The sequence below is a fragment of the Callorhinchus milii genome, unplaced genomic scaffold (assembly GCF_018977255.1).
Source record: "Callorhinchus milii isolate IMCB2004 unplaced genomic scaffold, IMCB_Cmil_1.0 Scaffold3, whole genome shotgun sequence".
NCBI lineage: Eukaryota > Metazoa > Chordata > Chondrichthyes > Chimaeriformes > Callorhinchidae > Callorhinchus > Callorhinchus milii.
Genome location: NW_024704744.1, coordinates 25,780,443 through 25,906,837, shown reverse-complemented (window position 1 = coordinate 25,906,837; position 126,395 = coordinate 25,780,443). Strand labels below are relative to the sequence as shown.

At 40.3% G+C, this 126,395-nt stretch overlaps 3 protein-coding genes and 1 non-coding gene across 5 annotated transcripts; 3 read left to right on the top strand and 1 right to left on the bottom strand.

Moving 5' to 3' along the window:
• Positions 1 to 65,719: 65,719 nt before the first annotated feature.
• On the top strand, positions 65,720 to 75,215 carry sox7 (SRY-box transcription factor 7). Its single transcript, XM_007904464.2, has 2 exons — positions 65,720 to 66,134; positions 73,946 to 75,215. Exons 1-2 carry the CDS (start codon positions 65,909 to 65,911, stop codon positions 74,800 to 74,802), a joined length of 1,083 nt encoding a protein of 360 aa, XP_007902655.1. The 5' UTR covers positions 65,720 to 65,908; the 3' UTR covers positions 74,803 to 75,215.
• A 1,641-nt stretch (positions 75,216 to 76,856) lies between these two features.
• Positions 76,857 to 91,008, bottom strand: cunh8orf74 (chromosome unknown C8orf74 homolog). 2 transcript variants are annotated; one of them, XM_007904466.2, is made up of 4 exons: positions 90,959 to 91,008; positions 87,456 to 87,645; positions 85,120 to 85,523; positions 76,857 to 77,554 (listed from the first exon to the last, which is right to left on the bottom strand). In XM_007904466.2, exons 1-4 carry the CDS (start codon positions 91,004 to 91,006, stop codon positions 77,366 to 77,368), a joined length of 831 nt encoding a protein of 276 aa, XP_007902657.1. In that variant the 5' UTR covers positions 91,007 to 91,008; the 3' UTR covers positions 76,857 to 77,365. The 2 variants fall into 2 exon arrangements, with proteins under 2 accessions (XP_007902657.1, XP_007902656.1); XM_007904465.2 differs by lacking the exon at positions 90,959 to 91,008 and adding an exon at positions 89,360 to 89,433.
• Positions 91,009 to 92,896: 1,888 nt separating this feature from the next.
• On the top strand, positions 92,897 to 92,979 carry trnal-cag. Its single transcript has one exon. It is a non-coding gene; the product is annotated as a tRNA-Leu (tRNA).
• A 9,885-nt stretch (positions 92,980 to 102,864) lies between these two features.
• rp1l1a (rp1 like 1a) lies at positions 102,865 to 125,345 on the top strand. The gene is made up of 5 exons (XM_042332801.1): positions 102,865 to 102,900; positions 108,719 to 109,366; positions 115,293 to 115,470; positions 119,045 to 123,592; positions 123,656 to 125,345. The coding sequence occupies exons 1-5, from the start codon at positions 102,865 to 102,867 to the stop codon at positions 125,122 to 125,124; spliced, it is 6,879 nt and encodes a 2,292-aa protein (XP_042188735.1). The 3' UTR covers positions 125,125 to 125,345.
• Positions 125,346 to 126,395: the final 1,050 nt, after the last annotated feature.

The following is a 126,395-nucleotide window of genomic DNA, read 5'->3' as shown; positions in this document are numbered from 1 at the left end:
ACTAGGCTACAGAGGTAAACCAGTCTGTTGATAAATGGTTGGTTCCAGAATTCATACATCACAAATACTTAGTAATTTTTTACCTGCGATTCGGTGCAGGCAGATTGCAGACGATGCTTTCTCCTTTCCGCTGCCGTTGTTAAATTGTTGCTGCTTTGCACTGTAGTCTCAGCAGCCACTGAGACTACCATGCTTCAATACAATTTGATACTGTATAACACACTCTACTCCCATCATTTTGCGTAATCTTAAATTTTAAGACGCACTGGTCTTGCAGGCAAAGACTAGATGGAATATATGGCCTCCAGTCTCTTGCTGCTCTCTACATTATGCAATGCATGTTCCAACTGAGCCTTTAGAGCCAAAATAGCAGCATTCAACATTATATAATATAACAACAAAGTTAAATTTATATAGCGTCTGTCACATCGGAAGGATGTCCCAAAGCGCTGGATAGTTAAGGGTTTGCTCCCGAGCTGGGGATTGGAATCAAGAAGGTTAGAGGGTGGGACAGTGGCCGAAGGCATGCTCAAAGTCGAAGGTCTTGAGATGGACCTTGAAGGAGGCGAGGAATGTGGAGAGGCAAAGAGATTCGGGGATGAAGTAATAATAATAACCCTTACTTTTGTTATAAGTGTCTGTTACATCTGGAGGATGTCCCAAAGTGCTTCACAGGATATACTGTGAAGTATTGTGACTGTATTCTGGAGGCAAATGTGGCAGCTAAATTTTTGCATAGAACTGTCCCATAAACAGACATGAAGTGAATGATCAATTTCATCTGGGGTATTGTCAACCAGGACACCAGGAGAAACACTCTTCTCTTTTCAATTTAGTACCGTGGTTTCTTTAATGTTCATTTGAACAGGCAGGTGGGACCTCAGTTTAACATTCAGAAGGACAGCACCTACAACAATGCACCACGCACCCAGCGCAGCACTGGAGTGTCAGCCTAGACTATATGAGTTCCAAGTCCCAAAGTAGAGATTGAACCCACAACCTTCTGACAAATAATATGTGAGATAGATATTACACAGATATGTCAAGAATTGAACCACCATTTAAACCCACAATTTCAATGGGTTCATAATAACCATCCATTGGACTGTCTGGAGGGAGCAACACTCAGGATAGTAATAAATGGGCTGTTTCCTGTCTCGCACACAAATTAGAAATGTCTGCAAAATGTAATCATTCAATAAAAAAACTCGCATTTTATATGGCTCCCTTTACAAAGAGCTAAAATGTGGCTTTTGTAAAGCACGTGAACTGTTGTGTATCCGTCCATTATATCATTTCAGCTGAATAATAATAATAATAATCCTTGCATTTTGATTTAGTGCTGATCACATCGTCAAGATGTCTCAAAGTGCTTCATAGAATATACTGTAAAATGAATTGACTGTATATTTTGTTGGCGAAACGAATCTGGGACAGCTAGACTATAATTGTGAGAAGCGGCTGATAGCTGGTATTTGACCCCGAAACAGTCCTAAGGGATAAAATTCCACCTGGATCTAGATTTATTCTGTTAAGATAGCATTTCAGAATATTCAGAATTTGGCAAATTCTTAAATATTGCTTTAATTTTGAAGCCATTTTTCTGTAAATTATTTTAAAGAAAACTGACTTCAAAGTTAAGAGTGATGAGTTTTCCCATGTGTCAGACACCTGGCTAAACCAAAAAACATAAAGACTGAATTCAGCAATATATGTGCAATCCTAGTCGAACATTCACTTTTATTTTGTTTTGTTATTGTGGTTATCTTTAAAAAATGAACTGTATCTTGATACAAGACAAAATGTATTGCAGTTGAAATGTCTATTTTAGATGTTTGTTACACTTTGGGGCAACAGGATAATCTTTAAACTGTTGCTTGTCTTTATGAATAGTTTAAGAAATACCTGCAAATTTCTACCTACTATGATTCATTTATTATTGCCACCCTTATCTTTATCACTGAGCTCCTCCCACTCTCTTGTCCCAAAAGTTATTTCTCCCAGTCATCAACAACAACAAATTATATTTGTTTGGAGCCTTTCACGTCAGGAGGACTTCCCAGGTCAGCTTACAAATGGGGAAAAAAAAGAGAAGCATTTTTTTATATATAGTGTAAATCCTTAAAAGTAATTTTAACTTGGGATAAGGGAGGTCTAAGATCTGGACCTTGTACATTAAAAAAACAAAGGGCCAAACAGATGGTGAATTTCACCAATCTTAAACAGGCTGGAAAATATAATAAAAATAATAATCCTTGCATTTAATATAGTGCCTCATCACGTTGTATGACGTCTCAAAGCTCTTCACAGAATATATTGTAAAGTGCATTGACTATAAATTTTGTGAGTGAAAATAACTATGAAACCAAAATTAGCTTGAATTTCGTTTCATATATCTAGTATAATCCAAAAATAATTTCCTCTAACTTCCAGTGTCCTGAGACTTCATCCAGTGAGGTCTAGAGCTGTATTGGAGGTTATGCTTACAAGGAACATGTAATTTTTGATGACAGAATTGTGTAAAGACAGACACAATAGGAAGTGGCATCTAATCTGAGTGATTTATAAATGGATTCACAAATTAGACCGGATTTCCTCTGATTCAGAGTATTGATCTCTGTTTTCTCAGTATCCTATTTAGCATCTAAGGTCTAAGAAGGACCTCTAGAAGGACTCCTCTGAAACATATCTTTTCAAGGCCAAAGACCCCAGCTTATCTCATTCCTCCTATTTTATCACTCTAAAACTGTGATCATGCTCATGGAGAACACCACTTCCTACGTCTTGCCAGTTTGAGAAACTGGCCTTCGCTCTTACTCTTTGCTTTCTATTTTCTAGTCATGTTTCAATCCATTCAACTACCTCTCTCATAACTCTTGATTTTAGCTGTGAACTTCTTCTATGGCATTTTATCAAAAGCGTTCTGTAAATCCACACACGCTATGTCCATGACATTTCCATTATCTACTTCATCTACTTCAAAAACATGATACGGTCGATCAAGCATAAATTTCCTTTTAGAAATCCCTGCTGGTTGCTTTTTATTCTCCATCTAAGAAAAATGATTTTCAAGTCATAAGTTTGTGTATAAATGTAAAGTTTTTGTTGTGTATTGAAGAGGCTGAGGTTTGATGCTGGCCCTGTGTTACTCCTGTATGTCAAACCATGAATGAGATAAATGTCCTGGAAGTTTGGTGTTTTGTATACCAGGGGTTGCATTTGCTTGGATCCATTGAAGTGGGAGCCCAATTTCCTCTCTATGTTGCTCCACCTGTTTAGGAAATGTTTCTCTCTTATTTTTTAATGATTTACCTTTTACTATATTTCAACAGAATTCATTTCTTCTTTTTGGACGGGTGTTCTCCAGTTTTATGATTAGTCTTGTCAACAAGTTGCTTTTCCTTCTCTTTAATTGATCAGGTGTCAGTTTGGCTCAGTTGACAGTATTTTAATCTTTACAAGGTTGTGGGTGCAAACCACTTGTCAGGCTTTTGAGCTAGTTGTCGAGACTGACACTCCGTTGCAGTGGTTTGGGACTGGGGGAGGGTGATGCTGCATTGTCAAAGAGGTCATCCATCGGAAGAGACATTAAACAGAGTTCACGTCTGCCTGTTTGGGAGGACATTAAAAAGGCTATTGCACTTATTGAAAAGAGAAGGGAATTTCTCTTTGTGTCGGGATTAATACTCTGCCAGATTAAAGTAGCATTTACTTTATGGCTGATTGAGAGAGATTGCTGTGTGCAAATTGCCGTGTTCAATGACAAATACACAGTCATTACAATTCGCTGTGAAGTGGTGCTATACAAAATGCAAGTATTAATATCACTATAATTTTTAAATGCCTGAAGCTGATCAGATAATGTTAATTCTTACTCCCATAAATCCACATAATTCATGTCGCATGGAATGTAGCAGTTCTTAATTTTTTACCTGGCTTCTGACCAGCCCAAAGTCAGATCTGAAGATCAACCGAGGAATTTCTCTTTTCTCTCTCCTTGAACAACAGAAGCCATGCATAACAAGTCTACAGCTTTATTGTCCACACAGCCATTAACTTCAAAGTAAATCTGATTTTTAATTATTTGAGGTTGCTCCAAGGCTGTGGAAGCTGCGGTACACCCAGAACAGTACTTTCAGATACACTGCGGCAGCAGAATAATAATAATATAATAATTCTTGCATTTGATACAGCGCCTTATCATGTCTACAAGATGTCTTAAAGTACTTCACAGAATATACTGTCAAGTGAATTGACTGTATATTTTGTGGGCGAAAGAGCAAACGAGAGCAAATAGGCTTAGAGCTGCAAAAGCTAATCTTAGGACAGACACCTGGAAGTATTTCTTTACCCAGAGTGCAATTAATGACAAGACCAGGAAGGGTGCTTCAGTCAAATGCATTCAATAATTGATGCTGAAATTCATGTAAAAAATAACAGCTTGATGTTACGATGGAAGGACAGTAGGATTAGTATTCTGGAAGGAATACTTTCAGCAACTATGCCCTGATACTATGGAAGTCTCTCCCACAATCGTTACGCCTTGCCTCCTCCTTCCCTGTCTTCAGGTCATACCTGAAGACCTTCCTCTTCGGCCATTTGTATGGTCACCTTCTGCCTTCTCCTGGCTCGGTGTCCAGCTCTGTCCCTGTTAAGCGCTTGGAGTTGCTACTCCATGTGAAGGGTTCTATATAAATGCAAGTTGTTGTTATTATTGGATGAGATTGGATGAGCCAAAGGATCTTCTGCAGCCAAACTGATCTTTAAAAGCATCTTCCTCCAGTTGCCAGCATCAGCTGGTTAATACTTTTGCCTCACTGGGTAATCCAGTTAGGTTTGATTCTCGGTTTGGCATTTGAGTTGAAAAAGATCAATATCAATGGGAAAATGCCAATGTAAGATGTTGTCTCACTGCCAGGAAAAGCAGCCTAGGATGTAAAGTTCCTGCAGGAAACCCCAGATACATCATGCCAGCTGTGAGGACTCGACTCCAACAAGAACATGGGTCTTAGCCAAGGTCTTGTAGGTCGGGGGATGAATATGGGATTCCTTGCAGGAAATTCACTTTGTGACTCGAGGGGCTTTTCCTGGCATCAAGATTCTATTTGTAGTGCAATTGTCTCAAGGAGAAATTTTTCAACTTTATGCTAAATGCTTGGGAAATGACGGTAGAAATTGTAAAAAGTCATGGACATAATTTTTTGCTGATATCCTGACTTCCTGTGGAATATTGTAGTTCAGTGGTTAGAGCACTCACCCTCGCAAGAGACCTGGGTTTGATTCCCGGCAGGGCAAAAAATGGGCAAGTTTCCTTCCTCCGCACGCATCTGTTTACCTAGCTGTAAGTAGGAACCCGGTTGTTAGTTGATTGGCGGATCACTTTTCGGGGAATAATAATTTCTTAAAACAACTGATAATTTGGTCACTCGGTGGGACACTGCTGTGCACAATTGGCTGCCACATTTCGCACACAAAATATACAGTCAATTCACTTTACAGTATATTCTGTGAAGTGTTTTGAGATACCTCAAAGACATGCTAAGGCGCTATATCAAAATGCAAGGACTATTATTCTTCTGAGCTCCTCTTCCTTACTCACTCTGAGCTTTGCTTCATCCTTTCTGCCTGGATTGAAGCAGTGGTGAGTCAATTAGTTGAATAGAGACCAATAGTGAACAGAAGGGAACAGGAACTGATCGACTTTGTTTAAAAATCAGGAAATTCATGGGATATGGACAGCCTTCAATAGATTTTACTGCAGCTTTAACTTTCTTTACTTCTATTTTACATTTATATACATATTATCTGTACCCGTTGCAAAGAGTTTCATTTAATTGTCCTCTCTTTCTCCTGGCATTTTTATTTGTCCTGGAAAGGCTTGATATTTTCTTCTTAGGCATCTTTATCCCTTAAGATTAGAAAAATGTGCTATTGAACTCGTTAGCATCTTTTGTTCACATATTTGACGCATATCCTTTTGGGAGGACTCCTTTGGGAGGACACCTGTTGGGAGGACTCATTGGGAAAACTCAGTGAGAGGACTCCTGTTGGGAGATCTCAGTGGGAGGCCTCAGTGGAAGGACTTCAATGGGAGAACTCTTGTTGGTGTCTCCATGTCAATCTGTTAGACAGACGCACAGACAGACATTTTGTCTTTATTAGTATGCATGTATCTCTCTAGAAGGGTGTGTGACCTCTGTTGCTACTTTGTTGCAGAATACCATACCTTTTTGGGGCTTCATTAAAACATTTTTAATATATTTTTTAATATAGCTCATCAACGATAGGAGATCCCCGAAAATAAATATGCCCATGCCACTCCCCCATGCAAGACCTTTCCGATGAGGTATAAATCATGTTTCTACTCAATCGGTTATTGCGTTCTTGATGGACAGACACACAGACAGACATTTTGTCTTTATTAGTATAAATATATGTTATAGTGCATGGGCAGATGCGTGTGCATGTACACACTCAATTAAGCATCCAGAGACACTACCTCATGTCAAGGGTGCTCTTTAAATGTAGGTTGTTGTTTTGCTGTGCATATATACAGTAAACTCCCTGTCACAGCAAAGGAAAAGGGCTTAAAAACTAGTTATCCGGAGTGACTAGTTAGGCAGAGGCCCTCCCGGGCCACAAGGGGGGCACTGTGACTATCATGGGCGCTCTGCGGAGGTTGGACGTGTAAGCTCAGATGCATTGCAGAGGTTTCTGGTGTATTGCAGGGCTGTGCCTGTCACAGGATAGAATGGGAGGGCAGGCGAGAGGCCACAGTGTGGCCTTCCAGTAGACCAGAGGTCTTTGTGATACATTTGCGCATGCGCGCCAACCTCCATTGAGTGCCCGCACCAGTCACAAGATAGGTCGGGAGACCTAAGCCAAGCAAGACACCATCTTATAAGGCGAGTTATAATCCTTGCATTTTTTGATATAGTGCCTGATCACATCTTCGAGATGTCTCAAAGCACAGAATATACTATAAAGTGAATTGACTGTAAATTTAAAGTGAATTGACTGCGAACACGGCAGCCAATTGCGAACAGCAGCGTTCCATAAACAGTCATGGATTGAAGTGACCAATTTATTATTATTATGTGAAGTAAGTAATTACAAGAATTTTTAGAATGTGACTAGTTAGGTGTAAATAGAGTTTCTTATTAGCATTTTGCATGGGATTCAGCCGGGATATTGACAGCATGGCTAATTAAGTGGTTGTGACAAATTAAGACAGGTCTTGTTATTAGGAGCTTACTCTATATATATTATATGTATTTGGTCAGCCAGGTGTCTAACACATTCAGAAACCTATTACCATGCTTAAGAGTATCCAATCCAAACAGAATTCACTGCATGCCACCTACCACATGGAAATTCCCATTCCTAGAATGGAATGCACACTCTCTTCCCACAAAGAAGGTTGGCAAGAGTCAAGATTTGGGGACCCCAAAGTATATGTTGGGCTACTGCTGTAGTTTAACCAGCTAAAACTCCATAGTTTGTCATTGAAAGCAATGTCTGCAAGATGATCTTTTTACCTGTTTAACTTAAGTCCACCTCACTACTTGATCCCAGACATCACAACAGGGCTGGAGGAAGCTTCTCAATTGCATTCCCAGTAGCTTGGAACCATAAACAAGAACTATTTGGACACAGTTGGATCTTGTTGTCCTTGAAAAGAGTCAAGGATGACCAGATTCCCCTTCTCAGCGTGATCCTTGCAGGACAGTATCCACCTTTTGCTTGTGTATATTAATGTATAATACAGATGCTTCTACCGTTAACCTTTCTAAATCTCAGTCAGTGCGTGCATTAAGGCTGTAATTCTGCACCTCTAATGCTATTCATCTATTACTTTTAATTACATATCTGTTACCCTTACTGTCTATTTACTGTGAGATGACATCAGCTATCTTTTAAGGAAATAAGATAGTAAATTTGGTTTGAAGCTGTAATTATGAGGTTGTCAGAATGAAAACAAGCACCTTTTGTAATGCACTCTATCTTTTACTGTACATGTTTTAGAAATCGAATGTCTCTTTTGAGATATGATTGAATTGTGTAAATCCTCAGAACTAAAGGAGAGAATTCCAGGTCCTGGATTTACTCTATTTTCTTAACATGTCAAAGTGTGCAGAGTTTGGAAAATTGTTGAAATCAGCCTCGACTTTGAAGGAGATTTTGAAACTCACAGAAAACCAGCTTCAAAATTAAGGCTCTATTTAAGAATTTTGCCAAATTTTCGGTATTCCAAAATGTTAAGAGAATCGAGTAAAACTGGACCCTGGGGAATTTCTACCCTACGAGGAAATTTATTTCAAATATTAAAATAATGAATATTGCATTAAAATATTGCAAATATTGGAATATCTGCACATACAACAGCTTGCATTTATATAGTGCCCTTAAAGCAGGATAGCATCTTGGAGCGCTTACCAGTGCATACAGAGTAAACTTAGGTAATCCTGATCCAATCCACAAAGTTGTCATCAGTGACCACAGCACGGTCATTATTTGCCTTTGGAAAGTGTACGTCTGTCCATGTTAATGCCGATTTGCAATGGAAAACCGAAAAAACTAAGCAAAATGAAGTGAAAGGAAGTGCAGCAGCAGAAGAGGGGCAATGACAGCAAAGAGTGGCTGCAATAAGGCTGCTCCAATCATCCTGGAGGAGGATTTGTGCAGTTTGACGTCCATTGTCTTGGCTGGTGAAGAGAAAGACACAGAAGGAAATAATCGGAAAAGACAGCCTTACCAAAAGGGCAAAGAATACTGCACATTCACAAAAAACACTACAATTTTGAAAAGTGCAAAGTTGCAGCAGTCCTATCAATTGGTATGTTTTTGTTAAAGCATACCAGTTTTTTCTTAAAATTAAAGCGCTCCAACAACAACAAATTACACTTTATAGATCTTTCAAGTGGGGAGGACGTCCCAAGGTGCTGGACAGTCCAAGACACTACCCCGAGTGAAGCATGGTATATAAAAACAAGTTGTTGTGTTTGTTATTAGGGAATTAGTGAGGTGGACCTCATCATCCATGTACTGTTCCATTCAAGTAATCAACCGATTTCTTGTTAGAGAAGCTACACCTTATCCTCCCATACTGCGGGTACTCCAACTAACCCAACTGTTAATGCTTGTAGTGTTATAATAGCTCAACGCAATGCGATTGCTCAAGCGCATCAGGCAGAATGAATACAGTTTTAGTTATTTTTGATAAGCTTTACAATTTTTTTTAAAATTTGGCAAAGTTCTCCAAGCTCATAACAAATATTTGAGTAGATTCTAACCCTTGTAAAGCTTGTCAAAAATAATTAAAACCGTGATCAATCGGCCTGATGCACTTGAGCAATCACATTGCGTTGAGCTATTACATTCCATCAGGTTAGCAGAGGGTAGGCAACACTTAGATAAAAGATTGGGAAAATGCTATTAGTTTCTGAAGATGAGTAATCTTACATAATGGACATAGCAATGTCCCACAAACAGCCATGATGATTTATTTTATTTGTGGGATTGTTGGTTAGGACACTGGGAAAACTTCCTTCTCTTTTCAAATAGTGTTATGAATTTTTTAATATCCCACTATCAAGCAGATGAAACCTCGATTTAACATCTCATCCAGAAGGTTGGCACCACTGACAGTGTATTGTACCCCCAGCACTGTATTGGAGAGTCAGCTGAGAGCAGGAGCTCAAAATCCCAATATGGGATTTTGAGCTGATGCTTTAGGCTTGATTTAATTAACTTCGACTCAGAGGCAAGAGAGCAGGAAACTAAACCAGGCTGACACCTGTACAATATGGATAGATTTTGTGTATTATTATATCCTAAGCTGCAAGACAGGTCAGCATTATCAGATTTCTTTGATGTTAATTACTTTTTTTATTGCCCACATAGTTGTGATATCATACCATGTCAGCACACATAAAGTATATCTAGTACTCCCAGTTCAACATTTTGTACCCCCTTCTCTTGCAAGCAGGCTATTTCCAGTGGAAGTGATGCTAATAGTGTGGGGATGTAAGACATGGCTGGCAGAGCCAGAGAAGTACCAAGAAAGAGGAAGTTAAGATCTGGAGGTGCTTGGGAATTACTAGAGTTCTGTTTCATATTCCTGTTCGGATAGCCACCTTTTGTTGATTCCAGCTACAGCTGCTGTGATGTATGGCTGCAGCAAAGCAAAGAGTCGGCAGTGATTTAATAGCTAATTTTGGCTTCTCTGTTGCATTCCTTGCAGTTCTTCCCCTGCAGTCAGTGTTGAGAGTGAGGAGCATTCTGAAATTTGCCTTTGGCTCACAACCCGTTCACTATTTTTACAATATTTACTGCCGAGAATGTGACCCTGGGAAATAATAATAATAATAATCCTTGCATTTAATATAGTGCCTTATCACAACTTTGTGACGTCTCAAATCGTTTCCCAGAATATATTGTATGAATTAAAGGCATACAATTCATCATCACCTCTCTGATCCACCCTCGACTCCACCCTCGGCCACTGATGGCCTGTCTGTCAGATATCAAGTCCTGGATGAGAGCTAACTTTCTCCAGTTGAACGTCAACATCTCACTGAGCCAGCATGAACCTTGGTGTCTTGTTTGACCCTCAACTGTCCTTCAAACCCAACATCCGTGCCATTACCCGCTCTGCTTCTCCCACCCCTGCAACATCACCCTGTTGCACCACTGCATCTCCCCTCAGGCCGCCAAGACCCTCAACGACGCATTCAGCACATCTCGGCTTTGACTATGCTAACTTCCTACTTAGTGGTCATCCCAACTCTTCCCTCCACAAGCCGCAGATTATCCAGAACTCTGCAGCTCGTGTCCTCTCCAACACCAGACTCCGTGACCCTGTCACCCCCACCCTCACCTGGCTCCACTGGCTCCCCATCCCCCAAAGGATAGAATTCAAAATCTGCATATTCGCCTTTAAAGCCCTCCACAGCCTAGCCCCTCCATACCTCTGTGACATGCTAACCCAATGCCGACCTGTCAGCTTCCTCCACTCGGCAGACTCTGGTCTGTTCCACGTCACCCGCCCTGCCCGCCCCACGGTTTGTTTCATATCCCCTGCCCATCTCACCAAAGGCCTTCAGCCTTTCTGGACCACTCTTGGAACTCCATCCCATATCCCTTTGACTCGCCTCTCCCTTGCCTCCTTCAAGGCCTGTCTCAAGCCCTTCTTCTTCAACTGTGCTTTGAGTCATCCTCCTATTCCCATCCTCCCTGATCTCCACCCCTCCTAATCCCCAACTCCTGCTCGGGTGCAAATTTTTGACTGTCCAACGCCTTGGGACGTCCTCGCGCAGTGAAAAGCGCCATACAAATGTAATTTGTTCTTACTGTTGTTATTTCCATTCATAGACTATTGAGACTTTATTGGTGGCATGAAAGATATTATTATGATAAGGACTAAAAATGTGACCCAACAAACTAGTCTGTAATTTTGCAGGAGTGTAAACAAAGCTTCTGGGAGTTAGAGACATATTGGGGTCCAATTTGAGATGTTTGCAAATGAGATTTGAATTGCTAATTGTGACTTCTGTTTGCAAGTACCAAACACCATTCAATTTACAATGTTTGCAAAATGGCTGAGTGTGATTTCTGAAAGATGGCAAAATTTGAAAAAAAAGTCAGAGAGGAAAATGGACTGATTGATGAATCCTATTTGTGAGATCACACTTTACATCCCAAAGGGAGGAATTTTCACTCCATCAGTCAAAATGGCCTTTGATGCTGAAATAGGTTGTCAAATCACCCTCATGATAATATGCATTATTTGACATCCATCACAGGATAAATCACAAAATTCCTTGGATAAGTAGAGAGAATGTACTCACTATAAAACTCATTGCTTGTATTGACCATTGAAGAACCATTTTGGACTTCCTTTTACAAATAGTAAACATTTGCATGAAGACATTGACCTTCATGCCTTACATGGCTGCAGATTTCCTCTTGTTTTGTACCTTATTTTGCTACTTGTGGCTGCTGAGGATTTGTTTGTTTGTGCAGACCTCAAAGTTAAATATAAGTTTAGTTGTGGATTCAACCATGAATCACGATTTATGAGCTGTTGTGACTTAATGGAGTCCTGTAGTGAATTGGTTAGAGCACTCGCCTCGCAAATGAGAGGACCCAGGTTCGATTCCTGGGCAGGACAAAATCTTAGGTACGTTTCCTTACTCCACACATCTCTGTTTACCTAGCAGTAAGTAGGAACCCAGTTGGCGGATCACTTTCCAGGGGTAATAATCTTTTCAAAAAAATAATAATAATTTGGTCACTCAATCCACAATGTTTTGTGGGACACAGCTGTGCACAATTGGCTGCCAGATTTCGCCCACAAAATATACAGTCAATTCACTTTACAGTATGTTCTGTGAAGCGCTTTGAGACATCTCAATGATATGATAAGGTGCTATATCAAGTGCAAGGATTATTATTAATATGCAAAAATGAAGGATGTTTCATTTTTACAGAAATAAGGATGAGACGGTTAGATTCCTAATACACTAATTGTGTGATGTCTGCGACAAATTGATTGCACAATACAACATTACATTTGTATAGCACCTTTCAAGTCGGGAGGACATCCCAAGGAGATTGTAGAATTATATTTCTATATAAAAAAAGCTCTGGTTCATTTAAAATTTTGTGAACCATGCAAGTACATTTCACCTGGTTATTGCTCTGAAAATATCAAAAGCTGAGTGTTTATAAGTTTATAAGGCACAGGATAAGTTTACAGCGGGTGCCAACTTCATGCTTTTGATTTGATGGAGTGTTAGTGTATCTTATAAATCCAGCTATGTTGGGGGGTCAACCAGATGTCTGACATGTGCGGAAATCCATCACCATGCTTAAGAGTATCCAAGCCAAACAGATTTCCATGCATCCCACCTAAACATGGAAATTCCATAGATGTTTATTGGAATGGAATGCGCACTCTCTCGTTGCAGGGACACAACATTGGAAAGTATTAGGTGCAGATTGACAATGGCCAAGGCTTGGGCACCCCAGAGTGTGTGTTGGAGTACTGCTTAAACCATACAGTTTGCCTTTGAGAGCACTGGCTGCCAAGCTTTCTCTCTGCTTGACCCAACTGTGCAGCGCCTTGGGACGTCCTCCTGACGTGAAAGGCGCTTTATAAATGGAATCTTGTTGTTGTTGTTGTTGTTGCTTGTCATCCTAGGGCTTTGGCTTGCTGGGCTAATGGGAGCTGAGTGGGAAGAGTCCTTGTCCCAGTGACTGGTCTGGCCTTCCAAGTCCTGCCAATAAGCCAGGAAAGGAGGTTGTGCCCAAGACACTGGATATTTTTAAGAAACAACTTTATGCTGTCAAGCATGGATAGGAGGGTGGGAGTTCTGGAAGAACAAAACAACAAGATTACATTTGTATAGAGCCTTTCATGTCGGGAGGATGTCTCAAGGAAGGACAGTGTACAGCATTTCAGACCCAAGCTGGGGTCAGTGAGGGAGAAGGGAGGGCAGGGGAAGGGGGTGGCCGATGGCATGGTCAAAGAGGAGGGTCTTGAGGCAGGACTTGAAGGAGGCTAAGGAGAGGACAAGGTGGAGTGATTGGGGAATGGAATTCCAGAGGTTGGGGGCAGAGTGGCTGAAGGCTCTCCCACCAATGGTGGGGCAGGTGGGTCGGGGGACGTGGAGCAGGCCAGAGCTGGCTGAGCGGAGGGAGCGGGCGGGTTCGTAGGGGGTTAGGAGGTCGCAGAGGTAGGGTGGGGCGAGGCCATGGAGAGCTTTGTAGGTGAGGACCAGGATCTTGAATTGGATCCTCTGAAGGATAGATCAATTGGACTAAAGGGCCTTCTTCAACCAAACCTCTATTGTGATCTTAGTGAATGCTCTACATTCCAGTACAATGTACAATGTTCAACGAACATAGTGTTGGAAATACGCATGTTATATCTACAGCATTGAGTTGAAAGTCAATGTTATAGGTGAAATGTAGTATGACGATCTCATAGTTTATGTCAATGACACCAGGAAGTGGATGTGGGCTGCAGGGGGCATGACGGTAACGACAACCACGTGCGCCGGAATCAGAGAGCAGCTGTTTCCCAGTTCCAGTGCCAGATCCGTGGGCAGGTTATGGTGTAATGGAAGTGTTTTAGTGATTAAGCAAACATCTTGAGTCACTGTGATAACAGTAACACAGGATATTAACCTGGCTGTAGCTGTCAGCAATATTATTTGTTTTTATAATTTTCAGTGAAAAATGCAACCAGCAAAACCATTAAATCAAGCAACAGGTGTGCTAAATATAGATTTCTCTGTGGTTTAAAAATAAAAGGCAGAATTGTAATTAGGATTCTTGCAAAGCCTGCTAAGTGTGAACAACCAAGTACTGTATTTAGTATTCTCTTTTTAGTTTTCTTTTAGCAGAACTAGGAAGGAATGATCATTAAATAAACATCTAACTTTATAGAAAATGGTGTTGACTGCAGTGTACATTACTAGTGGGAAACAAAAATAAAGGATAGTATAAACTAAGCCTTAAAAAGATACTTGTGGTGCTAGTCTTTAGACAATTATCTGTCACTTTTGACGTTGTTACTGATTTAAATAGGAACACGTAATCTCTTCATCATATATTATACCCTTGTTCTACTAAGATTTCGCAACCTTCATACTTTGAGTACTGTAATTGCAGCATAGAAATCCCAGTATTGAGCCATTGGATTAATGCAAGAATTGATGTTAAGGTCCAGTCTAACACTTAGACTCAACACAATGTCCCTAATTCAGTGTGTATCTTTGTGTAAGGCATTGGAGCTGTCATCACCACCTGAGTTCTGGCAAATAGACAAAGTACTAGTCAGTGTAAATAACTACCATTTTTGCAGCCAATTAGTCACGATATACTGGTCATGTATAGTCAATGCTACTGCTTCCTGTGATGCTCTAATAACCGCTGAACAAGTGCGACTGTCACAAAGCTTATTTTTTTCTCTCTGGTGAGTCAGATGTCTCACATACACAGAAACCTATTCTTACGAGTATCTAAACCAGACTGAGAGCTCCATGTATAATAACTAATAATGATAATAAATGATCCTTGCGTTTGTTATAGAGCCTTTCACATTGGAAGGACCTCTCAAAGCGCTTCATAGGATATACAGTACTAAAGTGTAATGTCCCACAAACAACCATGAAATCTGGGATTTCGTTGGCTAGCACACTGGGAGAAACTCTGTTCGCTTTTGAATTGTGCCATAGGATCTTTAATGTTCACCTGGATGGGGCCTCTGTTTGCCATCTCACTGAAGGACAGCATGCACAACAATGCAGCACATCCCAGTACTGCCCTGCAATGTCATCTTCGACTAAATGAGTTACAAATTCTGACATGGAGTTTGAATTCCACGACCTTCTGACTCAGAGATGAGAGTGCTCCCAACTGAGCCAGGCTGACTCAGGGTGTATGTATGTATATGACACATACACATACATAGTCAGGGTGTATGTATGTGACACAAGGATGTATGTGCACATTGGAGTCCTGTAACTCAGTGGTTAGATTACTCGCCTCTCAAGCGAGTGACCTGGGTTTCATTCCCGGCAGGGCGAAACCTTAGGCAAGTTTCTTTACTCCACACCCCTGATAATAATCCCTCAATTGGTCACTTCGATACATGACTGTTTGTGGAACACTGCTGTGTGCAATTGGTTTCCATGTTTCGCCCACAAATATACAGTCAATTCACTTTACAGTATATTCTGTGAAGCGCTTTGAGAAGTCTAGAAGATGTGAAAAGTACTATTTCAAATGCAAATGTCATACCACTATTTGATAAAGGTCGAAAGGAAAAGATGGGGAACTATAGGCCAGTTAGTCTCACATCAGTGATAGGAAATTTTTTAGAATCATTGATTAAGGATGTGGTAGTGCGGTATTTAGGGGAGCACAATATAATTAGGCCAAGTCAACATGGCTTTACAAAAGGGAAGTCATGTTTGACAAATCTCATAGAGTTTTTTGAGGACATTTCCAGTAAACTAGATAAGGGTGAATCAGTGGATGTGGTCTATTTGGACTTCCAGAAGGCATTCGATAAGGTGCCGCATAAAAGGTTAGTCCAAAAGATAAGGGCCCATGGAATTGGGGGAGCATATTAACGTGGATTGGGGAATGGTTAACAGGTAGGAAACAAAGAGTAGGGATAAACGGGTCCTTTTCAGATTGGCGGGATGTGACTAGTGGAGTGCCACAAGGATCAGTCCTTGGGCCTCAGCTATTTACCATCTACATCAACGATCTAGATGAGGACATCGAAGTTAATATATCTAAATTCGCGGATGACACAAAACTAGGAGGAAGTGTCAACACAGAGGACGACATTAAAAAAATGCAGCAAGACATAGATAGGTTAGGTGATTGGGCAGACAGGTGGCAGATGAAGTATAATGTAGGGAAGTGCAAAGTCATCCACCTGGGTAGCAAAAACAGTAGAGCGGGTTATTTTTTAGAAGGGGAGAGATTGGAATGTGTTAGCGTCCAGAGGGACTTGGGTGTCCTTGTACACCAATCACAGAAAGTTAGTCTGCAGGTGCAGCAGCAATTAGGAAGGCGAACGGTATGTTAGCATTCATTATGAAAGGATTAGAGAATAAGAGTAGGGAAGTCTTGCTGCAACTGTATAGGGCCCTGGTGAGACCACACCTGGAATACTGTGTGCAGTTTTGGTCTCCTCATTTAAGGAAGGACGTACTTGCCTTGGAGGGGGTGCAGCGTAGATTTACTAGGTTAGTACCAGGGATGAAGGGGATGAGTTACGAGGATAGGCTGACCAATTTGGGCCTATATTCTCTGGAATATAGAAGAATTAGAGGGGATCTTATAGAAACCTATAAGATCATCAAAGGGCATGATAGAGTAGATAGTGGGAGATTGTTTCCCCTGGTTGGAGAAACTAAAACCAGGGGTCACAACCTTAAAATCAGAGGCCAGCCCTTTCGCACTGAGTTGAGGAAGAACTTCTTCACTCAAAGGGTGGTGAATGTATGGAACTCACTACCCCAAAGGGCTGTTGACGCTCAGTCCTTGAACATATTCAATACTGAGATAGATTTCTTATCGCAAAAAGGACTAAGGAATATGGGGATAAGGCAGGGTTAGGTTATTAGCTGGAGTTAGATTAGAAGATCAGCCATGATTGAATGAAGGGGCAGGCTCGAAGGGCCGAATGGCCTACTCCTGCTCCTACGTATTATTTTATGTCATGTCCATTTCCTGAATCAGGTGGATTCGCAGTACTCCAAGGCACTGTTGATGAAAGACAAACTAGCCTGGCTTGTCAGTAGGTCTTGGAGACTGGGGGCAGGGATCGTTCCTACCCCAGCTCCTTTTGATACTGGAAATGAAAGCTCTAATGGGAAGTGTAGTCATAAATGGACAAGCAATCGGAAGCTTGCTCAACCTTCAAGGTTCTGTCCTTGATTGGTTCAGGTCCTACCATTCACACTGCCTGCACTTCGTCACAGCAAACGGCTTCTCCTCCAGCCCCCGCACTGTCTCGTATGGTGTTCCTCAGGGCTCCGTCCTTGGTCGCCTCCACTTCACCCTCTATACGCTCCCCCTTCGTGACATCATCCGCAGACATGGGGTAAATTTCCACATGTATGCGGATGACACCCAACTCTATCTTTTTGTCTTCCACCCTGAACTCCAGGACTACTGGCGTCCTGACCGACTGCCTGTCCGATATCAAGTCCTGGATGAGGGACAACTTTCTTCAACTCAACGTCAGCAAGACCGAGGCCCACCTGATTGGCTCGTGCGAGCACCTCAGGCGCTGGCAGCATCAACCTCCACAGCTGCAAACTCAACCTCACTAAACCAGTCAGGAACCTGGGTATCTTGTTTGACCCTGAACTGTCCTTTCTCCCCCACATCCGCCCATGACCGGCACTGCCTACCACCACCTCCACAACATTGGCAGACTCCGCCACTGCCTCACCCCTCAGGCTGCCGAAACCCTCACCCACGCATTCGTCACATCAAGGCTCGATTACAGGACCTCCCTCCTCATTGGCCTTCCCAACTCTTCCCTTCACAAGCTGCAGATCATCCCAAATTCTGCAGCTCTCAAACACCAGGCTCCGTAACCCCATCACGCCCACCCTCGCCCGACTCCACTGGCTCCCCATCCCCCAGAGGATCGAGTTCAAGATCCTCATCCTCACCTTGAAGGCCTTGCCTTGTCCATGGCCTTGCCCCTTCCTAGCTCTCTGACCTGCTGACTCCCTACCAACCTGCCCGCTCCCTCCGTTCATCGGGCTCCGGCCTGCTCCATGTCTCCTGCCTGACCCGCCCTACCATCGGTGGCCAGGCTTTCAGCTTCTCTGCCCCCACACTCTGGAACTTCATCCCACGGTCCCTTCACCTCGCTTCCTCCCTTGCCTCGTGCAAGGCCGGTCTCAAGACCTTTCTCTTCAATCGTGCCTTTGGTCTCCCTCCCATCTCTCTGTCTTCCCTCACCCCTACACCAACCCTCCCCCATTCTCGGGCTCCGACACCTGACTGTTCAGAGCTTTGAGACATCCTCCCGACGTGAAAGGCGCTCTATAAATGTAATTTTGTTGCTGCTGTTGTTGTTGCCAGTCAAGATTCACATGCGCAAGTGAACTGCCTGGGGTCTCCCCAACCCTCGTTCCTCGCCAACCTTCAGATAACAGTGACGACCACTTTTTAAGCAATACAGTATTAACAAAGCCAGTATTTGAATTATTATTTAGAACTTCATGCTGCAACAAGGGTCCTGACATAAACATAGTTACTGAAATAAGGGTTAAAACCTCAACAATGTACTTCCACAAAGATCTTTTCTATAATGTAAACACTGCTTCAAACTAACTAGAAAGTACGTGCTTGTCAAATTAGTTATCAAAAGATGTTGCATTCTTTGGGGAGTTGATATGCATGTGTAAATTAATTCAATCGTTTTGACAGCTGTATATATAACTTGCTATGTCTATAAATTCCCATCCATCTTTCCTGGGAGAGATAATTTAAGTAATTTATGACTCAATTTCAACATTAAAAATACTCTCAAATAATTAATTTGGACAGTAAGTGAGTTGGTGACTGTCAGTTTATTTGCTGAAAGATGCAATTGGAGTTAATTAATCCGATGAGAAGTGACACGACATTTCTCATTTGCTTTGAATGTCATCAACAGTGATTGCCGTTGATTGAGGTTTTTTTCGCGGAGTGTTCAGGGTGAGGAACATGAAGAGACAAGAAAGCTTGAAACTTGAAAATATGCCTGAGCGTGTGCAAAACCATAGCGCCATTTAGTCAAACGAGCCTCATTCTTCCAAAAATCTAATTCCTGCCCTATTGCATGAGAGTGTCAACCTAGCCTGTAATTAGCACATCCTTTTTGCAACATTTACTGTTATTATTTTGGTCCCTCTCAGAACATATGCCACCATGTGTGTAACACAGTCTCACGTTCATAGTTTTGAGAATTATAACATCCACCCTACCATTTGGAGATAGGGGCACAAGTAATTCTGCTATCTGTGGATACGGTTGTGTTCTGTCCCTTCAGGAAAGTTACCACAGGGATAACTGGCTTGTGATGACCATGTGTTCATAGGGATGTTGCTTTTTGATTCCTCAATGTCAGCTCTTCCTATCATTGGTGAAGCAGAATTCATCAACCATGTAGTCAATCCAATAATAGTGAACAGGAACTGGGTTTAGACCGTTGTGCAACAGGCAAGCTTTACCCTACTGGTGATGTGGTGATGGAATAATAATAATAATAATAATAATAATCCTTGCATTTGATATAGCGCTTTTCACGTCGGGAGGACGTCCCAAAGCGCTTCACAGAACACACTGTAAAGTGAATTGACTGTATATTTGTGGGCGAACGCGGCAGCCAATTGCGCACAGCAATGTCCCACAAACAGTCGTAGATTGAAAATGACCAATTTAATTATTGTTTTTGGTTTTTTGGAGGGATTATTATTAGGCTCTGTGTGGAGTAAGGAAACTTGCCCAAGGTTTCGACCTCTGCCTGGGATTGAACTCAGGTCTCTCACTTGCAAAGCGAGTGCTCTAACCACTGAGCTACAGGACTCCACTGTGATAATCCTGTGAGATGCAAGAATCATTGACAAACCAGCATTAGTAAAACCTATTTTACACACTATTTTCTGCAGTGCTCCAAGACACTATCCTGCGTGAAGGGTGGCATATAAGTGCAAGTTGTTGTTTTAGCAACAACAGCAGAATGTTCTTTTTATTTACAATTTAGCTAAATTGGTAACACTCTCTCCTCTGGATAAAAATCTTGTGGAATCAACCTCCATGTTGGGACTTCAGCTCACTGTAAAGGCTGATACTCCCTTTGCATTGTTGGAAGACAGCTAGATTGTTGGAGATGCTGTCCATCAAATGCGATATTAAACTGAGATCCTGCCTGCTAGTTCTTCAGATGTTAAAGGATCCGTAGAACTGTTTGAAAAGGGAAGGGCATGCCACCAAGTGTCCTGACCAATAATTCTCCAAATGAATTGATTTTCTCTTCAAAGTTTGTGGGATTTTGTTTTGTGTGTTTCACTACATATAGTCAATTATTTGTCAGTAATTATTGTCAAGTACCTTTCATGTGATAAATCACTATAAAATTATAAGAATACTTTTATTTCAAAGAGTGTGGTGCAATATTACACATGTATGTTTTATCTTTTCTCAGGTTTCTGATCGATTACACTCTATTCGTCAGAGCGGCTGAACCACAGTGCCTATGCTTAACACACAGCAAAGAATGGAGCCTATTTGTTCAGTGAAAGTGTGGTTTATGATTGTGAAAAAAATATTACTCATGAAGCCTACAAGTTCAAGCAAGTATGACAACTTTGTATATAAATGAAATTGTGCCACAATTGACTGCTTACACAGGCCACTGATCTCTGTAACTGAGGCAGCTTTTAATTAATTTGAGCATCTTGTAGCTATGCCAACTGTCAAGTAACAATCCTGTTTGGATTATTTTAATGCTGTTGACATTTTCTCAATTTTTTTTCAAAGTAATCACAAAGTTTGCCCCCCACTCTCCCCACCAAAAGAAGAACTTGCATTTATGTAGGACTTTTCAGCTAAAATATCGTCTTGAAAGTCTTAACAAATTGAGAATAATTTGAAATCAAGTGAACGGCCATTGTGCAGGCAAAAATAAATTTTATGTCAGCAATGATCCACAGACATCAACAACAACTTTATAGTTCCCTTCAAGCAGGATAGGTTCTCAGAGTGCTGCTCGTGGCAAGGTCAGACAGTGAGCAAAGAACAACAACAACAAGAACAAGATTCCATTTATAGAGCGCCTTTCACGTCGGGAGGACGTCCCAGGGCACTGTACAGTTGGGTCAGGACCCGAGCAGGGGGGAAATGGTCAGGGTGAGGGGAGGGAAGGGAGGCAGCGAGGAGGGGGTAGAGAGTCGAGAGGGGAGCTGAAGGCACGGTCAAAGAGAAAGGTCTTGAGACCGGCCTTGAAGAAGGAAAGGGAGGAGGCAAGGCGAAGGCACTGGGGGATGGAATTCCAGAGCCTGGGGGCTGAGAGGCTGAAGGTCCGGCCACCGATGGTAGGGCGGTTGGAGCGGGGGATGTGGAGCACACTGGAGCCAGAGGAACGGAGGGTACGGGCAGGTAAGTAGGGGGATAGTAGGTCAGAGAGGTAGGAGGGAGCGAGGCCGTGAATGGCCTTGTAGGTGAGGATGAGGATCTTGAATTCGATCCTCTGGGGGATGGGGAGCCAGTGGAGGCGAGCGAGGGTGGGAGTGATGTGGTCGCGAAGCCTGGTGCGGGACAGTACAGTTGTGGTGCGGATATGAGGGAGAAAGAACAGCTCAGGGTCGAACAGAACACCGAGGCTCCTGATGGCTTTGAGAGGTGGAGAGTGCAGCCTTGGATGCTGATGCTGTCAGCGCCTGAGGTGCGGAGGCGCTGACGCGAACCAATCAGGAGGGCCTCAGTTTTATGCACGTTGAGCTGAAGAAAGTGCAAAGAAGGGGGCATTGAAAGGTGGCCAAAGGAACAGGGTCAACAACAATGACACGAGAAGCCTATTGACCTGAATTTATTGGGATCAATTTGGATGAATGAAATAATCTAAATAAGAGTAACTAAACCAGATCAACTATTGCAAAATATAGGATTGCACAGGCTCATAAATCTTCTCATTTGAACACCTCACTATCACTTGGATATTTCAATCAATTTCTTTGCCAAATAACTTATCTAATTCACTCTTGAATTTTCTGACACAAATTACCTTCTTGGAGAGTTCATTCCACACATTCACCTTTCTCTGTGGAAACTAAATCTGCTTTTCTTCCCTCTTCTGAGCCTAAGTCTGTGACCCTTCGTAGAGTTTGTTGCCAAGTTAAACATATCATTAGTGTTCAGCTTATCTACAGCCTTCAAGATAAAATAAAAAGCCTGGTCATGATGTTTTTACCTTCTTTACCTTCTGGGATCCTGATGTCTGAAGATTGTTTCTGAAATGATAGTAATCCTTATATTTGATATTGGAACATCTCAAAGCTCTTCACAGGTAATTGTTGTCAAGTGAACGTATTGTGCATTTTCTATGCAAACACTGCAACAAATTTGCCCTCAGCAATGTTCCAGAAACTATGAATGACTAATATTTCTGGATGAATGTTGGCCAGGCCAGCAGGGAAAACTCCCTTCACTTTTGGAATATTGTCAAATGATCTTCAACGATCACCTGACAAGTCCTTGGTTTAACACCTTGGTCTTATTGGAGGGAAGATGAAATTGCTGGAAGATGTATCAATGAGTATTGAACAATTTTGTAAATATGTGGTTTAATATTCAAAGAATGGCAGTTCTGTCAATGTAGCTCCCAATACTGGAATGGAGTTTCATCTCAGAAGTCAAGCTCAAGTGTAGATGTTGGACTTGAAACCACAACTCTCCTAGCCAGAGTTGAGATTGTCAGAGGTGAATATTTGCTCTCTGTAGTCAACCCATGTTGTGATGAGGGTTTTCTGCTACTTCTGGTCCACGTTCTCCAGTTTCAGTGAGGGTAAAACTCGGACCAATGTTGATCTAGTTCAAATTTCCATGTGCCCTGAAAAAAGTTGGTGTTGAATCTTTCAATTAATTGGTAGTCTTATTGTTTTTGGGTGGTGGGGGGGAATGAAATTGCTAGAAAATGAATCACCAACAACAAATTACATTTTTATAGTGACCTTCACATTGGGAAGATGTCCAAGGTGCTGGACAGACAGGGTTTTGGACTGAATTCTGTATCTACCTGTTGGATGTGTACAGGATGACAAACCCAGGCAGATTCTATCTCTTATTTCCCTCATATAATGAATGGGCTTGCCTCCATCCAGCATGCCTCAGTAAGGGTGTATCTGAGTCCTGTAGCTCAGTGGTTAGAGCGCTCGCTTTGCAAATGCGACACCTGGGTTCAATTCCAGGCAGGGCGAAACCTTGGGCAAGTTTCCTTACACCACACACCTAATAATAATCCCTCCAAAAAATAAAACAATAAGTTGGTCATTTTCAATCCACGACTGTTTGGGGGACACTGCTATACGTAATTGGCTGCTGCATTTCGCCCACAAATATACAGTCAATTCACTTTACAGCATATTCTGTGAAGCGCTTTGAGATGTCTAAAAGACGTGAAAAGTGCTATATCAAATGCAAGGAGTATTATTATTATTATTATTATTATCTGGGATCAGTAACCTGGAGTGATTCTCTGATTGTCAGTACAATTACTGACCTTGGCAGTAATTACTTTACAGTAAAAAGTCATGTACTTTACCGTAATTATGATTACTTTAGAATGTTATTTTTCCATTATAAACCTACACTTTTATTCCATTTTATTTTTCCATTTTTGCTCTTACTTCCTTTTCTTCTTCAACTTTAATTTCACCTATTGTTTGTGGAACATTGTTGGCCCCGATTAGCTACCCTGTTTGCTAACATAATAATAATAATAATAATCCTTGCATTTGATAGAGTGCTTTTCACATCTTCTAGATGTCTCAAAGTGCTTCACAGAATATACTGTAAAGTGAATTGACTGTATATTTGTGGGCGAAACGGAGCAACCAATTGCTCACAGCAGTGTCCCACAAACAGTTGTGGATTGAGTGATCAAATTATTATTGTTATAATTTTTTTTCTTTGAGGGTTTATTATTAGGCATGTGAAATAAGGAAACTTGCCCAAGGTTTTGCCCTGCAGAGAATCAAACCCAGGTCTCTCGCTTGCGAGGCGAGTGCTCTAACCACTGAACTAACATAGCCATCTACATTACATACAATTTTGTTATTTATTTCCGGATAATCATTATTCATTCATTGCTTTTGTTAATTTCAGACTCTGTCTACTTATTGATTCAAATGGATATTTAGCGAATATCGCACTGTTGCTGTACCAAGATTAATTCTCCCGGATAGCCTGATTCTATTCACCTTGTAATCCCAATTTTTCCTCCAATTTTCATACTACTTGACTGCTCATCTTTTTGTTGTTTGGTGTCACTTTTAGCTGCATAACATTTCACTTTGTTTCTAATCAATTGTATTCGATAAAACACTTCTGACTGTAGTGTTTCACTCAGATTTAGCATGAAATACACTTAGAAGACTTTCCAAAGTAAAAGGTAATGTATAAAAGTAAATCGTAACATACTATATTCTAACGCAAAAGGGGTTCTATAAAACAAGTAATTATTATTACTTTCATCACCAAGGATGGAGAATCATAGACATTTACAGGGCCAAAGGAGGCCATTCAGCCCATCTAATCAGCAACAGCTCTCAGAGCAAGTTGTATTGTCAATCTTACTGCTCTGTCCTATCCCCTTATCATTTTAAGTTTTTAAGTTTCATTTACATGTCCTCTTCTTTCTTGAAACGCACAACTGTTTTTGCCTCTACTACAATACTTGGCAAGGTATTCCACATCGTAACAACTCTCTGTGTAAAAACAATTCTCCTAAACTTGTCCAAAATGGCAACTTGTATTTATAGAGTGCCTTTCATTGAGGAAAATGCCTCATAGATTGGGAGTGAAGCGATCCGAATAGTTGGGCACTTTATTTGGAATTTTAATACGAGTGAACTGTTGACCTTTGCCTGCATCGCTATGCTACTGTTCTTAGATTGTAAATCTCATCCTGGTTCCATGCGGCTTGTATTCCACACACCTCTTCTCATGCTTAGTTTCTTTATTCAGTAAGAAGATGCACAATGTTTGTCACATTGAAGCTTAGTAGCACCTGTATGAATGTAGCACCTACTTAACCTAATTTAAACTGAAAGATTATGAAGTCCCTTGTGCAAGAATGCGGCATTTTTTTTACTGTATATGCATTGAAGAGTTAAATCGCTGGAGTGTAGCAGTGCTTCCCTCAGTCGAGAATGCTTTATCGTTTAACCAGCACATTGTTTCCCCCGCAGTCACTGTGTAGAACAGTAATCTAATTCACTGCAGCTAATTACAAGTTTATACTAAATAAACCACTAATTAGACTTTCAAAGCAATAATGCCTGCTATTAATGAAATAGTTTAACCAATGATGAAGTGGCTGCCTTCAAGTTAAAGTAAATTGTGGGGACTGCACAGGTCTCTGTCCTGGCTGTTGGTGAACAGGCACCTGGAAATCAGAAGCTTTTTTGACAACCAATTCTTCACATGTTAATTGAGCTGCAAACTTTCTGACACATATTGAGTACCCTGGACCTCCACTGCTCGGCTTTTGTAATAACCGTTTGATTGGTGGACCTTGGTTACAAAATTCAGAAGGAATGCCTGGCAACCCATGTTGCCAAGGGTCGTTGAAGATGTTGCTTCAATTTTCTTGGTGGTTGTGTCAGTTACCTATGCACTTTTTATAACTACACCTTTAATGTACAAATTGAAAATCTTTTATGAAAAAAGTAGAGCTTGATATCTCGGCTGTCAGGAATTCTTATGTCCAATTTCTAGTATGTGGTAGCTCAGGCATTAAGACTACGTTGGTGCAAATGTCAGTTCACAAATTCCCATGCAAGTTTAACATGGCAATCAAGATTTGTGAAAAAAACTCATTCAGGTAAGGAGGAGGAAATGTACAATGCAGGGAAATGTAGGTAGGATATAATTTACACTATGTTGTGTGTTCCCCCTCAAAAACATGCCGAGTGACCCTACTTTAAACCACATTTAGAGTAATCCAAACCTTAATATTACTGGCAGACATAAAATAATCGAACTGAACTTTATTTTAAAATTATAAAATCATAGAGGACAGAATATCCAATATAAATATTCATTGGGCACCTGTAGGTGTTTGTTTATGTGTTGGGGGGCAGGAGATTACAGCTATACTAATGAACATTTGTTATAATGTTGCATGGTAAATGGGGTTAATTTGTAGTATTTCTTCAATAAGGAATCTAAGTCGTGCAAATCAGGATTCCCTCTGATAGCTGAAAGTACATCACACTTTGGCTATCCCACAAAGGAGTCAAGAACTCAGTGGGCAAGATTCTTGCTAAGCAGCCAGATCAGAGAACCATTCTTCTGGTTTCTACCTTGTCAAGTATTTGCTCTCTGCACCACATAAATCAGGTCCTTGGTGGCATATTGGCTTGCAATTTGGGGTTATAATACTACATTTAAATCAATCGCCATGGGCTGTACAGATGTTGTTGACTTTAGTGTACTACCATTGTCTGAAGCTTCTTGCCCCATCCATGGATAGGGGAACAGATCTTCTGATGGCTGTTGTTGGTTACTTCTCATCTGGAGATTCAGTACCAGTCTCCATCTCTTATCTTTGCCTTCTTCTGAAATGACAATTGCCTCAGAGTTGGATTCAGCTGAGCTGGATGAATACAATTCTGTGGCGACAAACAAACATTGTTTCATTCCTTCGTGTGCATTACCCATACACTGGAATTGTAATAGAGCACTGCTAAAGGCACTAGTAATTTGATGCAGTTCAACAGCAATGCATCAATATGGACACACTTATCAGAAAATCTGAAGATATTCTGCAGTGATTGATCAGTGAATTTGACAATCTCTTTGGACTGACTACTCAGAGAAAAGCCCTACACTCTCACTGTCAAGCTATTTGAAACCTTTGGGAATCACCCATTCAGGCCGAATAAGTCTAGGTGAGTGCTTCTTTGCTGTAATATGGATTGGTGTTTATTAACAATGATATTTGAGCTCACATTGTTACATGATTTAATGACTGGAACAGGTTACTAAGAAGAATGGTTGAGGCCACGTGGGACTCATTTAAAAAATAAGCAGCTTGATTCTGTAGTGGAGGAATGGTTAGGTGGGTATTCTGGAAGGCTGAGACCAAATGAGCTGAAGGTCAGATTGGCTCAGTTAGTAACATTGCCTCTGAGTCAGAAGGTTGTGGGTTCAAGCCCCACATCGGGACTTTGAGCTCACAGTCTAGGCTGACACTCCAATATAGTGCTGGGGAAGTGCTGCATTGTCTTTTGAATGAGATTAAGATTAGATTAAACCGAGGTCCCATCTGCCTGTTCGGGTAGACTTTAAAGATCCTATTGCACTCTTCAAAGGAGAAAGAATTTTCTCCTAGTATTTTAACCACCATGACCTCCAAATAAAATTGGTTATTCACTTCATGGCTGATTGTGGGACATTTACTCTGCAAAATTCGCTGCTACATTTGCCTACAAAATACAAAGTCACTCGACTTTGAAATAAATCCTGTGAAGTGCTTTGGCACAATTTGACGATGTGATAAGGCGCTATATCAAATGCAAGGATTATTATTGTTATCCTGTATGCAGTACAAGTATTGTTGGCTTTTGAATGCTAACATTGTCCAAAGTTTCTTGCCCCATCCACAGCTGGGAGAAGAGACTTCTTTGCCGAGAAAGAATTGTTTGAGAAGAATAAACGATTTAGCTTTTCCAAAAAAACAATATTTTTTGCAATCTGACATTGTGGTCCATCTGCCAGCAGCCCACATGGTTGGATTCATTAAAATTATTTAGGTACCTCATTTCTACTTATTGAATTGTAAATTTGAAAGCTCTGGTAGGAATTATAACTCTCAGAATATGCAGCATTGCACAAAAAACAACTTGCATTCATATAGCGTCCTTAACCGTCTAAGTGTCTCTAGAGTGCTTAATAATGTATTGTAAATGTCTAATGCATACTGTACTGTAAATGTGGAATGGATATTGTATACGTGACCAGTGCATATAGCCTGAAAATGTCCCTAATAGTTTTATTGGTGTTTTAACAATTGACATTGAGAATAAACTGTGCAGGGCCATTTTAATAACAGTTCTTATATTGTTTAAGCATTACTGTAGCTTTTTAAATGATTTCTGCACACCTAGTTGAGTTTTGTAAAAAAAAACTATGTTTTGTCATTTAGATAAGGAAACGTCATTCAGATAATAAAGACTTTGAAGTTACTGCCAACTTGTCAAAAAATTTAAGAAGTTTTTCCTCCCCAATGGCCGAGTGGGTAAAGGCACTGGCTGGTGCAGTACTAGGCTTTATCAGTCCAGCTGGAATCAGCTAACTCAGCACAGACTGTGACATGCAAGTTCATTTCACTGTCTGTGTTGTGTTTGCTAATCTCAACTTGGGGCAAGTTAGAACATTTGATTATCTGTTGAAAGCTCTAGAGAGTGTGTGAGTAAGCATTTAGCTGTGATTTGCCTCATGGTGGGATAGTCTGTTAACACTGACTGTCAAAGCTAACATATAAATCATAGTAACAAAGATGAAAAGCAGTCAAATGCCTTCAAAGCAGGGGAGAAATTTGAAGGAGCATAATTGTCCAGAATTAGTTTTTAAGAGGGCCTGGCCTAATAGATAACAGAAGGTGAATAAAAATGATTACATCCTAGCTACTATGTTTTTTTGATTGCTTTACTAATTTAAGGTTATGAATTCAAGCTCGACCTTGGTATTTTGAGCATGCAGTCTAGTCGGACTCTGCAGCACTGCATGAGTGCTGCACTGTCCAAGGTGATGTTCCTCGGATGAGATGCTAACCCTCTTGATCTCCACCCCTCCCGAATCCAAGCTTCACCTCGGGTGCAGACTCTCGACTCTCTGACGCCTGGGATGTCCTCCTGACGTGAAAGGAGCTATATAAATGCAATTTGTTGTTAAATCTAGGTGCTGTGTGCCTGTTCATGTGGACATTAAAAATCCCACAAAACTATTCAAAAGGAGAAGAGAGTTTCTCCCAATGTACAGATAACTTGGTCTTTCACCTCATGGTTGTTTGAGGGTCCTGGCTATGACCAAAATAGTTGCTGTGTTACTAAAAATGTCATTATATATGGCATTATACATGGCATCAAGGAGCCCTGTATCTCAGTGGTTAGAGCACTTACTTCGCAAGCAAGAAACCTGGGTTTGATTCCCAGCAGGACGAAACCTTGGGCAAAAACAAAAAAAAACAATAATAATTTGGTCACTCAATCAACGACTGTTTGTGGGATGCTACTGTGCGCGATTGGCTGCCTCATTTTGTCCACGAAATATACAGTCAATTCACTCCATATTTTGTGAAGCGCTTTGAGATGTCTAGAAGATGTGAAACGCGCTATATCAAATCAAGGATTATTATTATTAATTAATTAGTGCAAAATGTTTGTAAGATTCTGACATAAGCATAATCCTTACATTTTGGTATAGCTACTTTCACATAGAGAGAATGTCTAAAACAATTTATAGGGTATACTATAAAGTGCAAAGACTGTGATTTGTGGATGAAAGCTGCTGGTATTTGCGCACAGCAATGTGCCACAAAGAGCCATTTTTATTTGGAAGATTATTGGCCAGGACAACTGGCCATTGTGTGCAGTGCAATTGCAAGTTCTTTCTGTCTTTCCACACAGGCGAGTCTGCCTTGTTTGAGCTTGATTTATTATTTTGACTTGACGTAGAAGAATTACAGTCTGGGTTGTGGTGCTTACCTGCTCTGGTTTTGTTCAGCTTGTCCCTGTCAGGTGCTGCTCTACCTGAGCCATGTCAGATCAATGACCCCAAATCTTCCATGGTCTTAGCCTTAACACCATTATCTTAAAATTTAAGATTGTTTAATAACTGCGGAAAAACAGCTTCCAAGTTAAAGCTGAATTTATGACATGATAGATCCCATGACACTGCTCGAATACAGAAGAGAGTTTCCTGGTGTCGTGGCCAACAATCCTCCTGATAAATTTGCTGATTAAAAAAATTGTAAATTGGCCAATTCTTACTGTTTGAAGATCTTGCTGTTTGCAAATGAGCTGTTGCATTTACACAGTCACTATACTTGCAAGCAATTCCCTGAGATGCTATCATGTTTTAGCAAATATCAAATTATTGCTTGTCTCAATGTTGATTACAGGATGTTGCTGCCACTGATTAGTTGCCATGTTTGCCTCCATTGTTGACTTCAACAACAACAACTTGGATTTACATAGTGCCCTCCACGCCGGATGGAATCTCAGAGCACTTCACCAGTTATCCTCTTCCAGCAAAGGTTTAATGAACAGTGACCCTGAGCAAGAACTCAATGACTTACATCACTGAGGCAATTGTTTATAAAGAGCAACAAAGTGTTTTATTTTGCAAAATGGCAGTATTGGTGTTGTCTGGGTTTTTTTTGTTATCCTGGTGTTCAACACATGGAAACCCATTGTCTTGCTAAAGAGTATCCAAACCAGACTGAGAATTTCCCTGTGTCTGGATCATTTGGCTACTGAGTGCTTGTGAGTGTGTATCTTAATTAATTGGGTCCATATGGAACCATCATCATCTCTATTCTCATACTGATCCTCAGGCTACCGAAACTTTCATCCACGCATTCATCACATTTAGGCTCGACTACCCCAACTCCCTGTTTGTCAGCCTCCCCAACTCTTCCCTCCACAAGCTGCAGATCATCCAGAACTCTGCACCTTGTGTCCCCACCCGCACCAAGCTCCGCGACCCCAACACCCCTATGTCCGCCCAGTTCCACTGGCTCCCCCAGAAGATAGAATTCAAAATCCTTGTCCTCACCTTCAAGGTTCTCCATGGCCTTCCCCTCCCTAACTCTGCAACCTGCTGACCCCTGGGCTGTTCCACATCCCCGCCCAGCCCGCTCCACCATCAGCGGCTGGCTTCAGCCTCTCTGCCCCCATCCTATGGAACTCTATCCCACATTCCCTTCACCTCACTCCCTCCTTCAAGGCGCGTCTCAAAACCCTCCTCTTTGACCGAGCCTTCAGCCACCCTCTTACCATCCGTTTTCCATTAACATTTTTGCAATATCGCACAGACAGATAGAATTGATGATCAAAGAAGCAAGCTACTGTATTATTTTCCTCACAACAAAAGAACTTGCATTTTTATAGCCCCTTATCACGTCAAGATGTCTCAATGTTCTTTTCAGGTAATTAATGTTAATTGCCCTGACTATCTTTGTAGGCATACACAACAACCACTTTTGCCTAGCAAAGTCAATTTGTTATAGACCAATTAGAGTGGATTCAGAGTTAGGGAGATTGAAACTGGAAAAAAATAAGAGCTTGTCCTGTTGAATAGTTAACTTTTTACAATTTTATAATAGTAATCCTTGCATTTGATAGAACATCTTATCATGTCGTTTGAGACATTTCAAAGTGCTTCATAGTGCTTCACTGTAAAGTGTAACGTTTATTTGAAGGCAATCAAGATAGCACAGCATTGTCCCATTAAGAACCATTGAAGTGAATGAGTGATTTTTTTTAATAAGTTGAGTACGAAGTGGCCTTGATATTCCTCAGATTCCCCCAGAGTAAGGTACTTTGCGCTTCTGAGATATCTCCTCCTACCCTCTCTGTGTCTCAAATGTCCTCTGCCCCCCTCTCTGTCTGATATTACAGTATATTCTGTGAAGCACTTTGAGACATCTCAATGATGTGAGAAGGTGCCATATAAAATGTGAGGATTATTATTATATTCCTCTTTTTTTCTGTGTTCTCCAAAATTCCTTTTTGCTCTACTTACCTCATGGCTGTTGTACTGGCTGAGATGGGGAATAGTGACTATGTAGGGATGCAAAGTAGAGATGTGGTGGGGGTGGAAACAGATTGATTGATTACTTACTCTAGGAGATCAGGGAATATTTATGTAAAACTCTACCTCAGGAGATTGAATAGGTGGGGTTGAGTCCACAAACTATACTCTCTGGAAGGATTGTAATTGATGAGCCAGATGACCTTGTCCAATGGCTTTTCCTTATTTCAGACTTTCTGATGTTCAAATGTCTCTGAAGTTTCCACCTCATTTGTTCCAAGTCTCCAGAATGCCGTTCCTTCTCTGCACCCTTTTCACTCCTCCCAACCCCGCACCCCACCCAGTGTCTGCTGAGAAAATGTGATTTCACTCACGTCCCAGTGGAGAGAGGAGGAGAAAATTGACAGTGAGAAAGAATAGATGTTTTCAATATAAAACATAACAACAACAAAATTACATTTGTATAGCACCTTTCATGTCAGGGGGAATGTCCCAAGGTGCTGGACCATCAGTGTTTTGGACTCGAGCTAAGAGTTGGGATCAGGGAGGGTGGAGGGCAAGGGGGGAATGAGGGTGACCGAAGGCACGGTCAAAGAGGAGGGTCTTGAGAAGGGTCTTGAAGGAAGCAAGGGAGGGGGCGAGGTGGAGGGACTGCAGGATGAAGTTCCAGAGAGTGAGGCAGAGTGGCAGAAGTCCCACCACCAATGGTGGGGCGGCTGAGGCGGGTGAAATGAAACAGGACAGAGCCCGCTGAGCAGTGGGAATGCGTAGGTTGGTAGTGGGTTAGAAGGTCGCAGAGGTAGGGGGGAGCAAAGCCATGGAGGGTTTTGAAGGTGAAGACCAGGATCTTGAACTGTATCCTCTGTGTGATGGAGCCAGTGGAGTCGGGTGAGGATGGGGGTGATAGGAATGGGTCAAGTTAGGGTTTTTGGGAGGGAGAGGTTTGTGATGTCTGTGAGTAGGGGGGCAAGGAGGTGGAGCTGGGAGGTAAAGAGAGGTGTAGGGATAGGGTTGAGGGAGTAGGTGGTCAGTTTCATGTTGGTTATGGTGGTGATGAGAGAAGCGGGGCAGACAGGTTTGAACGTGTGGAGGGAGGGATGGTTGGGGGCAGTGGTCGTAAGGGCAGAAGAAGTTGAGCGGATCCCCTCAACTTTGGTTTAGAGGAAGTACAGCATCTGCTCACAGTTGACGTTGGAGGAGAGGATTGACGAGGCATGAGAGGGTGGGCGGAGGAGCCAGTTGGTGATGGAGAAGAGGAGCCTGGGGTTGTCTTTGGCCTGCAAGATTGTCTTGGGGTAGAAGGACAATTTAGCAGAGGAGAGGGCAGAGCGGTAAGATTTGATAAAGTCCAGCCAGATCTACCGATGGACTGTTAAGTTGATTTGAGCCAGGTGCATTCAGTGGCACGCACCTGAACCTTAAGGGAGCGGAGGTGGCTGGTTGTACCAGGGTGACTTCCATGAGTAGGAGACGGTTAGGGAAATGAGGGGGGCAAGGGGATCGAGAGTAGTGGAGAGGGAGCTGTGAAGGAGAGTGACCGAGGAGGATAAGTTGCTCTGTCTCCATCACAAGGGGTATCCATACTCATGTTAAAAAGATAAAGGCAGGCTGTGAGAGATCTTGTAGACTACATGTGGCAGCTTATTCAAAGAAAGTCCTACTAAGGTTCTAAGAATCTTCAGTAGGATCAATAGGATAAATGATCCCAGATACCATCTAGCAGCTGTTGGCTTAAGCTTTAGAGTTTCCTTATCAGCTACATAAGAGCTCCAGTGAATCAATCCACTCTAATCCCAATTCTCCTGCTTGCCCCTCAAACATCTCTAATTATTCTTTGCTTATCCAACTCTCTATTAAATCCTATCATGGAGTTGATGCAGCATCTTCAAAGCCATATTAGCATTCTAGACATTGTAATATTTCTCAGGGCAATACTGAGGCACCTGAGAACCATCCCAAAAAGATGTGCGTGGTGATAATTGGAGAAGCTGTTCGGCAAAGTGACAGCAAGAAATTATAATCATGGGAGATGTATAATTACATACTGTACATTTGCCAGTGGCAAAACCAGTACTGCTGACATATGCTGCCATTTTTCTGCTTGTAATGAAGGTGGGAGGGAGTTGAGGGACACTTCCTCCTCTTTACATACCACTGGTGCAATTCTAACGTGCTGGTCCACACACTCCCTCCACACCCTCTAGGGATAGTTCAGAAACGGAGGAGAAATGTTGCATATCAAAACATTCAGACTGTGCAGTAGTTGTTTATCTACTGTTCTGGTGTTCTGAAATCCATCCCATAAGGTAAATGTCCTAAGGGGAGCCTCAGAACAAATGATAGAACCAAATCTCAAACTTCCGTAATATAATACAGGGTGATATTCAAATAGTTGGGTTGGGAGGTTTCTTATTTCAAAACTATACTGATGAACCAGTTTAAAAAAAAGATTGCCTAGGAGATGTGCTGACAAGTCCTGACACCAATTTGGTTGCACTACCTTTCCCCACCTCCACAGCATCGCCTGACTCCGTCACTATCTCATACTGCAGGCCGCCGAAACCCTCATACACGCATTCATTACATCGAGGCTTGACTTTGCAAACTCCTTGCTTGTTGTCTTCCCCAACTCCTCCCTCCATAGGCTGCAGATCAGCCAGAACTCTGCAGCCCATGTTCTCTCCCGCACCAGGCTTCGCTACTCCATCACCCCCATCCTCGCCCGACTCCACTGGCTTCCCATCACACAGAGGATACAGTTCAAGATCCTGGTCCTCACCTTCAAAGCCCTCCATGGTCTTGCTCCCCCCTACCTGTGCAACCTCCTAACCCCCTACCATCCTGTCCACTGTCTCCGTTCAGCGGCTCCAGCCTGCTTCACTCACCCCACCATTGGCGGGACGGCCTTCTGCCACTCTGCCTCCACTTTCTGGAACTCCATTCTGCAGTCCCTGTACCTCACCCCCTCCCTTGCCTCCTTCGAGACCCATCTCAAGACCCTCCTCTTCAATCATGCTTTTGATCACCCTGCTCTCCACCCTCCCCAATCCTGAACTCCAGCTCGGGTCCGAAACTCTGACTGCCCAGCACCTTGGGATGTCCTTCCGACATGAAAGGCGCTATATAAATGTAATTTTGTTGTTGTTGTTGAATTTACTCATGGCTCTGAATCTCTATTCATCTATCATGTTCTTCTGTTCTGTTGGCACTTTGATAGGTGTTTCTCTTTGTAAAGGTTTTCCTTTCATGTGAGTGGTATCTGCTGTTACTATCGTATGTCCTAGAGTGGTTTTAGTTTTCTTCCCTGGTTTGGTTTGAATGGGCTATTGCCAACGCTTCGAGACACTACCTGAGTCAAGGGCACTATATAATTGTAAGTTATTATTGGTGCGTTGGATCATTCTTAGTTTCACTTAAGTATGCTTTTGCACACAAAATGTCATAAATGCAAGAATTAGAATATTTCAGAGGCTTTATTTCAAAACTTGGAAGAATTTAACATCCATCGCCCTCTTGAGTTCTGCATGGATGTTAAATTCTTCCATGTGCCTGTACCACTGGTTGCAGGATGTATTGAGTGAGACTTGCTGAAAGACTGTTTCCCATTGGAATTTTGTAGGAAAAGCTTAGGCTTCAGTGTATCACATTTATCATTCGCCCTCTAGGAACACTAACATGCACAAATGATACCTGAACTGTTAGGCTGTTGCCCCAATAGATACATGCTTCACTCAACAAGCTGAAATCGAAGTTAAGCTGGTATCCTGTGAGTCAGAAATCCAATGCCTGGTAAGATGATTCAGGGGAGAGACTGTGTATATCATTCCAGACATGGGAATTTCTAGTGTCAGTAGAAACTATATTTGAACTTTCAGTCCATTTTAGATACTCTTAAGCATTCAATTTGTTTCCGCATATGTCAAACACGAAGTTGACCAAAAGAAATCACCTGTTCTAGTCTTATCAGTATTCACGTTTTGGATGTGTTGGGAAAACCTGTCCTGATGCTAAGTATGAACATCTGCTTTCTTCTGCCACCCACCACACCCCCAGGATCTTTAAAATCACATGTAAAGCTGTAACTGTTTCAAAAGGGAGTTTCTCCAGGCCAAAATTCCCCCAGATAAAATTGGTCATTTAGAAATTGTCTTCCTAGATAAATATAATGAAACCTAACGTGCATGTAATTAAATTACTCTTTACAATTTAATTGATGGACAGGCCATCTTGCTTATCAGCTGGAGTAACAGAGAACACCACCATATGAACCTGATAATATAGCGACTTTAAATCAAGTTATTGTACACTTGATACCCCAGCTGGGTACCTGATACCCGTGGCTTAAATGGAAGTTGGCTGATAAGATGTGAAACTGAGTGAAACCTGTGAGAGCATTACTTACTAAGATCAAATCAAGAGACTGAGTTTTAGTCACTACCACATTCAATATATTGAAATTCGGCTATTAACAACAACCACATCCTACCTGGTTTGCACTTCAAAGGGAATGTTAAGTATCGGTTGGCTTCCTGTACACTTCCAGTGTCCAGTTGAACAAAAGGTACCGAGCTCCAACTTTACATTCTAATTAAGGTAGAACGTAGTGTAAGGAATGGAAATGTCTCAAAGTAAAGTGTACAAAGGTTTCTGTGTACACAAAGTTACCTTTGTTAGCCCAATTCTAACAAAGGTTTCTCCCAAAGAATGTAAATATTTATAATGTACATTCAGGGGACCCACTTAGCTATGAAAATAGTGTTGTCTAATGCAAAAGGAATCTCTGCAATGGATCTTCCTGTTATTTCCTAGAGATGCCCATAATTAACTAAGTGAAATATTTAAATGGGAATACTTTTAAGAGACTGGCTGTCTAAATGGCTTCAGGTCAATCTTTATTCTGGATACCATGCACTTCATTTTTATGTAGGTGTTCACCTGCGTTACACTTTTCAGTAAATCTTGTGAAGGATTTTAAAATGTCCTCCTGATGTGTATTTCAGATGCAAGGATTGTTAGTACCTTACACACTGCTACATAATAGGCTAAGAAAGTAAAATCAGAGAACATCAATAGAAACTAGCAAGAACTAAATTAAGATTGGGCCGAATGGCCTCCTTCTGTGCTGTATAATTCTATGAATGGTATCAATACAATGCAATTTACAATTACATAACACCTTTCATGTCAAGAAAACATCTCAAAGAGAAGGTGAGGGGGGAAAGATTACCAAAGTTGTGGTCAAAGAGGTAATTCAAAACGGGTTTGAAAATGGGGAGGGAGTCGGTGATTCGAGGCTGGATACCCAGAGAGAGGCGACAAAATGGCGGATAGCTCACCCGTCGATGGTGGGGTGGATAGGGTGGGAGACATAAAGTAGACAAATCAGAAAACATTTCTTTCCTCAAAGAATGATAGATGTTTGGAATAATCTAGCAAACAAATTATTAAAGGCAAAAAAGAATGGGTGCGTTCAATCACACCAAAAAATTAGAAGAAACCTTATTTATTTACTCTGAAAAAATTTGGATGATGCACTATACATTTCTGAAATATGAAAATAGTTAGAACACACATCTTTTTCAAAAATAACCTCTCTTAAGATTGTATGAACTATCTTAAGAAAGGGGAAAGATGACCAAAGTTGTGGTAGAAGAGGTCAGTCAAAATGACAAGGGAGGGGCCCTTAAATATAAGGAAGTGTAAGGATTATGTTTATTAACTATGCAGTAATACTAATAATAATCTTTGCATTTGATATAGTGCCTTATCACGTTTTTGAGACGCTTCTCAGAATATACTGTAGAGTGAATTGACTATATACTTTGTGGGTGAAACACGGCAGCCAATTGCACACAGCAATGTCCCACAAACAGTCATTGATTGAGCGACCAAATTATTATTACTTTTTTTTGTAGCTTCATTAAGTAGTAAAAATATAGGTTGGCAACCAAAGGGGTAAGAATTACACGGAGTCTTGCAAACAGTCTGCAAGAGCGTCCTTGTCTCCAAATTACTTTCACGTGACTTGATTTTCCTTTACTTTGAATATGAACACACACTGTACTGGATGTGATGCTCAGAATGCTTATTTGTTGCTTTTAACCCTTTAATTACTTTCCAGCATTGAAGTGCAATGCAAAACTGACTCATTTTGCTGGGAGTTTCTGAGATGTGCCCTCGCTGTTATGTCTGTTTTGTCCTTGCTGCCCTGAAATTTGAAACCTTTTCTTGAATTTNAAAAAAGAAATCTGTTTTTCCCCTCTCTTCCTGTTATTCCTTCGCTCTCTGACCTTTCTTATAGCCAAGTCTTATCTCTGTAATTTGCTGCCTTCCAACCGGCTGCCTGTTTTCAGCTCTCAGCCGTCTGCTTCCTGCATGCTGTTCTCAGCTACCACAGCAACTTTCAAAATTCATAAACAGCAGCAACACCCTGTACGCAAATGGGATATTTCTAACACATTTTACTTTCCTTTGAGGCGTCCTTCTGACTTGAAAGACGCTATATCAAATGTAAAGATTATTATTATTTCTATTATAATTCTCCTTTTCTCAGATTTCTCAGATATTGGTTGAACCTCCATTGCAACAGCAACAACAACGACTTGCATTTATATAGCACCTCTCAAACACAGCAGCATCCCAGAGTGCTTGTATCCCTTATTTAGGTTGATAGCGTTATCATTCGGCTTAGCTCGAAACTGTGTGATTTGATTATGAAGCAGGACTTCTGAAATGTGAAGTGAATTTTGTTTCCGTAAAATTCTATCTAGCACTCCGTGTTTTTGCCTGACCTCGACTGCAGTTTTGAGACACAAATGTATCATCTTTTGTGCACCTCTTATCTGTTCTGAGCAAGGGATGAAATGCAAGCATTAATGTAAACACTATTCAAGAACAAAGTAGATGCAACGGAACAAGTCTGCGTTTTAGGAAACGTGTCTGTTCTGTTCAATCAATATTTTCATTCTGTACTGTTATTCCAATAAACAAATTCGGAATGTCACTGGAATTTGCAGTTTTACAACTTCAAATGGAATTTTGTTTCATTTTTCCTGTTATAAAATGACACAACTATTTTCCATGGGGAGAAGCAAAATCAAGGTCACAAGGTCACTTTGGTGCATAACACATTGTTGAATATCTTTCAATATTTTCTGTGACGTGAAAAGCCTCTTCTCAAAATTGGTGTGAAATGGTGACTTATAACCTAAAACAGGACTCCTGCTTCATTGCTGTCCATATTCCCCCGTTGCCTCCTTCTCTCAGCTTGCACGGGTCTGTTTCTTTTTCTCTGACCCATCCTCTGGCCACCATAAGTAGCCAGGCCTTGAGCCACTACACCCATAATCTCTGAAACTCGCTACCTCAATCTCTCCACCTCCCCCCTTCTTTATCTATCTGAAAATCCCACCTTAAGACCTATCTCTTCGACTGCACCAATGGTCACCGCCCTCTTCTCCCTTCCCCAGTGTCTAACCCTGCTACCGTGCAGTACTCTGAGGTGCTATCCTGTGTGAAAGGCGCTATACTGTGTGAAAGGTGCAGGCTGTTGTTGGATCTTTGATGTCCCACTTCTCTTCTAATGTGGCTACTATGAACTTATTCCAGTGGTCTGCATTACCAAAGATAATCAAAGGCCTCCAGTGGCTAACCCTTCCCTGGAGACAAACTGAAGAACGTTGGGTGAACCAAACCTAAAAGCATTGTCCCTCGAGACCTTCACTCTCACAACTTTATAACTTTGATAATATCTCACACAGTTGGTACAGGTTTTCAGAGGATTTTAAATTAAAATGCCTGCAATTATTATTAATTTGGATAATGATTATGTCAAACTACAGATTGAGAGGGTGAGAGAGATCCCGTGATGGAGTAGGTTGTGATTGGTCTGTAGAAGTAATGAAATTCATTGCCAAATTGGCCTTTTCTTGTTCCATGATGATAATAATTATAATCCTTGCATTTGATATCGCGCCTTATCACGTCATTCAGACATCTTAAAGTGAACTAACTGTATATTTTGGGAACAAAACGTGGCAGCCAATTGTGCACAGTAGTGTCCCACAATCAGTCATGGATTGAGTGACCAAATTATCATTTGTTTAATTTTTTTTGAAGGGATTATTAGCCCTGGAAAGTGGTCCGCCAATCGACTAACAACGGGGTTCCTACTTACTGCTAGGTAAACAGAGCTGTAAGGAAATTTACCTGAAGTTTTGCCCTGGGTGCGAATCAGACCTAGGTCCTCTAACTTGCGAGGCGAGTTTTGCTTTCTTATCAAAACTGATATTAGTCAAAAAACGCAGGTGACAGATTCATTCCAGTGTCAAAAGCACAGGGAGTAGAAAAGCAATGTATACTGCACCCTAGTGACACTGAACTCATTTAACAAGCAGCTTGATGCTGTGATGCTGGTCGAGTGGGTGTTCGGAAAGGATGAGATTGGATGGGCCAAAGGCTTTTCTTGCTCCAAATGGATCTTGTGACCTGGTAGAGTGCCTTTCATGTCGGGAGGATGGCTTAAACACACTTCATAGGATATTCTATAAAATGGAGTCACTGTGTGGGTAGCCCTACTCCATACCGATTTACATTTTTTTCTTTCAAATATTTGGCCATTTCCTTCTCAAAAAGCTGGTCTGGATTCTGCGGTTGAATTCTTGCTTCCTAGCAGGAGGTCATCTGTATGAGTTGAGGCTTGTTGGTCACTCTGTTTAAAATTAGTGACCAGTGACTATGCTTTAGCAATTCTCAATCAGCCTTTCAGATTTTTGTAAACCAAGGCATCATGAGAGGCGGGAGTGAAGGAAGAAAATAATAATAATCCTTGCATTTTGATATAGCGCCTTATTACATCTTCCAAAGCACTACACAGAATATACTGTAAAGTGACCTGACTGTACTTTTGGGTGAAAATGACATTGCTCTGGTTACAACTTGTTTGTCACTGGCTGATCTTGCAGTGGAACTGACTGTGATTCTGGAGAAATCTGTGATGCAAACCATCAGGGAACCTTATAAGATGCAGTTAAGATTTTAAATGGGATTGAGTAAACCCATAACTATATGTTTGGATGTACCTAGAGTAAAACAAGAGGGTATAGGTTCAGGGTTCCAAAGGGAAATATTAGGACAGTCACCAGGAAGTGTTTATTTACCAGTAGGTAATTAATTACTGGAACAGGAAGGGAGGTTGAGGCCATCCATGGATTAATTTAAAAAAAAGTTTGATGCTGTGATGGGAATACAGTAGGTGGGTTATAGGAAGGATAAGAATCAAACAGAATCTCTCTTGTGATCTTGGTCATAAGAGAGGCTCAGTGAAGTTGTGTCATGCTGAGTAGCCTGCAAAGGAAGAAAAATATTGCACCACAAATGTTTTAACGGCACAGCCAGGCAAAGCGAATTGTCTGACGCCATTGCTTTCAGTCCGCCACACAATCTATAACTTTACGCTGAACATTTAAAGACGATTGTGAAACAGTACCTCAGGAAAAGTAAAACATTAACAGACACCTGTGACAGTCAAAATGTAAACTGCAGTGCTGACGTTAATTCACATTCCGAAGTAATGAGCATTTTCAAATTTATGTACATGCGGTTGACAGTTTTATTAGTCCTAAAAAGTGAAGTGTGCAACATAGAAAATGTAACTTTTAGCATTGAGTTTCAACCAAACTCAAGCCCTTTGGAGGCCTGTGCATCACCTAGACTTTCTTATGAGGTTGAAACCACTTCTGAAGAGTGGGTCTCTTTATATCCTGTGCAGCATGCTTAGAACCATGGACATTTACAACACAGAAGAATGCTATGATGCCTTTGTTGGCTCTCTGAAAGAGCTTATCCATTTAGTCCCATACTTCTACCATTTTCTCACAGCCTTTTATACTTCTGATTTACAGATATTTATCTAATTTCCTCTTAAAAGCTTATATTGATTCTGCCACCAACGTGTGAGTGTGTGTGTGTGTGTATGTGTTCGTTCTTTTTGGACAAGGTGAGATATTAGTGAGCTTTAATTTTAAGACACACAAAAATAGTGGTCGTGTCGTCAAAACTTTAATCAAGCTCTTTCAACTGAGTACCTCAGTCTCACCATAACTTTACAATAAAAAGTAAGTCTCTGTACTAAGACGAGCATACTTTTACAGCTGCCCCATACAGTGCGAACAAACTATACCAGAAATTAATGTCTTTGAGGAAAACAATGGAGGTGCACCTGTCAATACCACCTGTGTTATGCTCAGCCTGTTGGTAGCCTTCATTCAATGGCATGTCCCACCACAGTAGGCTACTCTTTGACACCTGCATAGTCTGGCAACCCAGCAGAAGAATTAATGAACTAAAATGTAGAACACTCTATGTTTCTATAGTTAGTGGTTACATTGACAACTTAAAGGAAAAGAAAACAAGCTAACAAGCTAGGATAGGTAAAATGGGAACCAGGAAGTTGTTGAAAAAATTAAGAAAGTTGCCAGCATGGCAGCCAGAGTTTTTGTAGTACAATCTCAAAATTAATACTAGATTGTGAGGACTATATAAATGCAAAACAAAAAACCCTGCTTTTAGAATAATGGGGTCAGAATTGCAATATTTTTATCAGCATTTTGATCCTTAACTTTTGCCAGTGATGAGGAACAAAACAAACCAAAAATGGTTTAAAGACCTGCCCTTCAGACACAACATTCAACAAAATAGTTTCTCCTTCAGCTTTTCAGAAATGAATTGTCACTATCTTTGTTTATATAATCGTGAGAAAAAAAAATATTTTGTGTTCCTAGTTGCTAAATCCGATTTTCAACGTCAATTTTTGCTCTTAACATTATTCTCAGAGCATTATCTGACGAAGAACTTTCTTTGGCAGAACACAAAGTACTGCAGATGCTGGAAATCTGAAACAAAAGCAGAAGTCGCTGGGAAGACTCAGCAGGTCAGGCAGCATCTATGGAGAAAAGAAAGTGAGTCAACATTTCGGGTCCACCATTCTTCGTCAGAACAAGTTTGACATTCTCATTTTCTGTCATCTCAAGACCCTTCTCTTCGACCACGCGTTCGGCCAACCTACCTTCCACCCTCCCTGATCCAACCCCCCACTGCTCGGATACAAATCCTCCCGACGTGAAAGGCGCTATACAAATGTAATTTTGTATTGTATTGTATCTTTCAGTTCCTCCTCAGCATCCACCCCCAGGTCAGGTGCTCATGCTGCCCATCAAGCACTTTGAGATGTCCTCCCGATGTGATAGTCACATTCTGGCAAAGGTTCACTTCGAACCATAAACAGAGGAGCTCTGATTTACCATTGGTGATATCATTTTCTGTACTTTCTGGCATACCTGAGCTTCCGGTGAGTGCTTCTACAGATCACTGCCAGACTATAAGATAAAATTCTGGAAGCAGCTGACAGGTCTTTGCCTTGGGCGACATCTGTGCTTTCCCCACATCTGTGGAAGTTGAACTGAATGTTTGTTGAAATATAAGTACCTTAAGCTAGGCTTAAATTTTTTTTAAAAAATGCAGTTTTCAGCAAAACGCATTTGTTACCTATTTCTCTTAAAGATAATTAATTCCAGTCATCACTTCCAAGACTATATGCTAACCCGATGGCTCTCTGCCCTTAAGTAATAATAATCCTCACATTTGATATAGCGCCATATCATGTCTTCGAGACGTCTCAATCCGCTTTACAGAATAAATTGTAAAGTGAATTGACTGTTTATTTTGTGGGCGAAACGTGGCAGCTAATTGCATACAGAGGTGTACCACAATCATCCGTGGATTGAAGTAACCAATTTATTATTATTGTTTTTTATTATAAATAGGCATGGACTGAAACCCCTGACTCATGCCCAAATTCCTGGCTGACTGAGTTCCGCCAGTATGTAATGCAGCACTGATACACCCCTCGAGGTCCAGCAATTGCTGCTCAGGAATGGCTTTGGGCCAAAGCGTTGTGCTGACGTCCGGGATGCGGATGAGGGTTCACAACCAAACCAATTGATAATTAAAAACTGCTTTGCACCCCCCTCCCCCCAATTTTCCACACTGTGATAATCATCAAATATCACATTTCCACCCCAACATTAAAAAACAAAGGATCCTTTGACTTCTATCTGAAAACGAAAGGACTAGCACTGAGTTCCTACATTTTCTTACCCATTGTGCCCTTTTTTAACCTCCCTTGTGACATTAAGTGTAGGGAAATTGATGTTATATGCTAACAAGGTCGAATGCTGGGTGTTAGCATTCATCATCAATATCACTACACTTAGCACCATAAGGAATTGTTTGCCTGTCATTTTAATTCCCATTATCTTACTTGAGTGACATGTGGTTTGTGTCAGCAAATTCAAGTGTAACTTGGGTGGCTACCTCATGAAGAAATCGATTGAGGATATGAGAGAGTAGTAATCATGCATGCTTGATTCCTTTTACTTTTGGATTGGCAAGACAGGTGGCAATGGTCCTCTCCGTTTCTTTACAATCTACTGGTATGTTTAAAAAGCAGCAAGTGAAGTGCACTGAGGGAAGCTGACACTTGAACATAAAACTATTTGTCTTGTATAAAACATGACAAAACATAAAATATGGAGGGAGTTTCTCCTGGTATCCTGGTAAACAAGTTCCCATACATTGGTCACTCACATCATTGCCGTTTGTGGGATGTTGCTTGTACAAATTGGCAGCCACGTTCGCTTACAAATAGACAGTCACTACACTTTACAGAAACTCTGTGAAACACGTTGAGACATTTGATACTTAGGCACAAAATAAAATGAGGCTTTATTATCTATTATGAAAATTAACAAAAATATAAAAAATTTACAATTTGCCTTACGTTCAGACGTACTGAGTGGCGATATTGTTTGTTGTGAGTTCCTCCACTGATTCTTGGTTCTGATAAAAACCTTAAGGGGAAATGCTCTGCTGGAGGTGCTGCTGGTCCAAACTTGAAGACGGCAGGAAATCCTGATGGAGCTGAAGCTCATTTTTAAGAGGAGCTTATCTCTCAGCAGCAAATGAAAACGAAAATGTTGCCCCTTCCTGTCTAGGATTAGTCATGTAAATGTACCACCGATCGACTTAGTGCCTGTAATACTTGATTCATCTCCTGGAGGCTTATGTTAGTCAAAGATATAGAGGGGTGGAGTTCAAAAGAAACTGTTATATTTTCTCGTATGACCACATGAAACATATGAATTGATACTGGCCAAAGGAGTTCAGTCATTTGCAAACTAAGAACACATAAACCTTCAAAAAATAGCTATTAGTAAAAACGCAATGTCTCATAACATGACATAACATGTAGGAGCAGGAGTAGGCCATTCGGCCTTTCAAACCTGCCCCACCATTCAATCATGGCTGATCTTCTAATCTAACGCCAGCTAATAACCTGACCCTGCCTTATCCCCATGTCCCTTAATCCCTTTTTCAATAAGAAATCTATCTATCTCAGTCTTGAATATGTTCAAGGACTGAGCGTCAACAGCCCCTTGGGGTAGTGAGTTCCATACATTCACCACCCTTTGAGTGAAGAAGTTCTTCCTCAACTCAGTGCGAAAGGGCTGGTCTCTGATTTTAAGGTTGTGACCACTGGTTTCAGTTTCTCCAACCAGGGGAAACAATCTCCCACTATCTACTCTATCATGCCCTTTGATGATCTTATAGGTTTCTATAAGATCCCTTCTAATTCTTCTTTATTCTAGAGAATATAGGCCCAAATTGGTCAGCCTATCCTCGTAACTCATCCCCTTCATCTCTGGTACTAACCTAGTAAATCTATGCTGCACCCCCTCCAAGGCAAGTACATCCTTCCTTAAATAAGGAGACCAAAACTGCACACAGTATTCCATGTGTGATCTCACCAGGGCCCTATACAGTTGCAGCAAGACTTCCCTACTCTTATACTCCAATCCTTTCATTAGAATCTCATTATACAATTTTCAACTATTTTATCGCCAAATTGTTTTCAGTCAAGAACTCTCTTTCTCTCAACAAATATTAGGAAATCCTTCTTCCTTGTCTAGCTGGGAACACATTCCAGCTATCACTCTCTTCTGGGTTTCAAGTGACATTCTTGAAAACCACCTAACTGAAGCTCTCAAGCCTTGGCTTACAACACCAGTCATTGCTTTTAATGGACAATTCTCAAATAACAGAGCTACTTTACATATGTGTCAGCCAACTCCAACGGTAACGCTCTCACATCTGAGTGTTGCTCCTTGGAACTCATATCATCTAGTCTGACACTCCATTGCACTGCTTGGAGGTGGGGACGTTGCATTGGTGGAGATACCATCCTATGGCTGAGATGTTAAAGCCGAGGTCCTGTCTGCCTGTTCAAATGAATATTAAAGATCCCACAGTACTCTTTGGAAAGGAGTTTCTTCTGGTGTCTTGGCCAACAATTCTCCAAATAAAATCGAGTATTTGGTCACGACTTTGTTGGATATTTTTATGCACCAATTGACTGTTGCACTTTCTATCAAATACACAGTCACTACCTTTACAGTAAAATCCTGTGATGCTTTTTGAGGTGTCTCTAGAGATGATAAGGCACCATATCAAATGCAACAAGTATTATTACTGAAAAAATATTCTCAGCAAGTAGTGAAACAAAAATTCCAGAATATTCACTGATCCCTATGTTTCCACTATTGAAACTATGTGCACTCATTTCAGTGCAAGTGCTCACCGTACATGTAAATTTGGAAATAATAGTGTATGTACTCTAACTCTGAGTGTATAATTTTCTTGCCCTGTCAACACTGCTGGTTCTGAGCTCCAATCACCTTTCCCTTTGAATGGCTGAAAAGAGTTGACTCTCTTACCAGCTGTTCCCAAAACCTTTAGAGTTCAGTGATTAGCTTTCTGTACATGCATTTACAACATTTACACAGAGCACTACCTTTCTGCAGCTCTTAACATAGGATTTCTGAGGATTATGATCCTTTACATATGAATACAATTAAAATTAAACATAGAATAGTGAATGTACAATTGGTAGCCATTAATTAATATCAGGATATTGAACAGCTTGAAACTAGTTCCCCCAATGACCTAAGAGTTAAATGCACTTGTTGGTTAATATAGAATAGAAGATCATAGATTTGAATTCAAGTCTGTGTTGTTATCTTATTTTAGTTGGGGCAGCTACAATTGGCTTCAATCCCCCCAGGAGAAAATAAGTCAGGTTTTGTACTACTGATCTCTAGCTAATGGTTATTTTTGGAAAGAGTACATGTGAGAACAGGATTGAACTCGGTCACTATACCACCACCAGCCTCCCCCAGCAAAATAACATGCCAATAGTCAATAAGTCTATACGTGTAAAATTGCTACTTGAATTACAATACGCTACAAAGTTACATTTATATAGCACCTTTCACATTGGTGGACTTCCCAATGCACTTACAGACATGTCCGGGTACCCAAAGCTGAGAGTGGGACACAAGCAGGTGTGGAGGTGAAAGATGACCGAAAACACAGTAAAGGAGGTAGTTCTTGAAACAGACCGTGAACGAGGTGAGGGAGGGAGCAAAGTCGGAGGGACTCTGGAATAGAGATCCAAGGAGTGCGGGCAGACTACCTGCCAATGGTGGGGCGGACATAGTGGAGGACATGATTCAGGCCTGTGCTTGCTGAGTGAAGGGAATGGCCATGTTAGTAGGCTTTGAAGAGGTCGCAGAGGTAGAATGAGGCACAATTGTGGAGCGATTTAAAAGTGAGACCAAATATCTTGAACTTGATCCACTGGGACCATATCTATTACTATAACCCAGCAGTCAATTCTTTTGTAAATGGAGGAGGGGAGGAATTTGACCAAGAACAACTCATAACTACTTTTGTGAATTATTTTGGCTGGTACATAACCACTGTGGCCTGGAGAAATCCCACCTGGGTCCAAACATACTCTCTTTGTATAGCATTGGGAAGGATATAGAATTTGACAAGTTCTTAAATGATATCCTTCATTTGAAGTTGGTGTTCTGTAAGATCTCTCAAGGACTAGAGAAAAGACACTTCAAAGTTGAGACTCAGTTCAACTATTTGCCAAATTCTGGATGCTCTAATATGTTACATAAATAAAGTTGAGCTAGCCCCAGGTGGTATTTCTCCCCCTTTAACACTTATACGTCAACCAGCCTAGACAGGATACATCCTAGAATCCTCAAGGAAAAGGAAATTCTGTAGACGGCTTATAGTTCAGTAGCATCATAAATATTTGAAATTTACCTGAGAATTGGAACGTAACAAATGTAGTCCTTTATCATGCCATTGAGATGTCTGAAAATAGTTCACAGGATATTTTGTACTGTGAAGTGACTGTATATTTGTTGACCAATGTAGTGGCCAATTTAGGCACAGCAATGTCCCAGCCATGAGGCAAATTATCAATTTTTTTCTCTTAAATTATTGGTCAGGACACTAGAAGAAACTTCTGTTTTGCACTAGTGCCACAAATTCTGTGCCGTCCACCAGAACAGACAGACAAATCTCTCTTGAAGGACATAACCTCTGACAATGCAGGACTACCTAACACTGTACTGCACTGTCAATCAACACTTGTTCTGACATAATGAATAGACATAAAGGAAAAGAAGCATGTAGGATTGTTGACCTTGAGAAGAAACAGAGGAAACACACGAAGATCAACAGTAGTACATGTATTGATAAAATTGTCTTTTGCCTAGTGCATGGGAGAGATACTAGAAACACTTCCCAGATATAAGACAGTTAATAATATCCTTGCATTTGATATAGTGCCTTACCATGTTGTTGAGACATCTCAAAGCGCTTCACAAAATATATTGTAAAGTGGATTAACTGTGTAATTTGTGGGCAAAATGCGGCAACCAATTGCGCACAGCAGTGTCCCACAAACATGGATTAAGTGACCAAATTAAAAAAAAATTCCAGGAATTATTATCCTAGAAAAAGTAAACCAATACCCTGATTTGTGGGCTACAAAACAATGATTATTATATTATTATAATAATTATTATATTATTATAAGGAATATTAACCTTTTGGAGAGAGATAGGCTTGATACAGAGGTAAGAAGGAAAATATTTGGGATGAAGTATGGAGGAAGTTTTAGCAATGGCTGAAATGTGGGAACTCCACTTGAGTCCTTTGAACCAGGAACAGGTAAAATTGACCAAAGATTCTATTTGTGGTCACACTCAAGTACCATTGGAGGAAAACCCATGTGTAAGTAAGTGGTTGTTAGGCGAAGACAGTTGAAGAGGAGAATATTGGAATGTAAAATAAACATGTAATAATAATAGTAATCTTGCATTTTCATAGCATTCATGACTTTAAAAACTCTTAAAGCACATTACAGATAATTAGTATCACTAAGGAGGGTAGTGACTCTTTCTAAACATTGTATGCTGAAGTTTCATACCAGCTAAAATGCTGTGCACATGCCGAATGTTAAGTGTTACATAGAATGATACGACAAAGAAACAGACCATTAAGCCCTGGTCTGTCTCAGCATTTATACTCCACAAGAGGACCCCCTCCCATTTTTATACTAGTCCCTCCTCCCTCATGTTTGCATCAAGTTTCCTGGCTCAGTGTTAGCATGGCTCAGTTGATAGCGCTCTTGTTGCTGACTTAGAAGGCTGGGGGTTCAATTCCCTTATCATTTATTTTTAATTTAGCTGATTTAGTTTAATTAAAACTCAACAAACCCTTTGCAACTGTTCCCGGATAGCTTTAAAACGGATAGGCTTAAAATCCTGCATTCATCAGGAATTTGTTTGAGTAGAGAAAGGCATTCAGTTATCTGTCTCCATGCCCTGGTAGCTCTGTGCTCAGTGGAGCATGAATCCCAGCATTCCCATAAATTCAGCTATATGCTACTGGAATTACTGTTTCATAGATCAAAACAACTACTGTTGTGTAACTAATCCCAGAAGCTGTTTTGCAGAGAGCTTTTTTGGCTTCCGTTCTGTTCCTGTCTCCTGCAAGTATTATGGGATGTAACATGCAAGTCCTGATGGTGGTGATTTTCCTGTTACTTTGAAAAGCGAAGGGAGTTTCTCCCGGTATCCGAGCCAAGAATCTGCCAGATTAACTAGTTATTCACCTCATGGCTGTGGGACTTACAAAATACCCAGTCAATTCACTTTACAATATTTTCTGTGAAGCACTTGAGTCGTCTCAACGGCGTGAGAAGGTGCTATATCAAATGCAAGAATTATTATTATAAAGTACGGGTGCATTTGCCTACAAATACAGTCATTGCACTTGAAAGTAATTATTTGTGAAGCACTTTGAGGCATTTTGACATGATGGATGCTATAAAAGTGCAAATTCTTTCTTATTCTTGTATATCTTCAGCAAGTTATTTCTTTCAGCGTGTATCATGGGTGACATATTTTAAGTAAATAAAATTTGTTTTGAGATGTAGCAATTCTCTTGAAAAGAGAAGTGAGTTTCTCCTTGTGTCTTTATCTCCCAGATAAAATTGGTCATTTATGTCATGACTGTTTGCCCGACATTTCTGTGTGAAAATTGGCTGCCACATTTGCCTACAAATATACAGCCACTACTGCAAAATGCTTTGAGATGTTTTGATGATGTGATAAGGTGCTATATCAAATGCCAGGCTTATTATTAGCAACATTAAACAGGGGTCAGCCTATCTCAATTAGTAGCAATCTCGCCTCTGAGACAGAAGGTTTGTGGGGTCAAGCCCTATGTTGGGACTTTCAGATCATAGTTTACGGTGGCACTCGAATGCAGTGTTTTTTTGGTACTTTATGGTAGAACAGAATTACTGCAAATTTAGATGAGCGAGCTCTGCATTTCCAGAGGTGCCGTATTTTATTGTTTTTATTGCAGTGCTGTTCTGAGATAGATAGTTAACTGTGGCTAGTCATTTCCTTTATCTGAGTTACTTGTATGAACATGTATCTTGGAGAAATGAAAATACATTGCTTTAGAGCAGCTTTGCAACACTATTGCTGTGAGCAAATTGGTTGCCACATTTACCTACAGAATACACGATACAGTAAATCCCATGAAGAGCTTTGGGATGGCCTCCTGACTTGAAAGGTGCTATAGCAAATGCAAAGGTTATTCTTATTAATCCACTGAATAATGCAGGGATTAAAAGGTGCAAGACTTTTTGTACTGTAAACTTTAGATCAAACATGGGGTTCTGATACACACTGATTGCTAATGGGATTCCTTAATAAGAAACCTGAAAATACATTACACCAATTCATGGGAAATGCCCATAGTAATCGAAGAGCCCACTGCGGATCAGAGCTCCCATTATTTGACATAATGTGTGTGATATATTTCCAGTTACCAAAATAAGTACCTAATGTACTTGGATCCTTATTAAGTATTCCTGTTAGAAATCATTGGATATTCTCACTGGTATTGCATTTGGATGCTTTTTAAATGATGTTTCTAATTTTATGATTGAGGCACTTACAGAATCCTCCTTTAGTACATTACACGCTGTTTTAAAATAATAAATATCAATTCAAGTATACATATTTGTATTTGTGTATCCAAATATAAAGTCTTGGGGAACTACAATAACAGAAATCTGGTTATACAAACTAAAAGATTATACGCTCTTTTATTCACTCCTTATTTGCTCTCATAAAACAACCTTGGGACTAAAAAAGTAAAGGATTGGTGAATATTTTATGGTTTAAGATTAAGATAGACCTAAAGCAAATTCCTCTGCAGTCTTTTTCAGCATCTTATAATAATAATAATAATACTCCTTGCATTTGATTTAGCGCCTTATCAGGTCTTCAAGACGTCTCAAAGCGCTTCACAGAATATACTCTAAAGTGAATTGACTGTATTTTGTGGGTGAAACATGGCAGCCAATTACGCACAGCAGTGTCCCACAAACAGTTGTGGATTGAGTGACCAAATTTTTTTTAAGGGCTTATTATTCAGAAAAGCGATCCGCTAATCGACCAACAACCAGGTTGCTACTTACTTAATGTTTTGCATTAGAAAGTTGTCTAATGTTTTCCATTTCTTGCTAAGTGGACAAGAAGCTGACAGTGTTCCTGTAGTAATGTTCTACTTGTATTTGGCATGCCACTTAAGCATGTTGAAACATTATAAAGTTGCACACAATGAGCTACTTTGCAGTGAAGGACTTGTGCTAGGCAAACATAGAACAATTCCAGTGCAGGAACATCCTACTAGTAGCAGTGAGACGAATGACCAATTAATCTGTTTTTGTGTGAATTTAGATAAGAGAGGAACATTGGCCAAGACATCAGGAAAACTCCCAGGTTCTGTTTTTGAAATAATGCCATTGAAATTTTAATGTCAAACTGAACTACTAGAACAGATATAGGTTCACACCCGAAGGTCAGCACATCCAACACACTGTGCAAGCTCAGTACTGTACTAGAATGTTGAAGACTTAAAGTCATGCAGTGGGGCTTGAACCCACTATCTTCCAACCCAAAGGAGGCAATGCTACCAACTGACACAAAGATTATTTCACAGGATTGTTGTGTGTGACAGAGTGTGGGCAGGTCAGTTCTTATTGGTGAGATACGGAACAACAGATTTCATTTTGTGCTCTTCAATATCCAACTAAGGACAAAGGTCGCAATCTGTGAGGTAAAAATTAACGTCACTCTAGAATTTGGGTAAGAGTTAGTAGACTTTACTGTTCAGAACAGAATCGGAATCTGTAAGATAATGATCCTTGCATTTGATATTAGAGTCTTTCGTGTTGGGAGAACGTCTCAAAGCATTTCATAGGATTTACTGTAAAGTATAGTGAGTGTGCATGTTGCCACCATGATGTTCCAAATAATGAATGGAGCTCTAAATTGACCCAATATAAACTTGCTCTAGGCACTACATTTTGACAGACACCATATTGACCATCAGGAAAAATCCCATAAATTGTTAGAAACAAGAAAAGGCCATGAGGTCCAACAGGTTCTCTGTGACTCTCAACATCACCAACTACCTGCACCCAATGCGATAACTGCTCTCTCACAAACTATTGTGGTAAACTTTCATGAGCCAACTTAATTATTTTAGAAACAACTTTTAATAATATTTGTAACACAAATGTAACGACAACAACTTGTATTTATATTGCATCCTCTGTGTGGGGTGTCATCTCAGAATGCTGAGGTAATAAGGAATACGAACATAAGGAATGTATTTAGTTCATACACTTGCAATTATGTTCTTGCCAACAATTCACCAGTTAAATTGATGCTTCACTTCTTGGCTGTTTGTGAAACTTAGGGTTAGGGTTAAATGAGTTGACCCACTTGCCTACAATCACAGTCACTACACTTTATAGAAACAAAAATTTGTAAAGAGCCTTAAGATAATTCAACAAGAAAAAGCTATATATCAAATGCGTGCATGTATTATTGTTATTATTGTTTGTTATTATTGTTATTATTGTTTGTTATTATTGTTATGTTGTTACAGTTATATCACTTTGTAGAGGTAATTTCTAAATGGTTTTCAGTGGAGGGTCAACCAAACCATTAACACTGTTAACGGGTGTTACTTTTCCTAATATATTTGAGCTTCCTAAAACAGCTACTTTTGCAGGAGATTGATATTTTATTCATCAGGTATTTTGTCAAGCCATTTTCAAATAGTCCTATTAACAGTCCCTGCATCGGTGATTATAGGAACTATGATTGTTTTACATTGTCACATATCTTATTTTTAATCTCAATAAAATGACAATGAAACCCTGCAGCAACCCTGCACATACTATATAATAATACATATATATTATATAGAATCATAAAATATTACAGCACAGGAAGAGGCCATTCGGCCCAACGTGCCTGTTTCGGTTCTTTGAAAGAGCTACCCAATTAGTCCCACACCCCCACTCTTTCCTCATATCCCTGCAAATTTTTCCTTAGGTCCTTCATGACCTCCAGGCTCGACTATGCAAACGCCCTGGTTATCAGCCTTCCCAACTCTTCTCTCCACAGGCTGCAGATAATCCAGAACTCTGCAGCCAGTGTCCTCTCCCACATCAAACTCCGTGACTCCATCTCCCCCATTCTCGCCCGACTCCGTTGGCTCCCTATCCTTCAGAGGATCCAGTTCAAGATCCTGGTCCTCACCTACAAAGCCCTCCATGGCCTCGCCCCACCCTACCTCTGTGACCTCCTAACCCCCTACCAACCCGCCTGCTCCCTCCGCTCAGTCGGCTCTGGCCTGCTCCACATCCCCTGACCCACCCGCCCCACCATTGGCAGGAGAGCCTTCAGCCACTCTGCCCCCAACCTCTGGAATTCCATTCCCCAGTCACTCCGCCTCACCCCTCCTTAGCCTCCTTCAAGTCCCGCCTCAAGACCCTCCTCTTCGACATGCCATCGGCCACCCCCCTTCCCCGCCCCTCCATTCTCCCCCCCGACTCCAGCTCGGGTCTGAAATGCTGTACACTGTACACAGCGCCTTGCGATGTCCTCCCGCGTGAAAAGCACTATACAAATGTAATCTTGTTGTTGTTGTTGAGAGAGTCGTTGCCTCCCAGCTTCACTCTTTCCTCTCCTCTCACTCCCTCCATGAACCCCTCCAATCGGGTTTCCGTGCTGCCCATAGCACAGAAACTGTTCTGGTCAAGGTCACAAACGACATCCTGACCATATGTCACCAGGGCTCCCTCTGCCTCCTCGTCCTCCTCGACCTCTCTGCTCCTTTAGCACTGTGGACCATTCAATCCTCCTCCACCGCCTCTCCTCCCACCTCAACCTTCAAGATTCTGTCCTTGACTGGTTCAGGTCCTACCTTTCACACTGCCTCTACTTTGTGGCAGCAATCGGCTTCTCCTCCAGCCCCCACACCGTCTCGTACGGTGTTCCTCAGGGCTCTGTCCTCAGTCCCCTCCTCTTCACCCTCTACATGCTCCCCTTTGGTGACATCATCCGCAGACATGGGGTAAATTTCCATATGTACGCAGATCACACCCAACTCTACCTCTCTGCCTCCACCCTCAACTACAGGACAACAGGTGTCCTGACTGACTGACTGACTGTTCAACATCAAGTCCTGGATGAGGGATCACTTTCTCCAACTGAACGTCAGCAAGACCTAAGTCCTCCTGATTGGATCACGCCAGCGCCTCTGCACCTCGGGCACTGGCAGCATCAGCCTCCACAGCTGCACACTCAACCTCACTAAGCCAGTCAGGAACCTGGGTGTCCTGTTTGACCCTGAACTGTCTTTTCTCCCCCACATCCACGCCATGACTGGCACTGCCTACCACCACATACGCAACTTTAATAATGATGATAATGATAATAATAATCCTTGCATTTGATATAGAGCTTTTCACGTCTTCTAACGTCTCAAAGCGCTTCACAGAATGTACTCTAAAATGAATTGCCTGTATATTTGTGGGCAAAACGCGGCAGCCATTTGCACACAGCATTGTCCCACAAACAGTTGTGGATTGAAGAGATCAATTTATTATTGTGTGTTTTTTTGGAGGGATTATTATCAGGCATGGGGAGTAAGGAAACTTGCCCAAGGTTTCGACCTGCCGGGACTGGAACCCAGGTCTCTCACTTGCGAGGCGAGTGCTCTAACCACTGAGCTACAGGACTCCTGACATTGCCAGACATCGTCACTACCTCATCCCTCAGACTGGCGAAACCCTCACCCACGCATTCGTCACACCAAAGCTCGATTATGGAAACTCCCTCCTCATCGGCCTTCCCAAATCTTCCCTTCACAAGCTGCAGATCATCCAAAACTCTGCAGCTCGTGTACTCTCACACACCAGGCTCCATGACCCCATCACTCCCACCCTCGCCCGACTCCACTGGCTCCCCATCCCCCAGAGGATCAAGTTCAAGATCCTCGTCCTCACTTTCAAGGCCATCCATGGCCTTGCCCCCTCCTACCTCTCTGACCTCCTGACTCCCTACCAACCTGCTCGCTCCTTCTGTTCAGCGCGCTTCGGTCTGCTCCATGTTTCCCGCTCAACCTGCCCTACCATCGGTGGCTGGGTTTTCAGCCTCTCTGCCCCCACACTCTGGAACTCCAGAGTTCCCTTCACCTCGCTTCCTCCCTTGCCTCCTTCAAGGCCAGTCTCCAAGACCCTTCTCTTCGATCGTGCCTTTAGTTGCCCTCCCACCTCTCTGCCTTCCTTCACCCCTACACCAAACCTCCCCCATGCTCCGGCCCCAACACCTGACTGTTCAGCACTTTGGGACATCCTCCCGATGTGAAAGGTGCTCTATGAATGTAATTTTAGTGTTGTTGTTGTTGTTGGAGAAAGGAAAGTGAGTCAACTTTTCAAGTCTACGACCCTTCTTTAGAACTGGGGCATGTTGGGAGGGAGGAGCTTTTAAGGGATAACGGAGAGGGGAGAGGCAGGGCAGGGAAGACAAAGGACAAAATGGGGTAGAGGACAGGGGATGATGGGTTAAAGCGGTGTTAATGATGCAAAACAAAGTAGGGGATCGCAACAAAACAGGGGAAAAGAGATGTTAATAATTCAAAACAAGGAGGGGTGTTGGGGGAGTGGTGGGGGGTTGGGGTGGAGGGGTGGGAGGCGGAATTGCAACAAAACTGGCAGACCAGAGAGAGAAAAGTTGTGTCTGGGACCCAGATGCTGTGGTAATGGTCACAGAAGAGGTGGAAGGGGAAGGTGAGCTGTTATGGTCTGAAATTATTGGAATCAATATCGAAAGCCTCTCCCTCCTAAGATACCGCAGTTCTGACGAAGGGCCGTAGATCTGAAACAATCACTCACTTTCCTTTCTCCATAGATGCTGCCTGACCTGCTCGAGTGTTCCCAGCGACTTCTGTTTTTGTTTCTTTTTTTTCAGGATGTCCTTTAACATTATGTTCAACTCTGATAAGAATCTTTAAATTTTTTGCCACTTGAATTATTCTATGGAAAATCCAGACCATTGAGGTGTGTTGAGTATTGCACATGCAAGTATTCTGCAGGTGCCTTATCTCTCCTGCCAATTGTTGGTTGCAGTGAGGGAAATCAGATCTGGACACCAGAGTTTTAACAGCAGGCTGGCTGGTATGTTTGAGCCGAATGAATGATTGCCATTTTTGCTTTAACTGACTTGCTGCTATTTAATTTTTCAAAGATTGATCAGAATCTTTTTTCAATTTGTTTTTTCAACAGCTTAATTGGAGCTCATAAAGGTAATTCCAGAGAAGCAGTGGGTTATACAGTATTGAGAATTGTGCACACATCTGCACAAAATCACAAGAGAAGTTTGGTTGGAGAAGGTCCTTCAGTGCATTTGATTTCATCCTTCAAGGATACCCACTTTATTTGGCTATTACCTTGTCCTGCATTGGCATATCTGATAGTTTTATTTTGCTGCACAGACAAATCCAGATAGAAACAAGTTCACACTTGTAGAATTATATGCATAGACAATGGACAAAATATCACTTAAAATAATGTGCTGTTGAATGACACCATCTTAATAATTCCCAAGTGTGTAGATTGGTTATACTCTTGACATCATGAGTGATGAACTTTTAATGTGTCCCTCTTCCCAAGTAATGTCTGGTTTGTGCAATGTCAGTTTTATTCAATGGAGGGAAAAACAAATTTCAAAAAAGGAAACACAATTTTCTTTTCAATGATTTTGAACACATTTATTTGGTGTTTTGCCAAGTTATGATCCTCACTGCTTTATCAATGAAGGATGTGCAGGCAACTGGGAAATGAAGAAGTAGAGGTTAAGACCCAGATTTAAGTCTAAGAGTAATAGTCGGAGGAATAAGATTGAATGTGACTTTCTCATTCTTTTTACTTTTCTTTTATAGAGATGTGGTTAAAGCATGAGGGTTGGTATGAATTTCATGGGTTAGGGTAATAAATGAGAAATGGGAGAAATACATCTGGGAGATGTGGGTTTGCCAATGGAAGTATCAAATAGCAAGTCAAAGATTTAACTTCAGACATGGCAAGAATTAAATTGATTTAATCTGGAACACAAAGAAATGAGCAAATTGACAATGCTACTGACCACTTAATTTATTGTTCATTGTAGTCAATTTAATGAACAAGAAATTAAAGGCAATTAAGGTTGAGAATGAACAGAGACTCAAATGAGCTAAAACAGGACTGGATATTGGCAAGGAAGGCCCACAAATTCCATCTATTCGTAGCCTGTAAGACAATGTTACCTTGAAATTTACGATGGTGCAGAATTGTGGAAATGTCATAAATTCAATGTTAATTTGGAAACTTTTTTTGCAGTTCTTTTAAATGCTTCCAAAATAAGACTTAATTTAACAACTTTGAACAATACTACACCATCTCAAATTTTAAAACAAAAAGTTCTTGCAGGTTAAAACAAGGTGACATTGAGGCCCAGCATTGGACACAAGGACAGCCACAGGATATTTCAGATCTGGTGTTTAACACCGAGCTTGAGGACCACTTCTGTACTGGTAGTCAGTACGTGGTCAGTCTGAATTTTGTGATAGTGTTAACACTGAAATAAATGTAACAGATGTCAGGGGAAAATGTATATAGAAATTAAAATAGTAGATACAGGCACTCCAGGATGGAATAGTATTTATTTGGGAAGACTTAGAAAGAGATCTATATGCATTAGTTGACTCATTACTATTGTCCAAACAGTGTTAAGAGGCATTATCAGAGATGGGTGCCATCCTTCAGCTGAAAACATTAAACTGAGGTCCTATCTGGCTGAATGTGCATGTTGAAGAACTCATGAGATTATTTGAGAAATGAAGAGCATTCTCACAGTTTCTTGTCTCATAAACTTACAGGTAAACTGATTATTCACCACCTGGTTTTTTTTCTGGGACATTGCTCTGTGCATATTAGCTGCTGTGTGTTCACCTACAAATATAGGTACACAGTCTCTACACTTTACAGGAAACTCTGTGAAGCACATTGATTTGCATCGACTGCAGTACATGAAATGCAAGGATTGTTTGCGATCTCCTTTGCTGCAGTGAAAGAAGATTCAAATCAGTTCATGTATATGGACCCAATTTTGACATCAGTTAAGTTTACTTCCCCTGAAATCCTGCAGTGATTTTTAAAAATATATTTTTTTAAAAAGGATGATTGAATATTGCACTATTTGCAAAATGCAAAAGCAATGGATTTGTGAATTTGTCTTTTTGTGGGGGTTTCTCTGCTTATAGTTGCTCCGAGACTGCCTCTGGAGGTGACAAACGCATCCACGAGGGTTTTGGCTGCATTTGGGGTAAGGTACGGTTGGAGGCGGGCAATGTGGTGGAGGTGGAAGAAGGTGGTTCTGGTTAGGGACCGGATGTGGGGGAGGAAGAACAGTTGGTGGTCAAAACTGACACCTAGATTGTGCACTGGTTTGGTGAATCTGAGGGAGAGCCCAGGGAGGTTGAGGAGTTTAGATCCGCAGGAATGAAGATGTTGACGGAAGCCAAGGAGTATGGCTTCTATCTTGTCCACATTCAGCTGCAGAAAGTTTACACTCATCCAGGCCTGATATCTGCCAGACAAGCTGATAGAACATTGGCAGACCTGGAGTTGGTACTGGAGGAGGAAAAGTAGATTTGTGTGTCATCCGCATACATGTAGAAGTTTACCCCGTGTCTGCAGATGACATAGCCCAGTCAGAGCTTATAGATAAGGAAAGGAAGAGAGCCAAGGATGCAGCCCTGGGGTATCCCGCAGGTGACCGGGCGGGGGCAGGAGGAGAAATCATTTGCCAAAATGAAATGGAGGTGATTGGTTAAGTAGGAATCGAACCATTCAAGTGCAGTAAGAAACCTGGGGTACTTGAAGGTTTATAAAACACCAGGCCATAATAAAATTCATTTGAGAATACCAAAGAAATGAGGATGTAATAGAGGACAATCTACTATGCTTATTGAACACATGAATGATGCCAGAAGACTAGAAAGTAGCTAACTGATTCCAGTCTTGAAATCTCAAGTACAGTGTGACAGATGATTGTGGGATGATAGGTCTATCAGTTTGACATCTACAGCAGGGAGTCCATTAGAAAGAAAGTAATTCAAGAATATTTAGTAAGGAAAAAAGACAAAGGGGAGCAGTGAGGTATCAGAATATATTGAAGTTCTTTGTGCACTGTCATCAGAAGCGAACTAGAAGATGCAATTATAATTGCAGGAACATGTGAGCTAAAAATAAGACAAGGAGCAACTATTATTGCTGAGCAGGGAATACTGCTCCTGTTGGTTTTCATGTTCATAAAGAAAGAAATTGAACAGTAGATCAGGAGGTAAATACTCCAAAAATGGCTATTCAGTAACCAGGATAGCTGCATTTATTACCAAGACTTTTTTTTTATTCTTTCATTTAATGCACCATGTTGTTTTAAAGAATCTGTACTACCAACTGTACTGATCAATAGACTAATACATGTCACAAAACTAACATTGCAAAAAGGAGTCTAACTGTCCTCAGACCCCTTGCTGCTCTGGGCAACATGTATTTGCAGAAAGCCAATAATCAGAGATGCTGCATTACCCAGGAAACATAAGCTCATCCGTAAGCTCTGTACCAGTGTATGATTTGAAAATAGGACAGATATTACTTTGCAATTGAACGCAAAGTCTCGCTGTGAAGACCAGGAATAGAATAGACATTCTTACAAATTATACTATACATGGCAAGTTCCTGATAGGGCTTGAGCTGTCTGACAGAGTCACTGAGTAGAGGCTATTCTCTTCACAACAGGACACAAGAGGAAATCAGAGTTTCTCATGTATCTCCAACGCCTAGTTGAAGGATAGCTTTGACAGAGAGCTGACAGCAGGATGCCTGCCCACCCTGGCCACACAATGATACCTAAGGGAGAACTTGAACAGAATGCAGCAAAATACATACCAATTTTAAACAAGGGACAAAATAATGTTTCCTTTTTATCCAGTTCCTTTAAAATGCTTGCTTGTTATTTTCATTTTGTGTATTGCCAACAATAAGAAGCAAAGTTTCATGATGTGAGGACATTGAAGTCCAACTTGGTGGGCCAGAACGTTCTTTTGCTATCTTTACTGAGTAATAAAACAAAATAAAATGTTCAGAATAGGCCATATATAATATATATATACACATGTAATCCGGTCTATTCTGAAAATATTCTTTCAATTTTGAGGGCTTATTCATAGACTGTTTATATTGATATGGTATCTATTTAAATTTGTAATAACTTCTAGACTTCAGAAGAGCAAACATCTAATGGCTAAAATTCTTCTTGGCTTTAAGTGTAATGATGGATGGATTGCACTTATACAAGGTATTTCACATAGCAAATCGTCTTCAAGCACTTCACTGAGACAAAGTAGAAGCCCAAGCATGGTGAGAAATGGGGGAGGTGGGATTTGGAGGGAGGTGGTTGAAGGCTTAGTCAAAAAGAAAGGTTTTTAGCCTGATTTTAGAAACTTTACTCAAATAGTCATTAATCATGAGTAAGTGCTCCGAGGGCCCGTCTGGCATGAAGCGTGCTATATAAATGCAAGTTTTTGTTGTTGTAAGTATTGAGAGTCAGGGCTGGCTGATTATTCAACTATTGGGGGTGTGGGGGTGGGGGGTGGGGGGGTGGGGTAGGGAAAGCATCAATAGACAGTGCTGATCTTATCCTAATCTGGCAGCCATACACTTAGACCTTGCAAATGGGTTGTAGGACAGCCATCAATAGTGAAAATCATGGCTAAAGTCAACCAGTGGCATACAGGTGCTGGATATCCACATTCTGGATATGCATGATTCGTATGCCAGACGTAAAGTCGGGCTGAAGTTTCGAGAACATTTTTCAGCAAGCTTCCCATTGCTTGTCTATGAGCAATTAGAGAGAGAGAGCGAGAGAGAGCGATACAGAGCCAGAAACATTAAGTTAATCAGAGAGAATCAGACAAAAGAGACAGCAAAAGAGAGACCCATGTTGTGAGTGGAGGAGAGAAAGAGGTTGGCACTCTGGGGAGACCTAAGAAAGGGAGAGAGGAAAGGAAGGGCTTGTACAATGTAGTACTATAGTAACCCTGTGGTAAAACGTTTTTGTCAGTACTGTGCATTGTATTTTAATGCTCTCGTATCCACATTGTTTTCACACACACAGTGGGACACAGTGGCCATATTGGGCTCTCTAGTGCACTGTGACACTTGTGATCCTTCGGTCACCATGTAGCGCCACCTATTGCTGATTTCTGTTACTCTTTAAACAGATGGATTCCACTAAACTGCCCCTGAATGGAAATCTATAAAGTTACATATTTAAAAGGTATTCAGAGAGTAGTTCAACTGTGATAAAAAATGTGTTTTTCATTTCCTCTTTTCTAAGCCGGTTATGAAAATGTATGGTTTGTTGGCACACACTGCACATCTACTGTCTCACCGGCTGCTTCACCTGCATTAATCATGATGACGTCATATTTCACAGCACTATTTATCATGAGATTGTGCTGATTTTCTCACAGAATTATTTTAACCCTTTGAACACTCAATGCCCTTCAGAAAATCTGCAAAGATGTTCCACATCAATAATATTATTTGCCTAAATTTGTAATGCCTTATTTCGAATTGAGATCAAAAGAGAAAGAGCTTTAAAATAGCAGGACCAGTCTAGGAAATGTGTAAATTTAAATAAACATAAATAACTACACAGTTTGGTAAGGCATACGTTTTTCTTAAAGAAACAAAGAAGTCTTTCCTTTCTATATATAGTTGTGCAATTCTTGTCTGGGTCTCTAGGAGTGCACAGTAGATTTCTCATCCCTCAATTCTGACATAACAGTATAAAACAATCTGGACAACTTCTGAAAATGCTTAGATCTAGTTTATTACCCCATCTCTCAACTGTAACTTGTATTGGAAATACTCCTATACAGTACAAGTCAAAGTATTTACATTCAGAAATCACAGTCGTTAAAGTTTCTTTATGTTATTTCATACATTAATTTATTTTTATTATTTTAGGACCATGTTATCCAGAGTAATCTAGAGCTGAGTTTGGTTCAGATTCCACATCCCATCCTACCTGACTGATGCAGTGAAATGTATTTTAATTTATGGAGCTAGATTATGTAGAAAGATAGAATTTGTAGTTTATACAATATTTCGGTATTGCACCAACAACTGTAATAAACAGTCCATGTGACTACTTCAGTGTATTTTTTGTTACTCTCCTCCTTGGATAGAATTAAACAGAGTCGCTTTGGGCTGAGGTTGCTCCAAGGTGACGCGCCTGGCAATGGACCATCAAATTGGAGTAAATTTTCTGTGACGGTTTTGCTAGTCCAATTCCTGAACCATGCATTTCCATAGTATTCTAAGGCACTGTTGATGATCCCAGCGAACCTTACTCATCAGCACGACATAGAGAGCAAACCACTCAACACCTGTTAACCCTGCTAGCAAAAGGCCTACCACATAGGGTGGTCCTAGCTGGACAACCAATGGGAAACTTTCCAGTGTTCATTAACATGGAAGCCATTCTTCTGTGGAATTATTTATAGTGTAGCATCGAAAACACGGTTCATTAGTCAAGTATTACAACATGTTTAGTGGTACATTCAATATTTATCATATTGAATGTCAAATAGGCACAATCACATTAGAATAGAAAGCAACAAGCATCATGCTTAGTAGAAAAAATTTCAAATTAAGATTCCCAAACTCTTACCGATATATTACTGTCAGGCATCTGAAAACCAATTGATACTATAATCAATGTGAGGTTGTTGCAACATCTCAATTATAAACCTGCTTCCAATTTGGCTTTGGAACAAACTGGCTGATTTGTGACAATCTTCATGTCATAGTCCGGAATAGGAGTTATTACAGCAGATTGATAGGACGATGGGACAGTAATTCTGTTAATGGGCTCCAGAATAACCCCACAATTTTTGGAAGATGCCTTCTTTGGGCCTATCTGATGAATCACTAGATTGGATTCATTCCTTAGAGGGCAAATTCACGAGGCCATGGTACAAAATCTCATTGCTAATCTCTGAGATAAGAAGACTTGTCCACTTTGAGTCTTACCTTAATTTGTTTGTTAACCGCATCACTTTCAACAGAATTGTTAATTCTCCACTTAATTCCCCATTTGAAAGATAAGTTGCAGCTTACATTATACATCAATAAGGACAGTTACAGATAAAACTGCCCGCTGTCCAGGCTAAGCTTGAGTACAAGAGAACCAAATCAATGATTTTTCAGTGTCGACTGATCATGATGTTGACTACTCATCTATTTCATAAAGATTACAAAATGTTTACAATTGCAAATACTCATCTACATAGCTGGGCAAACACACATGATCTATTCCGAGACAAAGGTAGCTGCAAATCTGGTAGACATGTGGGAATTTTTTAAACTGTTTCATGCTACGATCCTTGTCACTGTTACCACCTTCAGTGTTCGAAAACCTCAACTAGTGATGGGAATTTGTAACTATTTCTGTACTAAAGAGGGCTGTAGAGAAACCTATCTATCGCTGTTGACTTGTTAGAGTGTATCAGTAATTAGAGGGCTTTTCAATTTAAGATAATTAGTAAATGAGCAAATGGGGAGGTAGGAGAAATTTTACTTTACAGTATATTCTGTGAAGCGCTTTGAGACATCTCGAAGACGTGATAAGGCACTATATCAAATGCAAGGATTATTATTATTATTGTTGTTGTTCAGAGCTATGCTGAGTAATATAGACTTGATAAAGATGGCTTAACACATTCCCGAATTCACCAAGTCAACCCCTTATATGAAACTGTATGTATGACAATGCATCTTCTTGCATTCCATTGGCCCTGTTAAATAACTGGTTCTGTTAAAAAACAAATATTTATTCAAGAGATCAATGTTATTTCCCAGCCATGTATTTCAGATTGAATCCTAGTTATTGTTTAGTCAGGATGTCATTACACTAGATAAATGGAGTGTCGTATTTATCACTACCAGCCATGACTCCCACTGCAGCAAAACTACCTTCTGTCAGTGCTAACAGTTCTGACTTAATTTAATGAATTTAAATACAGTAATTATATTATTGAGCATATGTGCGTATGGAAATAAATATATTGATGTCTGAAGAACTGCTTGAGCCTTTTTTGTTCTTGTTTATAATCATGTTTTTTGAATGCGGTCGTAAACTTAGTTTCTTGCAATCATTCCCTCTCGCCCAATATTGTTTTCTAGATAAAATTATAGCTTTCGATAACAATGTAACCCGTAAGCATACTCTAAATATTGTTTTAAAGAAACAAACACAGGAGAAAGTTACTAAGTTGACAAGCCACTTACACATCATTTCATCTTAAGAGCCACCTTGTGCAAACTTTAAAGCGTAACATTAGAAAATAATATCCAAGCAAGCAAAACATCCTTCAAGAGGAAACTCCGGGTGGAAAATATAGCCTTTATTGTGCAAAAATAATACATTCACAAATAGGAAATTACAGTATTCACTTCTATATAGAGTCACATGCAAAAGCACAACACTGTTGCGTTAATACTGAATCTACAAAGCCCATTTCAGTTTCTGGCGGAAAAATAATTTGATCATTAAATGAAAGGTTGAAAAGAAACACTCCTCTTTTTCTGCTCTGTAGTTTTCAACTTAGTTGCCACAGATCGGAGCTGTTTGATTGCAGAAGCAGTTCAGGGGAGGAGCTGCTCTTACAAACAGCTTCATGGCTATTGGATAAAGTTGACATCGACTGACACTGAGGGAATAAATGAATCTGGGACTCTCTTCCTGATCTGAGACTTGATCTCTCAAGCTTAAAGCATCAGCACCCATTGTGATTTAATTCTACTCTCTTACATTTCACAAAGTCGCACGGATTATTTTTGACAAAAGTGATCTGATCTAGAGCGATGGCACTGATGAGCCCTTACTCGTGGACGGAGGATCTGGGCTGTCCTCCAGGGGAAGGGAAGCCCAGGGCTGGGATCACCGCTCACGAATCTCCAGCCAGGAACAAAACTGAGCCCCGAATCCGAAGACCCATGAATGCTTTCATGGTCTGGGCAAAGGACGAGAGGAAGAAACTTGCGATCCAGAACCCCGATCTCCACAACGCAGAGCTCAGCAAAATGCTCGGTGTGTATGTCTACAAAGTTTTTAATGCGAAACTTTTATTTCCCTCGAAGTGTTGCAGGATCTTTAAACTATACTACGTTTTTAAAGTGCTACTCTTTGAAAGTATACATAAGATTTATTTGGGTTTGAATTATAAACCTATTATTTACTAAAAAAACAAATTTCAGAAGGACTGGCCATTGAATAAACTTGTTCTGACTATTAGTTGCCTTGTGAGACGTAATTAAATACTATTAGGCTATTTACCTGATAACTTCTAGAAATAACAGTATTCATTACACTAAATCAGGCTCAAATATATTTTATTTTATATACAAATCTGAATCCAAGAAGTGAATTTAATGTGAAAAAACATTCTGAAATGTTATCTCATTAATATCTAAAGTTTGAAGAAGTGCTGCAATTTTATTTTTAACCTGTTTAATATCTGCTTCTGTGAATATGGACTTATAAAAACAAATTGTCAGTTTTTCGCTCTGTTGCAGAATAACTTGTAAGGAGAATTTATCATCCTTCTTTAATATTTTATTTTTGAAGAAATAAAATGGACCCATTTATATTATTTCTTGTACAAAACAAAGGTTATTTTGGAAACTAAACATACTGTAAAATACTGAGCCTTGAATCCGAAGTTATTCATTGGTTATTTATTCAGCTACATTTTGCTAAGTTTAGGACAGAATAATTGACTGGAAAACCTGAGCAAAGTTTAGTTAGGATCTGGTTTCTATAAATATCTGTAATTTTATAAAATGTATATTTCCTTCCACCTTATTAAGAAACAATTAGAGGCATTAAGATTAAGGTTTTTTTTGCTCTGTTATGTAATCAATGATGATCAGTCGCGCTAAGTACAATTTTGAGCCAAATTCAGTTTGTAAATCACATTCAGTTTCACTCACTCTCATTACTGCAGCAGCACAGATCTTAAAGCAGTTCAGTCTAACAGCTATACCTGAATGCATCCTGCTTTCTGCATTTGAACTGAAATGTGAAAAATCTTATTAAATCTCCTTTCAATACAATAGGAGCCAATGCGATATTTAGGGCTAATTAATCATCAAATCTCGTGACTTTCTACGAGCTTCATATGCTTCTGCATCATCCTTATTATCCTATGATATCTTTAGATTGAGCAAAGCTCATCTCACAGAATTAAAGATATAAATAACCCAGAAGAAAGGAAAGAGATTTTACCACAGCCTAAAATGAAATGAGTGCAATGTGGCCCAACTATAATAGACTGATAGACAGAGAAGCAGCATGGGAGAGGTGGATAGTTATAATTCAGTCTTATCATTTTAAGTGTACAGGCTGTTCTTTTTGGAACAAAATCGAGGAAACACACTTTAAAAAAGTAATCGATCTACAATAAATATCTTTGTGGTGAGGATTTTCATATACAGTATGCGTTACATACAGTATAACTTGCATCTCTTCCCCACCACTATCCTTTTGGATAAAGTAGATTGGGGGAGAATATGATTAATACCTGCCCTTCTCTTTTTGAATGTGATGACGTATTACTGAGGTGTAAATCCATTGTTCAACAACTGTAGTTGTTACTAACCAAAACCTCTGTCCCGTCATTGTTCTTCATGTGAAGAGCCTGAGCAATAATGTTCATTGCATTTGATATATGCGCCTTGTCATGTTGTCGAGCTGTCTCAAAGCACTTCACAAGATTTTACTGTGTTATGTAGTAGCTGTATGTTTTTAAGCAAGTAAGGCATCCAATTTGTGTACAGGAATGTCCCACAAACAGCCATGAAGTGAATGGCTAATTTATCTGGGGGATTGTTGAAGTGTCAGCAGGCTCTTCAACCATGGCTGGAAATCAGAGCTCAGCCCCATTCTGTCCTCAGCAAATGCCACACATTTGTACTTTCCAGAGGGCTGCTGGATATTGATGGAACCCTGGATATTCTTTTTTTCTGATATTAAATATTAACTCCCTCTCCAGCCATTTTGGCTGTTAAAAGCTGTGGGATCACACTTAGGTGGCTCAGTACCAGAATCGGAATTAAGTATCAGCTAATATAACTTTGAACTATTTTAACTGTTTTGTTGGTTTATGCAGATCAATTCACTCAAGTCGAGTGCTACAGTTCAGATCCTCCCATTATGACAGAGCAACCGTTCAGACACCACACTAGTATTAGAATGAGATATTTGACAATTATTTGGAGACAGTAACATCACAACATTAGTAATTGTTTATTTAATTTCTCCACTGGGCATTTTACTGAAATTAATTTAATTCCTGTCACCCAAAACATTGCTCAAGGCAATGTTTAAGATGAGGTGCAACAAATGAGTAATAGTATGTAGATTTTGCTATGGTCCCTTTATTATTGATTTGGTTGAACAAATAGGTAGACCCACTAGATGGCATCTAAACACCTACCTGGTTATAAGTAGAACAACCGTTCAATAAATACTATGAAAACCTTCTAAATAAACAAGGGGAGAGGAAAGAATGGAAGATTAGAGGTTGCAAAAAGGACATGCATCATTGATTCAATGTGAGATTATCTATTATAGAATGTTGCTTTTTCAATCAACTATGTAATAAAAATTGTAATGTTTATCTGAAGTGAGCATCTTCGGTAAAAATAAAATAGGAAATGTAAAACAATTTTATCTAAGACCTAGGATAATGAATTCCCTAATTTTTCCCCCTTTTTTTAATAGTTAATAAATATCTCTGTGAATAAATAAATAACTAGAAGGAAAATGAAATCATTTAAAAACCCAATACAAAACAGAAAGGAAGAAAAGGGCAGAAAATTGTCTGGGCTGATTTATATAACCCAAGTTGTAAAGGATATGGTTGTGTTCAGGCACTTGAGGAAGGAATCCACTCTAAATTTGCTTCTGTTTAATGTTTATCTTTCAAAACACAATCCCACAGTAAATGAATTAGGTTTTTTGAGTGAGGTGCATGCTACGTGTCACTAGGGGTTCATGAAAAATTTCCCCCAAAAAGTGAAGATTTTATTTCCAATTCATCAACAAAATAAGGCTGAAGGACTAAGGCTCATAGGGCACCACACTATCATGATAGAAATAAAAGTAACAGAGAAATGAGGGCTTAAATAATTTAAAAAATAATAATCCTTGCTTTTGATATAGTGCCTTTCATGTCGGGAGGACATCTCAAAGAACTTTCCAGGATTTTACTGTAAAGTATAGTAACTGTCTTTTGGAGGTGAATGCCTATGCTGCTAATGGGAAGCTCAGGATGCAAAGATTTGTAGGTCGTATACGAGAGGAGATTGACGGAGGTCAGGAGTTTCACAAACTCGAGGTTCTGGGAAAGATTGGATCGGGTGGGATAACTTTTCATTTTAAGTGCTGAGAATGCCAGGAAGAGGAAGATTTTGTGTAGTTTTGAAGAAATGTGGACAACCATATCAGTATTGATAAAATATAGGCAAACAGGAAAGCTTGTGACAAAGAGAGATTGGAGGCCTGAGGTCAGAGAAGGATTACATTTTCAGATGATGATCCTTTACTTGTCTTCTGTTATGGAATATAAGAGAGGAGTTAGAAAATCCTCCCCAGATATAGAAGCAGGATGCAAGGCTTGGATAAAAATGGAGAGTTGTAGGGTTTGAGTTGTAGAGCAAAGAACCAGAAATACATTTTTTTCTTATGCATACATTGAAGTTAACTGCATTGATCTTTATAACTCTTATTTATTCATTTCAATTTTGAGTATCATGCAAATGAGACCAAACTCCCTCCTTCTCCTGACCAAGACATTAGCTCAGACTTTCAAAAGTTAATGAATTCTTTTATTCAGGTAACTTTTATTCTGCTAACTCCAGAAGAGTTTTCATCTTATATATCAGATGCACAATTTAGATTCATCTTCGTCAGTATAACAGTGCAATCTCAGTATCCTTGTGTGAAAGACTAGAGACTGGAGACACTAATCATAGTAAGGGTAGGGAGAAGAGGAGTAACGAGTTATACAGGGTGGCCAAAAAGTCATAATACCATTATAATGTCTAATAAGTCTTAAATAAATTATGATTTTTTTTAGATAATAGGGTAGCTTCACAACTTTTTAGTCACCTTGTACTTCAAGCAATATTATCAGCTGTCAATCAAAAGCTATGAGTGTTGTCAATGAGACAACCCTAAACTCTTTCCCTCAGGGAGACTGCTTCTCAGTCTTTATAGCCCTAGTAAAGCCGATAATTGCCCCATTGAGAACTACATTATAGTTGGGTTCCTTTCTTCTATAATTGCTCCATCAATATGACTTTAATCCCTATTTAAGTGGTTAAGCATTGTTTACCAGTTTACAGTCTTACAATCTGCTAGGTTATCTATCAGGATGACAAATATTCTGTATCTGTCTTTGCCCATCACTGTCCCCTAATATTCCTCATCACTGTCCTCATATAGCCTTTTCTCTGCCAATCATGCCTGAGTCAGTGATCAATCAAGGGTTGTGATGATCTGTGTGTGGCTCGGTTGCCTGAATCCAATCCACTCCAGATCCAGCATTTATGTTGTTACACCACCTGAAAGATTAAGTCACTGTGACATCGTGAATCACTGAAGACTTCAACTAGAGATTATAAATTTGGCCAGATTGTTAATGGACATGTTCAGCTCTGAGCTCTTGATTAAGCTACATTCTGTGAGGACTTTGACTACTGGAAAGGAGGGAAAGAGAGAGAATCACCTACAAAATATATCAGTCCTATTCTATACAGTTCTAGCATTTTGATCTCAGGGATTTAATCATTATATGGATTATTATTATTACTACTTAGAATGCTAAGTTGATCAGTTGATCACCTCCCTTTTTTAGGATAAACAGAGGAACGTGACAGGGCACTTTACTGTCACCTTTGCTACTGTCCTTGAATTGAAACCAATTGCTGAGAAATATGTTCTCACAAATAAATCTAAAGTTTATCAAAGCCTCAAGATTTGATTCGATGCAAAGCATATTCTTATTCTTTTTCATTCTTCCTGAACTTTTGGTTAAATAGAATCTCAGCTAATACCTATGTTGGATATCAGCATTCTATATCAAAACAAGATTTTCTTTATCTTGGCTAGAAATTATAGTAAACAAGTTTTTATTTTTAATTTAGCTTTTTAAAGCTTATATAAAGTGGAGCAGCTGTAAATAGTTTGTAAATAGATCACTTTCAATGTCCTGTATTAAAATTGTTACAGCACACAAAGCTAAAAAAAAAGATACTGTTATGTTACTTTACTATGATTAATATACCAATTGCAGTGTTTGTTTGGGCTGATTAAAAAAGGATAAGGATATCCTTTGCACCAAATCAAATTGTGAGACTGTGGTACGCACTAAATTTATTTGTGAGAACGTATTATCTCAACAATTGGTTTCAAATCACAAAAGCTTCTGAAACTTGTGTTGTGAGAGACTTCTGAATGTACTGTCAGCACTGTCTTAACCTGAGGGTTGATTCCCATTCCTGTGTCTAAAACTAGCAATACATGCAAGTCTTCTAACGCCACTGTAATTGCTTCCAACTGGAGCATTTGTAGCGTTCTTAGCTACCTGAAGGCTCCTCTAATTATAGCCAGTGGAAGGGACATTTTTCATGAAACCTAACGATAACAAAGGATACATTATTTAAAGTCTCTGCCTGACTGCAAGCTATGCAAAAAAAGTTTAAAATAACAGAACAGATATTATTGGTTATGAGACATTGAATCAGAAAGGTCTAAAAATATTTGGCCAACTGATAGTTGAGACCTTAAACTAATTTAGTGATCTATTTAGTTTACTGTAAAATAACCATGTACAACTACTGCATATGGTTTAGACAATCTAGAGACACTGAATAATGCAAAATAATATAAAAAGGACACTTTTATAATATATGCAATTATATTTGTTTCCAATAGCCCATTATGTAGTGTGGCTCAATCGATGAGCACAAAGTTTGGAAGGTCAACACATCAGTCAAAACAAATTCAGTCACCTTAAAATCATTATACCCAGTGAACTGTGCTAGGCTGGGCTGTTAAAATAGACTGTGGGCTTATTAAGTGGCATGGGTAAAGCATTGGAATGCATGAAACAGAACAAATAACATTGCCCTTAATTAAGCAATAACAATTTGCAGGCCTATATTACTAAATCAGTTGAGTTCAGATCCCTAGAGTTCATGCTCAAGCTGTATGGTGCTCAAGTCAGGCAGCTTTGGAGTACTATGTGCAGTTCAGGCCAACTTGACATAAGGGAACAACTGACCAGGCCTAAGAGGCAATGCAAAGAAGTGCAACGAGGATGATCCACAGTGTTGGAAGAATCAGCTATGATCAATGACTTGACAAGTCAGGTATCTTTAGCATTGAAGAGACTGCTCAGAGGGGACCTTCTAGAGGTATAAAGAATTGTAAATAGAATTGAGAACGTAAACCCAAAATAATACTTTCTGTTATGCAGAACAAGAGGACATTGGTTCAGAGTTGCAAAGGGCAATTTCAGGAAAGATCTTTTACCCAGAGGATAGTTAACGACTGGAACTGGTTTCCAGGAAGGGTGAATGAGGCCAGGGCACTGGACTCCTTTAAAAAAAGAGGTTGGGCATTCTGGAAGGAAGAGAGGACGGGTATTCTGGAAAGATGAGATCAAAAGGGATGAAGGACCTTCTTCATTAGAAACTCTTTTGTGATTCTGTGAACAGTCAATGAAAAACATTTAATAATAACAAAACGGACAGCCATTCTTTAGAAATTTAATCTACAAAAGGAATGGTGCTTCTCTAGTTAATTGCAGTTTTATTTTTACTTCCACATGTATGCGGATGATATCCAACTGTACCTCTCTGCCTCCACCATTGACTCCAGGACCACTGTTGTCCTGATACAATGTCTGACAGACATCAAGTCCTGGATGAGAGCTAACTTTCTTCAGTTGAACATCAACAAATCCGAGGCCCTCCTGATTGGCTCCCATCAGCGCCTTCTCACCCCCAGGCACTGACAGCATCACTCTCCAAGGATGCACACTCTACCTTACTAAACCAGTCTGGAACCTTGGCATCTTGTTTGACCCTAAACTATACTTTCTACCCCACATCTGTGCCATGACCCACTCTGCCTTACTCTACCCTGCATTATCGCCCGGCTCCACCACTGTTTCACACCGCAGGCCGCAGAAACCCTCATTCATGCATTCATAACATCCAGGCTTGACTATGGAAACTCCTTGCTTGTCAGCCTCCCCAATGCCTCCCTTCATAGGCTGCAGATCATCCAGAACTCTGCAGCCCGTGTCCTCTCCCACACCAGGCTCCGTGATCCTATCACCTCCATCTTCAACTGACTCCATTGACTTCCCATCACACAGACGATGCAGCTCAAGATCCTGGTCCTCACCTTCAAAGCCCTCCATGGCCTCACTCCCCCTACCTCTACAACCTCCTAACCCCCTACCATCGTGCACACTCTCTCCATTCAGTGGGCTTCGGCCTGCTTCACGTCCCCAGCCTCGCTCACCTCACCACTGGCAGGCAGGCCTTCTGCCACCACCCTTTGGAACTCCATCCTGCAGTCCCTCCACCTTGCACCCTCCCTTGCCTCCTTCAAGACCCATCTCACTACCCTTCTTTTTGACTATGCTTTCGATCAACCTCCTTCTATCCCTGCCCTCCACCCTCCTTAATCCCGACCCCAGCTCAGGTCCAAAACACTGACCGTCCAGCACCTTGGGATATCCTCTCAATGTGAAAATTGTTATAGAAATGTAATTTTGTTGTTGTTGTATTTGCTTCTAATTGAAATTGTGGGCTGTATTTTAGGCAGATCGTGGAAGGCGCTCGCTCCTGCACAGAAGAGACCTTTTGTGGAAGAAGCTGAAAGATTACGAGTGCAGCACATGCAGGATCATCCCAATTACAAATACAGACCTCGGAGGAAAAAGCAAATCAAACGTCTGTGTAAACGTGTCGACCCGAGCTTCCTCCTCAACAACTTCCCCCATGATCAGCCACCTGTCCCCAGCGGCAGAGCCTATAGGGGACGCCTGGAGGAAGAGGAGGATAAAAGCTATTCATCGGCCTCAAGACTTCCTGTAATCAGCAGATTCAGGGAAACGCAGACCACAAACAACAGCTTTGACAACTATGGGCTACCTACCCCTGAGATGTCCCCTCTGGATGTCATCGATGCTGATCACAGCTTCTTTCCACCTCAATGTCCAGATGATCCTCGTCCCCAGATGACTGAAGGAACATATTGTTCAGAATACGGTCAAAGTCCCATCCAATGTGGACACCTCAGTCAGATCGCAATCTCCCAGACTAGATCTACCATGATGCATCCTGTAACCAGCCGCCCACCTCCACCCTCCTATTACAGCCGCATCCACCATCCTCCCTTCCATTCTGTACATGCAAATACCTCTGTCCACCTTTCTCCCCCTCATCATCTAGATAGCCTGGAACACATCAGCCAAGCTGAGCTTTTAGGAGAAGTGGACCGCAATGAGTTTGACCAATACTTGAATACCTCCATTCGTTCAAATCCGGAAGAGATGGCAATCAATGAACATTCATCTGAAGACAATCCATCAGGAGGTACAGGTTCAGAGAGAAGCCTTATATCTGTTTTAGCAGATGCTACTGCAGCCTATTACAATAACTACAGTGGCTCCTAGAGCAAACTCTTTCCAGTCAAAACAGTATTATTAACCACAGTTCTCTGGACATGGACATTTCCTCAGGGTGCCAAAACAAATAAATAAAGATTTCCATAAGTTATTAAGTACTAAACATCGTTGTTGTTTGCAGTAAATTTTTACACTTTTAAAATCAAAACGCTGCTTGATTCTTAGAACAATTCTTTTTCATATTGTAGGTTTAGTTTTTTTGTGCTTGTAAAGAGGCTCCAGCAATGTATTTAAATATTCACTGATGACTTTATTTTTCCTATGTGTTTATTATTAGCCCCTGTATTCAAATGGTTGGCTTGATATAAATGTGTTGCATTCTAAGTATGTAAGTAATCTGGACTAACTGATCTGTTATCAATTTATTTTTTAAATAAATGCTCCATGAAGTTTTAATCCCACTTTCTTTTCTTGGTTGCTAATATTTATTAAATATTTAACTTTGCAGGTAGCAAATTAACACAATTGCATTTTCATTTCAACATATTCAACATATTTGTAAAAGTTGGCACATGGGATTTTTTTAAAAAACAGTGCTTTTACATTTAGGATAAATTTAGGATAAACACCATTTTTTAAATAAAGAGGCAAATATCTTACATAACAAATTTCAATTGCTCCGAAAATTAAATTAAATGCGCTTTGACCATTCACTATGCTGAAAATGTTTGAAGATATTTGCCAAACAACCTTTGCTTACTGTGAACTTAGCTTGTAAAATTTTAGTAGTAATTTCTTTATGGCTAGTTACTCAGGAAATGTGTCTGTGGTATGCTAACAACATTAATGCATAGATCTCTACGTAGAGGAAACTAGTATATAGAGGGGAGATTGGTGTTTGTAAAATAAATCCAATCTCATGCAATTTATTAATATTTTGTTTGTCAAAGTTTTACCAGGCTCGTTAACAATATTCTGTGCTCATCAACTAAAAATGTAAAGATAGTTTTTCTTGTGAGACTTATATAAAACAATTACAATAATTTTCTGTTTTAGAATTAGATCACCACAACAATTCAGTCCCTACTGAATTTTGAAGTCAGTTTCAGTCTGCATAACTTCTGCCCACAAGAAAATCAAATGAAGACATTTAAAGCCTATGAATTGATAGCAGTGCCAAAGTAGCTATAAATAAAAATTCTCAATGTAAATGTATGTTCCTGGACATGCATAGTACATGTCTCCTAACTTAATGCTGTACTTTGCTCAATGTTTATATATATTGTTTGTTCAAATATTAACGCAGTTTTAAAATCTGAAACTAGGGGCAATTTCAGAACAATTTAATCATAAACTCAACACAAATATTCTAAATTAAATACAAATCCAGAAAAGTGGATCAAATATAAATGTATGAAATCTATGGCACATTTCAATTTAAAGGCACTTCATGAAATGAGCTTCCACTGAAATCTGTTTAACAGATTTTGTCATAACAAGGAATGAGAAGGTCTAATCGTGGTTAATGAGTGTTTGCCTGAGTTTGGGAATTTGAACTGAAGTACCGGATGTGGCCAGAGCTCTCTGCTTCCTGCCTGATAAGACTGTTTCTAGTCCACATTACCTCTCCACCAGGATGTTTGTAGTCACTTTACTACAGTCACCAGACTGAGGGAAGGACGTGTGCTCATGTCAAGCTGGGGGAATAATCCTCACTGATTAACATCATCTGGGACCAGTGACCCCCAACAAGAGATTAAGAAAGTTTTGTTTTGCTACAAAGTTACATTTTAGACGTTAGCAGAACTGATTATCTATGATTCATTAAGTCCAGCAAAGGTAAACTACAAAAATGGATTGACATTCTAGATATACTTTGTTTTGTGGGTAAGGTCCCATCAAAAGCATTTAAGCTTACAAAGTACACCATCAATACAGTTTATAGTAAATCAATGAAGTTCTTTGCGTCTTCCTTCCAAGTGAAAGACCTATATCAAATGCAAGTATTATTATTATTTAGTTATAAACAATTTGCTACATGTTTGTCAGGTTGTAAAATTGGTTATTTTAATTTGACTTTGTGATTCTCTAGCGACTAAAGAATTTACAAAGGTACTAATACTTCCATAATGTTTAAGCAATAGAGTGACATGACAACAGACTGCACAATAGCAATAAATCACATGGTTTCCATAAACTATAAATAGTTGGCAAAAAGCTGATAATCTAGAATGATTTCATGAGAAATAGTTTATTTGGTAGAAGATTGCCGTAGATATGATCATGTGGTGAGTAATTGTTTTTCACCAAACTCTTTTTTAATACATTGAAAAATGTAAATGATTTCAGACAAATTATTTTAACAATTTACTCAATACTATGATCGCATAATTTTAAAACAAAAACAGCTGAAAGATTACTCTGTGAGAAAAGGGAATCACTAAATTACAACTAAACGTGCAGATGATGATAATTTTGATTAAATCACTTCAAAATGACTCCCCGTGCTGAAATCAATTTCTATACATGAAATAATTTCATTTTTGCTCTGTTAAAAAAGCTGTATCGAATGATTAATAAAATGGAAAAGTTGAAATCCTTCACATTCAATTCATGATTTTTTAAATTTTGACAATATCTTTTTTTTTAAAACATTGGCGTTGCTGGCTGGCTGGGGCAGCACCCGCTTCTGAAGCTTTATATCTAAGATTTCAAAAGATGTTCTGATCACGTTTTCCAGAGTTTCAGAAGCTATTTTCATCAGTATGTCTTGGGCTTCCTTCACAATTTTTTCTACTTTCTGAAAATCAAATGTTAAGATTGTTGCCGTCAACTAATAGTTCGCAAATCAACAAGAAAATGGCAAACTAACAAAGCCGTTTTAGTTCAAGTGGTTTGACCCCCAACCGTACCTTAGCCCCTCCCCCCCCACCCACACATACATACATTACCTGATTTTAATTGTTGTGATAGTCTCTCCTAGGCAACCGAGCTGTCTAAGGCTGTCCACTAGTTACTAGTTAAGTAACATGCAAATTTGCATTACAGCAGGTATCAAGTTGGCTCGGTTGATCATACCCTTTGCTCTGTGTCACAAGATTGTGGATTCAAGTCACATGTTAGAATTTTTAGCTCATAATTAGAGATGGTGTTCCAGGCGCAGTAACGGGGGAACGCTGCTTTGAGCCACTACTGGCTGATGTCATCAATCATCTCAAAACTGCTGTCATCACCCCCCTCCTCAAAAAACCTTTCCTCGATCCCTCCCTAGACACTACTGCCCTATTTCAAACTTGCCCTTCCTTGCCAAAGTCCTAGAATGCGTTGTTGCCAACGAACTCCACGCACACCTCTCCTCCCACTCCCTCTTCGAACCCCTCCAGTCCGGTTTCCACTCTGCCCACAGTACAGAGACTTGTGAAAGTCTCAAACGACATCCTCTCTATCTGTGACCAGGGCTCCCTCTGCCTCCTTGTCCTCCTGGACCTCTCCGCCGCATTCAACACAGTTGATCACGCCATCCTCCTCCACCGCCTTTCCTCTGTCATCCACCTCAGTGGGACCGCACTCGTCTGGTTTGAGTCCTACCTCACAAACCCCCAGCAGTACATCTGCACAAACGGCTTCTCCTCCCGCTCTCACCTGGTTACCTGCGGGGTACCCCAAGGATCAATCCTTGGCCCCCTCCTCTTCCTAATCTATATGCTTCCTCTTGGGGATGTCATCCGCAGACATGGGGTACACTTCCACATGTATGCGGACGACACCCAACTCTATTTTTCCACCTCACTTTGTGACTCCCAGTCCCCTAATGTTCTGTCAGCCTGCCTGTCAGACATCAGGAGCTGGATGAGCGCGAATTTTTTCAGCTAAATGTTAATAAAATGGAAGCCATACTCTTTGGCTCTTGTCAACATCTTTAATCGCACAGTTCTCATCACCTCCACCTATCCGACCTGCCCCTAAAACTCTCCGAATCCGTATGCAACCTATGCATCAGGTTTGAACCCCAATTATCCTTCCTCCCCCACATCCGATCCCTCACCAACACCTTTCTTCCACCTCCGACGCATCGCCCGTCTCCGACAATATCTCACAAAAGCCGCCGAAACCCTGGTCCATACCTTTGTCACCTTTCAGCTGGACTATTCAAACGCCCTCCTCACCAGTCTCCCCTCCACTACCATTCATAAAATCCAGGTCATTCAGAATTCTACCGCCCGCATTCCTACTCGCACCAAACTCCACTCCCCGGTTACCCCAGTCCTCGCAAAACTGAACTGGCTGCCTGTCCCAGAGAGGATCGACTTCAAGATGCTCACTCTTGTTTTCAAATCCCTCAACTCCTCTGAACCCCCTACCTCTCTGATCTCCTCTTTCCTCACCACAATGCCCGTTGCCTTCGCTCCACCGGGTCTGGCTTCCTCCTAGGCCCCCCAAATCCTCCGCTCCACCATCGGCGGCCGTGTCTTCAACCACTACACCCCAAGGCTCTGGAACTCCCTTCCTCACTCTCTTCGCCTCGCCCCCTCTCTTCCTACTTTCAGGTCTCGGCTAAAGATCTTTCTTTTCAACTGCGCCTTTGGTCACCTTCCTCCCCCTCCCCTTGGCTCAGCCCCGGGATCCGGTATTGTGAAGCGCTCTGAGACGCCATCCGGCATGGAGGGCGCTATGTAAATCCAAGTTGTTGTTGTTGCTGTTGTTGAGATCCTGTCTGCCCTGTTCAACCGGACATTCAAGATCAAATGTCAGCAACAACAACAACAAAAACATTTACTCATACATAACACCCTTCACGCAGGTTGCATCTAAGTATGCTTAACAATGGAGCAGTTTGAAGCCGAGGTGGGAGAAAGCAGAGATGACCAAAGGCACGGTTCGAAGAGGAAAGTCTTGAAGTGAAATTTGAAGATGGCCAAAAAGGGGGAAAGAGGAGGGATTGAGGTAGGAGTTCCAGAGGTTCGAGGCGTATTAGCTGATCGCACAGACTCCGATGGTGGAAGGGAGGGTTGAGAGATGTGCAGAAGCTCCATGCTGGCTGCGTGAAAGTGACGGATAGAGTAATGGTGTGTGAACAGGTTGAAGAGGTAGGGTGGTATTAGGGCATGAAGTGATTTGGCATGGTTTGAAATGAGAAAGGCGTTTCTCCCAGTTCCCTGGCCAATAATTCTTCAGATAAATTGGTCATTTACTTCACTGTTTGTGGGACATTGCTGTGCACAAACTGGCTATCCCATCTGCTTACAAATACACAGTCGATACACTTAACAGCTCTGAAGTGTTTTGAGACATTTCAAAGTTATAGGTACTGTATCCAATTGAAGAATTATTATATAATAATTATTTAGCATCAGCCCAGCTAGAATCAAAATAGTTAAGGTGTTGTCCTACACATTAGATAATTCTCACAAACACTTACCTGTAATACCTGTATTTCATGCATACCATACTTAGTGATCACAGTGTAACTCTTTCAAAAAAATACATTTAAAACACAAGTGGGGAGAAATTTCATCTGTGTCTATATTTACTTTATTTATGTAGCATTTCATTGTGTGCAGAATTTGGCACCGTGAAATTCAGTCCTAACTCTGAAGCCATTTTTCTGTAGTTTGTAAAATAATTTGCAGAAAATTTGTTTCCAAAATAAGATTGCATTTAAGCATTTAGCAAGTTCTGCATGTTCTGAAATACTAAGTAAATAGAGTTAATTTGGGTCCAGGTGGAGCTTCCATCCCAAGGTGGTAATGTGACAATCTGTTTCAGAGTAGCAGGATATGGAATTTATACTTAAGATTCATAAAGCCAAGGGAAGGAGCAGCATACATTTCTTGTGTGGTGCTGGGCTCTATTTGTAGCTATGGAAAAAAATGTTTTTGCATTGCAAATTTTCCTTTCACATGATTGCTGGGAATGACTAGTAATCTTTGGGAATAGTCATTTCTTGTTGGATTTCTGAAGTTAATAATAGGTTTATGGGGAATTTTGTTATGGTTGTACATGTAAAAAAATAGGTTTTATTTGGATTACTCAGCAGAGATATTCAGCAGGATGTTTGGTGAAATCTGCCTTTATTTTTTACACAAATGCAGAATATGTTTGACTTAGTGAACCAGAATAGCCATCTCGTTGGTCAGGCAGCAGATTAATTCAATATAATAATAATAATAATGATTATTATTATTAATTCAAGGAGGATCATGCAATTAATTCATACCATGTTTTTTCATTATCATTATTTGTATATTTTCACAATGAAGCTAATTTAGTACATGGTACAACACAGCAAGGCTTTATGTCAGGTTGCCTGTCTCAAAAGGCCTGAGCTGATATTTCACTTCCTAGCGGATGTGTTTCCGTAATCTCTACTAGATCATCCCATGGAGTAAGGGAAAAATAGCTGGTAGGGAAGGAGGTGGCAAAGCAGACAACCCATGCATACCTCCTAATGTATTAGACGTTGAATGGAATTGTATGTAAGCCGTCCTCAGTCCTGAGCAGTCCTGCCCTCTGGTGTCAAATTTGTAAATAGAATGCAAATGGAATTGCTCAGAAACTTCTAAGTCCAAATACTCATTAATATGTGGTTTCTAGTTTTCCTTCAATGCGAATACAGAACAGCTTCATCATCTGCACATATCCAAGCAATGAACCACCATATATGTTTGCATGCTGTGTTCAAGACCTACAAGAAAGTTTTTTTTCTACTTTCAAAATATATGAAAATAATTTAGCTTTAAATGTGTATTTTATTCCCTTTTTTATTTACAGCAATTGTGCTACATTGTTAAATACACTATAATAATAATATCCTTAATAATCCTTGCATTTGATATAGCACTTTTCACATCTTCTAGACATCTTAAAGCGCTTCACAGAATATACTGTAAAGTGAATTGACTGTATATTTGTGGGCAAAACGTGGCAGCCAATTGCGCAGCAGTGTCCCACAAATAGTCGTCGACTGAAGTGACCAAATTTTTATTATTTTTTTCTTAAGGGATTATTATCAGGCATGTGGAGTAAGGAAACTTGCCCAAGGTTTCGCCCTGTCGGGAATCAAACCCAGGCCTCTCGCTTGTGAGGCAAGTGCTCTAACCACTTAGCTACAGAATGGCTAAAAAGCAGCTTGCAGATATAGTATTCAAATTCAAATTAACTGGCTTCTGGACCGATTGTTTGCAGGATGTTTCTGGGTACACATTAGCTGCCGTTATGGCCTAGATATCAATATTTATTCTGTAATAGCAATTCAAGACATTTATTTCAGTGAAAATTACTGCTTAAGTCTTCTTTCTTTTTTGGTTTATTATTAGTAATAATAGACTATTTTTGTGTACAGACTCTGAAGTCATAGTATATTCCTAATGAAGGTAAACTAAAAGAACTGTGGAAATATGTGCACATTTAATTTAAAGGTTTCTTTATATTAATTTTCAGTTTCTATTTTGAGGAATCTCCACTCATCCCCCAACAACACGTTTAGATCAGGAACTCAGCATGGAAAGATTTGTTAAAACAAATTCATATTCTATCACAAAGCTGCTGATCTTTTAAAACACAAACTCAAAACAGGATTCCTTCGCTGGATTTTATAGCTGCCCTATATCATGCTGCATCTGCAGAATTAAATCAGGACAGCACTATGTATGCAGAAAGTTAGAGGAAAACTTTCAACTTTGCTGATATAAATTCAGAGCAATCACTTTGTGTGCAGTAACCTACTGCATGGTAGCTTCACAGCTTCATCCGGCAATTCATTTATTGGAGGTGTCCTTCAATACAGGGTTCTATTTTCCAAAATTCATTATCATTATTTATATATTATTTAAAACATTAACAGGAAGCAGGCCAGAGCCCGCTTAGTTGAGGGAGCAAGCAGGATGGTAGGGGCTTAAGAGGTATTGGGGAGCAAGACCATGGAGGGCTTTGAAAGTGAAGACCAGGATCTTGAATTGTATCCTCTGTGTAATGGGAAGCCAGTGGAGTCGGGTGAGGATTTGGGTGATAGGGACATGGAGCCTGGTGTGGTCTGGATGATCTGCAGCCTATGGAGGGAGGAGATGGGGAGGCCGACAAGCAAGGAGTTTCCATAGTCAAGCCTCGATGCAATGAAAGCATGTATGAGGGTTTCGGCGGCCTGCGGTGTGAGACAGTGGCAGAGCTGGGCGATGTCTCGGTGGGGAAAGGCAGAGCAGGTCATGGCACAGCTGTGGGCTAGAAAGGATAGTTGACAATATGCCAAGGTCCAGGGCTGGCTTAGCAAGATGGAGTGTGCAACCATGGATGGTGATGCTGTCAGCGCCTGAGGTAAGGAGGCACCTCGGGGAGCCAATCAGGAGAGCCTCGGTCTCGTTGACGTTCAACTGAAGAAAGTTTGCTTTCATCCAAGACTTGATGTCTGACAGACATTCTGTCAAGACAGCAGTGGTCTTGGAGTCAAGGGTGGAGGCAGAGAGGTACAGTTGAGTGTCATTCACATATATGTACAAGTTGACCCCATGTCTGCGGATGATGTCACCAAGAGGGAGCATATAGATATTGAAGAGGAGGGGACCAAGGATAGAGCCCTGAGGAACGCCGCATGAGACAGTGCGGGGGCTAGAGGAGAAACCATTTGTGCAGATGAAGTGGAGGCGGTGTGAGAGGTACGATCTGAACCAGTCAAGGACAGAGCCGTGAAGGTTGAGGTGAGAGGAGAGGCGGTGGATGAGGATAGAGTGGTCGACTGTGTCGAAGGCAGCAGAGAGGTCAAGGAGGACGAGGAGGCAGAGGGAGCCCTGGTCGCAGATGGACAGATTGTCATTTGTCACTTTGACCAGGGATGTTTCTGTGCTATGGGTGGCATAGAACCCCGATCGGAGGATTCGTGAAGGAAGTGGTGGGAGAGGAAGGTGCGAAGCTGGGAAGCAACAACTCATTCCAGAACCTTGGAGAGTAAAGGTAGGTTCAAGAGGGCGTGATAGTTTGAGAGCAGAGGTGGGTCCAGCAAGGTTTTTTTAAGAATAGGAGTAAAAAAGTAAAAACAAATGTTTTTGATGGGGTGGGAACAGTACCAGTGGACAGGGAGGTTTATGATGTCTGTGAGTAGAGGGGCAAGGAGGTGGAGCTGGGAGGTAAGGAGAGGGGTAGGGATGGGGTCGAGGGAGCTGATGGTCTGTTTATGCGGGTTATAGTGGTGGTGAAATAGGAGTGGGAGACAGGTTCGAAGGTGTGGAGGAGGGATGGGTAGAGGCTGGTGGGAGGAGAAAATGGGGAAGGGGTAGTAGACAGTAGGGCTGAGGCAGCTGAGCGGATCCCCTCAACTTTGGATTCGAGGAAGTCCAGCATCCCCTTGCAGTGGCATTGGAGGTGAGGATGGGTGAGGTGTGAGACGGTGGGCGGAGGAGCCGGTTGGTGATGTAGAAGAGAAGCCTATGTTTGTTCTTGGCCTCCAAGATTGTCTTGGAGTAGAATGACAATTTAGCGGAGGCAAGCGCGGAGCGGTAGGATTTGATAAGATCCAGCCAGATCTGCCGATGGACCGTTAAGTTTGATTTAAGCCAGGTGTGTTCACCGGCATGCAAACTGTGCTTTAAGGGAGTGGGGTGGCTGGTGTACTATGGTGACTTACGTGAATAGGAGCCGGTTCGGGAAGAGAGAGGAGCAAGGGAATCGAGAGTGGAGGAGGGGGAGCTGTGGAGAAGAGTGACCAAGGAGGATAGTTCATTGTGGAAGGAAGCCCAGAGGGGAAGGAGTTCAGATGACTCCAAGGCAGCCGAGAGGGATGTGGAGATTTTTTTCCGGGGGTCCGAGATGGTGAGGCCCTGAGTGATCACCAGGTCAAGGAGTTGACTGCGGACATGAATGGCAGAGTGGATGTGGAGAGAGAGGTTGAGGGAGAAGGGAGGAGATCTCAGCAGAGATAGAGCAGGAGGGAGTGGAATGAAGAAGGTCCTTTGGTATACCTGACCTCTTCCTTCCAGAATACCCACCCTTCCTTTCTCCCATCGCAGCATTAAGGTGCTTTTTAAATGAGTCCAGTTTCCTGGCATTAACCACCTTTCTTGGGAATCTGTTCCAGTCACTAATTACCCTCTGGGAACAAATAATTTCCCAGTAACTGTTCTGAAATTACCCTTTAACTGTAATTTTATGTTGTCTTGTTCTACTATCTTGGTGCATCCTAAAGTGTTGATCTGGGTTTACTTTTTCAATCCCATTTTAAAATGTTGTATACCTCATTGAGGTCCTTCTGAACCATCTTCTCTTAAGATCGAAGAGTCCTTGTTTGCCAAATTGTTTGTCACTGACATTGGGAATGATTCTCTTTGCTTTCCTCTGCACTGCCTCTAGGGTGTGCCTCTAAACAAGTGGCTTACTCACCTCGCTTTCAAGCACAATTTTATCTTTAAGTTTGAGGCGTTGATAAAATTGTTCCAGCTTCCGTTCACTTTCCAGTTGCGAGGTTTGACGGAGAAATAACATTTCAGCCTGTAACTGATTCTCAGTTTCATTGAGTTCAGATATGCGCTTTTGATATATCCAAACATCCGCTTCTGTCCCATCCTTCAGTGCAAGTGGCTTTTGGGGAACGTAGACCTCAAGATTATGTATGGTCTGGTCCATCTCTCTTACCTCAAGCAAAACAAACTGATAGAGACGATAATGTTTGAAGAATGTTTCAAGGAAATAGTTAACTAAAAGTTTGAACTGCTTAGGCTTCATGGTATATTGGTACTGGTCACACTTCTTCTTCAGCATCCCAATAGCTTCTGTGATAGTTATCCCTGAAAATGGAAAACTACAATTAAGTAACTTTTGTTTATTTATTGTTTTAATGGAAATGTTGGAAATTGGTAACAGTCTTTAAGAATAGAAAATCTAAGCATGTGAGGAAGGAACTATGGGATTATACCACCTGAATGCCACTGGTAATCTGCACTACAGTACCACAGAGTAAAGCAGACTTTGATGCTACCATGCTTTTGAGGTATTCAACTGCACCAGGTCTGATAAAACAGTGGATTATGGTGAATTCTAAGAAATTTGATTATGAATGAAAGGAACTTTGGAAACTCACACATCTGAAAAGAAAAGACAGGATATTGCTTTGGTCTATATCTTTCCTCAGAATGTCCCTCGATAAGATATGACACTTTGACTTGCCGTTATTATCTCTGAAATGCTCTGCATTATTATCAGTTTCTCTCTTATCTCTAGCATTTACAGTTCATCACTATATCTCTGAATGAAGGGAATATTTTTCTGTATAAAAAACATGAGCTAATAAAGAAGACAAAAGGTTTAGAATGGTATTCCAACTGGAACCTGTAAAAATTAAGTAGCTTCAATTCAGCTAGATGGAAAAAATAAAGAAAATCGATGAAATGGACATAAAATCTAAAGGCTTTCTAATGAGGTCTGAAACAATTACTGAACTCAGAGTTATTAGGCACCATCAATCATTCACTTCTATTCACTGCACGGAATTGTTTCAAATACATAAACACAATGAACCAACTCTCCAAAATACAAGCTATGTTAGCGACAGGAAAAGGCCATTAGACCCAAGACTCCTGCCTCTTTTTGGAGAGTCTCACCCTACCTTATCTGCCTTTCTCTCCTGAAATGCATCTGGTTGTCTTTTCAACACATTTTTTTTTACTGTACAGTACCCCTGGTACCTTATTTTGCAACCTAACTCCCTTTTGGTAAAATGTTCTGCCTGGCTTCCCTTCTTTCTAACTTGCTCATTATTAACATTTATTTTCTGATATTTGAAACCTTCAACCACATGTATCTGTAGAATGAATAATTTGTATGAACCAGCTTGGTTAATTTCCTTCATAATCTTGAAAACATAATTTCAGTCACTTCCAAAACAATTTCTCATCTTTTCTTTTCTAGAATTACATTTTTAATTTCTGGAATCATGTTAATTTCTCACCTCTCTACTCCCAAAAAACTCAAATATGATCGCATAAACATCCTGCATACAGTACTTCCAATAAGGTCTGCCCAATGCAGTAATCAGCAACAATATCATGCTCTTTTGATTCACATTCAATCCCTCTACTATTGCAATCTTATTCATGTTTTTATTATAACTAAGCTTTAATTAAGTTCACTGCTCTCACATTGTTATCTGCTGTTGATTAAAAAGCAGAATGTATCTTTATTGAATCATAAAAGTGATTGGTGACCTTTAGTTCTTTATGTAATCAAGGAGCACCTCGCTCTTGGTTTTGTCAATCCTGGTCAAAATTCAAATCCATTATCACTAAAGTCTTAAATGACAATAATTTGCATTTATAAAGTGACATTCGGATAGAATGTCTCAAAGAGCTTAACAAATATGATGGGAAGCACCCAGTAGGGAAAAGAAAAGGAAAAAATATGGACATTGACCAAAAGCATGGTTGAAAAGATAATATTTTTAGGAAACATTTGAAGGTAAGGAGTGAGAAAGCCATACAAAGAGGTTTTGGAAGAGAATAATGTCTTCCCCACCATATTTTAAATAAAGGTTTTATTAATAACATCCTAAGTAATTCAATGCAGAGCATGTTTTACTACAATATATACTTTGTGCTAATTAAAAAACTTTGACCCGTGACTTTGTCTGATGTACCTATTTTTTCCCTGCTTGAATGACATTATTCAGTGATACCTATTAACACATCTCAAAGCTAAATATATCTTATGAAAAAAATAATTACCCATAGTTTCTTCTAGTAGTTCTTCAGAAAAACGTGCAACTAGCACAACATTTGGCCATGGAAATCCTTTTTGAACAGCAAACATAATAGCGTTGTACAGATAGTCAAGAAGAATGCCTGGTTTTAAATCTCTGTCTTCATCAAAGTCCATGTTCAGCAAAGTCATTAAAAAATAGCGACCATCTTCTTTCTAAACACAAGGGGGAAAAAAATTACAAATGCATTTAAAACAAGTTGTTCAAATCTTTTGTGAAATTGAATTTGAATTTCTCCCAAGGTCCTACCCAACACTCCCAAAATAACATTTGTTATTCATTCACTGTGGGCCATTGCTGTATACAAACTGGCTGCTGAGTTCAACTACAAATACACATTAACTACACTGTAAAATTTGGTGAAGCCCTTTGGAACTGTATCAAATGTTTATTATTGTGAGCATTTGCAAGGATAACTGGGGCAAATTGGAGTAGATATAACTGGGTCAATAGAGTTCACAAAACATGCTGATAATACAATGTTTTACTGGAATATATTTTTCCACAGTTATTTCTGGAAAAACCTGAGTGATCTCAGTTTCTGTTCAAGCAACCTGCTCCCAGGCATCTAACTATGCTGCCGAGTCTGATGGTACACCATGCTTTGGATGTGTGTTCCCACCCTTATTTAGTAATCTAAAACAATATTTTTTTTAGCAATTTGGACAAGATAGATACCAGTTTTACCACTAGGTTTATTCATTATAATGGTATTTAATACACTGGGAAAATTATACTTGAGCCAATTAATATTGTAACAATCGATACGTTTATTCCCCGTCTATACTGCTGGAGTGTTACCAATGTTTCCAGAAGCAGGATATTTAGGATTGAGAACTGGGTAGAAATGCAGTTGTATTTTGATCTTTATTGCAATATATGTACCAAGTTTAATGACAATGTGTCAAACTGGAACATTGGCCCATCTTAATACTTTCTATTGTTTCCTCTTCTCATTTGTGGATGAATTTGAAAATAAACGATATTTTATTGATTAAAAATTGACCTGTATCATATCCTTCTTTATTCTTTTCTTCCCCAATGATAATACAATCAGCTAAGTGAGCCTCTTCTCATAACTCACTGAAAGTATCACTGCATTTAAGTGGATACTCGATCCATACATGAAGGAGAATGGAAAAGAGGGATAAGGGAAGGAGATAGAGAGGGGGAATTAGGATTGGTGGAGGCTCATGTGGAGTATGATTACTGGCACAGTCGAGTTGGGCCAAATAGTCTGTTTCAGTGCAATAATAAGTAACTCAAGAGGTCTAAATCTTAGGATTATAGAATGTTTCTGCACAGAAATACACCAGGCGGCCCATCAGATCTGTGCTGGTAATTGTCTCCACATGAACCACCTAACGTATCAATTTTTCCTGTTTAATCCCTATAAATCTTTAATATTCTACTTTTTTAAGCATCTGTCTAATTTCCTCTTGTTTGTTTTCAGTCAAGTGGGTAATTAACACACAGAAACATGGGCAGAGTTTGACCTTTAGATTGGGTGGGGGGCTGAAGTGAGAGCAGAGCCATCATTTCAGAAACTTGAGGTTTTAGGTGAGGGGTCTTGGGGCCACCAGCTCATGGCAGAGCTCATGGATTCTCAGCCCTTTGCAGTGATTGCCTGTACTAGTTTTGAAGCCCTTTTTACTAGCTTTAATCCTACAAAGAAACCTACATCTGACTAACTAATTTGTTCTCAGGAAAAAATTGAATACTCATCTTTGTAATATATATATTATTCTACAGTGTCACCTCTTTGTTTTGTTTTGTTTTTCACTAAAACAAATATTTTTAATACAAATCTGGGGTTACAAACACAAAAGGACCAATCATACAGCAAAATACATGTCTGCAGGACATTACCTCACCTTCACCACTTGCGCATGTGCTCCAGTCCACGGCACACACGTGACGATGGGCGACTGTAGGATTCATGTCAGTACTGAGGGAGAAGAAAACCTGCAGGTCTGAGACACAGCAAGTTTGAGGAGGGCTTAGACCCTCCAAGCCCTAGTCAAACTCCACCTATGCACAGAAAACAGCCTCTCCTCTAATGTAAATTATTTTTGTGATTATCGTAAATGGGTTCACTCTCATTACTGACTTACTGACCAGTGGAAATAAACTATTACTATTTTTCTATCATAATCCTTAATAATCTTGAAGAACAATAAGGTTGCACCTTGCCCCCTCCATTGCCTCCTTCATTGCTCTTCTCAGGACTTTTCTCTTTGACCATGCCTTCAGTCATCCTATCTACTACTTCCCTGCCTCCCACCCCACTTTACTCCAACCCCCTGCTTGGGGGCAAACTCTTCACTGTCCAGCGCCTTGGGAAGTCCTCTCAACGTGAAACCCTATATAAATGCAATTTGTTGTTGTTGTTATGAGATAATTTCTCAAGTTTCTCTTCATAACCCATCACTCCCAATGAATCTATGTAGCAGATTTTCTATTGCTTTTATATCTTTGTTGCTTTTCTTAGTACCTTCTCCAATGTTTCAATGTGACTTGGATGATATTGTGCTCCAAACCACACGCAATATTCTAAATATGGACTCACCCATAGTTCTACATAGTAATACAAAATTAGAATAACTTATTTGAATAATAATCCCCACCATAAGAATAATAATTCTTGCATTTGATATAGTGCCTTATCACATCCTCAAGATGTCTCAAAGCGCTTCACAGAATATACTGTAAAGTGAATTAACTATATTTTGTGGACGAAACATGAAGTCTACCATGGGTTTGGGCCTACAAGGATCAAGAATCATTGACACATATTAGCAATTTTATCGTCAGTCATCCTATACCTGTGTACAACTAGCGAAAACTTCTATGTTTATACACAAAGTCATTCCAGCTCTGGTTCATGGCTATCATGCATTACTTTTGGAACAATGAACACTTGACCCTCTGCCAAATGTCACATTGATCTACAGTTGTTCCATCTGAGGTTAGCAATGACCTTTTGCTTTCTTTACAATGATATTTGTTTTAAACATAGTTCCAAGAATGCCCCCATTTATCACAAACCAATTGAGCAAACAGAAACCAGCATTCACCTGCCCAGCCATGGAATGGTACAAACTGCAGCAGGAAGAGGAGGAGGAGGAGGAGGAAGCCTTTTGGCTCGCTGTGCCCAAGCTGGTGCCAGCTCACCCAGTGGAGCAAAGCAACATTGCTTTTTTTAAAAAAAGTACTTTTCAATTACTGTATGTTAATGTTGGTCATTCATTTAATTTCTGGTGGGGAGAGAAAGGTGAGGCTAAAACATTCAGAACTGAAACCCTCCCAGAATGAGGAATACCCCTCCCCCCCCCCCCCCCCGCCACCGCTTCCCTTCATCCTCTTCCTCCCTCCTTACACAAGGCCGAGCCCCTCTGCGGTGTGGGTGTGGGTGTGTATGGGTACAGCACTTGCTGGCAGTGCAGGTGGCAGGTACACCGGCTTTACCTGGAGAGAAGCCACGCGCCGCACACCCTCCGTTGTCAAGGACGCCATTGTTGCCAAGCGACGCCTGTAACATGGCGTTCCTGGGGGGCGAGCGGCAGGCAGATATCGCGAGGGTTTGAGCCGAGCCTCGGCAGCAGTGACGTCATGTGAGCCGCACGTGCTCGGTGGGTCAGTCTGTCTTCACAGCAAACGCGCGCGGCGTTTTATTCAGAGCCTTTCACGTTGGGCGACTCCGAGCGCTTAACAGGATTTACCCTAAAAGTCAGCTATATTTTGCCGGTGAAAGAACGAGCAGATACAGTGAGGTGAATGGCCTTCTCTACTGTAGATTTCTATGATTCTGCATCCACTTTATTTGCCCTTAACGTGTTATCTTCCGAGGACTTACATTGCTGTGGTTTCAGCAACTGAGGGACAATTGTATTCACATAACATTCAGTACCTTTACAGCATACATCCGATCAGATATTTGTCCCATCTCTTCTAGGTTACTGGCAAATGGATAACCACCTCAATTCGCTCTAACTCATCTTCATCCTCTTCCTACCAATAATGCTAATAATATTGCATAAATGTTAGGTTTCTAAAATGTGGTATAAAACTAATATTTGGAGTGCTTTGTTGTAAAGTATCTGAAAAGCACTTCACACGTAATTATCAATTGTAGTGCATACTGCTGTAGGCAAACGCAGCAACAATTTGCAACTACAAGGTCCCACAAACAGCCATGAAGCGAATAACCAAATCATCTGGAGGACACCTGAAGAATTTAAGACATCTTCAATATCTACTTAAACATACATACATACAATAAAACACATACATGTGTTAAAATGGCACAACTGATTATGCAGTGCTGCACTGGCGTATCAGCAGAGAATATGAACTCATGTTTAAATTCATCACTCATTAATACTTTTATACTATACACTCTGTGGTTATACTATAACAAATAAGCCAGGAACCCTGGTTTAATTTGGCCTGAAATCAGCCAGTTTTAACATAATGTTTACGGGCAAATAATATTGTGTGTTTATTGCAATCGTACCATTGAGTGGCTGTGTGATCTGCTAGTTAAATAGCATTAAAAAAACACTCGATAGAAATTTCTGCTCGGTAGCTTTAGCTGGATCTCTGGGGAGCAAATCCAATCAGTGCAATTCGTAATCACCATCGAGTTATGCTGGAGCCAGTTCGCGATGATTTTGACAATGCGAAAATTCAGCAATAAATAATAATCCCTGCATTTTCTGTATATTTTGTGGGCCAAGTGCAGCAGCCAATTAAATTAAAGCATTACTCCAGCAAACGGTTTGCGTGCCTGTCACACAGCCCACCTAAACCCCAAAACACTAAGACCCGGTTATTCCTACATAAACCAGAGCAGCTGTGTAAGAAACGTGCTGAGTGCTGCTAAAACGGCCCTGACGTCAGCCCAGTGCGGGTCACTGCACAGAGACGAACGTCACGCACTCAGGCTGCGGCAAGAATGATTGACGCGGCTCTCAGCCAATCCGCAGCGAGAGCTCGTTGCTGTGCTCCAATCGGGGGCTGGGCCTGCGCTGAATGGGATGGGATGGGATGGGCGCGGCGGATGGCAGGTGATTGACACCCGGTGAACGTGCTGCGTCGGGAAGAGATTCCACATCTGCTCCGCGAAGAGCAGCGGCCAAATAACCCGGGATTACTGATTAAAGCGTCCATAATAATACGTCACATCCCAGACCATGTGATATAACCGACCCCGCCCCTCCCCCCCCGCCACGTGCACACAGCGTTCTTTCAGGGGACCGTTTGACTGGCAGAGTGCGATGACGGTGCTCGGGATGATTTGAAAGCGCTTCCGTTCGTACTGCGTCACAACAACAGCGTCAGGGCACCTGGTAACCATGGTGACACATCGAGGGAAATAGACCGCTCCGAGCGAGCAGCCCTCATGTCAGGATGGCCGAGCGGTCTAAGGCGCTGCGTTCAGGTCGCAGTCTCCTCTGGAGGCGTGGGTTCGAATCCCACTTCTGACAGTTCTTTTTGTTTCCTTTGTATTTAATATAAAAGAAAATAAAACATTTTTAAACGTCGCCCCCCCACCCCCCACACCCATGAACATTTAAAAAGATATCTCTCCCGCCGATTGATTAATTAATTAATTTGCACCCAGTTTGCTATTGTGAAAATATTTTGTTTCTGGGCTCGAGCACCTTTAGTCAGCGACAGAGAGACAGACACACACACACACAGATACACACAGAGAGATACACAGAGACAGACACAGAGACAGATACACACACACAGACACACATACAGAGATACACACACAGATACACACACACACAGACACACATACAGAGATACACACACACACAGATACACACAGACACACACACAGACACACATACAGAGATACACACACACAGATACATACAGACACACACACACAGAGACACACGCACACAGAGAGACACACACACAAAGCGCATACACACACACATAGACACACACAAACACAGAGACACACACACATTGAGACACACACACACATAGAGACACAGACACACACACATTGAGACACACACACACATAGAGACACAGACACACACACACATTGAGACACACACACATAGAGACACACACACACATAGAGACACAGACACACACACACATTGAGACACACACACATAGAGACACACACACACATTGAGACACACACACATAGAGACACACACACACATTGAGACACACACACATAGAGAAACACACAGAGACACACACAGAGACACAAAGAGGGAGACACACACAGAGACACACACACAGCACATACACAGAGACACACACACAACAACAAAATTACATTTATAGAGCGCCTTTCACGTTAGGAGGACTGAGTCCCAAAGCGCTGAACAGTCAGGTGTCGGGGCCTGAGCCTGGGGGAGGGGGGGTGTAGGGGTGAGGGAAGGCAGAGAGGTGGGAGGGAGACCAAAGGCACGGTCGAAGAGAAGGGTCTTGAGACGGGTCTTGAAGGAGACAAGGGAGGAAGCGAGGCCAAGGGACCGTGGGATGGAGTTCCAGAGTGTGGGGGCAGAGAGGCTGAAAGCCCGGACACCGATGGTAGGGCGGGTCGGGCGGGAGACACGGAGCAGACTGGAGCTCGATGAACGGAGGGAGTGAACAGCACCAAACTCCGCTCCCCGATCACCCCAGTCCTTGCCAGACTGCACTGGCTGCCTATCCCACAAAAGATCAACTTCAAGATCCTCACCGTTGTATTCAAGTCCCTGCACTCCTCTGCACCCCCCTTCCTCTCTGACCTCTCTCCTCAAAACAGTACCCGTTGCCTTCGTTCCTGCAGGTCTGGCCTCCTCCTCCTCCCCCGAGTCCTCCGCTCCACCCTCGGCGGCCGTGCCTTCAGCCACTCTGTCCCGAGGCTCTGGAACTGCCTTCCTCACTCCCTTCTCCTCGCTCCCTCTCTTCCTATTTTCAGGACTCTGCTGAAGACCTTTCTCTTCGACTGCGCCTTTGGTCACCTCCCCATCCCCCTGGCTCGGCCCCGGGATCCGTTACTGTAAAGTGCTCTGAGACGCCGTCTGGCGTGGAGTGCGCTATATAAATCCAAGTTGTTGTTGTTGAAATGTATATATTTTTAAATCAGTTTCAATGCGTTATGAGGGATTTATTTCCATTTAGTGTGTTCAGGAGTGTGCTTTACTATTAATGCAATTTGCGTACTTTACCTCTGATGACACAATTTTTAATAAAAGCCTTATGTTTCCCTTTACACTAAATAAATGTCGTTGAATCAGGGAGGAGAAACGAAAGGCAACATGTTGAACTTGTCTCAGTGCTGTCTGGAAATCAGTGTCAGGCTGATGTGCAGATGCAAGTTGCTACCCTCCATTCAGTCTAAGCGCACCAGAATGATACTGTACTGTAGTACAGACAGAGAGAGACCTGTAATGAATAATGGAAGTGACTGCCGGACACTCCTCTTGACAAACTTAAAGGGAAACTTGATGAATACATGGAGCAGAAACATAGAGGGATATAGTAGAGGAGAATAGGGGTGGAGGCTCGTGTGGAGTATAAACACCGGCGAGGACTGGTTGGGCCAAATGGCTTGTTTCCGTGCGATAACGTTTTGTACAATTCAGATCATGCCATCATCTCAGGAAGAGCTTAGTTTAAAACTATTGAGAGCTGTCACCTATACGACAACATGAGATATACTGCAAAGTATTTATACAAAACAGTACAAATTGAGATTTATATAGCATCTTTCAATTCGGGAGGACATCCCAAGTCACTGGACAGTCTAAGATTGGCACCGAGCTGGGGGTGAGAGCCGAGAGGGTGGGGCCGAGGAAGAGAAATATTGCCAAAAGCGAGGTCAAAGAGGAAGGTCTTTAGGTGGGCCTTGAAGGAGGTGAGGGAAGGGGTGAGTCAAAGGGAGTTTCAGAGGGTGGGGTCAGATAAGCTGAGAGCCCAACATACAATGGTGGGGCGGGGGATGCGAAGCAGGCTGGTGCTCACTGAATGGAGGGAACAACTGGGTTTGTAGGGTTCGAGGAGGTCCCCGGGCGGGGTTGGGGGGGAACACAAGACAATGGAGGGATTTAAAAGTTAGGACAAGGATCTTGAACTCAATCTTCAATTACTTCTTTCCCCATTCCCTGGCCTCCCCAGATCATGTGCAGCAACTGAGGATGTTATGGTAGGTGAATGATCTTGTAGCTCAGTGGTTAGAGCACTCGCTTTGCAAGCGAGAGACCTGAGTTCAATTCCAGGCAGGGCGAAACCTTGGGCAAGTTTCCTTACTCCACACGCCTAATAATAATCCCTCCAAAAAACCAAAAAAAAACAATAATTAAATTGGTCATTTTCAATCTACGACTGTTTGTGGGACATTGCTGTGCGCAATTGGCTGCCGCGTTCGCCCACAAATATACAGTCAATTCACTTTACAGTGTGTTCTGTGAAGCGCTTTGGGACGTCCTCCCGACGTGAAAAGCGCTATATCAAATGCAAGGATTATTATTATTATTATTATTATTATTGTACATATGCACCGATACTCTGCGACATGTTCAAGTGATGGGGATTATAGTAAGGGAACAAGGGTAGACCTGTGAGAAATCAATTGTTTCCATTTAGCAATTCCCCACTGCTATGAGATCAGTTGTGCGTACACAGACACATGTTGCAGCACTTGTGTTTTTTTAAATATTTAGTTTAATATGAAGATTGGGTAGCACAGAGGCCTACTGTGTTATTACTGTGTCTCTGAGATGCTACTCCGAGTGAAGGGGGATATATAAATACAAGTTATTGTTATTGTTCTGTCACCCTTTTTACTCTTGACACCTGGATTTGGTTCCAGATTAGAATAATGGATGAAAGTCTTCTCTCTTTGCTGGTGATTATGAGCAAAGGGTGGAATTGGACTGAGTTTGAGATGCCTACAATCCAGTTCCTCGTGGGCACAAAGCAACAGAATAAACAACCATACTTTGGCACTAAATTGACAATTTCACCCAGACAGCATTTGGGAGTATCTGGTATAAGAAACAGAAATATCTCTGTAGGTTCTGCTAGGTTCTGTATGTTTTCCTTCTGACAGTTTTTCTTCCATTAAACATGATAGGACATTAATATAAAAATTTGCCTCACTGTTTCCCCTGATGGTTAGATGTACCTGTAATAGCCAGTCTCACCCTGTTGAATACTTTGAACTGGTAAATGAGGTTATGAAACATTCTGCTGTATTTGATCATGTCCTGTTAGCTGTCATGCTTACGATTCCAGCTTGTTACAATAATAATGATTACATTTGATATACTGGCGTTCATAGTGGGAGGATGTCTTGAAGCATGGTAGTTTACTGTACTGTGTATTTTGTAGCAGCCAGTTTGCACATAGCAGTGTCCCACAAATAATAATAATAATAATCCTTGCATTTGATATAGTGCTTTTCACGTTTTCTAGACGTCTCAAAGTGCTTCACAAAATATGCTGTAAAGTGAATTGATCGTATATTTGTGGGCGAAACTTGGCAGCCAATTGTGCACAGCAGTGTCCCACAAACAATCGTAGATTGAAATGACCAATTTATTATTGTTTTGATTTTTGGAGGGATTATTATTAGGTGCGTGGAGTAAGGAAACTTGCCCAAGGTTTCGCTTTGCCTGAAATTGAACCCAGGTGCCTCGCTTGCAAGACTGAGCTACAGGACTCTAGTTAACTTAACTGAAATTAACTTAACAAACAGCCATGAAGTGAATGAATTACCGATTTTATCTGGGGCTTATTGGCCAATACAATTTTGTGGTATTGAGTTTGAATCTATGACATCTTCAGGGAGCTCATTCAAATTATAGTTAGCTCAGTCCAAAAGACAGGCTGAGGACAAATGGATTACTGTACATATCTTCTTGTTTAATAATACCAGGCCATAGTAGTACTATAGTTTGTAGTACTTTCCTCAAGTTTGGAAGAATCTAATGATGAACTCCTGAAGGAACTTCATCAGAAACTATGGGGCTATACATCTCACCAATTAATAAACTAATCAACTAAGATGATAAAGCCTAAAAATTGAAAGATTCTAACTCTTTACATCAGAGATTGTCTTTGGCATATTTTTTGTTTATAGGACATTGTCACACTTACTTGTGCCCCATTCAGCAATGTCAAAATATGGTTGCTTACTTTGATCGTAGCCAGAATGGGTTGAGAATCACTGTATCATCAATTTGTATTTTGAGGAGCCAGGAACTAATTCTTGTTCAGATCAGACATTAATAATGCTAGTCACAGACACAGGGCCTACGAAAGAGCAAAACTTAGTGCCAAGTTGTAAATACTATAAACCCATTTTGGAAATACCCCCAAAACTCATCATGGTAGTACAGTTACTTTGTGTGTATGATGATTTTGAGTATTTATACTGTTATACTACAAAAATAGTCCTGTTCCAGCATGGGGTGTGGAGAACTAACTGGCAGGGGTGGGGGCCTGCCTGCTTCCCTGCCAAAACCTCGTGCCAAGTGAAATGAGAACTATTTCTGTCAGTTTCCATATGCCTGTGCCTACTTTGAGAGTACATCTGTACTGCAGGAAGTGCAGATTAACTCTTAAAATACAAGCACAAAAGTACTGTATCTTCATTTATTTTATTTAAGAGTTATATTCATTATTTATTCTAAGCCTTAACAAATTTGGACGCTACAACTTTAATGCTGACAAGGACTTATTTTCTCTGGAACAGAGAAGGTTAAGGAGGAACACTGATAGAGATCTTTAAAATTTACGAGGAGTTTTGATAGAGTAAATAGGGAGAAATTATTTCAATTTAAGAGAGTTATCAAAGGAGCAAAGTGAGAGATTAGGAAGATTTTCTGTACACACAGGGTTGTTCGGTTAATGAATGCCCTGCTGAGAGCGGTTGTGTGGCAGGATCTATATTAGCTTTGAAGAAAGAACCAGGTATACATCTAAAAATTTTCTCTGGAAACAGAGAAGGTTAAGAAGAAACGGTAATAAAGATCTTTAAAAGTTATGAGGAGTCTTGATAGGGAGAAATGATTTAAACTGGTAAGTGAGTCAGTGACAAGAAGGTACCAATTCGATTGTTGATTGGAAACTTTCAATCTATTAGTATAAATGAGTACATAGAATGGGTGAAGCATTCCCTTGAACCAATTTAGTACAGTTTTTTTTTGCTTTGTTATATTGATGGTGGACTCATCTGGGGAGCACTCTGCTCACCACCTGGAGCAATTACTGATATTACAATGAGTTTCTATATTGGTTTTGATATACAGTAACACGCCAATTATCTGCTTCAGTTAGAACTGGCGTCATTGTGGATTAGTGAACATTACGCAAATTCACCCACAGAATATACACAGTCACACCACATTTCAGTATAACTGTGAAGTGTTTTGACATGTGTCGACAATGTGATAAGACACTACATGAAATGCAAGGATTATTATATTATAAACGTAAAATAATCCAAGCCTGTAGCCAGGAGGGAAATGCTTATACATTGGTGAAAAAATACTATCATTTTCTGCCATCTGTTTTAAAGTTATTTAAGTTTTCCAGTGGAGATGAAGATCAGGAAGCAGCTGTTTTATTGTGCTGATACTACTGGCCTTCGATCTTCATCGCTGGCACCTGGCCTATCATTGGCAGGAATTCAAAGGGTGGGAAGAGGAGAGGCCAGTGATTGCCACTGAAAAACTGGAGTACTGCTGAGGACCCGTCTGGCTCAGTAACCAGTTTACCGAGACCGCCACAGAGGGTTACTCGATTCCCATATTACTTTGTCACCTTCAGGCAATGCGTTCCAGATCCAAACAACGCGCAATGTGAAAAAAATTCTCCCCATCTCCCCTCTGGTTCTTTTGACAAGTATCTTAAATCAGTGTCCTCGGGTTACCGACCCACCCGCCAGTGGAAACAGTTTCTCCCTGTTCACTCTATCAAATCCCAGCATAATTTTGAACACCTCTATTAAATTGTCCCTTAACCTTCTCTGCTCCAAGGAGAATAATCTTAGCTTCTCTAGTCTCTCCACATAACTCAAGTCCCTCATTCTTGGTACCATCCTGGTAAATCTCCTCTGCACCCTCTCCAAGACCTTGACATCCTTCCTAAAGTGTGGTACCCAGAACCGAGCACAGTACTCTGGATGAGGCCTAACCAGTGTTTTATAAAGGTTCATTATAACCTCCTTATTTTTGTATTCTATGCCCCTATTTATGAAGCCAAGGATCCCGTATGCTTCTGCAACAGCTTTATCTACCTGTCCTGCCACCTTCAAAGATTTGCTTATGTAAACCCCAGGTCTCTCATATTCCTGCAACCCTTTTAAGATTGTACCATCCAGTGTATATTGCCTCTCCTTCTTCCTCCCAAAATGCATCACTTTTCATTTCTCCGCATTAAATTTCATGTGCCATATGTCTGCCCATTTCGCCAGTCTATCTAAGTCTTCCTGCAGTCTACTACTATCCTCCTCACCATTTACTACTTTTCCTAGCTTTGTATCCATTTATCTCTTGAAAATCCGATGGTACAACAGACAGTTTTTCACCTAAGTTAGTGGCATCTGAACAATTCATTATAACGTGTCTCTATGGGTCACTGCAACTCTGGAATGCAAAGTTCTGAAGTTATACCCTGTCTAAACTATTGAAAGTTACTTTAGATCACTTCCAACAGCAAGGAAATCCGGAGCCGGAAACAGAATTTAACAGTTATATGCTAGTTTTGTTGATATTAAAACATTGGGAGTATCAAAGGAACTTTTTAGGATGTTGAGTGAGTAAGCTAGAGGGACTCGTAGTCTACTCCTGTCTGAAACTGTTGCTAAGGGTGTAACAGTCTGTTTAATCATTTTTAAAAAAAGATTGAGGAAAGTGCTGTCTGACATTGTTGTGTCAATAAAGAACTTTTACAAGGAGATAATACATAGGGTACATTATTCCATGAAGTGTAAAAACTCTAAGTTTTGTGGTCTTAATGGCTGTTTGTGTTCCTTGGTTTCTATATGTTTTTAGACAAGTCTGGAATGGAATTCATGGCCAAATTCATTCTCCCTAATCCAGGTATGCTGAGTGTGGTTATAGCTCTCTGATGTTGGCTGTGACGGAGACTAGCTGACTCAGCACAGATTAAGCATTGAGCCTGGGAATTTGCCTGTCTGTATGGGTCAGTACTGAACCGCTGAATTCATGAATCCAGCATCTATAACAAAATATAGTATATTGGTATCCTCAAGATGTAATATCTACTTATTAAACTAGTGAAACACAGCTTAAATACATGGAATTTATGTTTATTGGAACATATGATTGAAATAGGCCATCTGGTGTTGCTGTGAGATTCTGTAATCCACGGGTTAATTATGCAGGATACAGATGTCTCAATTGATAATCTTCTTTATGTACGACTTAATCTTCTTCAGAAGGACCCAGTAGAACAAAAAGCTGCAATCGATGTGCAAAAGAAAACCGTGGAAACTGGAAGAAATCTTCATGGGAGCAGAAGAAATATTTCTCAAAGTTAAGAAAGCAGTTCTACATTGGTGTGGTTGCAATCCTGCTTAGCTGTGATTATGATTGACAAATTGGTTATGATACCCAACTTTTCTTGCTGTTCTCAAAATAGGAGACTCATCAGTGAAAAGCTTAGCTTGGCCTTGATTCCACACGCAGCCATAGAGAGAGAAGGACAATGGAGGAGACAAAGGCTTGGGAACTGAATTGAGTCTTTTATTAATTTGTGTCTTTTAAAGGTGAGTCGGACTCGCCATTACAGAAATGTTCAGCAAATGTTAGAAGTGCAAAGTTATTAAATGTTAGAAGTGCAAAGTTTGAAAGCTTAACCTTTTTCTCTACAGTTTAAATTGAAAAGATGAACTGCATTGCTTTCCATCCATATCATTTTATTTTACTGATTGGTGAACTAATCATTTATTTTATATTCTATCTGATAGCACATGCACATTAAGAAAGTCAAATGTGTATTGCAATTTCTCTTAACGCACATCATGTAATGGAAATGATAATAATTGGTCTTGTAGATTTGAAACTTGTGTGAGGAGATTTATCTGGTTTATAGTTCTATCCTTGGCATTAGAAAACTGATTAACTACATGTGACTGACAGCCATTTTGAAGGATGTAGTTGGTTACACCCTTACCCCATGTCCTGGGCTGACTGATATACTTCAGTTTATTTTTAGCTGGTTTATAGTTCTGTCCTGGGCATTATAGAACTGATTAGCTGCACATGACTGTCAGACATTTTGAAGGAAGCTATTGGTCTGGACCCTTGTCACATTTCCTGGGCTAGGTGATGTGCTGCAATTTACCGAAGTTGCCAACTTGTATAAGTGAAGAATCATGAATACCTGCAAAGTAAGTAAATTGTGCCATTTAGTTTCATCTGCTGCATATCTTCTTAACATCTGTAGATTGCAGACCATTAGTACCTACAACTTCTGATTATTTGCTGTGTTGAGAAGATTTTCTTTGGTTTTTATTTTGCACAATGAGTAAAGTGTGAGAAATCTAATTGATTTATTGTAAATTATGTACTGGTCATGGGGTTAATGTTTATATTATGTTAGGAAAGTAGTGAGACTTTTTTTGTTCATTTAAAATGAATGCAGTTTAAAACAGTTTTATCTGTTTAAAAATAACTTATGTTGAGGACGATGTTAAACATTCATTGCAGCAAAATGAAGAATTAAGAAACCAGAATTAAGAGGAGGAATGAGGATTCATTCATTTTGATGTTTATAATATAATTTCAACAGTCAACTTATATGCCACCTGTGACCTAAGCCAATGACAAAATGAGTTTCATATAACATCGCTATCTCCTATAAAGTTATGTTAGAATTCAGAAACAAGGGCACTTATTTGAATTACATTTGTTACTTACACTGAGAAGGATGCTTTTGATCTACAACTAATTACAAAATGTTTGTGTAAGTCTACCTTCGCTAACCTAACCAATATATTCTTTGGAATAACAATGTTTCGTAAAACTCACCTCTTTATCAAAGAAAAGCAAAGAAAACCTGCAGCAAGTTTCCTTACTCCACACACACACATGCCTCTGTTTATCTAGCAGTAAGTAGGAACCCGGTTGTTAGCCAATTGGCAGATTGCTTTCCGGGGGTGAAGCACTTTGAGACATCTCGAAGATGTGATAAGGGGCTATATTAAATGCAAGGATTTTTATTATTATTACAAAAGCACAACAATTCAGTTGCAAAAGTAAATCATGAAAAACTGAGGCACTTTCTTTTTATAAGCTTAGTATTATCATATGAACTTTCTTTCCAACATATATTACAACAAGTAACTACTGTATGTGAAGTTGTAATACTTTGAAATGTCTGTGGCTCCTGCTTTGCTGCTTCGGAGGAAGGTAAGTAGGGTCTCCTTGTGGCTGAAGTGCTGCAAGGCTGGGTGCTGCCAATGGGATGTCGGAATCAAGTTATTTCTCTGCGGCAGTCCCAATAGCCCGGGTCCTGAGCCAGGTGGGCATACAGTATTTCAGGTCACAGTTGACGATAGACAAAGCAGACTGTAGGAGTAGACCAGTCAATGGGGAGCAGGGATTTTTCCCACTTGGCTCCTGTAAACCCTGCAAGCCAAAGCACTGATAGGTGGGATGGTCATAGTTGGACAAGCAGAGGGAAGTTTACCGGACAATAGTTTTAGCTGGTTAAACGTCAGCAATACAACACAACTTGCATTTATAATGCGCCCTTCAGCGAGGTAGTATCTTGATGCATTTAAACTTAGACAGATAGATTTGGATTGCACTTTACAATAGAGCTTCTTCTGAAACTGGGATAAGAGTATATTGTTTGGGCATAACAGAGGGAGCTTTACCTATTTGGAAATGTTTTGTAATAATAATAATAATTATAATCCTTACATTTGATATAGCGCTTTTCATGTCTTCTAGACGTCTCAAAGCGCTTCACAGAATATGCTGTAAAGTGAATTGACCGTATATTTGTGGGCGAAACGCAGCAGCCAATTGCGCACAGCAATGTCCAAAAAAAAAAACAATCGTGGATTGAAAATGACCAATTTTATTATTGTTTTGTTATGGAGGGATTATTATTAGGTGTGGAGTAAGGAAACTTGCCCAAGATTTCACCCTGTCTGGAATTGAACCCAGGTGTCTCGCTTGCAAGGCAAGTGCTCTAACCGCTGAGCTACAGGACTCCATAGGATTCTTTTTATTTGACACTGGGTGCAGAAATTGCAATGTATTGAATTCCTTAGCATTGGCACTTTCATCTTGATGGGTACAACAGTAAGTAAAAATGATAGCAAATATGGGAACAGTTATTTACTATGTCCTCCACATCGGCCTCACCAGCTCTACTCTCCAGAAGCTTCAACTAAACCAGCTAGTTTCTCCCGCACAATACTCCACAAACCCAGTACCTAGATTCTCAACAAACTTCTTTGGCTCCCAGAATCTTGCTTAGAGGATCATGTTTAAGATCCTAGTCCTGGTTTTCATAACTATCTACACCTTGTCCTTCCCTACCTTTGCAATCTTCTCCAACCTTGGTGTCATAAGTGTTAGACTGAAGCAGTTAGAAGCACTCTTGCCTCCCCTGCAAAAAAAAATGGTTATTCACTTTAGGCTGTTTGTGGGACATTGCTGTGCACAAATTGCCTGCTGCCTGGACTGACAAATAAACAACCACTACATTTTACAGAAACATCTCGCCATGATAAAGCACCAAATCAAATGCAAGGATTATTATTGTAACCCTCAATTCCATACTATACCCTATGCGCTTCCCAACTCTGATTTATTGCTTATTCTTCAGTCCCTTCATTCCCTGCTGGCAGTCGAATTTCATTTCTGTCCTCTTATGCTCTCAATCAAAAGCTACTCAAACTCACTACCTCTCTCCCTGTTTTTAAAAAACCCCTAAAGACGTATCTCTTCAACTTTGCCTTTGACAACATCTTTAAATGTCATTACTCTATTTTATTCTGGTATTCCACAACTATTTTATTTGACAATACTTTGAAACCTTTCATGTGAAAAGCAAAAAAAGGGAAAATGCAAATATTGGAAATTTGAAACAAAAATCAGAAAATATAGAAAATCTATAGTGTGTCAATCTGCATCTGAAAGAGAGAAATGTGCTGACATTTCAGTCATTGGCCACAAATGGACGGTGGAATCTCTTTAATAATCCTTAAATTTTGACATGTCACATTGTTGAGATTGCTCAAAGCACTTCACAAGATTCACTGGAAAGTGTAGTAACTGGGCATTTGTAGGCAAACCAACAGCCATTTTGCACACAGCAGTGTCCCACAAACAGCCATGAAGTGAATAATCAATTTAATTTGGGGGATTGTTTGCCGGGACACCAGGAAAAACTCCCTTTTCTTTTCGAGTACTGCATGGGATCATTCACCTGAATAGGTAGACAGGTCCTCAGTTTTATGTCTCATCAAAATGCAGCACTCCCCCATCACTATATTGGAGTGTCAGCCTATTGTCAGGAGCTCAAAGTTTTGATGTGGAGCTTGAACCCACAACCTTCTGACTCACGAAGGCGAGAGTGTTACCAATTGAGCCAGACTGACCCTTGATTATATGAGACGTTAAACTGAGTTCTCATCTTTGTGTTCAGGTGGATGTTAAAGATTCCATAGCATTATTTAAAGTGAAACAGTTTCTTCTGGTGTCCGAGCCAACAGTCCCCCAAATTAAATTGGTCATTCACTTCATGAATATTATTCCTGCTGCTTGTTTGGTAGCAAACGATATAAGCTCAAGATGTTACTAGAAATCTAAAGAGGGAGCAAAGCTATTATTTTTAAAAGAGAAATATAATAAGTACAACCACAAGTGGCTATTGAAGCCAAGTCAATTATGACATTATGACATTTCAAATGGAATTAAACACATTGAGATTATAAAGATATAAAAGGATATGGCGAAAAGCTAAGGAAATGGGATTAACTCCCAACAGGGAATTTGTGCAGAACAGTCACGTGGGTCCCAATGGTCTCTTTCTCTACTGAATGTTTTTAAGACCATATATGAAGATTGACCACTTTGGTGAGGTAATGGAGGGTAGCCAATGCCTCTGGAACTAATAATATTAACAATCCTGGGATTTGATATAGTGCCTTTCAAATCTGGAACCTTAAACCATACAAATTGTCAGCACAGAAGGCTATTCAGCCCATCATGTCTCTGCTGGATTTTTTTAAGAGCAACTCTTTCAGTCCCATTTACCTGACCTTTACCTGTCCCTCTATATTTTACTCATTTTTATACATTTATTTAGTTCCCTTTCGAAAACTAATATGGATTCTGCCTTACCCATTGCTCTCAGCAGGGAATTTCATTTCCTAACTACTCTGTGCGTGAAAATAATTCTCCTAACCTCACCATTTGCTCATTTACTAACTATCTTAAATTGATGCCTTCTAGTCACGGACTCAATGACCTGTGGAAATAAATGATGGATGGCATTTCAAAGGGTTTCACAGTATGTACTGTAAAATGTAGTAACTGTGTATTTTGTAGATGAACGTAGCAGCAAGACCATGAAATGAATGACCAATTTTATTTGGGGGATTGTTGGCCAGGAGGGGTGCTGAGAGCGACGACTTGTTCCAGGACCTTGGAGAGGAATGGGAGGTTAGAGATGGGGCAGTAGCTGGAGAGGAGGGATGGATCCAGGGATGTTTTTTTCTGGATGGGGGTGATGACGGCTGTTTTTAGTGGGGTAGAAAAGCATTAAAATCATCCTATAAACTCTTCTCAAAGTCTATAAAGTGATGACAGTTGGAATCAGGTAATCAGTGTTCTGACAGTGTGCAGGCGGTCAGCTCGGCTTTCTCCTGTACCAAGCAATGGAAACGGGCAGAGTGCCTGTGACTTCTCATTCACTTTGCTGCTCAGGTTTATCAGCGCTCAATCAATGACTAAATATTTTTGCCCTTCGTCAAAAGTGGAGATTCTAGTACGGCTCAGTTAAGATGGCACCTCCGACAATGAAGTTGACTATGACAATCAACTTAAAGTCGGATTGTGGGGCTTGAATCCACAACCTTGGAGTCTTGTAGCATATTGGTTAGAGCACTCGCCTCGCAAGCGAGAGGACCTGGGTTTGATTCTCTAGCGGGGCAAAAATTGGGCAAGTTTGCTTATTCCACACGCCTCTGTTTACCTAGTAGTAAATAGGAATATGCTTGTTAGTTGATTGGTGGATCGCTTTTCCGGGGGTAATGATCCCTTCAAAAAAAACACTTAATAATTTGGTCACTCAATACACAACTGTTTTCAAAAGTCAATTCACTTTACAATATATTCTGTGAAGCACTTTGAGAAGCCTTAAAGACATGATAAGACACTATATCAAATGCAAGGATTATTATTATTATAACCTTCTGACTTTGTGCAATACAATTTACATTTATATAGTGCGTTTCACATCAAGAGGCTGCCTCAATGTGCTTGACACTGCTAACTGGGCACCCGAGCTGGGGGTGGTAGCTGAATAGGATGTGAGAGTGGGGGAGCATGATGACAAGAAGTGTGGTCAAATAAGTACGTCTTGAGGCAGGTCTTGAATACTCGGAGGGAGGAAGCGAGTCGGAGGTGCCATCCTCTGTCAGAGGTATTAAACAGGGGCCCCATCTTGTTGAGGAGGATGTTAAAGATCTCATGCCACTATTCAAAAAAGGAATTTCTCCTGCTGTACTGGCCAACAATCTCCCAGATAAAATTGGTAATTCAATTCATGGCTGTTTAAAGAACATAGTTGTGCAACCATAAATACACAGTCAGTACACTTTACAGAGAACTATGTTAAGCACTTTGAAACATTTTTGACATGATCAGGCTGCATCAAATACAACAACAACAACAAACTTACATTTATAGAGCACCTTTATAGAGCACCTATCGGGAGGACATCCCAAAGCGCTGGGTATTATTAATATTTCCCATTCAGATATTAATCCACTAGCTTTTAGCTTTTTCTTTCTCTGATATTAATTGCAACTTCCTTATATTTGGGGTTCTTAATCTGGTCCTCAATCTTATCATCAAGGGTCAGCCTGGCTCAGTTGTTAACACTCTCGCCTTTGAGTCAGAAGGTTGTGGGTTCAAGCTCCACATCAAAACTTTGAGCTCCTGACAATAGGCTGACACTCCAATATAATGATGGAGGAGTGCTGCATTTGGATGAGACATAAAACCGAGGACCTGTCTGCCTATTCAGGTGAATGTTAAAGATCCCATGCAGTACTCGAAAAGAGAAGGAAGTTTTTCCTGGTGTCCCGGCAAACAATTCCCCAAATTAAATTGATTATTCACTTCACGGCTGTTTGTGGGACACTGCTGTGTGCAAAATGGCTGTTGCGTTTGCCTACAAATGCCCAGTCACTACACTTTCCAGTGAGTCTTGTGAAGTGCTTTGAGCAATCTCAACAACGTGATGTGTCAGAATTCAAGGATTATTAAAGAGATTCCATCGTCCATTCATGGCCAATTTTATTAGGGGGATTGTTGGCCAAATACACAGTCAATCCACGTTACAGTATATCCTGTGAAGCTCTTTGACATGTCTCAATGACTTGATAAGGTGCTATATTAAATGCAAGTATTATTATTATTTAAATGTACAATAGATCTAGAAATTGAGATTATGAAATATAAAAAACAGTTATCCCCATTTTGCCACTTGCATTTTTGTGCATGTACGTTATGTCTAATGGCTTTTTCTCTGAATAACTATCTCATATTAAACTTATAAAAAAAATGCTTGTCTACTTCTCCAGATACACTTCGAATGGTTGAGTACCTCCCGGGTCATGTTTCCACTCTGAGGTCTCCTTTAAGTATCTTCCAAGGAGGCTGTTGTTTCATTTTTGGTCAGCTGGATGTCTGACTCACTCAGAAACCCATCACCATTCTTGAATATCCAAATAAATGGGATTTGAAGCCCACTAATAAAATTTAAAGGACAATGGCGGAAATTGAAGTGTGATGACGGAATTTGAAGCGCAATGATGGTATTTGTGGACAAAATGGCACTGTCCGCTGTCAGATTGTGTTATAAATGAACCTATACTGTAGCGAAGCATGTTATAACAGTTTTGACTCAATAAAACTAAAATATAGAGGAAGTGGATCTTTGGAATCTAAATATTCCTTGCATTGTTTTTCTCTTTTTCAGATTTTTCTAACAGATCAGGATGACCCACTCTTCTTTGGGTTATACCTCTGCCACATACCATTAAATTATGAGCAGCCCCTGCCTCCAGTCGCCAAGTCCGCCCCCCTGACTGAAGTTACTCCAGCTAAGAAAATAACCTTCTACAGAAGCGGGCACCCTCAGCAAAGTGGAGTAAAGATGGCTGTAAACAAACGGGTCTTCAAGACCTTTGACGCCCTGCTAGATGACCTCTCTCAGAGGGTATCTCTTCCATTTTGTGTCCGCACTGTCACAACCCCTCGCGGGGTTCACAGCATCAGTACGCTCGAGCAGTTGGAAGATGGAGGTTCTTATCTGTGTTCTGATAAAAAGAGCATCAAGCAAGCCAACGCGAATGCCGCTGTGAGAAAGCCAGCTTCACAGCAGGGCCCTCGACCAACAAGTGCCCGGCGACGTGCCATCCTGATGGCAAGGCAAGACGAAGACCATTCACATCACATCCATAAAGGACCCAAGAAAATCACAATGATAAAAAACGGAGATGCTGACATTCATCACTCCATCATCCTGAATAAGAGGAATGCACAGAACTTCAGAAATTTCCTTGATGAAATTTCAGAGCTCATGCAATATAATGTGAGAAAACTTTACACAGTGGAAGGAAGAAAAGTAAGTACTGTATTAATATGCTGATACTGAATGTAATTCAATAGTTAATCACTATAGACCATTGCAATTGTTGAAGTATTATTGTATTATATATGTATATAAATAGTATATGTATATATGTATATGCAGTATATGTATGGGCTGATTTTGAATATTCACTTAACAGAATGAAAACAAAATATTAATATCAGATCAGGGATGGGATAGAAAGAAGAAAGCTTGCTTGGGAATTCAAGATAATCTGTTCTTAATTTAGTGGCTGTCACTGTGGAAGTAAAGGATGGTGTCTTTCTTGATCCTGAATATTACTTATTCCACAAAATAATATTTAAAAGTTCAGCTCCTCCACACTACGTCCACACTATCTACACCCAGTAAATACTGATTGACATTTGTGTTGAATCATTCCACATTCTAACAACACCCTGTAAAAACATATATTTTAACCACCTCTTCTTTCTGGAGTTTATTGGGAGGTATAATATAAATAATTTGATATAAAGCAACAAATCTTTATTATTCTTTAACTTTACTTTTCACTCACTGCACACATGAGGGACAGGTGAAATGGTTTATTCCTGTTACCATATTCTTAAAATAAAAGGGTTTCATTTGTGGCATTCCTTAATCTGTTCCTTGTGTTAAATAGCACAATACATGCATAAAGGAACGCAGCTGATTTGTTCTTTACTTTATGCCAGGATTAATACACACTCTGCAGTGCTGATCCCAAGGCCTTTGCTCCTTCTAATTTGCTGGTTTCTGGTTAAAAAACTACAGGATCATAACTTTAATTCTTGTTTTTAAGATCACAAAGGGAATTTTGTATAGTAAAATCATATAATCCCTAAATCGTACACTCACCTGAGTCCCATTTAATTTCCTATCAAAACCACTTAGACTTCTTTGCACTATTCATATTAATCACCTCCTAACTTGTAATGTACCTCCCCTACCCTCCATTACTCCCGCACTTACTGGCTGCATTGAATGGCAGGAAATGATGTACTAACCCATCCACGGGTGCAATATAATTTCCCGTGATTCAATGTGATTCCAACGTTTGCTGGTAAGTGCACATGTTGTGACGGGTTAAGACACATTGAATCGCAGGAAATGTAGTCTTGACACCCTCATTGAATGGGCACTTACTGGCTCCAGTGACCAACTACCACATGCACAGTTACCAGCTGCATTGAATTATGCATGTGCAGTATAGATTATCGATTAACTCAGATTTTATATGATTTATACAGTTTGTGTGCACCTCAGACTTTGTGTAATTCCGTTAAATGTTATGGTCCCGACTGATATGACTTATGGAAGTTTTACTGTATTTTGATTTCCTCAGACTGCGATCTTTAACATAAAGACAATGTGATACATCCTCAGCGTGTAATGTGGTGTCAGCTTCAAATCCTGATATGGGGCTTGAATCTAGAACCTCTGACCAAAAGGCGAGAGTGCTACCAACTGAGATAGGCTTATACTGTACTGTATTAGGGTGGATTACTGCATTCACATGTTAAGAATATTATTTTTGTCTGTGAGTTCAGTGAATTTTCTGCAGCCAAAATTAGCAGAAGAGATACTTGGATTTCAACAACAGGGCATCTCAGTTTACATGGAAAATAACAATCTAAATGTGAAAGCTAACTTGAATTGTACAAACACCAGTATTTAACACAGCAGTAACTATTTTATGCCAATGGACTAAAAGCACTAATTAAGCCTATCATTATGCTGGCAGAGGAGATCCAATTAAACTTAAATCACGTTGTGTATTCAGAACAGTTACATGGCATGTTCCTCCAAAGCTGTACATCAGTGGTGGCTAACCAAATCAATTTTCTTGATTGAATATTGCTTGATTTATGCCACATATCAAGAATTATTCAATCAAGAAAAACTGAAAACAAACTAACAATTAAACATGGATTTATCTAGACTGTGCAACTGTTCGGGGGGACGCTTTTTGATGGCCCAGTTGGCCTCTTCCAGTCCATGAGCCACAGCTTGGCCACCATTGCTGTAAATCGTGCTTGAACCAAGCTTTACAAAGATGACAGATTAAAGACAGTCTGATTCCAGTTTCCTTTTTGTAAAAGGATCTGTGTGCGTAGCGGATGTATGTATTTTGAGATATCATCCCCACTGTTGATGATTTTTTCCCCCACTGTTGAGTGGCGAGGTGTACTACAAACTATGTGTATATCACTTTAGTGTGTGGTATCCTCAAAACCCACAGTGGAAATGAAACCAAGTGTATCATAATAAGAACATTTTTATTATAACAGGTCCAACAGGTTATAACAAGTCTCTTTCTGTATGATTATATTTAACCTTCGGACACTGCTGACAAGATAGCTTGAGATAACTCATTGAGTAGCTGGAGTAACTGATTTCATGCTTGTCCCACCCACCCACCCCCATATACACACATCTCCCATTCCTTTGTAGTTTATCTCTTGACACTGGAATAAACTTATCTTTTCAAATAGTGTCATGAGATTTTTAACATCCACTTGCACAGGCAGATGGGACCTTGGTTTAAACTTCTCATCCAAAGGATGTTAGTGTTTGTTTCCAAGCTGAAATTATATTAAAAAAATTAGCTAGCCCAGGAACACAGATTTCATGGGACATGCCTGAGGTCTAAGGCACGTCCTATGCATAAGGCACATTAATAAAAGGGCGACTCATAGAATAAAAAAGCTTTACATGAATAGTTAAATCCAGGAAGGTGAACACCAACATGCTGAAGACTTTAAATATGACACGTAAAAGGTGATGAAAAAGCTCACATAGTAGTGGGAAAGAAACACCTGAGCCAGAAGAAAAAAATGTTCAGTTTGAAGAATATTAAAAAAAACAGTGTAAGGTAAATTAGTGTAAATACAGTGTAAAGAAAAATTATAAACATAAAACATTTTTTAGTTTTGACACTCGATGTACACGTGATGACATAGTAAATCCGCTGTTAATGGAAACATAACCTATTTAAAAACAATAATGCTATTAAAAAAGGCATATTTTAGTTATTTTTTCAGTTAATTTCAGTTATCTTAGTGCCATCTACTTTCTGAATACTCTATACGATATTCTATTTTGCTCTCGGATGCATAGGGATGTACTCCAATGGTCTGTGGGGAGATTGTTACTCTGAGCATCTTCCGAAGCGTATTTCTCAGGGCAAGGGACCAATTCAGCCACAGGAGAACTTATTCTGGGCTGGGAAGCAACACCGACATCTTTGAATGGCAACAATGCAAGTGTATGATGTCGGTGTGTATCTGGATATTAACATACTTGAATCATTTTCAATGACATGATGAAGACATACCCTCTCGAGCAATCTCTAGATAGATATCAAAAAAGACGTATGAGGAAAAGGCAGGAAATGAGTCAGAAATAATGAGCCAAATGGCCTTCTATGTTGTAAATTTCTGTGATTTTATGGTTCTAATCCCTGCTACCCACAATGTACATTTGTATTTTCTTCTTACTGTTTCCAGCAGCCTATTTTAGAGGAGTTTTTCCTGGTGTCCTGGCCAACAATTCTCCAAATAAAAAAAATTGGTCACTCACTCCATGGCTGTTTGTGGGACATTGTGGGACTAGTTGCTTGTTTGCCCACAAAATACAGTCACTCCACGTTGCAGTATATCCTGTGAAGCACTTTGAGACGTATCAATGACGTGATAAGACGCTATTTCAAATGCAAGGATTATTATTTATTATTATTACCGTTCCTAGGAGTCTATTTAGTGAGTTTAATAATTCACAACCACTGTAATTATTCTATTTCTCAACATTTTATTTTATTCAGAACCTAGGTACACACAAAATACAGTGAATGTACTTTACAATATGTCCTGTGAAGCAATTGAGACATCTTGATGACATGATAAGGGGCTATATCAAATGCAAGGGTTATTTATTACTATAAATTAAGGCCTAAGGCTCTGAAAAATCTTGTACATTATGGGGCAAAGAGAAGACTGAGGGAGATGTGGATTTTTCATTAAAAACTGTGTTTAGTGATCAGCATAAAATAGATCCCAATAAAATGAGCTTAACTACTGCACTGAACATGCCACATTTGGAGTATGTGTTAGAAAGGAATTTGTGGTGGAGAAATAACCACAGTAGTAGTGATAGAGAAAGACATGAAATGTTACAGTCAGGTCAAAGAGAGAATAGAGGTCAGAGGTGAGGAAGGATCACTGATCAGACAAGACTTTTATTGTTTTCTATCCAAAGGAGAAATGTTTTCCTATGTTGAGAAGCAATCCTCAAAACTTAGATGAATTTCTGTTTGATATACTGTTCAAATTGTATATCAGTCTGACTTAGTGGTAGCAATCTCACCTCTGAGTCAGAAAGTTATGGGTTCAAGCCGCACGAGCAGACTTAGAATCACTTGGAACCAATACACTACAGGCATGTGGACTCGCAAACAATAGATCCTGGGTTCAATTCCCAGGCGGCAAAACTTTAGGCAAGTTTCCTTACTCCACACGCCTCTGTTTACCTAGCTGTAAATAGGAACCCAGTTGTCAGTTAATTCGCAGACCACTTTTCTGGGGTTAATAATCCTTAAAAAAAAAGACAAACAATTTGGTCACTGAATCCACGACTGTTTCTGGGACATGGCTGTGCGCAATTGTCTGCTGCGTTTTTCCCACAAAGTATAGTCAATCCACTTTACAGTTTATCCTGTGAAGCACATTGAGAGATCTAGAAAACATGATAAGGCGCTATATCAAATGTAAGGATTATATATTGTATGAAATGGTGATGGTGGGTCAAGTAGGACTTGAACCTGGAGAGGGCAGTCCCACTGAGGTGGATGAGGGAGGAGAGGCAGTTCAGGAGGATAGCATTCTCAACTGTGTCAAAAGCAGCAGAGAGCTCCAGGAGGACAAGGAAGAAGAGGGAGCCCTGGTCACAGAAACAAAGAACGTCATTTGTAAACTTGAATATTCAAAAAGAGAATGGAATTTCTCCTGGTGTCCCGAGAAACAATTCCCCCGATACATTGATCATTCTCTTCAGGGTGTTTGTGGGACATTGCAGCGTGGAAATTGGCTGCAGCATTTGTCCACAAAAACACAGTCACTACAATTGACCATAAACCTGACAAAATGTTTTTCGAAGTTTCAATGTTTTGGGCACTATAGCAAATACAAAATTATTATCTTATCTTTCACAGTATGATTTTTTTCATTTGAACTTGATGTATCCAAATTCCTAAACTCACTGATGAGGACACCTCAATAACAAGGACAAAGTCGACTATTTTATTGAATGCTCTTAACAGTGGCAGAGCCCGACGCCGAGCTGGTGGGAGGGGGGAGATAACCGTAAGCTTGGTCGAAAAGGAAGGTCTTCAGTCGTGATCTGAAACAGGATAAGGAGAGGGAAAGACAGAGGGATTAAGGGAGAGAGTTCCAAAGCTTCCAGGGTACAGTGGTTGAATGTGCGGCCACCGATGCGGAGGGAATGAGGGACAAGCAGGAGGCCAGACCCAGCTAAGTAGGTTGTGGAGTGGGGAGAAAGGAAATCAGAAAGGTAGGCAGGGCTGGGGTATGAAAGGATTTGTAGACAAGTGAGAGGATCTTGAAATCGTTCCATTCTGTGATCGGGAGCCAATGTGTTGGGGTATGGAGTTTAGGGTGGGTGGAGTTTTGAATTAGTTGTAGTTTGTGGGCAGTGGAGCTGGGGAGACTGGCATGGAGGGCACTCGAATAGAAGAGGATGTCTTCAAGTGTTTCACAGGATATACTGTAAAGTGCAGTGACTTTGTGGGAAAACGTAACAAAAATGCTCACTTGCACATATATAAAAAAAATACAATCCAGTTGCTTCACTTGGTTACTAAAAAAGCTCCTCATCTGAAAACAATATTACTTGTGCTTTACAGATCGACAACCTGCAGGCCCTTTTCCATTGTCCTAGTGTGCTGGTGTGTGTTGGACATGAACCGTTTAAACCAGTTACATACGAAAACCTCAGAAGGAATCCATCTGAAAAGCTGCCAGGTCTGTCTATGCGATCCCGTGCCAGTATTGCCAGTGAATCATTTGACAGCAAGAAAAATGGTTAGTACATACTTAATATATTTGAAAGTGTGAAACTCTTAACTCTAAACAAAACTAAAATCTGTTAAGCCTTTAATATAATAAAAGAGAATCTTAAACCACAATGTGTCTTTAGTTTTGAATTACTAGTGATAATAAGATGGGCTGTTCTTGAATTTAGAATTTAGCCTGCTCGAGCTCCCAGTCACTTGTGTGAAATTCTTTGAGACTTCTTCCCGAAATGAAAGGAGCTAAATTAATATGAATTTTGTTATTTCAGGATTGTAAAACCATTTAGCACAACCATTTTAGGAGCTTGAAGGGGCATTTGTTTTGTGCTGTCTGAATGACCAAAACGGCAGAGATATCACAGATCAATGACACAGTAATGTGGGATGCAGACATGTTTTTGACATGAACATTGTCACTGAGTTCTATGTTTGCAGAACACAAAATAAAGCTTGACTGCTCAATTTCAGTGGCAAAGATATCCTTTAATTCGATGTTCCTTTTCAAAAAGATTTGACAAGATTTGGTGTAACTAAAAAAAACTGTCTTACAGATCGATCCAAGACTCTATCTTACATGAAGGGTGCTATATAATTCCAAGTACTTCTTGTTGTATTTGAGACCTGTTCAGCTTCATAGTTAGAAAGTTATCAAAATTGAATTCAATGGTAAAGAGTTTCAGAGAAGTGGTAATAATAATAATCCTACTATTTTGATAATATATATGCTTGGTAATTGGAGAGACAGTAAGTGACTATTAGTGAAATAGAGAGTAAGAGAAACAAGAATGAAAAGTAACAGGAAAAATATCTATTAAAAACTATTAAAAAGCTACTGTTGAGTGCATTGGCCAGTCCTCTCAAAGTGAAAGGTGCTATATAAATATAAATTAGTATTGTATTGGTGTACTAAAGGAAATAAAAGTGGTAGAAAAAAAGGAATGAGGAAACAAAGCAGTACATCTGCTTTGTTGCACATCTTGGCCTATTAGTAGCTGTCTATAGGTATCCATACTGCAGACATAACCCAAGTACGTGAATTAAATTGAAAAAAAAACAGGAGACAAACCTTGCTTTGATTCATGGATTGAGGTAGCTGATCACAACACAAAAGGAGGGAAGTCTAGTTAGGCCACTGATCAAGCGTACATCCTACAAAATCCTGCAGTCATACAGTTAACGTTGCCCAGGTTAATAATTACATTACATGACCAGTACATGGCGATTGTTAATCATGAAAAAAATCTTGCCTTGTGTGGTATAAAACAGAATATTTTGGAAACGATAATGCATTTCAAAACAAGGTCCTTTCAAACTCACTTTAATTATTGCTCACTTCCACACATCTTTCTTCCACCCAGAGAATGCGAGTTAAGATGACATGTTTTTCCTTTATCCCTGGCACAAAGGTGCTTGTTTTCAATGAGTAAAAGCATACTGTGGCCAAGATGCACTTGTTTTTCCCAATCTGGGAAGCTTCATAAGATTGTCCCATGTTATGGGAATATAAATGTTGTAAGTTTTTTTTAAAAAAACATTTGATATCAAGTAGGTCATCCAAGAAAGTGCTATCACACAAAACTGAAAACCTCCTTAAATCCTGTGCTGCATGGACAATTATTTATCAGCTGATTCCTAGATGTCAGTTCTTCAGCAAAGTTATACAATGCTTACAATTAAAATAGCAGCGTTCCAATAATTTTTTTTCATTGCATCCTTGAAAAGAAAACTGAAACAAAATACTTTCAATAGTTATTCAATTGTTTCAATCATGTTCTTAACTAACAAATATGTGTATGTATAAGTTTGTTCGGGAGAGACAGTGTTCCCATTCCAATACTCTCCTTTCCTTTCCTGATTCTATGCCATAGAATCATAGAATCCTACAGGACAGAAGGAGGCCATTTGGCCCATCATGCCTGTGCCGGCTCTTTGAAAGAGCTATCCAATTAGTCCCACTCCCCCACTCTTTCCCTACAGCCTTGCAATGCTTTACTTTTCAATTTAATTTACCTACATTTAAGTAAAAATGGTTTATTATGTAACTGGAGTCACTTTTCTTAATGTTGTGCTTGGCAATATTTAAATAGACCAATTGCTGTGCAAAATATTATGCAAATGTCAGGTCCGTATCCCAGGTGCTGTTCTATGGTCCCTAGAGGGCAGGAGCCCTCCAGTACCATACAGCCATTCTTTAAGTGTGAACAAAGACAGCGAGTGCTGGTAAGGGGACATCACTCAATATCCATGCATTTACACTCTCTGGCACTTGGTGATCTGGAGAAGGATTCCTGACTGATTTTTCCCCTCTTTAGTTCAGGCACAAAGAGACCAATTGTAGCAACCCTAGTGCCACTTTGGTTGAGATCAGCTAATTCAGCACAGACCACAGTTCATACCAAGGCTGTTCCTTCCAAGTCTTGACTTAGTTTTATATTCTGTAAGGAAATATTATATATTATATAGTGTATATAACATGAAACATATAGTGTATAACTAACTTTCAGTAGGATATCACAATTGTATTCCCTTATGAGTTAAACAAACATAAATAGTTATTGTAAGATGCTTAATTTTAGCAATAAATCAAGGCAATATTGTACATAAAATGCACAAATATAATCACTACACTTTTGGATGTGAGTAGAATTAAATCACAATATCTAATTTACTTAAATAACATTGATTTATTATGTACCTGGTGTCACTTTTCTTAGTACTGCGGTTGGCAATATTTAAATAGACAGATTGCTATGAAAATACGATGTAAATGTCAACATTCGGTGTTATGTATGAGCGTCAGTTTTCAGCATTGTGAGCTTTGTAAGAGTAAATTTGTTTGTAGGACATTGTTGTGCGCAAATTGGTTGCCATATTTGTAGCAAAGTATAGAATGATTACACTTTACAGTAAATTCTTTGAAGATATGCTCCAAACTTGAAGGATGCTATACCAAATGCAAGGATTATTATTATTTTAAAGTGTGGTTAGTAAAAATTGTATTAAAATAACTGCCAAATGTGAAGGGAAACACTTGAACGCCAAGCTCCACAATGCCAGATTGCAGTAAGTATGTTACTTAAGTGTGTAATGCTACGGTGGTTTGAGAGTTTTGCATAGATTCTCAACCACACTAAAATATGACTTGTCATACAGTGAAACTATTCTGAGAAAACCATCGAATATTAATTATTTCAGCTTTTATTTCCACTAAGTACTCTTCTTCATAAGAAATAGATTCTAAGACACACTAACAATGAGTAGATCTTAATAGGTTTAGTTACAATGCAATACAAACTTACATTTATATAGTGCCTTTTACATCAAGAGGTTGTTCCAAGGTGCTGATAATTGGAATAATATGCCTCTAAAACCTTTCTATTCTACCTCTCTTACCTCTCTTCACCTCATACGTATAACTGGTTTTGGTAATTGTTACAAAAGTTAAGCGTGGTCTAATTGTCTTTTCTAAGAGAACTAACAACAAATTGCCTTCTCTCTTTTTCTTCTCCTTTTCCCTTTTTCTCTCTGATGTTATCTTTGGGATTCTTGGCATATCCTTTGAAATGCCATTCCACGTTCCATAGCTAATTTTGGATTGGAAGCAAAGAAGAGTGTAATTCATCCCAGATCACCATCTAGGTCACCTAGAATTTCATTGTCATCGCATAAATCCTATCCTAACGGCTTGAACATGTCATCAGGAAACAGCGGCTATGCTTCATTTATGGACTCATGCCCACATGAGAAAAATGGGGAATTTGCTACTGCCCTGATAGATGATGATATTGAGAAAAAAGTTCATGTTAACAAGGATGGGAGTCTCTCTGTGGAAATGAAGGTTCGCTTTCGTTTGCTTAATGACGAGACACTTCAGTGGTCCACACAGATCAGGAGATCTAGTTTACCAAGAAAAAGCAGTTGTGACCGCTTATGCTTCTTGGAAGATCAGGTCATGGAAAAGGCCGAGCAAATGAACCCTAATAATGGTTCTGAGGTGGATGAACCATTCTGTTCATGTGATGCTGACGACTCCTACATCTCAAAGCTCAATGACGCAGAACATGCAGAAAACCTCTGTCAGAATTGCTGCAACCAATGTCAAGAATACGACATTTGGAAAAATCCAATTTATGTTGAAAAGTCTAAAGGCGAGGAGACTCATAATGTCACTCGGGCTCGTTCTTCTTGCTCAACGACTTCATCCTGCAGGAGAATCACTCAGAAAAAAGAGTCTATCGAAAGCTTGCGGACAACATCCAGTGAGGAATATACACAGCACATCGTACAGGAGGCAGTGTGCTACTCGAAGACTGCGGAAAACGGAGATGACAACAGAGTGAAATACTGCTCTCTAAGGCGCTGCAGTTGTCAAAACAGTAGCACTGTTTCTGCTTCTGATATGGGAAAGAATCATGAAAGCAGAGAATCTACTTCCAGTAGCCACAGGGCTTCATCACGACCTTCCACAGGCCGCAGCCACCAGAACAATGCAGTTTCTCAGGAACTCACCGACAAGCAGACATTTGTTAATGTTTCACCAAGCCCCTCTACAGCTAATTCAAAGAAGAATTCTGCAATTAAATCAACAGATGTAAGAGCACCATCACCCACCAGCTCAATGCCTTCACAAAACACTGAGAGTACTGCAGAGGAATACAGGCCAGTAAGTCAGACCTCTAAATCCTCTGCAGGTAGCAAGCAAACCAAAGATGAGAAAAGTTCAGAAGAAAGAGCTCACAGTGTGACTTCAAGCTGTTCAAGTCACTCAGCTAAATGTAGCGACCAATCTGTTGGGAACAACCATTTATCTCCAAGACCAATAAGCGCTGCATCAAGCTGCCCCAGCCAGACGAGCAGAAAGGCAAGCGCTATGGACAACATGCAGGATGCTGAGGAGGTCCGTTCCATCATGTCCAGCTATTCCCACAACCATGACAAGAATCTGCAAGAAGCAACACCTGAATGTGACAGGCCAAAGAGTAAAATGTCATTGTCTTCAGGAAGATCCAACACAGACAAACAAGAAAAGCAAGATGTCAGCGAATCCGAAAACCAATCCAGGCCAGGGTCCTCCTTTTCTGGATTGCAAGGCAGCCATCCTGAATTGCATGTCCAAGACAGTGATAATAATGCCAGGCCAATAAGCAGCGTCTCCCATTTATCTAAACATTTCAAACAAAGCAAGCAAGGTAAAGTTAAAATGGATTCAGATGTTGACAGCTCATCATCTGTTATCTTGTTCTCATCAGTGTCCTCGGCACCACAGAACACGGCACCTTCACTGGCTCCAGAAGAAGAAGCGAGACCCTATAGTAATGCTTCATGTTCAGAAATTTCGAACGGAAAGAATAAAGTGAAGCTGACAGTTCAGCAGCCGTCGGGCTCCACTTTCTCTGAACCACTATCACTGAATGGAAACAAAGAGCTCAATGTTGCAAACTCTGACAACGAAAGCATAAGACCCTCAAGCTCTGAATCAGGGAGTTGTTGTAACTCTAAAAGAAATAAAAGCAGAATGACCAAATCAGAAGCGGAATCCAGGCCTTCTACGCCTGCCTCTAGTAATTCCAAAGCAGATCCAAACCTTTGTGCAGAGAAACAAGCAAATGATCAGGACCAAAGACCAATGTGTAGTCCATCAAGGCTGTTGGAATTTGTACAAGTGGAAAACAATGTTAAAATGGAGTCCAAGGGAAGTGACAAAGCTAGTAGCATTTGCTATAGTGTTTCTAAAGCATCTAAAGCCAAAATTAAAAGCAAACAAGTTAAAGATGAGTCCGAAGAAACAAATGCAGCAAAGGTGGAGCTTTCTTCGGCTACAGTGGTTGAAGATGCAGCAGTATCAGTTATAGACTCTGCTTCTGATCAAAGTACACGCCAGCCGTCTCCTCCAAAAGGAAAGCCTGGAGCTAAAAATGGAAGGCAGCTTTTAAAGAGCTCTAGTCAGAAGTCTAGAAGCAGCATAGGTACTTGCTCAATAGTTCCTGGAGAAATAACAGGTGAAAAGCCTCCAGAGTCCAAGCTAAATGTATTGAGGTCTAAATCTAATTTAAGTGAAAAGAGTAACGATCTAAATTCACACAAAGCTGATGAAAACATAAACAATAAAAGTGTCAGGGAGAAAACAAGCGAAAGAGGCAGCAAGAAATCAAAGTGTAAGCACGGCCATCAAATCAAAAAGGACCATGATGAAAATCACACAAGTACTGATGCCTGTGAGAAGAATGACTTTATACCTTCTGAGCTGCCAAATGCATCACTTGAAGAGGTGGTCCACACATGGCTGCAAAAAATTCCATCGGAAAACTTGCTTGTGACATATGAGGAATTCAAAGAAGGGCATGAGAAGCCTGCAACCAACGTGACCCCAGAGGGAACCAAAGCTGAAGTAGAAGAGGCGACTACAACACTAGACGAGTCTAAACAGGAGACAATAGCAGGTGAATCGGAGCCAACAGAGAAAAATGACTTGGAGGCAGCAAAGCTGGAAGACAGTGGCAGTCTAAATGCAGACAATAATGATACTATGGAAGGCAGTGTCAAAGACGTTGTGGAAACATCACAAGCAGAGCCAGTTAATTCTGGCCTGAGTGTAACAGCAAAACCCAACAATCCACAAAATAGAGATTTACCAAATAATGCACATTCCTCCATTCAGATTATGAAGGTCCTTCTTTTTACTAGGCAGGGTGCAAAATTGGATAGGTCAAACAGTTTGCCAGAATTAAGTCCTGAACTTGAAAAAAAACTAAGCAAGTCAGCTAAATCATTACTGACATGTCTTGGAAATCTGCACCTTTTTGATGAAGAATCATTACATTCTAAAGATAAATCCCCAAATTCTAATAATTCGAGATACGAAGAACTTTTGGGTATTCTCCGATCACTCTGGCTCACTGGCATTGCTGAAGGTGATGAAAACGAGGCCCTTCATATGGCAGGGAATCACTCAAAGCCTTTTAAAGTCCACAACTCAGTAGACAAAGACATCACACCAATGTCTTCCTCTGGAGTAGATGTCAGTAGTGGATCAGGGGGTTCAGGAGAAGACAGCATCGGTGGGACAGTCAATACCTCTTTATCAACAGAGAAAATAAAATGTGATTTAGCTATAAAAACATGTACCATCATGAATGAGAACTCAACAAAGATTAAACAACCTCACTCAGTCAAAACCTCATCAGATGAGAAGGACGAACAGTATTCAACATCAACAAGAATGTCGAACGTATGCTGTAGAAAACAAAAGTTAAGAAGTTGTGAGAGTTCACAGTACCAATCACAAGAAAGTAACATTGGAAATAGATCAGAAACACGGCAGTTAGATGCAGTATCCTCCAGTCCTGTGACACCAGATATAGCATATCGTGTTCAGTGGAGCAGTGGTGGGAAAAGCATTAATAATTATGATCCAGATGAAAATACATACAGTGACACTGCTGAAAAGCCTCAAGATACAATACAAAATATAAAGGACCAAACTGATCCAAGTACAGATGTGGTGCAAACATCTGATAGGGAAAGTTGCAGCATCCAAGAAACAATCCATCAATCTGAAACAACAAACCACAATAGGCCAGAAGATGTAGAAGATCTTGAGGAACAGAAAAGCGTGGATAATAAAATAACGGAAGAATGTAATAATGTTGATGTAACAGAGTCTCCAGAACAAATAAGTAAAGATAAGGAATGTACTGTCCAAAATCGAGCAGAAGAGAAAGGGTGTGTGCCACCACAAAAGATTTCACCAGATCCTGAGCCAGCCTGGGTAATGAAGTTACTCCAAAAAATTGAAAAGCAATTTATTGCTCATTACGTCGATGCAATGAATGATTTCAAGATTAAGTGGAACTTAGAAAATAATGACACTTTAGATCAGATGATTGCCGATTTAAGAGAAGAAGTTAGCAGGAGGATCCAGGCAAGCATTAAAAAGGAATTAAGGAAAGTGCAAGGTAGATCAGGCAAAAAGGTGCCAAGGCCTCCACAGGATCAAATTAGACGTGAATCATCTGAGCAAACAGATCAAAGAAGAAGACGACTAAGGGCTATGTATAAACAATCTAACTGTGATGATAACAAAATGAACAATGCTCCAGCTGATGCAAACAAAAAGAACAATTATGAACAAAGTACGGGTAACACCTCATCTCTGCTTAGTAATAGAGATTTGAATTTCACTCCAATCTTTGGAGACGATACAGATCTCAATGAACAACTTAGCAGTGATGAATTCTGTCCCTGTGAGAGCTGCGCGGAGAAAAGCAAGGCTTCTAAACCTGAAATCAACCCAGTGCAATCATTCGCTCCTGTAGTTAAATATTTTGATCTGCGAGAGATCCTTAAATTGAATAAAGCTAGTAAGAATGTTGAAAAAAATGGCAGCGACACCAGTGAATTGTTGGATAGAGTGAGTAATAAGCAGGAAATTGCTGAGCGTGAGTCCATTGGATCTGTTCAAAACAAAGACAACACAGAGCTTAAATCAGAGGATGGAGATAACATGGAAGTGAAAACTGAGGATGAAGAAAACATGGAGGATAAAATGGAGGAGAAAGAGAATGTAGAGGATAAAACAGAGGATGAAGAGAATGTAGAAGTGAAAACAGAAGGAGAGGATGCAAATGATAAAACAGAAGATGGAAAGAATGTAGAGGAAACAGAGGATGAAGAAAATGCAGAAGTGAAAACAGAGGATGCAGGTCAAGATGATGAATCTGTGACTGAGAATCAGGAAAACATTAATAATGAAACTGAAAGCCATGGATCAGATGAAACATCACACCAGGATGAAGCAGAAGAAACAAAAGGTGACCTTGATAAAAATAGTAATTTGCAGGATATTGATGAAGAGCAAAATCTAGTGGAAAAATGTGAAGATGAACTAGAAAGTCCGAGTGGAGAAAGTGAAGGTTCAGTGAATATAAAATCAGATGATGCCAAAGAACCAACTGAAGATAGAAAGAGCAATATTTGCAAAAATGAATTGCAACAGCAAGAGGATGGTGATAATTCAGAAGGAATTTCTAAATGCAGTGAATGTAAAGCTGACAATATGAAGCATACTACAGAAGAATGTACTACTACACCTGAGGCAAATGGAGAACAAGAGAATCAGAATGAAGATAATAATCCATTATTGGAAGACGACTCGGATACTATTGATAGGGACAATTCACAAGACAATGTGAAAGAGACCACAGACAGCAATGTTAGTGCAGAAAATTTGGATGAAGTCTCAGAATTGTCTGATGAACATTTAGAGTCCGATTTTGTTAAGAACCAAAATGAAGAGGAAGTAGAGGAGGTTGGTGTGGATGGAAAGATAACCACCGAACACACTACATCACCTGATATTAGCTGTCAAGTGCAGGCTGCTGAGGTGCAGCAAGTTTCGGCAATGGAAGCTCCTGATGGAGATTGCGTTCAAATGAAAAGTGGAGAAGGCGCAAGTAGTACCTCAGATAAAACAGTGCCCAGAGCTACTCAAATGTACCCGGAAAGCTCATCAGATGATGATAGAGAAACTATATGTAACAGCCCTGAAGAACCTGCACATCAGAAAGATGGTGAGGACACAGAATCAGATAAACAAGTTTCTCCAGTGAACAAGTCAAAGCAGCCTGTGAATGAAGAGTTTGATGCGGAAGATCTGGACTTTTAAGTATTCGAAATGGTGATTGATGACAATGAATCATTTCAAGTTGTTTATGTTTTAACACCGTTAGTGTAGTAAATAAATAATTGATATCCTTGTTTCAGCTTTAGGCAGTATGTGCTTGCACTGGAAGGGGGAAGGGTGCCCGGTAAAACAATGTAACCTTTTCTTTGCAGCATTTTAAAACTTGTGAAATTTAAAAAATAGATGTAATTTTAGCACAATGGACACAGGATTGGAAGCTTTAGTTAGGTTCAAATTATCTATTAAGAAAGCACCATTGAAACTAGAAAGGTGACTGATTTTTGTTAATCTTTCCTTATCGAAAAGTCTCAAATGTTAGCAGTTTCTGCAGATTTTGAGAGATTTGCACACTCACCAACTGCGATAGATGATGTGTTTTTACCTAAGTGTTTAAAATCTGAAAAGGTATCATGGATAATGCATAGCTTTGTCTATACTTTCATCTCCGTCACGTGGTGTCAGGGAGCAATAATGTTTGTATTTTAACATTATGAAACAAAAGAGGAGGCCTGATCAAACTGTTCGATTTCTTATATTATTGTGCATAAAACTTCTATTTTTGTTTTCAGTTCCATTGTATCGTTTGCATGTAAAACTCATTAACTCTCCCTACACATTTCAATACCTTTCTAATTTACTCCAGACCTGAAGGATGAGCATTAGGCGCAGATTCCATCGGAAAACTTGCTTGTGACATATTGGAGGAATTCGAAGCAGAGCATGAAAAGCCTGCAACCAACGTGACGCAGATTCTTTAAAGAATATTGATGATATTTATTCCATGAGTATGCATAATAATTGTTCTGTCTATTTAATAATAATTGACTACAGTGAAATTAATTATGATAATTAATATTGTGGCCTAGTTGTACATCTCAGATTCTATACCAAGGAATCCCATTAAGAATTATCTCAATTTAGACCCACAAATACTAATTCAAGTACTAATTTCCCATCCAATTCCTCCAATGCATCCAGTATCATAGAGCATTTTGATGTTACAGTAATACAGTGATTGATAAATTAGTGAGCCCTGAAGACTAATAGTCTCCAAGGTCAAATGCATCTGAATGATACCGAGAAAGGAAATTTGGTGGGGCACCTACTGAAAATAAAATGCTAAGGACAGGTTAGATTTTGCAACACGCACATCTTCCAGGACATTATTTAAAAAGAGAGACAAAACTAACCCAGAGAATTATAGGCCCATTAACCAAACATCAAAACAAGTAAAATAATAGCAATGGGGTACT

Bases quoted from the DNA above. Each gene is read 5' to 3' on its own strand.
- rp1l1a (XM_042332801.1), top strand. From the start codon at position 102,865: ATGTCTGTGGCTCCTGCTTTGCTGCTTCGGAGGAAG. The intron at 102,901-108,718 runs GTAAGTAGGGTC...TCTCTTTTTCAG, and splicing joins CTTTGCTGCTTCGGAGGAAG to ATTTTTCTAACAGATCAGGA. The intron at 123,593-123,655 runs GTACGGGTAACA...CAATCTTTGGAG, and splicing joins AAAGAACAATTATGAACAAA to ACGATACAGATCTCAATGAA.
- cunh8orf74 (XM_007904465.2), bottom strand. From the start codon at position 89,431: ATGAATCCTACAGTCGCCCATCGTCACGTGTGTGCCGTGGACTGGAGC. The intron at 87,646-89,359 runs GTAATGTCCTGC...CCTTGTGTTTAG, and splicing joins GCGCAAGTGGTGAAGGTGAG to AAAGAAGATGGTCGCTATTT. The intron at 85,524-87,455 runs GTAATTATTTTT...TTCCATTTTCAG, and splicing joins ACTACTAGAAGAAACTATGG to GGATAACTATCACAGAAGCT.
- sox7 (XM_007904464.2), top strand. From the start codon at position 65,909: ATGGCACTGATGAGCCCTTACTCGTGGACGGAGGATCTGGGCTGTCCT. The intron at 66,135-73,945 runs GTGTGTATGTCT...GCTGTATTTTAG, and splicing joins AGAGCTCAGCAAAATGCTCG to GCAGATCGTGGAAGGCGCTC.